General features: G+C 41.9%; 1 protein-coding gene and 1 long non-coding RNA gene across 5 annotated transcripts; both read right to left on the bottom strand.

Moving 5' to 3' along the window:
* Positions 1-13471: 13471 nt before the first annotated feature.
* Positions 13472-14274, bottom strand: LOC125914394 (uncharacterized). The gene is made up of 2 exons (XR_007455293.1): positions 13712-14274; positions 13472-13598 (listed from the first exon to the last, which is right to left on the bottom strand). It is a non-coding gene; the product is annotated as an uncharacterized LOC125914394 (long non-coding RNA).
* A 28660-nt stretch (positions 14275-42934) lies between these two features.
* Positions 42935-134360, bottom strand: CD226 (CD226 molecule). Of its 4 annotated transcripts, XM_049619634.1 has the most exons (8): positions 134146-134360; positions 126536-126749; positions 120766-120837; positions 120173-120511; positions 75925-76272; positions 56086-56188; positions 51488-51548; positions 42935-48960 (listed from the first exon to the last, which is right to left on the bottom strand). In XM_049619634.1, exons 3-8 carry the CDS (start codon positions 120809-120811, stop codon positions 48847-48849), a joined length of 1011 nt encoding a protein of 336 aa, XP_049475591.1. In that variant the 5' UTR covers positions 120812-120837; positions 126536-126749; positions 134146-134360; the 3' UTR covers positions 42935-48846. The 4 variants fall into 4 exon arrangements, with proteins under 4 accessions (XP_049475591.1, XP_049475593.1, XP_049475592.1 ...); XM_049619636.1 differs by lacking the exon at positions 126536-126749; XM_049619635.1 differs by lacking the exons at positions 126536-126749; positions 134146-134360 and having other exon boundaries at positions 120766-120904.
* Between the last annotated feature and the right edge of the window lie 9819 nt (positions 134361-144179).

Raw genomic sequence — 144179 nt, 5'->3', positions numbered from 1 at the left:
TGTCAAAATGTATTTTCAGGATGTTAATATCTTGAAATGATATGGCCCTTTAAAATTATACATTATACATTAAGGCAAACAAAAAGAGGTAGGAATCTTCTAGTTTGTCGGTTCTAGAGGAAAAAATAACTCAACTTTTTAAATATACTCATCTTTAAAAGAATATAATGAATAAACTTTTTGGTTTGTTTATTGAGATATAGTTGACATATAACATAATATTAGTTTCAGGTGATAGTTATATATACTGTACAATGATCACCAAAATAAGTCTAGTTAACATCCATAACCACACATAGGTACAAATTTGTGTTTTCTTGTGATGAGAACCTTTAAGATCTACTCTCCAGCAACTTTCAAATATATAGTACAGTATTATTAACTGTAGTCACCATGCCGTGCATTATGTCCCACAGCTCATTTATTTAGAACTGGAATTTGGTATGTTTTGACCACCTTCAGACATTTTGCCCCACCTTCCACCACCAATTTGTTCTTTATATGTATGTATTCAGTTTTTATTTTTCTTAATATGATTTACTGTCAAATTGGCTTACATACAACACCCAGTGCTCGTATTCAGTTTTTAACATTAGATTCCACATATCAGTGAGACCATATGGTATTTGTCTTTCTCTGTATCACTTATGTCCCTTAGCGTCACACCCTCAAGGTCCATCCATGCTGTTGCAAATGGCAAGATGTCTTTCTTTTTATGGCTGGATAATATTCCATTGTGTATATATATATATATATCACCTCTCCTTTATTCATCTATCACTGGACACTTCGGTTGCCACCATGTCTTGGCTATTCCGAATAATATGGTGATAGACATGGGGATACAGTTACCTTTGGAGTTAGGGGTTTTGTTTCCTTCAGATAAATACTCAGAAGTAGAATTGCAGAATCCTATGAGAGTTTTATTTTTAATTTTGGGGGGAATTTCCATGCCATTTACCATAGCGGCTGCACCAATTGACATTCCCCACAGTGAACTAGAGTTAATTGTTAGTGCAGATCTCTATAAATGAGGTCCTTACTTCTTCTAGTAAGACTATTTGTATCCCCAGTTCCCCAGCTGGAGGTTATTTCTTTTTTGGACTACTGTAATATTTCTTTCTTTTTGTATGTAACACTGTTTTCTAGTTTTGTTACAAATAATATTACATACAGTTTATTCTCTTGTAGTGGGGGTGGAGTATCTTTTTACTTCCTCACTGTCTCCTGATGATCTCATATTCATTTCTTCTTTCTGTTAATTCTTTCATCAAGTATTTATTAAAACAGACAGTAGTGAAATAGAGTAAGGCCGTTGTTGCCCCCATGAAATTTTCCTTTTTAAATATGATGATTCTTGACTTAGATTTTCAGCACAGTTTATACTCTGAAGTGTTAGATAGATTCATGTAATAAAACAAATTGATTGATTTTTTAATTTGTGTTTGTTTTCCCATACAATTTATTTCTTATTGAGTTATAATTTATGTACAATAAAATGCCTAGGTGGTATGTTAAGATCTTTGAGGTTTGAGATTACACTCAAATAACCACCACCTAAAACAAGATACAGGACATTCCCATCACCTCATAAAACTCACTTGTGGGGGCGCCTGGGTGGCGCAGTCGGTTAAGCGTCCGACTTCAGCCAGGTCACGATCTCATGGTCCGTGAGTTCGAGCCCCGCGTCAGGCTCTGGGCTGATGGCTCAGAGCCTGGAGCCTGTTTCCGATTCTGTGTCTCCCTCTCTAGACTCTGTCCCTCCCCCGTTCATGCTCTGTCTCTCTCTGTCCCAAAAATCAATAAACGTTGAAAAAAAAAAAAAAAATTAAAAAAAAAAAAAAAAACTCACTTGTGTATCCTTCCAGTCAAATTTCACCACCCGCAGACAAAAACTTCCTGATCTCTGTCATCACAAAATCTAAACGTTTAACTTGTTCTCGGAATTCTGCAAATACAATCAGATACTGTATGTTATTTTTTATCTGGTCAGACTCCAAAAATGGAAACAAATCTTTTGAAATAGTGATAATAATTTTTATTTTGTTTGAAATTAAATTTGAAATAATAAAGAGAAATCAACCCACAATGCCATGTTCTATTAAAATTACTAAACTTAAAAGAAAAAGAAAAAACCCTTTGGATTTCTAGACAGGAAAAAAAAAAGCATATGACTTGCTTGTAAAATCATTGTTATGTGAAAAAGAATTAGATTATTTGACTTTAGACAGCAATATCTTATTTTAGAAAAAAATGAATTAACATCGTTAAGACACTCAAAGTAATAAATTATAAACTAAATTTTTATACCCATAAAAGTTGACATTCACTTGTAAATGGCACACACATGTTAAAAAATCGGGGAATATTGTTTTTGTAAGCTTTTACTAAGGAACCTACTAGACAAGATTTAGACAATTATAATGATCAGAAAGACCATAACATAATGACTGGTCATGAGTAGCAAATGTAGTTACTTGTAGAAAAACAACTAAATGAGAGTTAAAATTAGCTCTTTGTGAAAAAATAGCTGTATTATTTATATAGATAGCTTTTAAACATTAGATTATGTTTTCAAATCTCTGGGAAAATTCAGGTTGTCTAAAATGCCGGAAGTTGATCTTACAGATTTTGTGGGACAGGAAAATTTTTGTTGTCTGTTTTGTATAATTTTGGAATCTCTTTGATAAATCAAAACAATACTATCATATGTTACTTCATTGATATTATTAATATGCAGTTTGACAGAAAATTTCTGCTTATTGTCATTTCTAAATGTTTAGGCTCTTTATTATTTAGCTTCTACCCCTTCCTGTTGCTGCTGTTGATAGCTAAAGAGGTGAGAGCATGAGTTTTGAGGCCAGACCACTTTCGTTGGAATAGTAGCTATGCAGTCATGGACAGAAAACTTAACTACTAATTGTCTCTGTCTCTAATGTGCAAAATAGAATGAAGCACCTTTTTAGCAAGTCATTGGCTTATACACTGAATATGATGTTAAAAATCATGAACCCCACTGGGATGCAGGAGTGGCTCAGTCAGTTAAGCATCTGACTCTTGATCTCAGCTCAGGTCTTGATCTCAGGGTTGTGAGTTCAAGCCTTGTGTTGGACTCTATGCTGAGTGTGGAGCCTACTTTAAAAAGCAAAATCATGAACCCAAGTACATAGTTACAATAATTATTACTATTATATACTGACCTGTAAGCAAGATTGATATTGATTGGAGTTGTGAACTAAACAGAAACCCTCCTTCACTTGACATTTATACACTTTTCTATTTTTTTCCCACAATCCATTCGGTTGTCACGAAATTAGAAATACTTACTTTTTTGAATTGTTTTTGTTTTTGTTTTTGCCAGTAGCGATATCCTGAAAACTAGCTGAGAAAGAAGATTGCATATCTTAAATCTGAGAACACCTAGCCTTGCTTTGTAAATAAATGAAGTCATTAACTCTGACTTGACCTATGACCCAAAAGGCAATGAATGGGCTTTGAAAAGTACTTCTCTTTCTGAAATCACTGAAAGTGTCCATTCTGGAAAAAAAGCAAAAAAAGGCACAAAGTGTTTCTCCATCAACCTCCATAGAAAAAGAGAGAACACATACTTCTTGAGCGTTGCTTCAGTATGTCCGATATTCTCCTCACTGGCATCCAAGATCAGAAGTGTCCCCTACAAGTCCATAAGCTGCCCAAGTAAAAGTAGCAACAAGCTTTGGCCATGAGATTTAAATGGAATGGTTTTATCGTGCGGGATCAATGTCTTGAATAATCGGGCTGCTTCAGTCATTTGTGGGAGGTACAGCATCATAAATCTGAGGTGTGGCTCTATCCTGAATGTCCATCATTTCTGTGGCGCCCTTAACGACCAAGCCTCCTATCACACACTTCAGTGCTCCCAGGCTCAGCTGCCATCAGCTGGGAAACCCTCTAAACCGCACAACATGATTCTCCAAGCCATTTGACTTTAATATAAAAGCAAATAAAAGTAATTATAATAGCTGTCTTTCAAGGGGCGGGAGTCCGTTCCCAGTACATACAATTTTAAGGCATCAAATTGAAATCAGCAGGAAGGAAACGTTTTCACTGCAGCTTATCTTCATGGAGTTATTTTGACTATTTTTAGTTTTTTTTTATTTCTGTACGTGCTATAAAAACACAAAAGTTGGAGCCATTCAATTTGGCTTTCCCTTTCTCTGGCACTGAAGCAGTAAATGATATCTAAAGCCCCTAATCTACGAATTTCTTTAATTTCAAAGCATTTTCACATTTTTCTTGAGGTACTTACCAAGCGGCTTCTCATTAAATGAGATTTTAAAATATATTCTATATTACATTTAGTTTCTGCTCTTACACGTTATGTTTGCAAATTGCTTATAACAAAGAAACTAAATCATTTCTGCATTTATTTCGCCTCTGCTGTGTTCCTCTTTTCAGAAATCACTTATGCTTCAGAAATTGCCCATTGTTTCTGGGAAAGATATTAAGTGCTATTATTAAACATGACTCATCCAATGGACTTTATCTGTACACATGTCGTATAAGCTTGCTGTAACACAAAAAGCTTTGTTACTTTATTTTGTCGGAATTGATAATTTGGAGGGAAAGCTTCATGTGTTCATTTGTCTTCTTCAGACATTTTCTATTTTAGGTTCATGGCAGTGTCAGAATGCTGGGTTTTTAAAATGTATTTATGAAAATGGCCTCTGAGAAAACAGGGGGCCTCTTTTTCTACAGTGGCCCATTGTCACGAGTCTGTTACTTAACCTGGCCCCTTGGACTTAACATCCAAACAGTTCGTTCATTCTGGACAGTGGTGATATATGTTGAAGCTGGTAGTGCAGATGTGTGACTGTTTCCTATACTACACTCTTTCCAAAGAACATGATAGATGACTTTTGAAACGTTTGTTTTAATGGTTTTATTGATACAACAGACATGCCTTTGGAATTTTTCTTGTTGGGCAAAATATTTCCATACTGGAGTTGCAAAGAACCCCACACTTCAGAACTTGGAATACAGAAAGCATCTAGATCAGTTATACCCTCCCAGCAGCCCATGAAATTGCAGTCCCAAAATGTGGGTGTGGCCCGTGGCATAGAGGAAGATTAGGGGCTTTGCTGAGGATCAAATAACTGTTCTGCCACATGCACGCATTACGAGATCAGGTAACGTTTTTGACTTCTCTGTACTTAGTTACCTGCATTTGTCCAGTGAGAATGTTTATGGTGTTTATCAGGTAAGGATACAAGTATTGAGTGAGTAAATATTTCTTCTCCTAAACACTCACTCTTGTTTTAGGATAGTCCACGGAACACAATATGGATTCGATTAGCAGAGGTATTATTTTCACTTAATTGTCTAAGGCTATTGTGAGAGGCTGAAGAGTGGCTCCCCAAAAATGTCTCCGTTGCATGCAGATCTACAGAAAGTGTCAGTGAGTTACCTTACATGGCAAAAGGGACGTTGCAGGTGTGACTAAGTTAAGCATCTTGAGATGGTAAGACTACCCTGGTCTATCCAGGCCAGCCTTAAATGTAATCACAGCATGCCTGTAATAGGGAGATAGAAAAGGATTTGGCTCCAGAAGAGGAAGAAAACCTCTCTATTCGACTGTCCTCGGCATGTTTCCTTTCTACCTTTATCCTTGCACCCCGTGCTCACAACATGGCGGCTGTAGCGCTGAGCGTCACGTTCCCTTTCAAGACATGCAGCAGGAAGAACAGAGAAAACATGTTTTCAGGGTGAGGCCTATTAATTTTTTAAACAGTGAAGGAAATCTTTCCAGAATTTCCACACAAACTTCTTCTATTTCATGGGCCAGAAATTTTAACATGTGGGCATCCCTGTCTGCAGGGGAGGCTGGAAAAATAAGTAGGTGGCAAAGAGAAAGGAAATTGCTATGATTTGATTAATCATTATTTATCTTCTTGGGTAAGGGAGAATCCTAACTCCCTGGGGATCAAAAGATTCCCATCATGGATTCTTACCACAAGGACAAAAGGGCAGGGGGAAGGTTCCTTCGGCAATAAACCGCATCTGGCATAGATTGAACTGTATAATTAGAATATTATAAATCACCCAAGAACTATATAATTAGAATATTATAATTAGAATATTCAAGCAACCTACATTTTAAATTGACATATACTTCTGGTTAAAATAATATATGAATTGAAGGAAATTTGGAAAAAGAAAAGATCACTAAGAATAAAATGAAAAATGAGAATAAAAAAAAAATGTTAAATTCATTTCCCAGAGATAACTGTGTTGGTAATTAGGTATAAAGGTATGTCAAATCCTTTTGTTTAGTTTTGTTTATTTTGACTTTTTTTTTTTTTACTCAGTGAATCCTACCTTTTTTTTTTTTTAACTTTATTTATTTTTGAGAGAGAGACAGAGACAGAGCATGAGCAGGGAAGGGGCAGAGAGAAGGAGACACAGAATCCGAAGCAGGCTCCAGGCTCTGAGCTGCCAGCACAGAGCCCGATGCGGGGCTTAAACCCATGAACCTCAAAATCGTGACCTGAGTCAAAGTCGGATGCTTAACCAACTGAGCGACCCAGGTGCCCCTCAGTGAATCCTACCTTTCATACTACCTTTTTAAACAGCCTTTCCTTAGTAATATGTCATGAGTATTTCCCACATCATAAATATCCTTGTACAATCATTTTTAATCGATATATACTGTTTTAGGCAGTTTGTAGCATAACAGATCTAATCAACTCCCACTGTCACACATTTAGACTGTTTCTTATTTGTGTTTTTTGTTTTGTTTTGTTTGTCTTGCTATTAAACACCACAATCTTTTTGTAAGATCTACTCTGAGCAACTTTCCAGAGTACAATAGTAACTGTGGTCACCATGCTGTAATATTACATCCTCAGAACTTGTAACGAGAAGCAAAGCAACTTCTTAAGGTTCCCCAGGAAATCTCAAGCCAAGGTTTCTCATGTTCACGTTAACACATACTCTACCACATTTTCATGTTCACGTAACACATACTCAAACATTAACACAGCTCACCAGTTGGTATTGGTGGTACGTGGGTCATAAATTTTCTCTAACCTTGACTCTGGTGCGTGGTATCTACCAAAGGGAGTAACTGCAGGGTTGGATGAAAATAAAGAATGGAGAAGTTTAACAACAGGATAAGGGCACAATGAATTTCTTCTCCAAAAGTAAGGTGAAACGAGGGAATCACTCTGGAGCAAGCCGTGCTGAATTTCCTTTTACTGTCAAAATGGAGGCTCTGGGCAGAGCAGTTTGCAACCCACTCATTTCACGATTATTATGATGAAGTGCTGTCAAGAAGTCAAAATTTGTACAGCACAAGAGGAGACGCAGTTCCTGTACTTGGAGTGTGTCGAACAGAGGTATACATACCGGTGAGAGATTATGAACTCATCACCGAAGAAAGTATTTTCTTCTCAGAGGACAAAAGTTCATGAGCACTCACACAGGTGGTTTCATGTCACCAGTTTGTCCTTTATAGAGGATGCAGAGAGGACAACAACGGTATGGAGGTGCTCTTCAGAGTCATTGAGAGGTGTCCGTGAAAGAAGCACGGGATGAGAAGTGATGATCCAAGAGATGATATTGACGGCATAATCCATGCGAAATAAAACAGATGTAGCCCCTTTAAAAACACACATGGCCAGGGGCACCTGGGTGGCTCAGTCGGTTAAGCATCCTACTTCGGCTCAGGTCATGATCTCATGGTTCATGAGTTTGAGCCCCGTGTCGGGCTCTGTGCTGACAGCTCAGAGCCTGGAGCCTGCTTTGGATTCTGTGTCTCCCTCTCTCTCTGCCCCCCTTCCCCCCCCACTCATACTCTGTCTCTCTCTCTCAATAAATAAACATTTTTAAAAGTTTAAAAAAAAATACACATGGCCACATGCAAAATAGTTTGTTCCATAATTTTGATTGAACCTTTTTCTACAGCTCAGTAGGCTTAATTCAATACTACATAAAACCATAGCACCGTTAAGAGACCTCTCATACACACGTAGGGAAACAAAAGAAAGACGCCAAGTAGGCCATGGTGTTCTCAAATAAATCCTGATTTAACATAAAGCATATATATGATAATGTTTGAGAATGGTGAGTTAGCAAGCAATACGCGTTTTCCTGAAGCTTTGACTAAGGGTTTGCAGGCTTAATTGAAACTTCTTAGGATACAAATATATGAAGAAACCAGTAAGAAAAGTAACCTGAACTGTGTCTGTCCTTTCAAATAGGCTTTTCCGTTTTATTATTAAGAGAAAGGATTGCATAGTGATTTTCCTTAATTATTAATTATTTGGGTTTTTTAAATATTTATTTAGCTTTTGAGAGAGAGAGAGAGAGAGAGAGGGAGGGAGAGGGTGTGTGTGCGAGTGGGGGAGGAGCAGAGGGAAAGAGAAAGAATCCTTAACAAGCCCCATGCCCAGTGCGGAGCCCCACGAGGGGCTTAATCTCAGGACCATGAGATCACGACTTGAGCCAAAATCAAGAGTCAGGTGCTTAACTGGCTGAGCCACCCAGGTGCCCCAAATTATTTGGCTTTTGAAACTATGGTGTGTGTGTGTGTGTGTGTGTACACATTAAAAAGAAATACTAGGTTCTGTACTTTATTCTTTGCTTTTCCTTCAAGATGTATTGGGCGTATTTCAAAATTTTAAACTGAAATCTATAATCCCATTTAAATGTGCTTTTTATCTAGTCTGTTTTTACTCCTCTAACCTAGTAGAGCTGCAGACAAAGAGAATTACTTGTTCTATTATAATTAGTGTAATAAAGGATGCATTTAACGGTATCCATACAGTTTTTAAAAATCAGTTCTATTTGTATTTTCTTAGATGATTTTGCTGCTAAGTTCTTATTGGAAGGCAGCAGAATAAAATATAAAAACTTTCAGAAGCATGCTAATTCTATTTCTGGATTTGTTCTGCATGTTAAATTTTAGCCCATTTTAAGTTTTAATAATGTAAAAGGTCAAATACTCAATGCAGTGCACTTTTTCGTATCTGCGCTAAATGCCACATTAATCTCAGTGTAATTAATGAGCTTACCGTGTATTTATTAAGCAGGGAAATAGGATTATTTCCCTCAGAACCCATGAACCTAGCAGAATGATAGATAAGAAACATAAATTTTGCACCTGATGCCCTGACTAGAAACAGGCATCATAGCCCAAATAAATTCCTTTTTGGTTGAATTCTCTGAGATCCAGAATTACAGTGTAAATCCTATTTATCAATCACTGTAGTCCCATTATCCTCAACCTTAAGGATCAATATTTTACAAGGCAGGGTAGGTAATTGGAGACTCACATCACTAGGCAGGCTATTATATAACATTATTTTGTTGAATGACAAGCTCACTCAGGAATCGGATTGCATGCGAATTGGCTTCTATGTCTCTACCAATTTCTAAAATGTAAACACTAGCCATTCAAGTTCGGCATATACTTAAATGGAAAATAGACCCAACGTTGGAGTCACATCAAGCTCCCGGCAGACTGCTCAGGAGAATGCTGGTGGATATATTATGAACATCCTCCACCTTAGTCATGGTCAAAAGTGCCAAACGGGGGCTCCTGGGGGGCTCAGTCGGTTGGGCGTCCGACTTCGGCTCAGGTCATGATCTCACGGTTCATGGGTTCGAGCCCCGCGTCAGGCTCTGTGCCGACAGCTCAGAGCCTGGTGCCTGCTTCTGGTTCTGTGTCTCCCTCTCTCTCTCTGCCCCTCCCCTGCTCATGCTCTGTCTCTCTCTGTCCCAAAAATAAATATAAACATTAAAAAAAGTTTAAGTGCCAAACTACATAGTTTTATTGGCAGTTTACTGACAGTGACCACGATTGCTGTTCCCGATCACAAATGGTCAAAACCTAAGGAAACTTAGAAATTACGTAGACCTAAAGTGTGGTCCCCAAGTAGCAACACCAGCATCACCGGGGAAACTGTTAGAAATACAAATTCTTGTGCAGCCCCCCAGCCCCCCGACCTACTGACTGAGAAATTCTAGGGGTGGAGCCCAGGAGTCAGTGTTTAGGAAGTCCTTTGGGTGATTCCGATGAACGATTGAATTCCAAGCAGCTCGGCCTGATTTTGTCCAGTTCTGTGAGTGGCAAGAAGACACAGTTGCTGGACAGGAAGGCCAGAGATAGAGGGGCCCGATTCGGGGGAAAAAAGGTAACATGGGGATGGGGAGTGGGATTCCTCTCATCTAGTCACGCTTCTGCAAACACTGTAGTCAAGTGTGACGCCACAAGAATGAAAGGGGGAAGTGAGCTGGCCTGCCCTGCTCCCTTGGCCACCTGGACAGACCTCGCTCTGCAGCAGACCACGGGCGTCCCGGCACCTGGGACGGCAGGACAACCAGAAAATAAAGGCAGAAGGGAGGGAGGGAGGCCGCCCATCAGCACGCGGTCAGCATGTGAGATCCGGTGCCCTGACGGGAAACCACACAGAAATACAGAGATGCCTCGGCCTTGGCTTGAAGGAAGGGGGCAGGGAGAGGGGACAAGTCTGGCTTTTATTCGCCCCCATGCTGTGTTGTCCCCCTGTGGCCACCAACATGCATTCCTTCTACCAGCTGAAACTCCTCAAAGAAAACGATTTAGATTTTCAAACGCACGGTAATATATGATAGAGGCAAGTGCTACAATTAGCCTTGAAGCCGTGAACTGGGGCTAGGAATAAGGTCTGACATGCGTAGTGTTCATGTGATTGGTGCTGCGACTGTCTTTCTACTAAGGTCATGCTTGGACCCAAGAATACAGTGGCAAGAATACATCATTGAAATAAGAGCAAACGGGGGCGCTGGGTGGCTCAGTCGGTTAAGCATCCCACTCCCGGTTTCAGCTCAGGTCACGATGTCGCAGTTTGTGGGTTCGAGCGCCACGTCGGACTCTGTGCTCACAGCTCGGAGCCTGCCTGGGGTTCTCTCTCCCCTACCTGCCCTCCTCCCCCGCCTGCTCTCCTTGTCTCTCAAAATAAATAAATAAACTTTAAAAACAAAAATAAAAGCAAATAAAGTGACAGGTGACAAAATCTTATAATAATCACACTTTTCTTCTGTATGCATGTAGTTAGGTCGAACTCTGAAATTTCTGATATTTTATAGTTAGTGACCTAAAACCTGAAATTTCATAGGGTTGAGTCTTTCTACCTAGACAGACAGACAGATATACACACACACGTATAGATATATATGTAATTTAAGACTTTTCAATATTTGGTTAAAATTTTATTTTGGTCTTATTATATATTTCGTTGACTAAATATAATCCTCACAGCCAAAAGCTTATCCAATTGTATTTTCTAGCCTACATTTTATGTCCCCTAGGATATATGAGAAATACTCGTTTCTATGGATATGATTATACTCGTTTCTATCCAAAAATAAAACACTATGACTTCAGAAGAGAAAAAGAGCAGAGCCGAATATATTGATTGTAATACCAGTTTTTGAAACAGATCAAACATCTTAATTCATCCTCTATTTAGTGATTTTTTTTAAATCATAAAACAAGCTCCTAAACCCATGAGGAGATGTTCCTCAAACCCACTGTTTCTTACTTGTATCATTGAAGAATCAAATTCCAGACACCAAAGGCATATGGCATTGCCAGGCCCCTTTCCAATCTGATATACGGACATCAAAATGACAGCAGCTTCTCTTATACATCTCTCTGCCAATAGAATTTACCCTTTATATCTCATGGGCGATATGTTCCTCTTCCAAAAAATAGGAACTGTGCATAATGAAAGTTGTGACCACACATATCGTTATAAATTATCCCCATGAGCAAATGAGTGAATTTACTACACAGCCTTAAAGCAGATTTGCAGTGGATGGATTATGGTTTGTGACCAGAAAGGTTGGAGATTTGTTATGTCGGGGCATCTTCCTCCGTAGTAATAAACACAAGCAATTAATATGTGTGGGATATTTACAGGAGGAAGTATCATGCAAAGGACTCTACATGTGTTACCCTTTGTTGAAATTTCTTTTAAAGTTTATATATTTATTTTGATAGTGAGAGAGCGAGGGAGGCGCAGGGAGAGGGAGAGAGAAAATCCCACGCAGACCCCGAACTTTCAGTGGGAGCCTTACGCGGAGCTTGAACTCACGAACCATGAGATCATGACCTGAGCTGAAACCAAGAGCCAACGGAGCCACCTAGACATCCCCTGTGTTACCCTTTGTAAAATACTTTCTATTTAGCCTAAGCCCTGACATAACTGTTATTATTTCTGTTTGAAAAATGCAAACCCTGGGGCCCTCAAATGACTGCCATTTAAAGACGAATAGGATTGAAAGCCAGATCAGTCTACATGCAGACCCTGTACTCTAACTTAGAATTGTCAACTCTCGAGGAGGTCTGTTTCGGAGCTGCTGGTGTGGGAACGGTCCCTGACCACTGAATGCTGGACGAATAAGACGCAGCAGGAGACAAGAAGGCCAGAGGTACACAGAGTCCATCAGCGAGACCGCAGGGTGGTATCTGAGCAAAAGTTACAGCAATGGCGACCAGTAGGAACATAAAGAAAACCCCAAAGGGAAAACGTTCTGCATTCAGTGCTTTATTCACAGACAGCAGAATTCTCACACCTTCCTTTTTGCCCAGGAAGCAGTAAGTAGACTCACAACTTCGATAAACACCAAAGGATGTTCAAATTAAATTTAAAGGTGTTACATTTTAGCTGTTTTTGCACAGTAGGCTTTATTTCAGTGATTATAGGGTCCAATCCATTTTTTTTTTTTTTTTTTGAGAGAAAGAGACAGAGTGCAAGTGAGCAGGGTAGAGGAGCAGAGGGACAGAGAGAGAAAATCTTAAGCAGGTTCCACGCTCAGTGCACAGCCTGACGTGGGGCTCGATCCCATGACCCTACAGTCAGGACCTGAGCCAAAATCAGGAGTCAGACATGCAACCAGCTGAGCCACCCTCATTTCTTATTTCGTGAAACCCATTATACAGCTGGTATAGCCATTCAGCAAACCTTTATGTCTTGAACTGACTGTCCCTCGGGGATAAGTACTACTGATCATTTTGGGTGTGTTCCATCTCATTTAGTGAAAAACTCATTTATTTTAATTTTTTTAATGTTTATTTACTTGTTTTTGAGGGAGAGAGAGAGCGTGCACGTGCTCAAGTGAGGGAGGGGCAGAGAGAGAGAGACACAGAACGTGAAGCAGGCTCCAGGCTCTGAGCTGTCGGCACAGAGCCCCACGCGGGGCTTGAACCCATGAGCTGTGAGATCATGACCTGAGCCAAATTCAGATGCTTAACCGACTGAGCCACCCAGGCACCCATTTATCTTCTTAAATAAGAAAATAATAATAATAATAATAATAATAATAAAATGATCCTTTAGGTTCTTTGTCCCTAAAATCGATGGCTCCAAAATTGATCACAGTCAGTCTTGTCTCGGTTAGTGCAGGCTGCCATAACAGAATACCACAGACTGGTTTAAACAAGAGAAATTTATTTTCTCGCAGTTCTGGAGGCTGGAAGTCCAAGGTCTAGGTGTCGGCATGGTTGGATTTTGGTGAAAGTTGTCCTGGTTTGCAGATGGCCCCCTTCTTGCTGCCTGGACTGTCCTCAGAGCCTGTGGGGAGACAGAGAAACTTCCCTTCCTCTTCTAAAGGCACCCATCCTGTCTTGTTAAGACCTCGCCTGTATGATTCTATTCAACCTTAACTGCACCCTGAAAGCCCTTACTCCAGATCTGCCACGCTGAGGGCTAGGGTTTCAGCAAGAGAATGTGGGGCCGCACTTCGGTCCCGCCCGGTCCGTAACAGCTGAGTTCGGCCCAGGACCCCAGGCGCCGTGTGCTGGATGCAACAGGGCTTCTGTCGCAGGTCCTCGGCCAACATCGGCATCTCAGGGAAACGCCCCGGGTGCCCTGAAGTCAATGACGAGCTCCGGATCCAGGCTAAAACAAAGGCATATTTGAGCTAAGCAAGGCCGCTGAAATCAGAATTCTGAAGGTCGGAGCCTTTTTTTCCAGGACCGAGAACTCAGGAGAGTCGTTGAGGCCCCAAACCAAACACTACCCACGCCCGTCCCACCCAAGTGCCTCCTGAGGCCACCCTCCCCTGCGTGCTGAGGACCGTGAACCGGGGGGACCTCGAAGCCTCCCGAGTCCTGAGATGCCGCCACGGGCCGTGCGTCCCGCGCCAGTGAACCGGCCGTTTTTGCAGCCGCGGCTTTCCCCGGAATCCCTGCGGTTGGCAGGACTGCTCGCAAAGCAGCTGCGCTGTGTCCCGAGACACCTGAAGCAGGAGAGAGGGGTGGCCGCGCGCTCAAGGCGGGTGGGTTTGTCCGTGGATGAAAGCCCTGAAGAGACGCGGCGAAGGACCGGCTGCCGTGACCGTGGAGGCTCAGCAAGTCCCAAGCCCGTGGCGGGAAGAGCAGCTGGGGCTCCAGGACAGGACTGGGGACCGCGTCCGCCAGCAAAACGTCCTCCCGAGGGAATCCTCAGCGCTTCGGCTGATTGACCGAGGCCCACCCAGATCCTCTTCCTTCCTGCGGACTCGGATCATACCCATGAAACACCTCAGGGCAGCGCGTGGATTAGCGTTTGAGTGAACAGGGGGCGCTGTAGCCGGGTTTACGCACGGAGGGACAATCCCGGCCTGCAGGCATCCCTGGGCTTGGAGAGGCCTGCCAGGCCGCCTTGAGGCCACGCCGTGAAAAGCTCCGTGGTCACTGCCCAAGGAAACACTGGAAGAGTCACGACCCCGCCAGGGGGAGAAATCACCGGTAGTCCCACCCACCGCAGGCGTCACCAGGGCAATGGGAGTGCTAACTCCCATCTGGCCTCCCCTCCAGAGACTGTTGGAAGGGCTCAGTAGAAGTGTGTTTAAAAATCCCCAAAAGACAAAAGTTTTACACCCAGGTAAGGGAGTTTCTGGTTTCACCAGCAGTAGTGTCGGTGTCAGAGAATGTCTGCCTCCTGTTATTCTAGAAGCCAGTGATATTCTCACAAATAGGGCATTAGGCGGCCTCATTTCGCCGTGAGTAAACCCCCCCCCCCCCGTCTCTGCTGCTTTTGTTGGGTTCCACATATTTCTTCATTTTAACCAGGGTCTCGCAATCTGGTCCATGCCGTTATCTTAGCCTCAGAATAATGACTGTCTATTTCAGCACGTGTGTTTCTCGATGGGTGAAGAGTATGCATGAAATGAAGAGAAAGGTCTAGACAAAAGTATTTCATCGACGTGGATTTTCAAAGCACCTAAAATGCTGCTTCTCATCAAAAAGCAAGCAGCCCCTTACGTTCTGTGATCCTGGCTGTGAGAAAGCGTGAATTGCCTCTTCCTCAGGAACTCACTGCAACCTGCCCAAGATCCATTTTTATTCCAGCATATACAACCACAGAGACTGACTGGGATTTCAGGCAAAGATCTTAACCACCAGCTAGTACCCTTCGTGAAGCCCCACACTGACACCCCAAATGTCAAGTATCTGAATGAACACAAGTTATTATGCTTTATAGTTTTTGCTCAGAAACATACATGTAATATTTTACAATATTTTTAAAAATATACTATATGTTTTTGTATATATGCAGACCTAATGAACGTTCTTCAAAGGTAGACATTGCCTATAGAAAGCAAAAGGCCAGATAGAATGCATAATTATGCAAGCCATTGATGAATTGTCCCAATAATACACACCTCAGTGCACGCCAATCAAGAATCAGACTGCCTCTGTGCATGGATTAGCTCCATAGGGTGCATAGATTGGCACGAAGAATGAAGAATAGGAGTGATGTTGAACCTTAAATTTGCTATTTTTATATCATATTTCTTTTCCATGCAGAGATTTAAAGTTGTGCTAAATCATAAATTTGAACATACAGATACAATACAATATATAAACATCACTGGAAATTATTGTTATTAAACTAAAGAGGCCAATCATGCAAAAGCTTGTAAATATCAGAATAACATAATCATTGGCATTTTATTTAGTATATTATCACATTTTTGTCAATAGAAGCATATCAACCACCCCGTGAAAATTACACATCCTAGTTAGAATGTTCTAGAATCATGAGGCAAGTCAGCCATTGAAAGCTATCAATAGGACAGAGCATGTATGATTCTCACCTTGCTTCTCAAAACCCCTGCACCACACTTCCTATGTAGGCCCCATTTCCATGCTTTCCGTCACACGTTCCAACAGCCAGTAATGGGGTATTCTAAAATACACTGTCACTGCATCTTCTTGGTTCAGTTCAACTGGCTGTCACAGAGGACAAAAAGAAACTATCTTAACAAAAGAACTCTGATAAGAGATATAGTCACCAGTGAATCATCCCCTGAATGTTAACCATCGTAGCTTGCAAGCTATTTACCCTGTAATCTCTTTATTTTCTATCTTTAAAGTATCCTATTGTGGTGTAGCGATAGTCTTTTAGAGCAATTTTAAGGGGCAGAAAATCTTTGAGAACAATTCTCCATATTCAGAATTAAAACATGCTTCACTGTTTTTAACAAAGGCTCTAACAGGATAAAAGCTTCATTCTAAAACCACAGGAATCATTCATTTTCTCTGCTTTGTGTTTGTCCTAAAATACATGTTTCTTTCTTCCTTGTGAAAACCAAATTAGCTCTCTGATTTTTTTTCCCCACTTCATCTTTAGTTGACAGGGTGCAATTGTTTAAAAAAAAAAAAGTCATCTAAAGAAAAGACCCTCCCCATCAAAACAATAGCAGCAAAAATGTATAAGCCTTTTAAAGAAATAATTTGGACAATTCTCAGGTGACTAGACTGTCTTTACTGGAAATAAATTTCCATTAATAATTATTTCAATCCTAAGAATTTGAGTGGTAAGAAGGCCATCTAATTTCCTATTCTCTAGAGAAAACAACATTGTCCATATTCACTTTCTTTTTCATATATGATGGAGTTATTCAACTCACTCTATGAAACTATCCTATTGGTCACTATCACATAAATTATTTCATTAAGACATGTTATGTATTTCAGATAAGGAAGGATTTTACTGAAACTGAGCAGAATCTTACTAAATAATGAGTCAATGTAAAATCCAACAAAAATTTAAAGGCACTACCCTTAGCATGGGAATCATTACATATCACTATTTATTAACATTGTCAAGAACTGTGAAGTGTCGGATATTTTACCCTATGTGCAAGCTAGCGAGTCAGCCTGCCATAGCATCGTGGATGTTGGCAGAAGAGGTGAAACTCCTGAGTCAGAGACTAAGGGTGTTTTATTATTCACAGCAATAGCATTAGCCAGGGTATCAGCATTTATGGTGGTTTGCTGAGTCCCACTTCTGACACAAAGCAGACACAAAGCAGGTCAGCTGACACCTACACATGAAGTAGGTTGCATTATAGGAGAAGAACCACAAGTTTAGGGAACCCCAATGTTTTATAATGGGCAATAATACAGCCTGAACTTTGTCTCACAGTGAAATATCTTTTTTTCACTGCAGATAAATAAACCCCCCCCTTTCCTCCAGAGGGAGATGCTTTCAAAGCTGTTTGCTCAACAAATCTCCTTGAAAAGATAGTCCAGAATAAAGACTATCAGTGTCTCTGCTATAAAACATTCAAAGCTACAAGAGATTCATGGAGAGTTGTCTAGCAACAAACTTCCACTGCGTAGGACTTCTTTCCTCATCAAGTAGTCCATTTGTTGGGGTCAGTGCATTACAATGCAGCCAAAAACAATCATTTCCTTATTGTCATGTTTACACCCATAGCATATATTTGACAATCACATTTCGCCTTATATTATTATTATTATTACTATTTAAATTTTCATTTTAAAAAGAATTGTAATTTCCTCCCCATTAGCTAGGACCAGGCCATATAATTAAATTATTGTGATTCAACAGATAGTTATTGGTCACCAAAGATGTGCAGGCAGTATCTGACCTATCTACACGGCTGCGTTCTACTCTGCGCAAGGAGTGAGCTGCTGTGTGCATTTTTCATTAATATTTATTGAGTGCCTGCTCTGAGCTGGCATTTTATAAGGCTCCCCCGGACACAAAGGTAAATAAACCTCCTTTCCTCAAGTTCAGTGTTAAGTTCATGGAGGAGACATAAAGATAGACATAAGAGAGGAGACAGAGGTACGCAGGTGGCGCTAAGGAAACACCGTGGAGTGGCTCCTGACTCAGGCAGGTGAGGCGGTGAAGAGAAATGTGTAAGCCTTCTTCGATGAATTCCAAACTAAAAACAGGAATTAGCCTGTTAAGTAAGAGTTGATAATGACAGTAAGAGCGGGCATTCCCGTAGAGGAAGAAGCCCATGTCATGGTTTGGAAAACCTGCTCTTTTAGGGAACTGCGGTGGATTAGAAAGAACAGAGGGTGTAAGGGAGACTAGGAAAACATGAAGCTGGAGAAGGAAGCAGAGCTCACATTACAAACAGTCTTGGGGAAGCTCCAATACATTCGCACTTGTCTACAGAAAGAGTTTAAGGGTAACAATCTGGTTAAAAGAAAGCCCTGGAAGGTTTGTCTTGAAACCATGTGTATATGCAAAAACAATGTCTTTACTCAGATTTCTACCGGAGCAGTGGAACTGATGGATTTTATACATGGCAGTTAAAGAACCCCCAAATCATACCTTTGTCATCCCCATTGATGCCCTTGAGTACTATGCTAGGGGGTTGCATTTGTCCTAAAAAAGTATGTGGGAGAGAGATCACATGTTCATAATCACTTTGGTGGAGAACACAGTCGGGGAAGGTGACAGCATTGTAAGGAAGACCAGTTGCATGGCTAGCTACATACACCTGATGACAAATTCAAGGGAGAGGGAGTGAGCATGAAGGAAGTGAGTGGATTCAAGAGGTTTCAAGGAGGTAGAAGCAACAGAACTTGCTGACTGACGGGGAGGGAGAGGATGAAAAACAAAGAGACCGGAATGGCTCCCAGTGCTTTGACCTGGGCTGTTAGGTTGATGGGTGCCATTCCCCGAGTACAGAAGGAAAGGGAAATTGTGTGGGGAACAAGGATGGGTTCAGTTTTGAAATACTGCTTCTCAGTCACAGGCAAGTTTTGGCTTCTCGGTCATGCTGTCCTCTTCAACCGATGACATACCAAGGTGGAGAGGCACAAATGTTTTCTACCTCCTCAACTCCTCTCACTCTGTCTACAGGTGATAGAGACCATTGCAGCTCTCAGATTTCTGACCGTTGGGCTCACCCAACCAAGAACCCCAGAGCAACTCACATTTACCCCCCTCCATTTTCTGGGGGAAAAAAATCTCTTGTATCTATCAGAACTTAGTTGTTTAATAATTTTTTTTTAATTTTTTTAATCTTTATTTTCGAGAGACAGAGAGAGAAAGTGGGGGAGCAACAGAGAGGGAGGGAGACACAGGACCCAAAGCAGGCTCCAGGCTCCGAGCTGTCAGCACAGAGCCCAAGGTGGGGCTGGAACTCACGATCCGTGAGTTCATGACGTGAGCCGAAGTCAGACGCTCAACCGACTGAGCCACCCAGGTGCCCCATTAATTGTTCAGTAAATTAAACAATATCCAGAAATTCATTTTAAATAAAAGGCAAGCAAATTGAAAGTTAATACAGTATACTGGGATTTAGTCTATCCATTAGTGTAGTTACCTTATCTTCACAACATGGGGGTAGTTAGTCACCAGTATTATTCCCATTTTACAGATAAAGCTTAAGTTACGAGTCAGGATTCAGACTGGGGTCTATCACGCCCTAGGTCATGTTCTCCATACAATCTCTCCACCAAATTTCTACAGGGCAGAGTATTTTGCCATCCCGGTCTTGTTCCTAAACCTGCTGGAATCACTTAAATTTTTGTCAGTGGGCTCAAGTCTTAAGTCTTGTGAAGTCTGGTGGTATCAGCAGTACTGTGTCACATCTCTGGTCTGCCAGACGTTTCTTTCACAACTGGGAGGAATGCGCTTCTTACGCATCCAAACTTCTTTTTTCAACTTTCTGAGATTACTTTTCTCATTCCCTCCTTATTCAAGGAAATAAAAGGGCCTAGTAACAACTTCCAAGGGCCAAATTTGTGTAACACGAATACCCTATTTTATCGCGTCGTCCCTACATGTGATACCCTGCGCCAATCACTTTAAACACACCATCTCATTAAATGCTTACATGCCAGGTGTCATGAGCTCATTGAATAGGTGACGAAACTAAAGTCTAGCGTGGCTAAGGGACATGCCAGGGCGCACTCGGCTGGAAGGTGACGCAGTCTGCATTCAAACCAAGCTTCTCTGACTCTGTAGCCACTCATGAGGGCTACTCATAACGACTTACAACTCAGCATCATTTTTCCTCAGAAATTACACATATACTTGAAAATATAACAAACAAGAACCTTGAAAACTTGAAACGAAAATGATGGCAGAGCCTTTTCATCTTGGGTGCCAACAGTTGGTTCTCTTCCATTTGTTTGAAAAGTGCTATGAAAGAGGGAAGAAAAGGAGAAGAAGAAAAGGAAGGAAGGAATTGTGAAGCAGGAGTGTTCTCCTTCCCTTCGGTCAGTGTCCTCGAGTACCTTACTTCTCTAACTCCAAACTTCAACTCTCGCGAGACACCTGCTCTCTGTCTCCACTGCCGCACTCTTCCCCACTACGACAGTCTCGCATTATCGTTTCATTGGATTTATGTTTGGAATAGGCTGTCTGGAAAAAAGGGATGTTTCTAGATCAAAACATATATGCCTGAAGATGAAAAGTTGCCATCTTTTGACGACAGCGCTACCAACCCGAACTGCCGGTATCTATATCCAACCAAAGCAAAGAAAACGGCAAATGGACTCACATTGGGAAGATTTGTCTTAAGGAACAATAAAATTTCCTTTAAAATTTTTAGCAGAAATAGTTTCTGACCCCTTCAAGCTCACCCCCCACCCCTGCCATGACCCCTCAGTGTGAATCCAGGCTAATGTGTTAACTAACATGAAACTAATTGGAGGGACTGGCACCACCTTTTCCTGGCAGAGTCTCGTTAAAATTGAGATTCCGCAAGGACTGGATGTTGTCAAGTTTTAAGGGAGTTAAACTCAGACTTGGATTCTTATAGTCTTGGTGTCAAAAATGACACCTTTATTTTAACTTTTATTTTATTTTAACTTCAGCTGCTTTTGTACTTAGAAAAATCTTCCAGTTCAAACTATTTTTCTAAATTTCTTTCTATTTTGTCACTTACTCTCAAGATCTTTCTTTTCATACATAGTGTAGATAAGAATATGAACTAAGATGTTCCTCCAAAGAACTAGTCAAATTTTCCAATACCCATTTTTTCCCCCAAATCTGATAGAATGGTAGACACTTTTGCAGGTAGAGAGGCATAAAGACTTAGGCAAACCTAAAACTTCTGTCTTTGACTCAGCTAAGATTCAGAAAAACTTAATTGTTATATGATTTACTAATTTACATGAAGTTAGGGTTATTCGCCATGTAAACATAAAGGGTTTGCGCTAAAATATTCTTACGTCCTGAGGCAGTAGTGGACGTAAAGTGAACGTGTTAACACTAGCCAACTCACTGTTGTGAATGTAATCCAAGAACAGTCCAGATGGTCTATTGATCATAACTTTCAAAAAGTTAGCATCCTATTCAATTTAGTGTTTGTTAGGTATAGAAACAAACAAATGAGAAAAACTAGTGTTTCTCGTTTTCACGATTATGAAATAGAAGTCAAACGTGCAAAGAGATACAGACCCTTGGAAAAACTAGTGTGCATCCAGTTTTTACAGTTAAGTAATATGAAATACAGGTCAGATTATCCTGTGCTCTTCTGAAAGCCAAGATAACTGGAATTAAAAGAATAAAAAGTTACGAGACTTGCTTGCACTCTTGCCTTTCTGATACATTTTTGTTTGCAAAACCATGCCTTTTAACTTGACCGCTGTGCTACCTATGGGCAGAGTTAACCTTCTGGGGTCCATGTAGAGTTTTGAGCCAGGCAGCCTGAGTTCCGACCTTAGTGTTTGTGTCCCTAAGCGAGAAGAGCACGAACCTGCAGGGTCCCCAGGTGGATTAAATGCACCAGCATAAGCCAAACGTCTTACACTTTCTGGTACATTGTTCGTGCTCAATAAATTTCAATGACCAGAATCACCCAGAGCCTGGCACACTCTTATTTGATGTGTAACCATGTCCAATGCAATGTCATCTGCTGAGTGTGGGTGTCAGGACCCTCCTTGGAGGCTATGCTGTCCATCACTGCCCCGCTCTGCCTGTTTTCAGTGAAATTACTGCGGGCCACATGACACTGTAAAATGGCAATTATTCTAAGCAGACATTTTTTTTAACCTTTTGACATTAGAACTTCATATGAAAAACAGCTGATAAAAATAGATTTCCATCTCCCATACAGTGAGAGTAAAATAAAAATAATTCATAAAAAATTGAAAACTAACAAGAGGTTAAGATGATGACTTTTGTTGCTGGCTGTTGGGTGCAATGATAACGCACCGTTATCCTAATAAGGATTGCGCAATCTGCCTAGAAAAGTAATCCGGATTTCTTTGCAGCAGTTTCTCGTAAAAAAAAACATAAGAAAAGTCAGCAGAATCCTTCCTTTGTCCTATGCTTCTTGACTCTGTTTTCGTGAACCTCAGGTCTCATATTCACTATTTATCCAGATATTTATGCTACTAGGACAGACATATTGCAATAACTACTCTCCAGGCAGTGCTACTAACCAATGGTGTAGGTTGCAGATTTCCAACTTCTGAAATTACTGCATAGTTTATTGATTGTGTCATTCAGAATTTAGAATGTTGACTTTAATTACGCTCACCAGTACTTGTGTCGGTCTTGGTCAATAAGAGTGAACTTTATCAACACCTGAGCACACCCAACTATTCCGGCCTCAGTCTTTTTTATCTACATCAGCACCAGCAATTTTCAGCTCTCCTACTGGACCTGGAGGGATACTGATCAGTTGGAGAAACTGGGGAAGGATTAGAAGGAAATCCTAGGAAATGTACATAAAACCAGAAGCATCGTTTTATCTTTGCAGTAGCGTTCCATGAGAAATTTTCTATGAGAAAAGGGCTACATTTTACCCATCAAACATGTTAGGGTCCAAAAAGGGTTGAGAACAGCTACTCCACAGTCCCACTGAGTGAGAGTTTGAACCACATACCTGATCCAATCACTCACATGATTAAAATTATTCAGAAGTTTCTTGTCACCTATAGAAAAAAATATCCAATCTGTTTAGTATAGGGTATAACAGTCCGTGACGTGCCCCCTCTCCATCTCCCAATCTCATCAACTATCGTTTGCCATTTGGATTTTTATATCAGCATCATGAGGGCCATAATTCATAATGGTGAGATATAAAGAGTCTGAAAGACAAGACCATTTGGGCGTTGTGGTCTTATACTCAGAAAGAAGATATTTAGAAATACAAGAAGACAAAATTCTGTTTGTGATTATTGGAATGTTTCCCAGATCTCTGGAAAAATCAACCTGATCAGTTATTAGAAAGAAAAGCTGTAGGCAAACTTCTACAGAGAACACGATTAAAAATCAGATCTTTGTCCATACAGATGACCAACAGATACATGAAAAAATACTCAACACCACTCATCATCAGGGAAATACAAATCAAAACCACAGTGAGCTATCACCTCACACCTGTCAGAATGGCTAAAATCAACAATGCAAGAAACAACAGATGTTGGCGAGGATGTGGAGAAAAAAAGGAACCTTCTTGCACTTCTGGTGGAAATGCAAATTGGTACGGTCACTCTGGAAAACAGCATGGAGGTTCCTCAAAAAGTTAAAAATAGAACAACTCTGTGATGCAGTAATCACACTGGTAGGTATTTACCCAGAGAATACAAAAATACTAATTCAAAGGGATACATATACCTCAATGTTTATAGCAGAATTATCTACAATAGCCAAATAATGGAAATAGCCCAAGTGTCTATTGGTTAATAAATAGATGAAGGAGATGTGGTATGTGTATATATACATATATACACATGTACACATGTACATATATATATGCATGTACACATGTATATATATATATATATAGTATCTATATATATGTATATATACACACACACACACATTCATACATACATACACAATGGAATATTATTCGGTGATGAAAAAGAAAGAGATCTTGACATTTACAATGACATGGATGGAGCTAGAGAGTATGATGTTAAGCAAAAATGTCAGTGAAAGACAGACACCATATGATTGAACTCATATGTGGGATTTAAGAAACAAAACAAATGAGCAACGGGGAAGAGAGAGAGAGAGAGGGGCAAACCAAGAAACAGACTGTTAACTATAGAGAACAAAGTTACAGTCACCAGAATGGAGGTGGGGGACGCTGTGTTAAATAGGTGATAGGGATTAAGGAGGGCGCTTGCTGTGATGAGCACTGGGTGTTGTAGTAAGTGTTGAGTCACTATCGTGTACATCTGAAACTATGTTAACTAACTGGAATTTAAACAAAAATATAAATAAATAAAAATGAAATCTTCGTCAAGTGCTGAGCAAATTTTTTGACACATCTCCTCAAACTCATTTCAGAAGTCCTCAGATTCAATGCAAGCTTCACCTTGTGTCTATTGCAGAATAAAACTGTACTACATGACATGAAAACCTGATAGTAAATTTTAAACAGTTTCATTCACATTCCTCATAGTTAGTCTAAGCATTTTGCAAACTTCCTCCAAAGTAAACTTATGTATCATTCAGCAATTTTCTCTGTAATATTTCTGTTGTAACTCAAATCTCTAACTGTGTATTATGTAGGGCAGTCTCATTCTCATGGATAAGTGTTTCCTTGCATTAGTTTAAATGTTTTAGAAAAGAATTATAGCAAATAAAAATTTCCATTTTCTCCTTAAGACATCATCTGAACGTAGATCTTAAACATTCTCCCCACATACACAAACAAGGAATTAACCGTGTAAGGTGATGGGTGTGTTAACTATCTTGACGGTTATTCCATAACACACACATATATCAAATCATCACGTTGGACCCTTGAAATACATGCAACTACATTTTTCAATTATGCCTCAATTTTTAAAAATAAAAAGTGGGGCACCTGGGTGGCTCAGTCAGTTAAGCACCAGACTTTGGCTCGGGTCATGATCTTGTGGTTCGTGAGTTCGAGCCCCGCGTCGGGCTCCGTGCTGACAGCTCAGAGCCTGGAACCTGCTTCGGATTCTGTCTCTCCCTCTCTCTCTGCCCCTCCCCCTGCTCACACTCTCTCTCTGTCTCTCAAAAATAAACGAAATGTTTTTTAAAAATTTTAATAAAAAATAAAAGGTACGAAATAATAAAAAGAGAAAAATCCATCTGTCTAAATAAAAAAAAAAGAGAGAGACAACAAAATGGAAAAAAAAAAAAAGAGTTCTGGGAGAAATTTATCAAAGTGTCGCCAGGGCTTTGGCTTCAGTTTCTACCTACCAGACCTGATCTGACTCTGTGCTCTACCAGTGGTCAGCTTTGCAAGTCGTTAAACACCGGTAGGCTTCAGTTTTGTTTTTTCCACAGGTAGAATGAGGATATGCAACTTCACGTTATAGAATCGATGTGAGGATTTTTAAAAATAATATTTCTAACGTCTGCATGAAATACGCACTTAAAGAACAGTGGTCATTATATCATGGCTTGTACAAGCCACTTTTCTAAGTAAATTTATTTATCTTGAGAGAGACAGAGACACAGAGACGGCACAAGTCGGGGAGGGGCAGAGAGGGCGAGAGAGAATCCCAAGCAGGCTCCACACTGTCAGCACAGAGCCCGACATAGGGCTCAATTCCACGAGCTGTGAGATCATGACCTGAACCAAAACCAAGAGTTGGACCTTTAACCAATGAGCCACCCAGACACCCTACAAATCACGTTCTTTATGGGCCAAAACTCATGATTTTTATTCCCCCATTGGCTCAGATGTACCAAACCCGAGCCTCAATACCCCCAGCAAATGTATTCAAGGGTCATGAAGGTACTAGGATCCTGGAATCTGCACAGAAATTTCAGAAGTGCCCTCCAGGAGAGCACAAAGATTAAACTAAAACATAAGCTGGTTTGAACCGTAATTAGAATGAATTGAGTCAAATTCAAATACAGCTAAGAGAAAAGATGTTGGCAGTGAGTCCCTGGCATTTCGAAGCATAACTACTACAAGCTAAGTCGTTATTGAGACACTAGCCGACAGCTCCAGGCCACTCCCGCCTCTAGTCTGGCTTCCACTCCTGCCTCGTTCCAGGTGAACATACAGATATTAGACACCTATGAAAACCTTCTGGCCCAGGGCACCTGGGTGGCTAGTCAGTTGAGCGTCCCACTTCGACTCAGGTCATGATCTCATGGTTCGTGAGTTGGAGCCCTGAGTCAGGCTCTGTGCTGACAGCTGGGAGCCTGGAGCCTGCTTCGGGTTCTCTGTCTCTCTTTCTCTCTCTCCCTCTTTGCCCCTCCTCGGCTCACTCGCTCTCTCTCAAAAATAAACAAACATAAAAAAAAAAAAACCTTCGGACCCATGATTCTCTGCAGGGAGAGCTCTTAGTGACCTCTGTTCTGCACCCCCCCCCACCCCCCGTCCCCAGCCATTCTTCCATTCTGTCCTTCAGCGTCCAGGTCTGACTTACCATCTGTCCTCTCCTTTTCCTTCTGGTGGTTGGAAACCCCTTGTTGAAGATGGCATCTCCTCGGTGTCTACTTGGGCCCCGTTGTTGATGCCTTGACTCTGGGCTGTCTTGTTTCTCATGAAGCAACTGGTTTATTTTTTTTTTTAATTTTTTTTTTTAATGTTTATTTATTTTTGAGACAGAGAGAGACACAGCATGAACGGGGGAGGGGCAGAGAGAGAGGGAGACACAGAATCGGAAGCAAGCTCCAGGCTCTGAGCCATCAGCCCAGAGCCCGACACAGGGCTCGGACTCGCAGACCGCGAGATCGTGACCTGAGCTGAAGTCGGACGCTTAACCGACTGAGCCACCCAGGCGCCCCATGTTTTCTTATTTTAATGGACAACACCCTTCCATCTTTCCCAGATCCCAGCAAACCAATAAAACACATAAACTCAAATCAAGTATCCGTTATTTCTTACCAATTAATAAGCATGAGTGTTATGTTTGGGACCCTTCTGACTTCCCAAAGAAACAATTTCCTTTATGGTTTATGTAAAGAATACAGTCAGCGTTAGCACAGAAAACCGGGAGCTTCCAGAAAGGGAACGGCAGCGGAAACTGCGGGCAGCAACGTACTTCTCACCCCCTCAGGAAGGGGAGGTGATTGATAACATGCTGTCGTTCTGTTTTGCCCTCTGATGTGACGTGAGTCTGGTCTCACACCCTGGTCGGTTGTCATTTTCCATTATGTCTGTGTTCCTTCTAGTCCTTTACTGGATTGAATCCTTCAGGAGGCCTGGAGGGAAGCTTTCCTTTTATGGCTAGAGTGATCTTGCCCCCTTGTCCTGTGCTGCTTGAGTTTCTGGAATTGTGAGAAGTCATATAGGCTTGTGAGAATAAGCAAAAGTTTTCTTTTAAAAAAAAAATTTTTTTTTAATGTTTACTTATTTTTGAGAGAGAGAGAGAGAGAGAGAGTGAGAGAGCCTGAGCAGGAGAGGGGCAGAGAGAGGGGGGGGACACAGAATCCAAAGCAGGTGCCAGGCTCTGAGCTGTCAGCACAGAGCCCAACACAGGGCTCAAACCCACGAACCGCGAGATGATGAACCGAGCTGAAGTTGGAAGCTTAACCGACTGAGCCACCCAGGCGCCCGATAAGTGAATGTTTTCAATTTCTCAACATCCAGTATATTTCTGTCATTATGGAAGGGAACAGTGGTTTTCAGTGTGGGGATTGTGCACAGACCATCGGAAGAAGGAAGTAGGGGGATGTTATGAAGTGTCATCTCAGAGTATAGTTCCAGTTGTCAGGGAAATACGTGTTTTTTCCCCAGATAGTCAATTTACCTGAAAATAAGGGTAGAAAATATTACTTTCTATTAAAACAAACATGAATATAAAATGGGATAGAAACAAAAATTTAAAAAGACTTTTATGGGGCACCTGGGTGTCTCAGTCAGTTAGGCATCCAGCTTCAGCTCTGGTCATCGTCTTGCGGTTTGTGGGTTCAAGCCCCGCATTGGGCTCTATGCTGACGGCTCAGAGCCTGGAGCCCACCTAGGATTCTGTGCCTCCCTCTCTGTCTGCCCCTCCCCTCTCTCTTTCTCTCTCTCTCTCTTAAAAATAAATAAACATCAATCAATCAATCAATCAAGAAGACTTTTAGGATAGACTAACAACCGTTAACATATTTGTTGCTTTTAAGTTAAAGAATTCCCCACATCCCCAGGGTACATATTCACCTTATTTGTCTTCAGGGGATGATCTGGAGAGAAAGTGTCGGAAGCATTTAAATAGGATCTCTGTTCAGTGCTGTGGACAGTCGATTCGAGCAAGTGTTTAATTTAAGCCACAAAGTTGATTTCTGTTTTGTTTTCATCAACAGTGCCAAAGGGCATAATTCAAATAAATGCTGAGAAAATGCTTAATCATTTCTCCCTTTTGTTCTCATACTCATTGTTGCCATAATCAAACAGCCTTTACTAAGCCTTCATATGTACTGATTGAGTTCTGTTTGAGATATGATTGAGATATGTTCTGATTGAGATATGTTATTCTTGTGATAAGCATTCAATAGCATCATTTGTGAAGTGTGTGTAAAGAAATGGTTGAAGTAAAGACAATCACAATTTAATTTCCAATTAGACTAGAAATTGTTCATAGAAGAGATGAAGAAGGCAGTATTGACCTTGAAGGAGAGAAATATTTGAAACCCGTCACCGTGAGGGGCAGCATGCCGATGTGGCGGAGAAAGCTCAGACATTGGCCAAGAACACCAACACGAATCTGCACCCGTTCAGCGGAGACAGAAGGGAGCAAACTAGCATCTGCTGGGTATCTTGAGTCCCGGGTGCTTTCCCAGGGGGTGTGCCACTCAATCCTTACAACACGGGGAGCAGAGGGCAGTGGTGTTGATTGTGGTCTGTCCTGGGCCATGCCGTCGTTCCCAAAGCAGCTTGTGGACTCCTTGTAAAGTCAGGGACTGCACTTGCCATTGCCGCGTCTCCCCTCTGGAGTGTTGAACTGTTGTAGCAGATGCTTCACAAATATTAGTTGCACGATCAAATTTTTACAACTCAAGATTCTAGGGTGAAAAGCCGTTTGCCCAAGACTCTTCCAAATTCACAACTTAAGCCTTAGCTTTTAGCCCACAAGTAATGTGAATTAAAGGTGTTCTCCAGCACTGCTCTCTTTCAAATATTTCTATTTTTTTTTAATAACGAGATAAAACCAAGGCCAGGGATGTTATATTAATATTAGAATATCCAGCTGGTTTATGCTGATAAATGCCAGCCTCTCCGCTCGTAAGACCTGTGAATTATCATCCAATAAGTCAATGGTTAGATAAGGAGGCAAAATTGTTAAAACTTTTAAGTGATTTTTTTTCCATATCCAATGACTCTGCCATAACTTTGCCGCATAAATATCATGTCAAAATGCCACCTTCTTCAGGAGAACTTCTCTGACCTTTCAATAGAGGTGACCCCGCTGGAGTCAGTGGTGACATCCGATCTTTTCACTATGGTGATAGCACTTAACATGTTTGAATTCCATTACTATTCACTGATTTCATAATCAGTTGAGCCACATGGTACCATGAATGTCATCCGGAGTTTGCAGAGAAGGAAACTGAGAGCCCAAGAGACACAGTGAGACTCACTATGTTGGTCACACCTACAGTTAGCAGAAGCAGCGTACATATCTGGTCTCAGCTCTGAGTTCTCACCCTTGATGGTACCCCAGGGTACCCCAGATCCCCTTAATTTCTCCCCTTTTCTGCCTCTCCCCAGATCCAGTGCTCCTCTTTGCAGCATCAGGGTCCTCCAGGAAAGGGAAGACATGCCCAGCTGAGATTTTAGGAGAGTTTAGTGGACTATTATTTACGGTGCTGGGAGGCAAGTCACAGAACCAACAAGGAATTGTGAGGGACAGGCCACAGCAGGCAGCATTACCACTCTCAGTGTAAGGGCACAAAGAGAGGAAGTGTGGTTAGGGGGCCCTGAGAGAGCCGGGGGAGGGAGCAGAAAGGTCCAGAAGCTCAGAAGGAGGCTTGGATGGCAGAACCACAAGCATGGCCAGAGGGAGAGACCAAGAAGAAACACTCACATCTCCCCACCCCAACCTGTTCACAGGGAGCCTCAGTCTACAAGAGAACTAGGCCAACCCAATGGTGACTCCAAAGTGCCATTTATGGGGGCACCTGGGTGGCTCAGTCAGTTAAGTGTCCGACTCTTGATCTCTGCTCATGTCACGATCTCACAGTTTGTGAGTTCGAGCCCCACATCAGGCTCTGATCTGATGGTGCAGAGCCTGCTTGGGATTCTGTCTCTCCTTGTCTGTGCCCCTCCCCAACTTGTGTTCTCTCTCTCTCTCTCTCTCTCTCTTGAATAAATAAGCATTAAAAAATTAATTTAAAATATTTTTTAAAATAAAGTGATTTTACCCTCACGATTTTTTAACAAAGAGGTTCTTCCAGTTTAATTAGTCTTTTATTACCCAATTCATTTACATTTCTCCCTGGATCCCAAGGTTCAGAACCTGCAAGGATATTTTCCAAGTCACCAAACACGCCTGGTGACAAAACTGGCATTAGGTGCATGACCTCACAAAGGACAGTGCCTCCTGTCCTTTGAACAAGGAGGATCAAGACGAGATGGTCCCTATTTCTGTGTTAGCAGACTCTCTTCTCTGGACTCCTCCTGGTAGAGACCAGAAACATTACAAATCAAACTAGATTCGTCTTTTCCTTCACACAAGATCTAGTTTTCTTCTCTGCTTGCTAAGCACATCCGTTAGATAACTGTCATTCCCAAGTATGAAGAATAATTAATTCCCAGTTAAGAAAAAAGGTTGGAGAAGCCCCTGGAAAGTCCATCTGAAGCCATCCAGAGACACTTTCTCCCTATGTGGTCAGCATTCTGATGAGCTTTTCAGTAACCATTTCTGTTTTGGACCCGTCTGAAGTAGCAAAAGCATGGATAGAATGTTCTTTAAATATGTTTTCTGGAAGAATCGACTTTTAGGCTATTTTAGTAACCCTAAAGGCTTATCATTTAGGCTAATCGTATCTCGGAGGGGGTTCAGGTACTCCCAAACCCAACAGGATAAGCCAGGGCCCCAAACTCTACAACGGGGAAGGCTTTTCCTGATAATGGATGGTTACTGGTTAGGATAAGGCGTAATCTGCCTGCTCAAAAAGGTTTTAGGAAAGTGTGTAATTTGCTGTTGTATCCTGAAAGTGAGTAGAGAAGAAAAGCATGCAGCTTCCAGGCTCTCCATCAAAACCAACTTCTTTTATTTTTTCCAGAAAAGCTTTTCTGCTTTTGTTGCAATAGCTAAAGAATACTAGAAGTTTCAGATCCCTAGAACATTTACGTAGCTCTCTGGCCTCCAGCAGTTTTGACAAGATGCACTTGAGGAAAATACCGACCCCATTCGTGACCCACAAAGGAGTCCAGCACCACATTTCTCTGTCTTCCACACCTGCATGCTTACCTGGAGCTCTCTTTGGAGGATTTGCGGGCTTCGGCTCTGTGTGTGTGTGTATCTGTTTTCGGTATATCCCTTGGCTTCTCTGAACGGGTTTCTAAGCACCCCCTTCCTTCCTTCCTTCCTTTCAGGTCACGGCTTTGGTTCGTCCAAGATGTCGCGCGCACAGACGTTTCCCAGCTACGCCTCGGAGCAGAGCGAAGAGACACAGCAGTCTTTGTCCCGGTCGAGCAGTTACGGCTTCAGCTACAGCTCCAGCCTCATTCAATGACAGAGAGCCTGCTGCCCAGAGACACAGTCTGTCCGGACCTGCTTGCAGGGTCACTGCACCCTCTGCCTCCTGGAAGACCGATCGCAGTAACATTGACATGGGCCGGGTGTAGCCCAATCCCAGTGGAAGGTTAAACACTGGAGTTCTGCTTCCTTGACTCTGTGGCTAAGTCCTTTATTTATTGAATTTCTTGGCGGGGGGCCGGGGAGGGGGGGAATCTATGTTTTACAAAAATAGAATCCAAATCGTCCTTTAAATAAAATTCCTGGTTCTGGCAGTAGCAGAAGCCTGGGCACCATGAGAAGTTGCCCACACTGGGTTGTACCTGGGTGGTGGGCATTACCCCTGTCCTCATGGCTCAGCCCTCCCACCTGATGACAGGGTCTGTCCCTAGACATAATGTCACCCACCACAAGCTATGTGGCTTGGAAGGTTTTGATGGGGACAAATCCAGCAAGGTCTACTAATGGCATCATAACTCTCCATATAAATAAGCCCGGTGACAATTAAGGGAAAATGAGATTTAGAACACACTGTTAAGCAGGGCCTTGTAGCTCTACTCTGTGTGTGTGTGTGTGTGTGTGTGTGCATCTGTAGACAAACATAGATATGGATATGGCTATATCCATGTATATCTAACAAGTATATATCAAATGTGTGCTGAGGGTGACAGGATATGCTCACTTACGTTGTTGAAAACTGTAATTTGGTGCATTAAAATTAAGATTGTTATGTTGAATAGCTATTTTTAAAATAGTGCTGTAAAAAAAAAGGCTTTTTATTAGCAAAAGTATTTACGTAGTCAAGTCTGCTCCTGTGACAAGTATAAATGGATATGTGAGAAGGAGGGACCCTGGAAAACAAAGGAAGCAGTCTAGCTGTCCCACATGCCATGTTACCACGCTGTCTTTCTGCCTCGTACTCCCTTGTTGTTGATGATGTTTCTCTCTCTGGCCATCCCTCTGAACTACGTGAGAAGGATTGGGTGTGATCACCTACTGGCCTCCATTTAATCTCAAGAAAAAGAAAGACTCTAAATGAGAAACTGTTTTTCAAGAAAGGGGGAAAAAAAAAAAAATATATATATATATATACACACACACCTAAAAAGAACTCAGCTAGTTTGCAGTCAGAAGAACAATGGCCACAGGATTATAGATCTCAATTATTTAAAATTTTATAGATGCTGTTCTCAAAGAGCCATTGGTCCCTTGTAATGTGCTATGCCAGCAGAATTTGCTAGGCTTTACTTTCTTTTTAATGGACATGGGTTGGCTGGGATTATAAGAGAAAATGGAGCAAGTATAATTGTTTTTTCATCTCTGACATTAATGACAAACCTACGAGGTTTAAAGGGAACTGAAGAATTTGGCTAATTTAATTAGTGTCAACAAAGATACTTTGCCCTTAATTTTGAAGTTCACTCAAGTAAAAATAAAACTTATTCTACCTAGAAGTATCTGATGCCACATGCCTAAATGGTCAGCTTGTAAATACTCCAAGGCAAGTTTAAAGAATAGTGAGCCCAGATCATGTAAGATAAAAACTTCATTTTTTTTTCCTAATGGCAAAATTCTTTAAACTGTTAAAGTTGGTCTTTTGAAGGGGTACTTGTTTTGCTGATCTGTAATAAGACTTTCTTTTTTTTAAATCTCTCTCCGTAGCTTGAGTGCCTATTGACAACCTATTTCAGAGAATGACTATTGAATAGAAATGGTTCTAGGTCCCTCCTAGATAAATTTACACCTAGAGCAACTACCTAGACTCTCTGAATCTCTCAGATAAGTATGAAAACCCCGTCAAGATGCTAATCATAAGAGTTAATGTGGCTGTGAAAAATAATTATCTTAAGCTTTCAGGGGTAAAAAGAAAATTACTCAAACTCTCTGCACCATGAATTTTGCTGACCCAGCAGAAAAGCGGATGACCGGTTCCTCATGCTGGTGATACAGCCTTCCCTAAAATCCCAGCTTTCGGGGTTAAGCGCCTCCGAATCAGCACATGGCATTTGCTTCTGAAATGCCTTCAGTAAAACACACCAGAGCAACTCCCCGCTGAGACCATTTGAGCACAGCTCCTAGTGGTGCCACATTCAGAGCAAGCCTCTCGCCCGCTCACTCAGTTGAGCTGTTGCTTAGAGACCACAGTCACTACATGAGACTTGTGGGGAAAGGCCCTCTGGGGTCCTGGTTCATGTCTCAGCTTCATTCATGTGCAAGGAGCACAGACAGGGAGTCCGGGGGTGGGGGGGAGTCTGCTGATCAGATGAGTCTGCTCTTGTGTCTACTTGGTGGAAGACACAATACGTGCATGGAATTGCTTCGAGAACACCATTTCCTTGGGATCGTTACCAGTGAGCTTAACTGAGGAGATACCAAAGATCAGGCTCATCTTGGGCCGGTTCCTTCTGAAAATAATGTCATCAAAAGCATGTGTGAGAGAAATCTTCTTCCCAAGCCTTTAACCCAATCGTATCACAATGAGAATAATGCTATAAAGTCTCTCACGGTACGTTTTTGGAGATTTATTCTAGCATCTGTACTCTTCATCTATACTTATAATCATAGCTAAGTTAAAATTGCTAAATGAACAGAGAGGAGAATTTATGTTAGCCTACTGTTCTTGACATATGGCAGTGTGCATTGTAAGAAAAATGACAAGCAGATAAATCCTCTACAAAAACCAAAGATGAAAGAGAAGTTACGGTACCATTCTCCTCTCCTGGAACTTCATGAAGCCAATTTCACGGGAGCAATTACAATGGTCGTAAACATGTATTCGACTCACTTGAGCTCACAGGTTTTTGACTGAAGAGGCCTCTCTACTTTGTGAGTCATTCTTCTCCCTTCAGAAATTGTATTATACCTCTCCTGTAATTGGGGTTGCTGTGAACCAAAGACATCCTTTGGCTCTTTCTGAGAGCGACCCCACTGGGGTTCCAACCAGACTTAGGCACATGAATGAAGACGATCACAGTTTCCGTATCAGGTTGGAAGAGACCAGTGGTGAAGGAACTTGACACGAGTGATCGAGGCTCTTCTGAGAGCAGAGAAAGCCCGGAGCGTCCACACGGCTCATGGAAAGATGACACAGGGGATTCAGTTTTTATGTCCCCAAGTTTTCTCCTGAAAATCTTAATTATTGCACCCATTGTATTTAAAGTGTGGAAAAGTGTAAAATAACCTTGACCCAATAGTTTACCATACTGGTGGGGGGAGGGGAGTGGGAAACACATCTTTCACTTATTCATCGAATGAGTAATAGGCACTCAGAACTAAGTTATTTATGCAGGTTGCAAATACTTATGAATCAATAAGTTCTGGCCACTGCCACAATTTGAACTTAAAGAAATAAGAAATGTATATTTACTTATGTACTAGGGAAGATGCCGTTTGATAGAGCATGTGAAATAAAGTGAAACATATTTATAAAAAATAAACCTCACTTTTTTTCACCAAGTAGTAACTAGAGTACTAATCCTAGTAGCTTGTACAATTTTTCTCTGTCTTCGTTGGGCAATTATGTTTGAAAATCATTTATCACCTATAAAGCGGTCAACCACTAATACTTTCTGTCCAATATAGAAGCAGTGGACTGATAAATAATGTTACACTGTTAATACTTTTTACAGATCCAATTTATTTATTGCATGTGGTATCTTTAGAGTAGATATTAAAAACACATCATAAAGATTGATGTCTGCCCCTCATTCTTTGGCCAATATCTCAGAAAACTTTGTAAAAAAGCATGAGTACCCTACTCCCTAGATGATTTGAGCCACTTACTAAAATCAACCATTAATGCTATGTGAAAACAAGCTAAGCAAATTATATTCTTACAAAAAATTGTAGTCCAGTTTTGATGATTATAACACAGCACAATAAAAGGGCAATATACAATCAGTGGGGCTGAGCTTTAGGCCTTGAACATGTTAGGTCTTATAACAAATATTATACTTAAAACTGCTCAGAGTGAAAATGATACATTTTTCTCCAATTCTATTAACATTTGTCGATCAATATCTTGCAATTTCAAATTACTTTATCAATCACTAACTGTACGTTACTATCCCCCAACCTTGGTCTTCTCCAAATAGATACAAATCGGTCACTAGATTTGCAGTAATAATTGTAATACGAGGTGATGTGCCACATGGATGAATTCCTAGCCTATAAAATGTATGGAGTGCAATTTCCCATGAAGGGGGAAGAGGAGGACAGGACCAGTTTAGGAGGGCAGCAATTTAGATAAAATTATAAAGACTCCAATGAAATGTCCAAAGTAACACTAAGACTCTACTCTCTGAACATTCTAACCCCGGTTCCATATCACAGACTTGACCTTCTTTGACTAGCTTCACCCAGTACTGAGCATGCAATTCAAAGAGGACGTCAGTTGCACCATGTTTAAGTGACCACAGAAAGACAACGTATAACCACCAACTATGCTTCCTTAGGTTTAGTGAAAATTATTGAATGTGAAAGAATGTGTAACAAAATCCCCATACTGAGATGTCTCTTTAGTAACCTGAGGATCGTTTTTGTGTGGCCAACGTCATTAGAGTTTCCAAATGAAAGTATGTTATCAGTGACACTGGCTGGGGGCTAAATATGTCTGAGGAGAGCAACATGTGTGCATTCCCCGTGAATGTGTTTGAAAGATTAACCCACCTTTTTCTCCCTGAAACTACCACAGATCCTTACTTTCTTGCTTGAGAATGTGAACCTTTGGTGTATCATTTCTACAATTATTACAACTTGTTGAGGCAGTAGCTAGTTTACAGACTCTCATGGAAGTATCATGAGGTGTTGGGCACATTTTCTAGATGGGCAGGATGCTAGCTGGTTTCTGGAATCAATCATGTAGAATAAAGGTCCCAGTTTACACTCTACTCAGGAGGAAACCTGGATGTTGTCACTTATTCAAAGACAAAGAAACAGTTAGGAGTAGTTTTGTCCACTTCCGGGCTCCTGGTCCAGCACTGTTTCCTTGTCTCTATCTTGTCTCCCGTTTAGACATAGTGGGAGTTGAGAAATGCCACATGGCCTCTAAATAAATAGGCCCTGGGACATTAAAGTGTCTCCTCAATTGTTTCAGACGTTCCTAACCCTTCTTGGACTCATCACCAACAATGTCAATAGAGAGGCTTTATGAGGCAAATCATTAGTCTTGTAGGTCATGAATGATTGGTATAAATTCTATGACTCTTACATTGTCACCCAGTTCTTGTTGGAGATTCAAACCTATTTATTCTAAAGTGATAGTCAAAGTAAAAAAATAAATTAATTAAGTGTATATGTTTTGTATTCCTACTAATTCATCATATTGTAATCGTGATTATTATTTCGGGGATCTTTATCTCTCTGTAGCACTTTGGCTTAATTATTTATGGCATTTGTCACAATGTTGTTAGATAACATCGGGGCTACGTTTTGTTTCATGTGAACTTCAAAAATCTTCCATTCACAATTGAAGTTGGAAAATGACTCTTTTTATAATAAAATAGCTTGCATATCAAGTTTTTCTTTACACACTTCATTAGACAACTATTTAACTGAAGTCTAGAGAAATGAGAACTAGGTTAAAATTACTAAGTAATATGAAAATCACACTTTACTCATGATTTTCATACACTTTTCCCTAGTTTGAGATTTTAATATCTTGTAAGCATTTAAAGGCGAGGGAAAGTACATCTGTAATCGAAATATTACAGCTTCCTTCTAATAATTCTGTTTAATAAGTTTGTATTTTGCCTTCTCTTCTATGCCTACGACACTATATCCCCTATTCTAATTTTAAAAACAATGAATAAACTTAAATGTTTTAATAGTTATTTGGGGCTAGTTTTAGTTGTTGATACAATGAACTTTTTCCATCTGTTCTTTGCTTTTAGGATGATTTTCCACTTAAAGAGAGCATAAAACCAGCCCTTTTTGTGTGCACAGAATCATGCATACAGTAGGGCAAGGATCTACCCCGACCAGGCAGTTGTGTGCACATTGGGATCGGATTGCTTCCCTAATACCCTCACGATCCACAACCTCTTAAGACTTGCTTATTTTGGGGAATCTGAAATTTAAAAGTCTAAATTCACTAAAATAAGGTGAATTGAGATGATGACTCAATTATTTTCTTTCAAAAGTCGCTGCAGACTTTCTCTCAAAGAAAACAATGTGAGAGGGCTCCTGGGGTGTTTCAGTATCGTTAACTGTCTGCCAAGTGGACTGAAAGGCAAGGAACATGAAGAATAAAATGACAACAGCATCTTGATGTTAAATATAAATCAGAAATCAGCATGATATATGTCAATATGAAATGATCTGGTTAATCAAATTCAGATTTACATATCTATTGCGTAATTCAAAGAGCAATGCTTATGCTATCAGCGGGTTCAGTGGGAAGAAGGCTGTAAATTTTTGTGAAGACCTGAAGCAGAGAATATGGATTCTTTCCAGTTGAAATGCACTCTATATTATTTTGGTAACAGCGGGCAGTATATAAATCACAACAACGAGTCCACCTACTCCCTGACAATAAATGAGCGTAAAGGCCAGTATCATCCTTACCACAGAAAACAGAACTCCCAGGACCTGCAGAGGCCCCTTGGACCTTCTCCACACAAACCCTAACACGCACACACACGCGCGCACACACACACACACATACACACACAGGCACTTTTTTTACTTTTGACCTACTCTACATGTGCCACACTTGTTATCTTTTTCCTGGATCCGCCCAGAATTATCCCATCTTTCGAAATCCTTATCCTTATGAATCTTCACAATATATTAAATTATGTGTTATATGTTTTCTTTCTATAAATTCTTTTAAATTAACTTATACTGTGTGAGGTCTTATACTGTAAAGAGATGTCATTTGTCATTGATTATATAATGTTTATGATTATTTTGATAAAAAATAACTTTGGACGCTTAGGCCCTTGTTAAGGAATAAAATATCCATTACAAATTTGCTTCTATTGGAAATTATACGAGTTGGCATACCTTATTTTTGGTCGCAATTTATTCCAGATAAATAATAGGTTGGGGGCGTCTGTACTTAAATACTAGTTGAGCCACCTTTGGAACAGAATGCAAAGGAATAGCTGTCCCTGAAACCTAAATGTGAATTTCTGGCAGAACAGAAAATGTTACAGTAATGAGGCAATAATAAAATTAGGAAATTACATTATTTTTAAATCTGTCTGTGTGATTTTTCCCCTTGGTAAAATGAAATACATAGTTCAAGAATTACCTCCTTCTGAATTCATAGTTTCTATATCTCAATCCTGAATAGACACCCCCATCAATCGTTATGAATGTCTTACTCATAATTCTAAGAAATTGACAACTGATATGGCTACAAGGAGGGTAACTTACAGTTGTGCAATATTAAAATGTCCTCCATCTCTACAAAAAACAGGTGAAAAATACTACTTTACATCACAGCTTTGCATGATTGAGATTTTAAACATCTAAATTAATGGTTTTTACCCATGTGTTACTTAATATTGTTAGCACTATATTATATGATTTCCTTACATTTTTATTATCATGTGATGAACTGTAACTATGTAATTAAACAGAATTTTGACAATCATAGTTTCCTAACCTTTGTTAGGAATGTCACTTATTCCTTTATTCATTGGTTTGTTATTTTCAAAATAAAGTAAAAGAAGGCCCTTTATTAAATGAAAGATTACTGAGAACTTATTATGCATTCCCAGTGTTTTCCTAATCTTATGTTATAATAACATATAATTTTTATTAGGTCGACCGTGGTTTGTTGGAATCATAGAATATTAATATGACAATGGCATTGGTGATCAATACTTTTATCTTCTAGTGAAGTGATATCCAGAGTTTTTAAGTGGCTTTCACGGTGTCACAAAGCTAGAAAACAACTTTCCCTCCAGCGCTGGGCTCACCCTTTAACAACCAAAGAAAATTACTGAAAATGAACATTTGGTAGACAAAGATTTCACGTCAGAGATGAAATGTGTAGGGTCATGGCCACACTCCATATTGATGGCTTTATTCTTTTCCATGCCATGATATTGAATCCTTTGTCCCTTGGATTTAAACCTGTCTGGAAATACATTTACAGAATCTATTTCTCAAGCTTGATCTTTAAATATTAGCCAGGCATTTGTTGTTAGTTCACTAGATTCATTAGTAGTATTCTTCCTTTTGTAGAGTCCAGTCTTTAAAGAGAGCGCCAAGCCTTCCATCTGTCTTTGATGGTCAGAGACACCAGAGTGAGGGAGGAAGCCTGGATCGAGCAGTCATAATGCTAAAACGGGGTGGATCTGGCCAAAGTCATGCCTTTGAAGAAACAACGAAAACCGTAGGACAGCTCTCAGTTCTCTGCAGCCAGTACAAGTTTGGAACATGTTTGGGAGGGGCAGTGATGACAAAAATGCCCCTTCTTTCTGAATGCTGAACAAAACATAGCCGGATATGGATTTTTGGTGCCACTTTCATAACGAGTTGGTGATGTGAATTTGATGGATTTATCTTCCTCTTTTTTCTCACTATTGAAATCATGAGGACTAGATTTGCTGGGGAAAGTCTTCATGAAAAGTGCAAAGGTGTGTATAACTTGGAGTGGACATCCAAGAAGATATTTAATAAATTCATGTGACAGGGCACAGCCCAGGAATAGTAACTCCACCATATTTGTAATGTACTAAGAAGAACAAAACCAGGGGTGCTTGGGTGGCTCAGTTGGTTGAGCATCTGACTCTTGATTTCAAGTCAGGTCATGATCTTGTGGTTCATGAGTTCAAGCCCCGTGTCCAGCTCTTTGCTGACAGTGTGGAGCCTGCTTGGAATTCACTCTCTCCCTCTCTCTTTGCTCCCCCCGCCGAAACTAAATAAATAAACGTAAAAAAAAAATCAAATAATCCCCCCAAATGGCAAAACTGCTATCCTTATTTCTAAGTTACTCATGAAAAACGTTAGATAAACTTACCGAATTGTTATATCCATATGGTAAATTATCAACATAAATGTTTGAGCAAGACCTAGGTGGAATACCTGAACATTTATGAAAATGTGAATTATCCTAATATCTAGGTGTTTCATAACGTATGCTTTATACGATCGGGAAAGCTAGTCAGTCACTAAATGCTCACTGAGGGGTTACCAGTTACACAACAAGAGTAAAGGGTATGCAGTATCGCCTGGGTCTTGGTTCTTGCCTACTTTTAATTACTCACGAGGCACATCAGTGTCAGGAGGAAGCCACAGCACAAGGGTATTTGGCATCCACAGAAGACATGAGATGGCAAGAAATGAGGGAGTTGGGAAAGGCGAGAGAAGCCAGCCTCCCTCGCTTCCTAAATACCTTTCTCAAAGCTGTCTCTGGATTTCTCTCTCCCTCTTCCCCCTCTCCTCCTTCCCCACCTTTTTCTCCTCCTTTCTATCTTTCTCTTTCTCTCTGTCTTCTCTCAGTAGTTAGACCCTGCTTTTTTTAATCACAGGAAATTATCAGACAGAGTAGTCTGACATAACTCCCAAATTAGCTTCCGCTATTCGAAGAATGTTTTAAAACTTTTTTTTTAAACATTTACTTATTTTTGAGACAGAGGGAGACAGAGCATGAACGGGGGAGGGTCAGAGAGAGAGAGAGGGAGGCACAGAATCTGAAACAGGCTCCAGGCTCTGAGCTGTCAGCACAGAGCCCGACGCGGGGCTCGAACTCACGGACCGCGAGATCATGACCTGAGCCGAAGTCGGCCGCTCAACCAACTGAGCCACCCGGGCGCCCCCCCAAGAAATGTTTTAGATCACATTCTCTAAAATTCCAAATTCCTCCCTTGACACAAATTTGAGCAGAAGACAAATATTCAGTCACCCACTTTATGTGTGTGAACAACACAGATGTGTTCTGTACACCTGACACTCTTCTGAATATTTGCAAGCTTGGGATATAAGGTAGCCCAAAGAGAAAATGCTAGCTCAAAATTCTCTTTAAAAAACATTCACTGAATCCTCTAAGAGCTAAGAATTCAAAAGTGAGCAAGAGTTGAGGCTTCCTTTAAGGTGCTCACTATTTAGGGAAGAAGTATGCATTTCAAGTCATGAAGCAGGTACAATCAGTCAGCCAATCCCTTAACTTACGAAACCCTTTCTTGTTCCACTAGCCATTCAAAAATGTTTTAGTTAGCCTGCTGATTTTGAAGTTTATAGTTTTTTAGCAATTATATTTCAGAGAGCTAAATACAGACAGAACTTGGTGTCCAAAGCAATAAATACTAAAGCTGCTAGCCAGAAGCAACCCTCACTCTCAGCAATATAAAGAAAAAAACGCTGGGCGCCTAGGCGGCTCAGTCAGTTAAGCATCTGACTCGATTTCAGATCAGGTCATGATCTCATGGTGTGTGGGATCGAGCCTCCTTTTCAGATTCCACGCTGAAAGCACAAGGCCTGCTTAGGATTCTCTCTCTCCCTCTCTGCTCCTCCCCAGCTCACATTCCCCACCCCCCATATTTATATGTTATATTTAACTGTGTGTGTTCATGTTGTATCTATGAGTGGGATTTGGAGCTTTATGATCTCTCAGATAGTTCAGGTCACTGCTGATAACTCTTGCGTAAAGAGATTATGTTCATCCTTTTTGGTTCCTATCTAGATAGTGTCTTTTCCCTGAAGCTTAAACAACATGTGATTCACACAATAACCAGTGGTTCTTACTAATGCTTTTCCCCAGCCCGAAGGAGATGGTAGCCGGGTGTGGGGCTGTTTGCTTGATATCAGTCTAACTTAATAGAAGTGTTCCACACTACTTCCATTAACGTGTGAAAACAAACAGGGCTGAATCTGAGAAGAAGCTTTTGAGCGATCTCTCTGAAAAGCTTTGCAGTCTTTTAATTGATGGCCCTGTGTAGCGAAGAAACAACGGGCTCTGCCTTGGGTTTCTGGGTTTTTTCTGTTTTGTTTTGTTGGCAAATATTTTATTTTTTAATGTTTATGTTTTTTAAAATGAAATTTATTGTCAATTGGTTTCCGTACAACACCCAGTGCTCATCCCAACAGGTGTCCTCCTCAATGCCCCTCACCTACCCTTCCCTCCCTCCCACCCCCCATCAACCCTCAGTTTATTCTCAGCTTTTAAGAGTCTCTCATGGTTTGCCTCCTTCCCTCTCTGTAAATTTTACTCGTCCACACATTCGTGAGAACATTCCACTAACGACCATTGTGTAAGAGTCCCACAGGATGTGTGCACCTTCTTTCTCAAGGTGCCTTTCCGTTTTTGTTTATCTTGGTTATCTTTCTTTTGGTTGTGTTTTCTTCTGTAGAAGCCAAACATTGATTGATCGATTAATCATATACATAAAATACAACACATAGAACATATAGATGTATGCGTATTTCTTGATCGCGCTGTTAATGCCTTCCTTGGGTTCTCTTATCCTTAGATTTTTCTAATTCTCATTTATCTTTTATGTGACTAAAACCTAAATTAATATTGATACACATGACCAGGGAAACACTTCCCTGTGATTTGTATTTCATTCTATTCATTCATTCTAGAATCCCAAACAGCTCATTCATTCTGGTGCCTCACACTACATTCTGTGATGTATGGGTCTTACTGACAGTTCCTTTGACTTAATTTTTGCAGATGGAGGACTTAACCCATCACTGTCTTCTTATGGTTTGAGATGGAATTTCTCTCTATTACCTTTTGCTTTTTTTGAACGAAAATTTTTATGAGGCCTGATGTGGATCTGGACATAGTCAGGAAACTGAGCATAATCTCCTACTAATCTTCGGATTGTAGTCTACATTTGTGCCAAATTTTCATATTCCATAAATATTGTGTCAGGTGGATCTGTGGCTTATGAAAATGGGCCAAAGAGAAACATGGAGCAAAGTCAGATGATTCTGAATCCGGTTCCAGTGTCAGACCAGCCTAGTGAAGCCTCATAATGTCAGCACAAAGAAACAGGTCAGAAACCAAGGCACCAGAAAACACACGAATTAAAAGGACATGGCGAAGGACTTCCGGGTTTAATGCTAACACGTAAAGGGCTTGGGAGATGTAATGGCCTTGATTACGACAAGAAAGAGCTGGACAGATTACGAACCAGTGACTTCTCTTGGATCTATCAGAGAATTGAGGTTTCAAGGCAAACCATCACCCCCAAATCTGCAGAGACAGACACATCCAGAAAGCTGCAACCACCAGTAACGCCTCACCCAGAGCCAAAGCCCTGGAGCCGTAAACTGGTAGGAACACTTAAATGGTGAGCTGGACGAACGTAACTTCTATCTCAATGCAACATTCGGTGCATTTTCTAAGTGCATGTGGTTCAAAGTGAGGGTTTTTTGCAAAACGAGTTGTTTCCTGCCCTTCCCATTTTCCCTCCATTGAGACAACACATTTCACTTCCACCGATGACTTTATCTCTGCTTTTCTGAGTAGCATGCTTCCGTCACTACTATATCTTTTTTTTCAATTTTAGACGTTGTTTATTGATGCAGATGCCTTCCTTTCCACAAACTCACCTCACGTGCATACATTTCCCACCAGCCCATCCTTCCAAAATATTTGTATTAATACGGGATTATTTCAATACTTGGTGTTCTGAATTTGTTCTGCACTTAACTCCTCATGTTTCTATTACCCTGTGGGATTTTCTCCCTAATATCCTTTGATGGCAAATAAAACTCATGATGGTGCAACACGGCGCTTTATCCCTTCAAACAACAGAATACAGTATGTCAAGGACACTGCACTCCCTACAAAAGCAGAGAATCTGAAATTACACATAACACTGGGCCAAATGTTCTAACGACGGTGACCGACCTAACTTCATTCAAACAGGGACAACAGGCAATAAATGGAAATGATTGCAGACATTTAGCACACACGTCCCCGGATTAGGTCTTTTATTACAACGTCTTACAACACAGTTAGTGCTTTGAATCTGGAATACTATGTAATATGTAAACCAACCTTGAAGATTCGTAAAATTCCCTTAGAAAGCTTTGTGATGAAATCTAGAAGCCACCGTTCTGCATACGGGTCACTAGCAATAGAAAAGTTTTTTAAAAAACACTTGTTTTTATTGTTCAGATAAATGCATAAGAGCCTAGAAACTTGGCGGAGAATCTTTCCAGTGAAAAGACTAGTGGAAAAATATATTAATTTCTGCAAAAGACTGAATGTGAAGGTCAACACTTTCTAGGCACCACATTCTAATAGTGGCCAAACTAATGATGATAAATAATAGTATTATAGGTTTGTGTCATTTTATAGTTTTCAAACATGTCTTTTTCACTATTGTGTAAAGTAGCCGAATACCGCACTCACAGTTTTAGTGCCTCGACCTGAACTTTATAAACATCGACTTGTACAATACCTCCAATCTTGCTGAAATCTCACACAAGCAGCAGAGAATATATAGCACATTATTATAAATCCAGGAGAAGCATTTTGATTACAGTAATTTCTAATTACAGTGTGGACTCTACAAATTACTATAACTGTAGGTGTTATTTAACATAGTTCTATATAAACCAATATCACTTGAATGTTTACAGTGAAAGTAAACTTATTGAAGTTATTTTTATCTTTCTTTGTCTTGTAAACTGATAACCAATGTATTTTAAAGTTATATGTATATTTTAGTAATAAATGGAATTACTTAAAATATCCTATAAATTTGATATTTAATAACTAAAGAATACAGCTTCATCCATTGTCTTCCATCCATAAGCATAATTACAAGCTAATGAAATTTCAATTCTATTTTCTCAGTGTGCATAAAGTCTTTTAAATAATGTCTCAAGGTCTCTCTGGCGATAATATAATCAATACCTAGTCATTGTAAGTTAATGGCATGCATTCTTTCCCTGACCAAACTGTTTACTCTAATGACATTTAGCAAACTTACCTACCTCGTCATTACACAGCACTTCCCTTTAATCAGTTTCTTTAATGTAAATATTCAAATAATGGCATTCAAAGGAAACACAGATTTTTATGTAACGTATTACATATCACCATAAATTATATATGTAAAAAAGAATCTCAGGAAGCATCTTCCTTCCTAAGTAGCACCTTTCAAAAAAGATTTAAAACATAATTTAATTCAATTCTGACCTTTTATTCTGCGGATCTGTTTTGATCTGTTTCCTTAGTGACAACCGGAATAGTAGGTACAACAGATTAGGTACAACACACACAGTAGGTACAACACACACACACACACACACACACATACATACACATACACACACAATATATATACATTGTGTACACACACACACACACACACACACAATATACTATATATATACCATGTAGTATATATATAGTAGGTATAGTTATATATTTATTACATAGAGTTACAAAACTCTAGCAAATTAGGAATACTATTAAACACACAACCATGAAAGTGCTTTGCTAATAAGCAAAGATGTCCAGAGAAAGAAAATCAGTGAGTAGAATTTCATCGGCATGAACAGCTAAGAGTGTAACAGGACCAGCAGGGGGTTCAGAGAAATTCCAGGAGGACTTAGAAGGGCTCCACATCCCTGAAAGATCCCGCGCTCTGCAGAGGAAGAGTACAGGAAGAAGAAGGGCAGAGTATATAGTCCTCATAAATATTTTGAGTGACAGATTAAGGAGAAAGTAAAGCATCCATGGGAAAACAGGTTGCAAATGTTCTAGAAGCCCTACTACAAAAGTCTTCCATGAGTGAAACCACCAGGACAGCTGTCTCTGGCTGAACTGTGCACCTAACAGCCCCGTGATCATTTTCTCTGTTAAAGTGGGATTCACATTTCCATTCACATTTCATATTGCAATGGTAGAAATGTTTTACTTCTCACTCATATCTGTCATTGAGAATTTGGTCATCAGAATCTTCCAGAAAGTCATTTTGATTGTCTTTGACTTTTAGGAAAAAGAAATCGTTTATCTTTTAAATGATGCTAAGTTTGCTTCACCATGCAAACTGACAGATTCAGCCATGGAAACCTTTATAAATCTGATATAGTTAACAAAATAGTAGAATTGTTTCCTTGTAAACTACCTTCTGACTGTGTTATATATTTCTGGAAATACCTCATGAATCTAGATATAAAGATCTTTAAGCAAACAAAATAAAAATAACAGCTAAATACATGGATGTAAGTACAATTGAGAAGCAGTCATTTTTACTTCTTCCCTTCTGAAACAGGTAGAGCACTCAATTTCTGTAATTCACAGAGTTATTGCACTATCTAGCATGCATAGTAGTTAAGCTATAATCATAAAACACCGACTGACTTGCTTAAAACTGTAAATTACAGTTTAGAATCTGCCTAGATAACAGAGAGAGTTTGGTTTGGGTTCACTTAAAATTATCACAAAAAAAGTCTACAACTTTGATCCTTCGATGCAGTTTTGTGATGAATCTTTTAGAGATGAGTAATAAATACATTTGAGACATGAATGATCGGTGTCTTTGGTAACGACCATTGTGCTTTCAAGGTGGCCATGATCATCATTTAGTTTCATAAATACTTTTCATTGTTGGCCTCCACCTAGAATTTGGACAATGGCATAAGGCCACTAATGGCTCTGTAGTGACATCACTAGGGTTGTCTTTGGCCAAACTATGAAGCAAGACAAGTTTCTGTCTGTATGTTTCCATTCTTTGTTCCCTGTTCCTCCTTCCTTATAGCGCTCTAGTATTTCCTCCCCCCACATTTCTACCCTACAACCCAAACCACACTCCAGCTAACATTCTTTTTCTCATATTCAGATTTCACATAGTTATTTAAAAAAATCAATAATGCCTAGATGCCTGACTCTTCTGAGAGCATATACATATTAAAAATAATTCTTGGGGCACCTGGGTGGCTCTGGTCATGATCTCACATCCTGTGAGTTTGAGCCCCGCATGGGGCTCTGTGCTGACAGCTCAGAGCCTGGAGGCTGCTTCAGATTCTGTGCCTCCCTCTCTCTGCCCCTCCCCTCCCCTCTCAAAAATAAGTGGACATTTAAAAAAATTTTTTTTTAAATAATTCTCAACAGTGGAAAAATTCAAAAACATTAAGTTACTATTGGACTTTCTGCTACACTTGCTCTTAAAGCTAGGCCAGGGAGAGGGGCAAGAACTCTATGCAGGATCAGAGATTACTTTATTTGATAATACAAAAGGAAGAGATTTCCCTGTCACATTTATCTTCCTCTTGACCATTCATTTGTTCTGCTACCAAGTACTCCTCTGAACTCTGCTGATATAGCAGATTTTAAAGTGAGGAGAGGGAGAGCTAACTCACACCCATCCACATACTCTCTTTTTAGTTGGTTAACAAGAGATGTCTCAGAACGGCACTGCTGTTCACATTTGTTGGTAACCAGTTCAGCTTCCGGGCCCCGTCTCCCTCGTCTAATGATACTCTGAATTTCCCAGTAATGTGCTTTGGCCCCACTCCTGGGTCTAGAGGTGAACCCTTGACTTAAACCCTTGATTCCATCTTTTTTTGCCATGTTGCCTGTTTAATGCTGCACAAATAACCAAATCTGTTTGCTCTATCAGAGAAGTAACCTCTCCACCAGGCAGAAACAAGGATTGTGAATTGCCAAGGGTTTTTAGATACACAAGGGAAATGCCTGAATAAGAGGCTAACACCAATAAAGTGGATCCAATACCACAAAAGGGAATCCAGAGGCAGGTGTATGCCCATACTTCATTCTAGACAAGACATTTAAACCTTTGTGAATAACCCCTGCCTGAAGCCTCATCTCCCCTGGATGGTTCCATTACATGATTCAGTAAGTTTCCCTTCATGTCTAAGTTAATTAGAGTCAGGTTTTCTGAAACATTTCTGTTAAGAATGTTCTCTAGGTAATAAAGTATCTTTCCTATCAAATTAAATAAATGTAGCTAACTGGTATCCTGGATAGGCACTGAGTAGTGGGAAGAAATTATATTAAGATCCATGTACGTAACAGTCACCATAAGTTTTGCTCAGATCCAGGAAAAAGCTTAGATTCTAGTCTTCGGTCTATGAGAGAAGGCTGGGTAGTTGACATAAATATCTTCTTTTGCACAATCCGATGACTGATTGGTAGAGATGGGATTTCTGTAGTTGTTGGTTGCCTAGAAAGACAGACAGAATGTCAATGATTCACTGCATTTCAGCAGCTGACAAAGATACCCAAAACAAATCTCTTAAATCAACCACAATTTACGTCAAATATCTATTATGATTAACTTCATAAAGTAGTCTCTTCCTTGTACTGAACTTCTATGAGAAATCACATTCTTGACCTGCATGGCTCAGAGTGAAAGGCAACAGGAGACTAATCTAGATCATCATTTGCTATATTTTATAGATTATGAAATACCCGTTCAGACTTAGAACTCTCTCTCAGTGTCCTAGGCTGTTTTGATAAGAACAATTATTCTCATTTTTATATGGAAGTCTAATATAGCATCTCCCATAGTGGACACTCAATAATTTCTGTTGAATCAACATTTTAATAAACAATACTTTTAAAGTACACAGTGTCATGTCTTGAAAATAAGCAACTAAAGGCAATAAAAGAAATTAACAAAATAAAGTGGCATTACTTCCAAAATGATGTTACATAATCATTAATATTCTCTACCCTAATCAAGTCACTTTGACTTGGCAGAAAATATGTAGGCATGGGTAAGAGAGAGAAATTGAGAGAAAGAGAAGGAAGAGAAGAGCGAGAGGTCTTTTGGTGAGAAGTTTGGAAATTGCGACTGGTTCCAACGGGTGCAAGGAAAAAGCAGAAGGAATGTTGCAGTGTGATTGTTCCTTACATAGCGTGCCTACAGGCCCAAAACAATCAGGCAGGTCTAGCTTCTTCCTCGATCACAATCCAACTTATTATCTAACTTCCTAACCATCGTTCAAAATATCATTACTCTACAGAAGTCTGAACAAGTTGAACACTTAATGCAAGGAAGTTGCAAAGCTTTTTGCTCCTCTGAAATTCACAGCAATAAATTTGGTTTTAGGTTGGCTTGAGTGGACATCAGCTAAGGACAAAGGAGGGACTCCCACAATTGTGTATGACAGAGCACTATTTAATTGCTTGCTAGAGTGGCAGATGACACAAGACAGGACTTCCTCAGTCTTTCCACTTAGTGTCAAAAAGGCGGCCATGATGGGGCGCCTGGGTGGCGCAGTCGGTTAAGCGTCCGACTTCAGCCAGGTCACGATCTCGCGGTCCGTGAGTTCGAGCCCCGCGTCAGGCTCTGGGCTGACCCCTCGGAGCCTGGAGCCTGTTTCCGATTCTGTGTCTCCCTCTCTCTGCCCCTCCCCCGTTCATGCTCTGTCTCTCTCTGTACCAAAAATAAATTTAAAAAAAAGTTGAAAAAAAAAAAATTTTTTTTTCAAAAAGGCGGCCATGAATTATCCAGAAACATTTTTTGTTGTGTAGAGAGTAACTAAGAAGAAAAAAGTTCAACCAATAGATAAATAGGTAACAAAAAATCTGAAGCACACATATTAGATTGTCAGAAACTTTTCATTACTTGATGTTTTGGCCATGTAGAATTCAATGGCAAATAATTAAATTAAAGAGAAAGGGATATAATTTCAGATAACATTTGGAGAAATGCTTTAGTGTAAAATTTTGTAATCAGAATAATATATGTTAAAGAGAATATCTGACAAATAGTGGAGACAATGAACATGAAAATAAGCATCCCTTTTATCTGTAGGGGAAGGTGGAGTGAAAATTCTGCAGCCTGTCAGAAATCTGAGCATCCTTCAGTTAATAAATCAATAAAAACCATAATAATGATAATGAAAACCATAGCACTGCATCTTTCTAATGTGCTTTCTATGCCTCAGGTCTTTTACGTGGTATAATGTAATCCTCACAATAACCTTATGATATAAAAATATTATTATGCCCTATGCTAGGTCAGATGGTATCCCCCCAAAGTTTATGCCCTTCCCAGACCTTCATAAATGCGACCTTATTTGGAAGCAGGGTTGTGGAGGGTGTGATTAGTTAAGACAAAGTCATACTGAAGTAAGCTGGGCCCTTCGTCCAACACCACCGATGTCCTTATAAAAAGGGAAGACAGATACGCATGTGCAAGCACATGCACTGAAGAATATCATGTGAAGACAGAAGCAGAGATTGAAGTGATGGGTCCATAAGCCAAGGAATGCCGAGGGCTGCCAACAACCACCAGAAGCCAGGAGAGAAGCGTGGAACAGACTCTCATCCCCAGAGGGAACAGATCCTGCAGAGACCTCGATTTTGGACTTCAAACCCCCCAAACCGCAAGAGAATAGATTTCTGTTGGTTAAGTAGCCTCCTCTGGGATAATTATGCTGTGGCAGCCTTAGGAAACTAATAGCAGATATTGGTAATGCACAGTGTTGATTCTTATGATATCTCTGTGATTGTACCTTTATTTGTACTGATATAAAGCAAACTGTTTCAAAGGGCATTAATAATAGGAAAATAGGTCAGAAAACAAGTGTCTCTTCAAAGGGATGATACTGGAATTACAGGCAAGTCCATGGCCAGGGTACTGAAAGCACAACAAGGTTGTTGACTGCAAAACGGACTGACTCTACAGGACATTTACGATGCGCAAAAGCAGGGGAAATGACAGTTCTGAGAAAACTTACCTTGTTCTGTGCATCCTTATTTCTGTGCTCTTTAAACAGTCCTCTGTTCTGTCTCCTTCTCCTGAAAATACATATTCAATAGAAGCACTAACATACTCCAACACAAGTATTATTGCATACAGTAGAGTATTATACCTTACCTGTAGCCCAGCCCACATGCCCTTATGAATATGTTGAAGCAGCATCTATGGTTGGTTTACACATACCTACTCAAAATTTCCTTGACCCAATTTTTCATTTTTTATCTTCCACAGATGATGAAGGCATCTAAATGGATATCCAGCCAGTATGCATTAGTAATTAATCTCACTGAGCTTACTAAAGAATGGTTCATAGGGAATTATTACATAAATGGCTTACTGACTTCTCCAAATAATCCTGGGCTTAGAGATTTCCCACAATTAAAAACTTTATTTTAAATGCCAACAGTGTAACTTCTCAGATGCCAGGGATAATCGAGTTAAGCTTTATAGAAACTTCCAGGTTTTTACTAAGCCTCCTCTATGGATTATTTTATTTAGCTTTCACCAAAAACCCTATATGTAACAGGGTGGGAAATTGAGGCAATTTGAACCAAATCACATGGTTGATTAGTGGTAGTATTAGAATTCGAATCCATAGGCTTCCTCATGACTATTAGGCTCTGGTGTTTCTGGAATCGTGTCACTGCACTTCAGTGGGCCATCTGCAGCCATGCCAGTCCATAAACTCTCCACCGTTCCAATGAAAACTATAAAAACCTAACTTCAGGAGTAGTCTTTGAAGAGAAAATTCAAGAGAAGAAGAAAAGAAGGCTAGTATAATTGAATGCAGTACCTGAAATTACTCTATCCAACTGTATGAAAATAGTTATTATGGGGAGATGAAGACTATCTTTTTTTCATCTCCCTAAAGAAAAAATTCTTATCAGACCATAAAGGAGGTGCCTCAGATGCAAAAAAGGAGGGCTTTTCGCCTTTATGCAAAAAGATGAAGTTGTAATGCCTTCATGGAAAGTGTAAAAACCAGCCAAGCTAGTCTCTCTCCAAGGAAAGGTTGTTCAGATGACGGATGTTGTTCTCTCCTAGTCGCTATGAAATCCTCCTACTGTGTCAATGTAATCACAAACTTATCTTAGTCTGTGTGCATTTGCTTACTTATGAAGTCTCTTTTATACAATTAATTTATTTAATTTTTTGATGTGTAAGTTTATTATGTGAAAGTCATGTTTCCGGGTCTTTCATATAAATCGCTTACTCCTCAAAAGAAACCTGTGATACGGATGCTATTACTACCCTCTTTTTACAAATAAGGGAGCAAAGCTATCACCTTGGATATTTTGTTAAATCGTGCTTCACAAGGCTTGCTGTATCATAATACAGAGTTAATTTTCCCAAAGAGGTCCAAATATATGTGTTGTTGGCACAAGCCTAGAGTATACAATATCATGAAGGAGAGAGAACACGAAGCTTAGAGTCAGATGGTCTGTGTTTAACTCGTGCTCAGCAATTCACTAATTGTTTGCATCTATAAAGTTCAGTCCCCTCGTGTGTGAAATAAAGGCAGTAAACACTGTGGTTTGTTCTAGGCTGACCAACCATTCTAGTTGGCTTGATGCTGAAGAATTTCCCCGGGATGAGGGATTTTCAGCGCTGAAACCAGGAGAGTCTCAGGCAAAGCGAAGTAGCCTATTTGTCGGGAACATCAAAGTGGACAACAAAAGTAAAAACAAGTGTCTAACGTTTTGCTCACTGAACATTAAATTTCTTCCTATAAACACAGGTGTCGATGTATAGACTATCTTTTGGCTCCTGCCCAGCCTAACCAGTGCCGTGCACGGCCACCAAACACATTCACTTCGTAACGTTACCATTCTGATCTCTAACTGGAAGCAACACAAACTGGGAGCAGAGAGGTGTGGGAAAAGCCCCCGTACCCCCATATACACAGGCTACAAGGTGCTGGGTGTTGGGGGGGAAGGACTCAGTTTCATTCAGGCACACTGCGATTTCCTCTGGCTTCTCCCCAGGTCAGCACACCTGGAGCGGCAGGATTATTTTAAACGGTCACCAAGACAGAGTTCTGAAGGCCATTGTTTAAGCCCTTGGGGCATTTTTCAAAACCTTTCCATTCCAAGTAACAACCACAGGCACGGGCAACAAGGTAGAAAGAGTACATGCATCTTCCTTTGTGATGTGCGACCATGATAATGCATTCAAGCCCACTAATCTTTTTATCACATTTGACCAAGTGGGACAATATATTCTACAGTTCAATTTAGCTATTCATGTAAAAGTGATGCATTTTCATGAAGCTAAATCCATCATGTCCAACATCTGTGACCCTCCGGAGATCCATGCTGTCACCCACTCTGTCCTACCATGTGGCCCGTGTTCCCGGATGCTCCTGCTGTCAGAGCGGCCCTCAGCGCATTTTTCATCAACCAGGGTGAAGCACTAGAAAAATCCTCAGTGTCACTGACATCCTGGGTTCCTTCCCTCAATTTGCTAATTTCTGACCAGGGAAAAAGACTTGAGGGCAGCCCATGATGGAGACAAAGGGAAAATGGCAGTTTCATGATTCAATTTAATTAGACAAACACATATTGACCACCCACTATTTGGAAAGATTAGTGCTAACTGCTATCAAACGCTAAGAAATGAACAAAACGCAGTCCCTGTCATTATGAACAGAAGGGAGGACAGACACAAAATTGATTAAGCTACAAAGCAGGCTGTGAGGTGCAGCAGAGAAGAATATAATGTGATTCCGCATGGTGACATCATGTCTCTTTGCAGGGAGGGAGAGCCAGGACAGACCTCCCAAAGGAGACATGTGTCCCATGCCTGGAATGATCCACAGGGGTAAGGCCAAACATGGGGAAACAGCATTTTGTTGGCATATCAAATAGAAAGAGCATCAGGTGCGTTCACATAATGAGACTTGCAGTTTGGAGCGTCTGGGTGACTCAGTCGGTTTAGCATCTGACTCTTGATTTCGGCTCAGGTCATGATCCCCAGCCCCGAGTTGGGCTCCACGCCGAGCACGGAGCCTATTTAAGATTCTCTCTCCCCCTTCCTCTCCGCCCACCTCCCCCTCAGTCACACATGCTCTGTCTCTAAAAATATTTTTTAGGGACGCCTGGGTGGCTCAGTCGGTTAAGCGTCTGACTTCAGCTCAGGTCACGATCTCGTGGTTTGTGAGTTCGAGCCCCGCATCGGGCTCTGTGCTGACAGCTCAGAGCCTGAAGCCTGCTTCACATTCTGTGTCTCCCTCTCTCTCTCTCTGTTCCTACCCTGCTCATGCCTCCGTCTCTTTCTCTCTCTCTCTCTCTCTCAAAAGTAAATAAACATTTAAAAAAATTTTTTTTAATTTTTTTCAAGACTTGCAGTTTTAACAAAATTTGTCAACATCAGGGGGAGTAAAGTAGAAAATATGAATGAACATTAGGTTGGAGTCCCACTAATTAGATGGGGGTCAGAACAACAGGTACGTCTGATACAGGGTTAGTGACTTTTAAACAGGAAGGACATGATCAGTCTAGCTGTTAGACGAGCAACCGGAAAAGATGTGTTAGAAAGACAGGAGCAGCCGGAGAGCATTCACTAATATCCAGCGAGCAGTGATACAACCCTCCAAAGAGGTAAGGCCGGGATGTGGAGCCGAGACAGAGAAACCTACCTGACATCCTACTAATACACACGCATGTGCAAGCATGTGTGCGTGTGCGTGTGCTTGGTAATATTGCTGGGGTAGAGGAGAAGAGTGGAGATAGATGTATTCCTTCCCTCCCTTAAGAAGAGAACACTTTAGTTGGAACGTAAGAATTAAGAGTAATTCCAACTCAATATGATTACAGCTAAGATTGCAACAAACACATAGACAAGCGAGTTGGTGAACGTAAGACAGCAAGAAAGGGAAGAAAGCGTCAACCGAGAATATCCTAGAAAATCCCCAGGTGTGCTGCAAGACAGTAAAAGGTAGGAAACTTTAGTCGAGGTCAATGGCCAAATACTCTCTCTAAGTTAGCCCCTTCCAACACCTCTCTTCCTCAATAATTTTTCAGGAATAGTATCTACACTGCTCGTTTCAGAGAATTTACAACCATCTAAAACTATGTTGTTTGTTTATTGGAATGTGCACCCCATCATGTCTTGTTTGCCACTGTCAAAATAGCTGCTTGATGAATGAATACACGAAGGTATCATTGCTGCGCAACCTTGTTCCTCCCCTTCTCAGAATCCCTCCTTCTCTTCCTCTCCCCTCTCCATAACACATGCGCGTTCATGCACACACGCAGCACCCCTTGCCCAACAGCCTCTTTTCCTTGCAGGAGGAGTAAGATAGATGGCACAGGAGACAGAGCAGAGGCACCAGGCAATTGTCTCCCCAGGATATGAAGGCTTTGTTAATATGGGAGCAGCTCCTACTAATTCTTAAGTGAACGATTCTAGCTTTCTCCCCTGATGTTACCCACAACTACTTCTCCTCCTCTGTGTAAGAAAAATACTTGTGTATGTGAGGGCTAAGACAGCTTGACCAACTACTGGGTTATTAACAGAGAGCCCCTCAGATCAGAATCAGGGGAAACTGGATTCCAGATGGGTTGCAATACTCACCTTCTATAAGAAATGACAATGACGGCGGTCATTAGGATTACAAACAGCAACGATAAAACTGTTCCTCCAGCCACAAAGAGGGTATATTGGTTATCCATTTTACCTAGGAGGAAAAAAATATATACAGTAGGAATTAGGAACTCAGCTCAAGTCAGAAAAAAAAGGAAGGTGGGAAAATGAGGAAAGGTTCCATTAATCAAATAGAATAACAATTCAGAAGAGTCCAATGAAAAAGCAGGATGAGATAAGAGGAAGAGACAATTTTATTTTAGAGTCTCCTAAATATTTCTGGCTCCTCACAGAGTTTTATTAGTTCCTTGTTTCAGCTGAGTTTAGCACCTTAAGAAGAACAAGAATAAATAAGGTGATGGGAATTAAGAGTTACAGACTTCGGGTTATAAAATAAGTAAGTCACAAGGATGAAAAGTACAGTGCATGGAATATAGTTAATAATATTTAATAACTCTCAATGGTGACAGGTGGTAATCAGACTTGTTATGATGACCATTTCCTAAGGTACATAATTATTGAATCACTCTACCATATACCTGAAACTCATGTAATATTGTATGTCAACCATACTTCAATTAAAAATAAAAACTAAAAAACGAACGAGAACAGAAAGAGTGTATGTTTGAGACAGATATCACTCACTCTAATGCGCTCCCAGTCACATACACAAAATCTTCTGTAGAAAAAGAAAACTATCAAAAGAGTACATAAACGAAGACACTTGTTAAGACTGATATATTAAGTACATTCACACGACAGTGTCATTTTATAAGCAGAATTTAAGAAACATTTTCATTCAGTTGGAATTAATGATAAGAAGTACTCTGAAAAACTATGTTACCCCAGCTCAGTGTTAAGGACAAACAACATGGTCCAGGAACCTGCAGCTCTCTTCCTGGCTCTGCTATTCCTCAGCTGTGTGACCTCCAGCCAATTCCTTAACCTTCTGTGTTTGCCTTTCCTCGTTTGTCAAGCCATGACAATGAAAACAGTCCTAATCACATCCCAGAACTGTGGTGAGACTCCAATGAGGTCGTATTCAACTAAGCAATAAACCACTAGAGAAACGTCACTCAGGAGCAAGATCTCCGATGAGGTCAGAGAGCCTCATATCTTTAAAATGTCCTCCTGCCCGTGATACATCTCACCCACTGCCTCCCACAGAGCTCCTTCCCAGGAGAAGAAACCCCATCAATATCTGCTGTTGCCCAGAATGGGAGTGAATCGGAACCCGGGAGCTGTCCTCACCGCCACGCCTCTTTGGGACGGCACACCTGCCGGTCTCCCTTCTTGCAGGAAGGGGCCAGCTCTGGCAAACAAAAGGCACGACTTCCCTCCAACCTTGAAATTAAAGCCCGGTGCTCGACCCGAGACTCCGTGCCATCTGCCATCCCATGCCAACCTGCAAATCATGCTTTTCATTAGAGTCTTCCTGATCTTTCCCTCGGATTATTTCTTCCTTCCTGACCCACTATGTAGTTGCAATTTTTTCATGATAGGGGCTCAAAGTCCACATCCACACATTCTTTTGTAAGCTTTCCTGCAAAGAGAAACCAAGTCAACTCATAAATATTATTTTCATTTTTCAAACTTGTTGAAACCGTAAGGTGAATAAAAGTAGCAAACTGTGTGAACTTTACAGACTTGGCACATACATCCAGTCTAAGAATGGCTTTTGTCCAACTATGATGGAAAGAGGAAAAGCTAAATTTATTCAGAACAAAAATACATTGAACCGCCCTCACGAAAGGAACAATGACATGTTCTCCCCGTCAAATAAGAAATTTTTAAGAGCTTTTTCAGTTCTTAGTACATTATAAAAACTAAATGAACAAAATATCTGAAATTATTTTGCATTGTAACACAGGACTATAAAGGGATTACACCCGCTGTACTGACATAATTTGAATATCACAGGTGCTAAGGTTAAATCAAACAGGCAATCACAGTGAGAAAACGAAAGTTATGATTAAAATATTCACGGACAGGATTGTGGGAAAACTGTTTAGCCACTTTGACAATGCTATTTAGGGGCACCTGGGTGGCTCAGTCTGACTTCAGCTCAGGTCATGACCTTGCATTTCGTGACTTCGAGCCCCGTGTCGGGCTCTGCGCTGACAGCTCAGAGCCTGCTTTGGATTCTGTGTCTTCCTCTCTCTCTTCTCCTCTCTCGTTTGCTCTCTGTCTCTCACTCTCTCTCTTTCAAAAATAAATAAACATTAAAAAATAAAAAAATCTTTAATAAAAAAAGAAAATGCTATTTAGATAGTAAAAAACAAAAGTTACAGTAAAAAAAAAATTGGGGTTGACTACAGTTCCAAATTTTTTCACATAAACATTAGAAGAAAATATAAGTAAATATTATTTAATCTCAGGAATGAGAAAGGGCATTTAGATTTATAAAAATAAATAAATATATAGGATTGACCAGGTCAAGTGAAAAATATCTTTATGTTAAAATGACCACAAACAACATGTAAAGGCACACAAAAAGTATCTTTAACACATCCTGGCATTAAGAAAAAGGGTGCCTGGGTGGCTCACTTGGCTGAGCCCCCGACTTGGGCTCAGGTCATGATCTCCCAGTTCTTGGGTTCAAGCCCCACGTTGGGCTCTGTGCTGACAGCGCGGAGCCTGGAGCCTGCTTCAGATTCTGTGTCTCCCTCTCTCTCTGCCCCTAAGCCACTCACATTCTGTCTCCGTCTCTCTCAAAAATAAATAAACATTTTTAAAAAATGAAAAGCTATAGAAGACAACATGAAAGATGCAAATAACTAAGAAAAAGCACTAAAAGAACAAGTTTGTGTAAGAGGAAAACTGTGGTCAGATAGAGCATCTCAAGCTCTATTTGGAGGACAGAGAACTACCACAACCTGCATCCAGAAGGAATTCGGTCTGCATGTGTCACACCCTTTCACTAGGTGCTTAAACATCTGATTAATTACTGTACTCTAAAGAAATGCTCTGAAATGTGAACAAAGGGTTCTGTAAAACATTTACAACTGCCAAAAGAAAATCCTCATTTCCCCCAAGTAGACTGAGAGCCAGACCACACAACTGCAGTCCTCAAACTCCCTCTGCATGGGCATCATTTGGGGGCTTGCTAACCCGCAGATGACTGGGTGTCCCCCCTCCAAAACTCTGCCCCAGTGGGTCTGGGTGGGTCCTCGCAAATGCAGCTCTCCTGTGATGCCCGTGTTTCTGATCTGGAGCCCACCCTCTAAAGCTCGGCTACAGACATTCGGATGATGTGTGTGAGAAATTCGAATGAAATGGAAAACTGCTGACTAGGGATATAAAGTTAAGTAAAATTTCAAAAGCAGAATTCACAATGATGCATGTTATACTCTCTCGGCCAAGTGTAGGACTTAGGGGGAAAAGGTCTACAAGGTTACAAATGCCAAAATTTTAAAGTGATGATCTCCAGGGAGTGGCATTAAAAGCAATTATTTCCTAAAGACAGATATCATATGTTTTCATTCATATGTGGATCTGGAGAAACTTAACAGAAGACCTTGGGAAGGGGAAAAAAAATAGTTACAAACAGAGAGGGAGGGAGGCAAACCATAAGAGATTCTTAAATTCAGAGAACAAACTGAGGGTTGATGAGGGGGTGGGGGAAAGGGGGAAATGGGTGATGGGCATTGAGGAGGGCACTTGTTGGGATGAGCAGTGGGTGTTGTACATAAGCGATGAACCATGGGAACCTACCCCCAAAACCAAGAGCACACTATACACACTGTACGTTAGCCAGTTTGACGATAACTTATATTTTAAAAAAAGCAATTATTTCTTTAGGCTTTTTGGTATTTTCCAAACTTTCTAAGTGATGTATTGCTTTTATTAAATGGAAAAAAAATAGTAGAAAAATGTAAAGGTCTGCATGCTGAAAACAAAATAATCAGACAAATTTTAGTGGTGATATTATTTTTAACCTTTTTTAAGTTTATTTATTTATTTTGAGAGAGAGAGAGTGCTGGGAAGGGGCAGAGGGAGAGAGAGAGAGAGAGAGAGAGAGAGAGAGAGAGAGAGAGAGAGAGAATCCCAAGCAGGCCCTCTGCTGTCAGCATAGAGTTCGACACAGGGCTTGAACTCACAGTGAGATCGTGACCTGAGCTGAAACCAAGAGTCTGACGCTTAACCGACTGAGCCACCCAGGCGCCCCACTGGTGATATTGTGATATTTAAAGTACAAGATGTGGAGAACTTTTTTTGTAGAAGGGTATTCAGAATCCTTAGAATTAAGATGGCATTCCTTATTAAACTCCAATTAAATGAATTAAGTGGAAACCATTGAAAGGTACTAGTCATGTGTTTCACACCGTTCAATTATAAATCTAAACTTCAAATGCGTCCTTTAATGTGAAATATGTTACCTCCTTTTAACCTCTTCTAGTAACGCTTGACGTGTTGGAGTCAGATCTGTTTACTCCACCTTTTCACACACAGTATCTCAAGCCATAGTATACACTTGGCATGACAGATGAAAATGGTGTGTAAAAAGGGATTTGGTTCCTGAAGGGAAAACATCAACGAGAACAAAACTGTATCTCTACTCACAGCACTGCTGACACTAATTTTCCCTGAGTTGGCACAGACCCCACAGACCCTCACTGCCCCCCACTCCCCGCTTCAGTCTCCAATCAGAAATCCAGGTCTCCCTACTTCTGATGGACCAACCAGCTCTAAATCCAAGATTCCTGTGATCCTCTCCTTAGGTTGACAATTTGCTAGAACGACTCACAGAACTCAGAGAGGCACTTTATTTCCTACTACTGGTTTATTAGAAAAGATGCAACTTAGAGATGGCCAAATGGAAGAGACGAACAAGGCAAGTTAATGGAATACAGATAGAACTTCCATGCCTCTAGGGATGATGGACCACCCTCCCGGGACCCTGCATGTGTTCGCTAACTCAGAAGCTCTCTGAACCCTGTCATTTAGGGATTTGATGGAGGTTCCACTGGACAGGCATAAGCAATTAAATCATTGATCATTGGTGATTAATCCAACCCCCAGCACCGCTTCACTTTTTCAGGGGGAAAAGGGCTTTAAATTCCAACCCTCCAATCATGTGGCTGATCCCTCTGGCTCCAACCCTCCATGCCGAAGCTCGTTATGTGTTTCCAGCCACCAGTAGCCTCATTAACTTGCAAAGGGACACTCATTGCTCTGGAGATTCAAGAAGCTCTTGTGTCAGGAATTGGGGACAGTGACCAAGTGTTATAGCAAAAGATGTTCCTGGTACCCGTATCACTTAGGAAATTAACAAGGGTTTGGGAGTTCTGTGAAAAGAACCAGGGGCAGAGACCACATTTCTTATTATACCACATACTTGATTGATGGAGCTTATATTGTTTTGGAAGGCCCTGGACAATTAAAAAACACACCAGAATGAAGATTTCCCTGTACGAAACAAGGGTAAGAGCATGGGAGCCAGGTGCAAACTCACTCACTCTGGATCTCGCTCCAGAGATCCAGAGACGCTGCAGTGTAGACCCTCCCCGCCTGTAGCCAACCCTGCTTTTTACTTCTTTCCCTGACCCGCTGCTGCGCTAACATGAACACCCAGTACTTGGAACCAGGTCGGTGTAGCCACACGACTTGCTGGGCCCTGAGCGACTAAAAACCAAAACAAAAAGAAAAAGCAATGGGTGTGGATGCTTCAGGGAATCAATCAATAGTTCATAACATTCACTTTTGCCTAAATTCTGCTAATAGATGTTGGGCTGAGTAATGTCAGCCCTCAAGCCCCTCTCTTAAAGAAAGAATTATGTGTATTCTCAGCAGCCACTTTTTTGCTGATTTTTTTTTTCATTTTCATCCCAATGCTGTCTTGATTCATAGGAGGACAAAAGTGTCGTGAACCATAAAGCCATTATTTTCCCTCCCATCAAAAAAGATAAATACAGTTAAAACAATTTAAAGCATGTCAGTGAGATATATAAATGAATAATTTACTCCGGGACTGCCACCCTCCAGGCTACGTTCCTGCCAATGACAAGTATTTATGGCTGAGTTATAAACCTTTAGAAAGGCTCATGGTAGAAATGACGCCAGGTCCTTCCCTTAGAGCCAGGCGGCAAGACCAGGCATTAATGTCTATTGTTTATCTTTTATTACAGTTTGAGGTGGGTTAGGAAGCGAGGAAGCCAAGTGACTCAGAACCTAAATATCTGGACTAAACAACCTGCTAGGAAAAACTCACAGACCCTGAGCCTCTAGCCAGCCTGGGGTAGGTCATGGTAGATACCAGTTAAAGTTATTCTTGCTTTCTGGAGCACCTGGGTGGCTCAGTCGATTAAGCGTCGACTCTTGGTTTCAGCTCCGGTCATGATCTCATGATTCGTGAGTTTAAGCCCCGCATTGGCCTCTGTGCTGCCAGCACGGAGCTTGCTTGAGAATCTCTCTCTGCCCCTCCCCCACTCACACACGCATGGGCGTTCTCTCTTCCTCTTTCGCAAAATAAATGAATAAACATTAAAACAAACAAAAAAGTTATTCTGCTTTCTAACCTCATTAAAAAGAAAAGCAAAACTATTAGACTTCATTCTATGCAGACATGAGGATACATCATGGGTGAATTCTCACAGGGTACATATATGCGAGCTGACACACTATTATAAGGTCAATCCTAATTCGTAATCACCATATAATGTAACTATCCAATTTACACTGATTTGTTGCAAAAACACATCGAGGAAGGAAGACTTGGGGCATCGTCCTACCTTCTAATTCTTTTGCCTGGAAGACCTCATCGTAAGACAATCTCGCAGGCACATTTTTGGCAATTGCAAAGTGATGATAAAATCAACCCAAGGGTGGCTATGGGGCTTCAATAAAACATATAGATGAGCTTTATATATTTAAGTACTACGTAATATATAAATTATTAATAATATATTTTGTATATGCCCATTCAAATTAGGGTTTAAAAAATAACTCACTTGTATTCTTTTCATGTTGAACTAGTCATGTGGAGCAGGATGCTTGCTCCTGCAGCTAGATGCACCTTCCTCGGAAAAGGCAGAGGTAGCATCGATAAACATGTATAAGATAATTATAGCTTTGGAGGACCACTGGATTTAATGGCAGCCCAAAGTTTGTTGAACTTTCCTGTATGGCTGAAATATACATCGAGTGGATACTGATATGGTAATATTATTCCAAGTTTTCAAAGGTCAACTTTCTTTGTGCAAATCAATTTTATACTCTTCGCATTTCAGAAGCCCTCCTCTGTTTTATAGCAGGAAGATCCTAGCGAATAAATTATTTTCAGAGGACTGAAGAACCATGACATCAGCCTCTAATCTTTTTTCTGAGTGAAGAGTAATGACTGTTTCTCAAAATAAAAGCATTATCAGATTTTAACTGAGAGACTTAAAGCACATAAAGAAAATCTAAAAAATCAACGTAAGAAACAGAAACATAAGAGAACGCAAACAAATGTAAGAGAATCTAAATCATTGTCCTGGAGCAAACCAACAAGAGAAGCAAGTTTCCAACCCAATGTACAATTTTTGCTATACTATACTGAGTTTGCCTCTTTTGATGGAAAATAGTTCCCAAATGACTCAAGAACTTAAACTTTTTACATCAGTTGAGATACACATAGTCTAAGATGGGCCGTAAAGTTTACTTACTCGGTATAGGACGACTGCATTAGCTCCAGTATCTGGTGTCTTTACGTGCATGACACCATATGTACTGAGGACCATAGCACTCTACAGTGATTGGTGTACGGCAAGGGGATCTAAGTCAGCATGTGAGGCATAGGGATGGCGAACATCTTTGGTTTGGGACACTTACTGGGAAAACTTTCATGGCTGACTCTATCATATTAGATGTCTCATCCTTTCACCCAAATATTTCTTAGTCTTATGTTATACTTCTTGTATTTCATGAACCTCAATTTTCGTGAACACATATTATTTAAAGAAGACTGTGTTGATGTGTCATAAGTCATGATGTCAAGAACTGCACCAATCTTGCTCACTTTCTTAGTGAATTAAGTGTACAGAAAAGAGTTGATGGGGCGGGCCAGAGACCGCTATCCTTAGAAAGGCTTGTGTACAAGGTTGGCCATTGGCTAGTGCGTGGGGACTCGGAATTTTGGAGGGTTTCTATCATTCCCTGACTGTGGTTAGGGTGGTTTACTGTGTCTGAATTATTTATACAAACAATGTGGCTTATGTCAAACACCTGCTTTTTCTCTCTGGGAAATCAGCTAGTCATTCTGACTTTGCCCCATATGCCTTTTACTTTTCCTGATCTGGCTCTGCGTTCTTCTGCTGTGGTAACTCAAAGCCATGGCTTCAGAATGCAATCATCAAGGAAGACAGTGTTCTTACCTCCTAATTCTGTGGGAGGGTAGGAGCCTACATTCCACAGACACCTTTCTCCAAGGTGCACAAGTACCTTCTCATGTAATGGTGTAAGAAGTTCATTTTTCCTTTGGATAAAACCAATTAGCCAACAAAGATGGTCACCCCACTTACCAGGTGAATTTAGGTTGAACTGTGCGTGACAAATGGTGCTGTCAGGTCCTTTTAACTGAGGACTAGTGACTGTTTACCTTGAAAACACATCTGTAATGGGTCGTATCTGTGGGGCCCATGAAAGGTGAGATTTCTGTCTCTGCACTCCCTTGGCAGATTGCCTGAGATGCACATCACAATTCTGGTTTAATGCTTATTTAATAACAAAATTGTTTTCTTTCTCTTCTACCTTTGTTTTCTGGGGAGTGAGGAGATTTTGCTTTTAATTATAATTCTCCAGCACACTGTCGTTATTACTGTTGTTTAACCAAGTGTAACTCTATATTACAGTGTCACTATTATGTGTATCCACAAGGATAGAACAGGAAATTTTTCAAATGCTCTACTAAAATCCAGATAAACATTTCTGTCATGCAGTAAACACAGTAGATATACCATACCATACCATTTCAATGTTTTACGTATTTGGCTGTTTGATATTAAGGTCCATAAATATGAGCGAATGCAACTATTTGGAATATTTTAATATATAAAATAAACTTTTGATTTTCTTGGGGGGTTTTGGAGATTAAGCCTTCTCTGTCCTTGAGGGTGAGGAACTAGAATTCTGATGCCTTATAACTCCAGCTCTGGGTTCAATGGTCTTTACAAGAACAAGAGTGAGAGGAGGATTCGAGAGGAAGGAGAAGGAGAGAGGAGGGTAAAATGGAAGAAGTTTGCCCTTGAAAACGTAGAGCAGATTCCCAGGAAGCTGCTCAAGGGAGCGTGCTTCCCCACAAGGGGAGAGTCTAGTGGGCAGCTCTGGTATAGACCTTGGGGGCAGTCGCTCTGCCAAAGCCAAGAAGCCACGTGAGAGCTGAGCTGCCACCACCTCCCTCCAGCAAGAACCCTGACTCTCCTTCGTCCAGAGGCTACTCCTCAAGTCGCCCTCATCTGTTCCTGGTGTGGACCTGACTTCAGCAGACACTAGCACTCCCCTCCAGACCCAAACACCCGCTACCTGACTTTGCTCGTCCCTCACATGACTGTGTGGGAACCCTCCCTCACACCATTCCCTAACACCCACAGGCCTCAGAAGAGGGGACAAGTCAGTAGAGAACCCCACACAGCACCTGTGCCAGCCTAACTAAGCACACAGAGCTGGAACAACACTGTGGGAGACAAGACTCCCATTCCTTTGCCTACACTCACTCTATATGTTGGTTCAGTTTGAAATCTATTATAGGTAACAGGGGGGTGGGGGAGACAAGGCTGTGGAACTCTCCATGGGCAGCTTCTCCTGTGATGCGTCTTTTGATGACAGTGCTGACTTTTTTCTCTCACTTGGGGCAATGATATAGCGCTGCTGTTAACTACAAGAACTCTGAAGTCTTCCTCCCCAGCTCCGGACCCTAGCCCCTCTGCTCACTAGCTCTGGAGCCTTGAATAAGTTACTCAATCTTGCCATGTGTCACTTTCCTCAATCGTAAAATGCAGATAACAACAGAGTTGTTGTGGCAACTGAATGAATAATTACCAGTAAATTCTTAGAATGACACATATAAGCACCTCCATGAGTTTGTCATAGAGTAGCCAAGACAAGCCTGTGACATTTAATTCCTATAACTGCTACAATTTTTCCCTTGGATCTTCAGAAATCTTTAAAATTCAAACTATATGGTATTTATAAAGACCTATATATAAATGTGTTATAAATGTCGTACAGATCTTTTCAGAATACAAAAGAGACTGCAAGCTTTGGGCTGAATATTTACCTCCAAATATTCAATTTTAACTCATTTTATTTAAAAAAAAATGTTTATTGAGGTGCCTGGGTTGAGCATCCGACTCTTAATTTTGGCTCAGGTCATGATCTCATGGCTTGTGAGAGCTCACGGCGTATGAGTCCGTGTTGAGCTCTGCGCTGACAGCATGGTGCCTCTATGGGATTCTCTGCCTCTCTCTCTCTACCCTTCCCCCTGCTCATGGGCACACACCTGCTCTCTCTCTCAAAATAAATAAATAAACTTAAAAAATAAAAGTAAATACGATGAAAATGTTTAGTAGGCAGTCTACAAATGAAAGCCAATGCTTGGCTATAAGAAACAAAAGCTATAGTAATAATTTAAAAATCTGCAGCTTTATGATCTAGTTTCATTACCCCTCTGATCTCTCCTTTTTAAAAAATAGCCATTGATTAAAGTAGGAATTGCATGCCTGGATGGCACAACTGATAACCTTTACTGAATCAGGAAGAGAAGACAGGAGTCAACATAAAACCAAAACCACCTGTTCTGATTAAAGTACTTGGGACTTGGCGTGTGTGTGTGTGTGTGTTTCATGAGTGTAAAACTGCCCACACATCACATGTATTTACTGAATGTTTACAGATGGCAGATTGCACACTGTTCCAGCTGCCAAATGCTCACAGACACCTTAACTTACAAATGTACACGCACACACAGATTTAAAAAGTGAAGGATTTATCCAGTGCTCTAAGTCATGAAAAACTAAAGGCACATTAACATCATTATTATTCATAACAAACAATAATTATACTTTGCAAGCCTGTATTTTTCTGTATTTGTGAACTTGTCTCCTACGTGGTACCCATTTGGGGGTCATGTGCAAATGCATTGTATCCTTGAGCTTCTTCAGCTGGAAGCCACAGAAAACATCCCACCTTTTGTTAATGTGGTCTCCTCATCTCAGTATCTCCTCGGGACTTGCCATGTCTGTCATAGTGATAATAAGGATTTTTCAGTTCACTCACTATTCATCTCCTCTAAAGCCATTTCTCAGTCCCCATCAATCCAATTGAGAGCATTAACATTTCAACCTTGTATCCACGAAAGGCAGAATCTCTTCTTCTGGGTTAATCAAATAAAATGCTACTCCTACATTTAAAAGATTTTGAACATTGCAGTTACTTTTGAGTTCTAGTGAAAGTGAGCTATTTTGAATTAACTCCAGAAATAAATTTTAGAGTAGTCAATGATACTGCAATATATTTATTTTTAAAAAGGTATCCAAAAATATCTCTGTTGGAAACATTCCTCTTAAAAATTCCTGAATCAGGCGTGCCTGGATGGCTCAGTCGGTTGAGTGTCCGACTCTTGATTTAGGCTCAGGTCATGATCTCACGGTTCACGAGTTTGAGCCCTGCATCAGACTCTCTGCTGACAGCGTGGAGCCTGCTTAGGATTCTCTCTCCCTTTTCTCTCTGTCCCTACCATGCTGGCATTCTCTCTCTCAAAATAAATAAATAAACTTAAAACAAAACTATATATATATATAAAACTATATATATATATATACATTTATATCCCTGAATCAGAAAAAGATTAATACCATATGATTCTACTTACATGTGGAATCTAAAACACAAAACAAACAACAGAAATAGATAAATACAGAGAACGAACTGGTGCTTACCGGAGGGAAGGTTGGTGGGGGATGAGCGAAATAGGTGAAGGGGATTAAGAGGTACAAACTTCCAATTATAAAATAAATGTCGTGCAATGAAATGTGCAGCATAGGGAATATAGTCAACAATAATATAATAATTTTGCATGGTGACCGAGGGTACCTACACTTACTGTCATGAGCATTTCATAATGTGTATAATCGTTGGATCAATATGATGTACACCTGAAACTAATAGAATGTTGTATGTCCACTATATTTCAATTAAAAAAAAAGTCTCTGAATCACTGGAGTGTAAATAACTTTTAAGATATCAGTTGAGGATCGAAGATGTGTCTCTACAAATGACAGATCTATGTTTATTCTCCATTTCCTGGCCTTTCAAATAACACAGTCCTCTGCAAACCTATTCGGTCACCTAGTGTATATCAATATTTGTCGAGAGTCAGCTCAGTGCATCTTTGAAATACTTCAGTGGAAGTGGCTAGTAGTTGCCTGACTAATTGAATCATAACACTTAAAGCTGGAATCACCATTGCAAATGAAATGCCATTAGTCTCATATGAAGACCTTTATTTATTTATTTTTTTTTAATTTTAAGTAATTTTCCATTTGCCTTTGGGGAAAACTTCACACAATCATCTATGTTCAGTCCCTAATAAGGCTCTCAGGGACAACCACAAGCTGTTCACAATTCCCAGATGCTTAAAAAAAAAAAAAAAATCCCACGCATGACAAAAGTGTATAAATGGCTGTTTTGCAGTTAAGAGTCATTAGGCAGGTCTCTGGACAGGGATTTTAAGTAGGAAGAAAATCAGTACGTTTGTCGGAACTTGAATTCTTCTCTGTACTCTAAGTTGCTAGGGAGAGGAAAACTTTGTGAAAATTGTTTGAAATTCAGGTGAGGATAAAGATCACTTAAAGAAAAGTAGTTCCTAGGATTAGGTACTTTCTAATTTACATTGTTTATAGTCGTGTAAAGCAAGTAAATGTGCATGAGGTAGGAACATACACCCAACAATGCTTCTGTGTAACAGCATCATCAGATCAACTTAACATGAGGTCTTTCGGCATTTCTTTCTCTCTGATGCTAACTTGTCATTATTATTATTCAAATTCGCTACTTGTTTATCTATACAAATATGGTATGTATACAAAAAACGACTGCAGGCAAACATTCCAGGATTTTGTGCATTAGGAACGATGAATAAATCAATACCTGGGGTTTACAAAACAAACTAACTGGTTATCTACCTTTTTTTTTTTTTTTTTAATGCAATGTCTCCTAAAAGAACTGACTTGGGCAGAGGTATCCATAAAGACACAGAGACATAATAGGCCATGATTGAGCAATCATCTCACTTGTGATGCTGGAAACAGTATGTCTTGTCTGGGTATCCAGCTATCACCCAGAATTTTAAAAACTTAACTGAGCTGAAAATTGGAGTTGATCCATTTCAGCAGAGGCTATTTTAACTTGTGAGCAGTGACACCAGTGCTCTTGAATTCTTTTGCTGTGGTTCTAATTATATAAAGGAACTGTCAGAAACGTTATTTTCTATGTAGGTGAAGATATTCAAAAGCTGAAGTTCATAACACTATGTCATGGAAATAAACGTATTTGGCATTCCAGGACATCTCAGCTCAGACAACCCCCATGCCTACAGTATTCACATCTATCATGAATTCACAGGGACAGGACAGAAGGTTCTGGATAAATGGGCCCCTAAAAAAAATTCTCTTGTCTACAAGCCGAAACTGTTCAGGAATCAAATCACCTGGGAGCAAACTGGTTGCCTTTTAGCAGAAACTAAAGGCCAAAGAAATAAACCAAGTTTATTTCTCTTCCTCCTTGTTCTTCCAGCCAACTTGGGAACAGAGTCCCACAGTCAGGAAACTCCACCAAGCTGTGTGCAGGCAAGATTTGTAACCTACAGTACCTTTTCCTCTATGCTCCTACCTCTTTGTCAACCCTCCACCTCACTAAAGAAACATGGGAAGGGGGCGCCTGGGTGGCTCGGTCGGTTAAGCGTCCGACTTCAGCTCAGGTCATGATCTTGCGGTCCGTGAGTTCCAGCCCCACATCGGGCTCTGTGCTGAGGCTCAGAGCCTGGAGCCTGTTTCAGATTCTGTGTCTCCCTCTCTCTCTGACCCTCCCCCGTTCATGCTCTGTCTCTCTCTGTCTCAAAAATAAATAAATGTTAAAAAAAATTAAAAAAAAAAAAAAGAAAGAAACATGGGAGGATTCCCTTGGCTGTGGCCCCATGATTTCTCGCTGAACGTTTCTGTCATTTTCATTTGCAAGCCCCACCCACCAGGTCCAGTGACGCAATTATGCGCCATTTATACAAAACATGCAAAACAAGAAAACTAAACTTTCCTATTAAAGGAAATAGATTTTTTGAAAGACATAAATGTAAACAAAATTCATGCAAGTTTTCTCCTCGAGTATTGCAACGGATCTCCTCAGAGTTTAGGTTTCTCTGATCAGCAATTAAACCTCAAATGTTTCAGTGTAGCTAGAAATAATCTAGCTACAAAACTTGAAAATAAAATGGACATGTTTTAGAATATGTTAAAATATAGAGACATATACTAGAATATATAAAAATATTAACATACAAAGAGTCAGTCAAGAACATTTATTGAAAATCTTCTGGAAAGATATTTTGACAAAGATGCCATAATCCCAAACCTCAAGTAATTTCCTAACATAAGTGTCTGGACCCGTCGCAAACAGGCACAATTATTGAGTGACTCAAATGTATAAATTCCCGAGCTATAAAAGTTCGAGAAATTCAAAATGTTTCATAGTTCAACAGCAGGGAAGCCGTTTGGGGCTAATGTGGAAAAGTTGTGAACATAGAAGACATCTGACAGAAATCCTAAAGGAATGGAGGCAAATGGGGTGAAAATTAGTAGGTTGGTTGGGAAGAGGGAAAGTAAGAAAGTGTGAATGACTAGCAAGGCCATGGAAGGTACAAGCTGACATTCCAACCAGACTCGCCCTCTGCCCTCATCCAGGCCGCCTTGTCCCAGCCAAGAAGCGTAAGGGGTCTGTGGCCCCCCACCAAGCCTGCGTACCAGCTTTGGGGTCTTCACCAGCCCGGAGGAAGGGGTAACTTTTTCTAATCTGCCTGCCCAGAGAGGCACCGTTTGAAATCTGTCTGCTTGGAGTGGGCTCCTTTTTGTGCCCAAAGACCCAGTTTGTGGTAGCTCAGTACGAGAACGTAAATATTCATGCCCTGACTGTGGCAGCTGGTTTCCTCTGTCTCACATTTCTCTTTTTGATTCTGTACTCAGTGATTTCACTTACACTTCCTTGAATATCATTTTTTGCTATTTTGGTCAAGAATCAATAATGGCTCTCATTGCTCTTACATGAGACCCAGAATCACACCAAGTTATCACCTAATTGATACTAATTATATTAACCCCCAACTCAAAATCTCTGTACCAACCTAGTCACTTGATTGCAGTCACGCACACACAACTTCCTCGTCCCTCCTCCCTCATTCCTGTGCATATTTTGTGTTACTTCTTATACCCTGTTTTGTCTCTGTTCTCTGCTCTGATCATCAGTTGAAACTTGGTGGTTCCGCTGAGTGGCCTCATTGGCAGAGGAAGATTGGACAAACACACGAGTAACAACACTGTTCGGCAGTGGCGAACAGAAGTTTGTTCAAAACTCGTCTCCTCCGGAAACCTTCTGAGAGAGCTCATGTCATTTCTTTGATCCTCATTCTTTTTATAACCAATAAGCTCGGCTGAAACAATAGTAGACTGAACATCACTCGGTTAATATTAAACAGCTTCACAAATTCTTTTGGTAAAACTAAAATGCTTTTCTCGTGACTAATGACAATCTAGAAGACATAAAGGGCCCAAAATAATCTTGGTCACCATCGGTAAACACACATTTCCCCCTGTTCCTTGCCCCATGCTCTAGACAAGTTTCAAATTCAGAAAAGCCAGTCTGGAGATATTTCAAACTACTTCCCAGGTCCTGAGTGCAAAGGACAGGACACAAACATTTATTTCCACTCAGCAAAGAATAGTCAATAGGAAATTCGGGTTCAGCCCATGCTTCTGCCATGTTCTCCCTCTGTTCAAAATGTATCAAGAGCTGGATGGGACATCAGCATGACTCAGTCGATTAAGCATCTGACTCTTGATTTCAGCCCAGGTCATGATCTCATGGTTTGTGAGGTTGAGCCCCGTGTCAGGCTCTGTGCAGCTGCCGCAGAGCCTGCTTGGGACTCTCTCCCTTTCTCTCTCTCTCTCTCTCTCTCTCTCTCTCTCAAAAAATAAATAAATGGGCATTTAGAAAAAGAAATGTGGGAATGCAAGCTGGTGCAGCCACTCTGGAACACAGTATGGAGGTTCCCCCCAAAATTAAAAATAGAACTACCCTACGACCCAGCAATTGCACTCCAAGGTATTTATCCAAGGGATACAGGTGTGCTGTTTCAAAGGGGCACATGCACCCCCATGTTTATTATAGCAGCACTATCGACAATAGCAGAAGTATGGAAAGAGCCCAAATGTCCATTGATGGATGAATGGATAAAGAAGATGTGGTATATGTATACAATGGAGTATTAATTGTCAATCAAAAAGAAGGAAATTTTGCCATTTGCAACTACATGGTTGGAACTGGAGGGTATTATGCTAAGTGAAATTAGTCAGGGAAACACAAAAATCATATGACTTCACTCATATGAGGACTTTAAGAGACAAAACAGATGAACATAAGGGAAGGGAAACAAAAATAATATAAAAACAGGGAGGGGGACAAAACAGAAGAGACTCATAAATATGGAGAACAAACAGGGTTACTAGAGGGGGTTTGGGGGGGGATGGGCTAAATGGGGAAGGGGCACTAAGGAATCTACTCCTGAAATCATTGGTGCACTGTATGCTAACTAATTTGGATGTAAATTTTTAAAAATAAAAAATAAAACAAGTTAAAAAAAATAATAAATAAAAACTTAAAAAATTAAAAAAAGAAACTTAAAAAAAAGAACTGGATATATGGCACACTGGCTGGCATTGTGTCTGACCTCTGAGTACTCGGTGCTTGTCTGAAGATGAACACACACACGCGAAAATCAGGGGAGAGCCCTGCGTGTGTGTGTGTGTGTGTGTGTGTGTGTGTAGAATATGACAGTCATGAAAATCTCTCCTTTGCATCCTATAAAAGAAGTTGATGGGAGCCAACAAAAGGATGCATAGCTGTTCATAAAATTTGTGTCACAATCACCTTTCCCTTGACAGTTGAAATAAATTAAATCTGCTCCACATCTTATACCTGTCTCTCTGCTTTAATCCCTACATTGATTTTTGACCAAACAGCCTCAAGACTTGAAATAATCAAATCACATCAGAGCAGATGTAAGTGAGCTATTTTGCTTTCCATCCGATTTTTTTTTAATTTTCAATCTTTACTTACATTTATTTTAAAATCAAATTAAACCAAAATATAGGGTCATCAGCTGGCATTTTCCATCAATTTTAACTTTTTACTAATGAGCCCTGTTGATATTCTTTTAACCTGCCAATTGAATGTCAAACAGCCATTTTGCAAGTGTTCAAAACACATGGACACTAACAATATTGGCCATGACTTTCAGTCACCTTCATTTTCAACACCGTTGATCGCTTATGTTATAGTTTTGTGCAAGAAACTTAGTCATGTTTGCATGAGTGAAAGACGTTTTTATTAATTAGTAAAAGTGAAATAACTGTATCTCCTAAAATGTATTACCTCTATTTTTTCTGATTTAAGATGTTTATAATTATTTTTTTCAACATATGGCAGAGAAGATCTTATTTCCTATGTGTTTGAGAAATGTTCTTTATGATATTTTTCTGAATAGAACTTTTCCTTGCCTTAGTCTCTGAGAGAAGAGTAATGATTGTGTGTGTGTGTGTGTGTGTGTGTGTGTGTGTGTTTCTACTTCAGGTTTAAAAAACATTTCTGTAATACAAGTTTTTTTAAGGTAAGAAATATTTTGTATTTGTGCCTGAAGGAATGGAGTCAACATTTAAAATGAAGAAACTGTTAATATTTCTCTCCCACATATTCCATCAACCCTCCTTTGCATCAAGTTCTCTTTTGTTAATGTTTATTTTGAGAGAGGGGGTGGGGGACAGGGCGATGGTGAGGCACAGAGAGAGACAGTGGGACAGAATCCTAAGCAGACTCAGCATTACCAACACAGAGCCTGACACAGGGCTCGATCTCATGGATGGTGAGATCATGACCCGAGCAGAAATCAAGAGTCAGACGCTCAACGGACAGAGCCACCCAGGTGCTCCTGCATCAGGTTCTAAGAACAAGCTCTGCCTCGCCCACAGCCCTCACTGTCATCAGAGAAGCAAAGAAGTTTCCATGTGGTCCAAGGTGATTATGAGAAAGTGCTGTCCTTTGGCAAATGTCCTCCTCGGCACACACAGCTGCTGTAGTGGCAGCACTGGAGGCTGCTGTGTGTACAAACTCTGTTCTTCTTTTCCAACGCAGGAATAAACAGCAGTCTGCAGTATAAGCAGAGTCTATAAAGGGACAGCCAAATAAATCCCAGGGAACCTTGGCTCTAAAAGTCTCCACATAAGCCAAGGCACATGAGCTGGCTGGAAGCACATGAAAGAAAGGGAGTGGGAAGGGAAGGGAAGGGAAGGAAAGGGAAGGAAAGGAAAGGAAAGGAAAGGAAAGGAAAGGAAAGGAAAGGAATGAAAGGAGGAAGGAAAGGAAAGGAAAGGAAAGGAAAGGAAAGGAAAGGAAGGAGGGACGGAGGGAGGAAGGAAAGAAGGAAGGAAGGAAGGAAGGAAGGAAGGAAAGGAAAGGAAGGAAAGGAAGGAGGAAGGAAAGGAAAGGAAAGGAAAGGAAAGGAAAGGAAAGGTGAAATACAATTTCTGTCATCAGCAAAAATAATTTTTTCTGACATGTTCCTCTGCTATGAAACTCACCCAGAGGCATAACTGAGAGAGCCTGAGAGGAGGTAAACGCTGCCCTCCATCCAGACTTCTATGTAGGCCTCTCTGTATTTGTACTTCAGGAAGTGAAAAGTCACTTTTTCTTACTCTCACACAGGTTTTGTGGGGCCTGCAGCTTAAAAAATGAGGGCCTCATTATGACACAGGAGACAGATTACTAATACAAAAGAAATACGATTTAGAGGAAGAGGTCCTAAGGCTAGTCTGTTGCTGCTCTGAGGGCTGAAAACAATGGAAGGAATTAAAGCTCCGAGCTGGCAAAGTAGTAACATTGTCAAACATTTATTAAATTCCACTCAACACTGACTCAGCAAATACCAATCCAACACCATTTTGTTACTGCGGAGGACACAGAGGATTTAGAAACGTAGTCACCACCATTATAAAGTTGTAATGCAGTTGGAAAAAACATAAAAGTTATACAAACTGAGACTTGCAGTACTTTTCAGACTTACTAATTTTTTCTTTTAATTTCAGGAATGTGGCAGATCGAGAAATTGGAAAGGTTTGTAATCGTTAAATCTGTAATTGATGGATTCACAAGGTAAAGAAAAAGCAAATACTAAGATTCAAAAACTGACATTTACCGAAACTCAAACATTAAAAAATATTTTGGGGGCGACTGGGTGGCTCCGTCAGTTGAGTGTCCGACTTCAGCTCAGGTCATGATCTCACGGTCCGTGAGTTCGAGCCCTGCGTCGGGCTCTGTGCTGACAGCTCAGAGCCTGGAGCCTGCTTCGGATTCTGTGTCTCCCTCTCTAGGTCTCCTCTCCCACTCATGCTCTATCTCTGTCTCTCAAACATGAATAAATGCAAAAAAAATTTTTTTTAATATTTTGAACAACAGTCATGACAAAGACAACAGAAACCAATCCAGTGGTTGGCCTTCTCCAGTTTTAACACTTGAAGACATGCATCACGTACTTACCATCAGTTACAGTCAACCTCCTCACAAAGGTTTCATTTTCTCCTGTTCTGGCACTGAAACCACAGCGGTAGAGTCCTGAGTCAGAGACCACGGCCTGGGGCATGGTGATGAAGGTGCTGGTCATTCCCGGACTACAGTCACTCGACATCCATCTTTGGTACTTTGAAGTATAAATTTTCCCTTGGGACAAGTTGCAGCTGGTCAAGAGGTCAATCTGATGGGGCTGGATCTTCTCCCAGGTAATTTGTTGGACTGGCCACTTTGTTGGAAGCTCACAGGAGAGTGTGATATTTTTTCCAGGTTCTGAGACCATGTGGCTATTTGATGGCACAGCTATCTCGAAATCATCTGAAAACAAGAAGCAAATGATTACACTTAGGACCTCAGATTTTGGGGTGTGAAGGTGCAAGCTACCCTTAAAGTTCTATCGAAAGTAATGGCAATGTTCTTTAACAGTTTCATCAACTATAAATGATATCTTTAGGACACATTTTTTGTAAGAAAAAGACTTTTGAAAGAGGCTAGTAAATAAATAAAAAGGAGGATATTCTTGTTCACACATATTCCCTTAAGTTTTACGTGGTTAACCATATAACAAGAAACACAATAAAAACCACTAGTGCTTTCCTCGGCAGCGATCTCACCAAGAGGCTGAATTTCACAAGACTATTCTGCAGAAATGCTGGGCTGGTGACTCCAACACTGTATCCAGATTGTAGTCATGCTAAGATTTTAATGGTCATTGAAAAGATGACCATTGAATAAATACATGCATAAAGTTTTTTTTTCAGATATATAAATATAATATATATATTTTCCAGATATGTCTTATGCATACATAGAGTAAGGGTCCACATGGGATTTAAATTCCTGGGTACCAAGGAAGTCCTTCAATATTTCTTCCTTCCACCATAGCTGAAATACCCAGCAGAGCACTCAGCAAATATTCACCAGATATCCAAATCAGTAGTTCTGGGCTACCTTCTTGACTACCAGTTGTAAGAGACAAGAGGAGAGGAGAGGAGAGGAGAGGAGAGGAGAGGAGAGGAGAGGAGAGGGGAGGGGAGGGGAGGGAAGAAAAGGAAGTGGGGGCACCTGGGTGGCTCAGTTGCTTGAGCATCTGACTCTTGATTTTTGATTTCTAATCCCAGGTCATGGGATTGAGCCCCATATTGGGCTCCACACTGAGTGTGGAGCCTGCTTAGGGTTCTCTCTCTCTCTCCCTCTGCCCCTCTCCCTCACTTGCCCTCACTCTCTCTCAAAAAAGAAACCAAAGAAAAGAGGAACAGGAAAGGAGAGGAGAAACCACACTTGAAAGAAGATATTGAGTCTAAAACACAGTAAAATTTGCTGTCCATATTAAACTAGAATACTTTGTCTATAACAGTTTCATTTCCACCAAAAGGTAGCTTCTTTTCTTCAACAAGTGGTTCCATGTGTCAAAATGTTGTTGAAAAGAGAAAACCACACAGCATTCCAGTTTTTCAATTTGTAATCATACAACTGTTTGTCAAAGTTAACACTTTATCCACATAATAAGCACACAGTAAGTAGCATGTTATCTCTAAGTAAAAAGCCACCACAAGAATGGGGGGGGGGGGGGGGAAGAAATGGGAGAAAATTCACAAGCAATGGGAAAAACAAGGGGCGCCTGGGTGGCACAGTTGGTTAAGCATCCGAGTTTGGCTCGGGTCATGATCTCACAGTCCGTGAGTTCGAGCCCCGCATGGGGCTCTGTGCTGACAGCTCGGAGCCTGGAGCTGCTTGGGATTCTGTGTCCCCCTAGCTCTCTGCCCCTCCCCCGTTTGCACTCTCTCAAAACTGAGTAAACGTTAAAAAAGGTTTTTTTTTTAGTTTTTAAAAAAAGAAATGGGAAAAATAAGGAACTAAAAGCTTAAAGCAAACAAACGAGAAACTAAAATGAAATTAAGATGGACAAGCAGTGATGAGAAAAGGGAAAGAAATGAGAGGTAATATAAATAAAAGGACAAGCACATGGTGCTGGGAAAATATCAAGAACATAAAAGAAATGAGAAGAAAGAAAAAGGGACACATTTTTCCGTGAGGCGTGCGAGACCATGGGGAAACAGAGGCAGGCCCGCCCTGTGCTCTTCTATTATCTGTCTTCGGTGCAGACACGCCTGCCATCCGGTTGTCTTCCTTTGTGGCACCTCCCTCCACCCATCTCGGGAGCTTCATCTGCCCGTGTGACCACAGCTGCTCTCAGGAAGCGACCCTTGTAATGCTGACTTGGGTACAAAGGGGGATCCGCCCTGAGGGGTGTCTACACTTGTACAAAGGACAGATCCACAGAGCAATGAAGGCCATCTCCGATGCTGACCAGCCAGGTCTCAGGGGCTGGTGGAGCTGTCATTGAAGGAGCCCGGAAGTTTCCAGAGCCCAGGCTCTGCGTAAAGACCCACCTGTCAGTAGACACGGACGGGGCTCAGCCTCACAGGCCCCGCTCAGAGGCAGGTGGTGCTGAAGCACAGAGTAACCTCCAGCTAACCTGTCCTGGCCACCGGAGTCGCTGGTTGGTGGCGGGTGAAAACTGAGACTCACGAGAGGTCTGCGGAACTCCCCTTGTCTCCTGTGCTCTTTGCTGCTTGTCACCTAATCCTCCAGCATGGCACATGTGAGGCAACAGGAAATGACCCTGAAAACAATTACCCGAAAACCCCGCACACAAGAGGACCCCGGCGTCCTGATGTGCTTGGAACTAGAAAGCACGTCTGCTTGAAATAGGGATCAAAATGCTGTCGTTAATAGGGAAGATTCAAATCTTAATAATAGAATGAAAATAACGAACACCAGTTAACTTTATATTTCTATTCGGTTATGTATTAATTCTCAGCATAAACCGAGAATAGACCACAGTTTGTTCTCTTTAAAAGATTATTTTTTAGAGCAGGGTTAGGGTTACAATAAAACTGAGAGAAAGGTAGAGATTTCCAATATACTTCCTCCCTCCTCCCACACGCCGCATCCCCATTATCAACATCCCCTACCAGAATGATACATTTTTTACCAAATATGAACCTATGTTGTCACATCATAATCACCTAGAGTCCATAGTTTATACTGGAGTTCACTTTCGGTGTTGTACATCCTGTGAGTTTGGACAAATGTATAAGGACACATGTCCACCATTATGTCATCTGGAGTATTTTCACATCTCTAAAAATCCTCTGTGCTCTGTCTATTTAACCCTCCCTCCCCTCAACCCTTGGCAACCACTGATCTTTTTACTGCCTCCATAGTTTAGCCTTTTCTAGAATGTCATATAGTTGGAACCATATGGAATGTAGCCTTTTCAGATTGGTTTCTTTCACAGAGTAATAAGCATTTAAGATTTCCCCACATGCTGGGGCACCTGGGTGGCTCAGTCGTTTAAGCATCCAACTTCGGCTCAGGTCATGACCTCACTGGCATTGGGCTCTGTACTGACAGGTCACAACCTGAAACCTGCTTCAGATTCTGGATTCTGTGCCTCCCTCTCTCTCCACCCCTCCCTTACTCTTGCTCTCTCTCTCTCTCTCTCTCTCTCTCAAAAATAAATGGATATTAAAAAAAAAGTTAAGATTCTTCCATGTGTTTTCATGGCTTGATAGCTCATTTCCTTTTGGGATTGAAGACTATTCCATCGTCTGGATGGACCACAGCTTATTTATCCATTCACCTCCTGAAGGACATCTTAGTTGCTTCTGAGTTTGGGCAACTATGAATAAAGCTGCTGTAAACAACCGTGTGCAAGAGTTTGTGTGGACATAAGTTTTAAATTCCTCTGGGCAAGTGTCAAGAAGCCTGGTTGCTGGATTGTATGCTAAGACACTGACAAGCTGCCTTCCAACTGGCTGCCCCATCATACGCGCCCACCAGCAGCGAGTGAGACCTCCCTCCCTGTCACGCTCTCACCGGCGCTGGCTGTTATCAGGGCACAGGATTTCGTCTGTTCTAATAAATTGATCTGTGTGTTGTTTTTATGTGATTTAACCACAAAATAACATGATGAGAGATTCTCTGTACTGTGTATATGATTTTTCTGACAGGATAGATTATTTTTCAGTTTATCTCAGTGCTTCATCGCCTTTTCCAAGTACCACTCGATGCCTGGGTACCCAGACACTTCAGGGTATGCTGGTGCCTCGTACGACTGCCCCAGGCCACCATCGCATCTGTGGCCGCTAATCTCTTCTCCTTCACCACCCTCAGTAGGTAGTGGCCCTGTGTGCAGTTTGAACAGCACTACAATATCACTCATCAAGTTCACAAGACCCTTACTCTGTTCACTATAAGCTTCAGAAAGAAGCCCAGACCTTTGGTATAGACCTTTATACACCACCCTATACTTGGGACCTAGAACAGTACTTGGCATAGAGCAGAGAAGTCAGTAAATAATTTTTGAATAAAGAAACTGACTTATAATTCCATCTTGCAGCCAATATGCATGGTGTACCTACTGATTGGGGGGAGGGGAAGTTACCTCCATAAAACCTCTCATAGTGAGAAATGTGCTCGAAATCATATGTGTAATCCCTGAATGAATTAACTGTTCCAGGCAATGACCATCAATGTCTGCAAATTCACAAAAGACCATTCATGTCTCCATGATGCCACGTTGGGGTCAGTCGCCTCCCCCAAATAATCCAGTCTGACTCTGCTCAAGCCTCTACACCTAACCACCAATTTACAGAACTACAAAGAGCAGAGAAACATGTCAAATGACCCCTTGGCAAGCAATCCATGGAAAGAGGACAAACACGAAACTCCTCAGCTCCCAATAGGATCTCCCCGATCCCTGAAAACCAAGTTTGGAACCTGTGGTGCTGTCCAATCCTCCTCTCTTCTCCTCTATTCATTCAAAATTCCGGAAGGAATTCACTGCTCCCGACTCTGCCTCCTTTCTCCTGGTTCCACACACCAAGGCACATCCTCCAACAGTGAAAGCCACGCCTGTTCCTGACCCTGAGTACTAGATGCTACGTCCTCCTGGACACTCTTTGCCTTCTGTGACCCTGCACGTTTCTGTTGTCCTCTCTCCTTTCCGACCTTCCTCCATAGACTTATTCAGGGTCCTTTTTTTCTCTACTGGTCTTTTAAAACGTTGTTCTCCCCCAAGATTCCAACACTTGTCCCCCTCCACTCTCCCTCCCTGGTGATCTCCTGCCTTGCAATTTTCAACCACGTCGTATGTGCAGGGTCCAAATCCACAGCCTCTGCTCTCGGTCAGACCTCTCTCCAGGGTTTCTAAAGCACAAGACAATAACTTGCTCTTATGATGTTTAAAATAGGCTAAAAATTAAACAGCCAGAATTGCCCCAAGCTATCTGCAGGAGTACTACCATTACTCGAGCTAATTAGAAGAGATAACGGTGGTAACTTCACATATTCCCAACTGTGCCTAGAGTACGCATGTCCTCAATAGAGAAGTTTTCTACAAACTCTCAAATATAAAGGATCCATTTAAATGCAACATAAGGGGTGCCTGGGTGGCTCAGTAGGCTAAGCGTCCAACTCTTGATTTCTGCTCAGATCATGATCTCAGTTTGTGAGGTCGAAACCCACATTGGACACTGTGCCGACAGTATGGAGCCTGCTTGGGATCCTCTCTCTCTCCCGCGCTCTCTGTTCTTCCACTGCTTGTGTTCTCTGTCTCTGTCTCTCTCTCTCAAAATATATAAACTTTAAAAAAAAATTAGATGCAAAGTAAAATGTCTACTACTTGATGACTAAGGAAGTATTTAAAGTGATCTGAGACAAAGGTCTAAAAAATCTGCAAGCACTCGTTAAGGGATTACAACCTCAAAGTTCTTCTCAAAGAAAATATAAAATTTTATTACTATGTAGGGTGACAGCTGCTAACTAGACTTACTGAAGTCATCATTTCTTCATATATCTATCAAATTGTTGGGTCGTACACCTGAAATGAATAGCGTGTTATATTTTACCTCAATAATACATAAATACATTTTTTTTAAATAAAGAAAAATTGGGGGCAGGGGGAAGTAGGCAAAAGAAATAGACACGCAAAGTCCCAGCTGAAGCAGGCAGAGAGGTCCAGAGAGCAGAGAAATGGCACTTTGGCAGCTCACGGGGCAGGCGGGGCAGGAGAGGGGCTGAGGTTCCCAAGTGGGGCTCTGCCCCCCTCACAGCTCTGCCCCGTGACAGACAAAAACCCGCAAAGGCAGACGTGGTGGGTGCTGAGCTGCCCTGTCGAGCAGCTTCAGGCAGAGCAGAAACAGGAGCCATCAGCCTGGACCAGGCTGCGCCCAGGACACCCCTGACCGCCCCTGAACTCCCTGCCCCGCGATCGTTTCAAGTGCAGACGGCAACGAGAGTCGTGGGGATGGCATTTCTCTAAAAAGCTGGAAATGCACCCAGGTGATGTTTGGGGTGGGGCGGGGGGAAGGGTTGAACTGTGTCTCCCCCCACCCCACCCCCAGAAAAAATTCATAGATTGCCATCCTGACTGCAGCACCTCAGCATGTGATCTTATTTGGGAACGGGGTCACTGCAGAGGTAATTAGTTAAGATGAGGTCACACCACAGCGGGGCGGGCCCCTCATCCCACATGACAGGTGTCCTTCTAAAAGGGCCGACTGCACACTGGCATGCACACAGGGAGAACATCGTTTGGAGACGAAGGCGGAGATCAAGGTACGGTGTCCACAAACCGAGGAATGCCAACGATGGCAGAAGACCCCCAGAAGTGAGGAGAGAGGCCCGGGGCAGACTCCCCACCCCCCGCCAGCCTCAGAAGGAGCCACCACTGCGGATAACACGGTCTCCGGCTTCCAGCTCCAGACTACTTCTGCTGCTCAAACCACCCAGCCTGCGGTCTCTTGTCCGGACAGTTCTAGCAAACTAACATGGGGGTGGGGCGAGGTGGGGAGGGGGGAAAAGACTTCATCAGGCTGGCATTTCCGATACAATCATCTGGATCTTACCAGGACCTATCAGAAGCAGCAAGGCCACCCAGTGAGGGAAATCAGCGATCTTCACAAGCCCCCTCCACACTCTTGCCATTTCCTGTCCTTCATTTAAAGTGCAGATAAAAGGTAGAGGAAGCGAAGGAGATAAAAATAAGCTAAGAGATTGCTTGGCTGAAAAGCACCGATAAAGAATGAAAGCTGTGCTGAGAGATAAAAACACAACCTGACAAACCTGTCCTGGAGTCAGGCCAAGCAAGGCTAATTGTTTCAACGAAAGAAGGAACTAGAATTGGGCAAACAATCCTGGGCGGCAAATCAGAGATTCAGCCCAGAAGATACATATTGAGGGAGGGTTTGCAGGGCGTCCAAAGGGAAGCTGTGAGGCCCCTGTCTGGGCACCAAAGAAAGAAACACTTGCAACTCCAGCCTGGATGGATTTGGGATTCAAATCCCCTTGGGATTCAAAGCACCTGCTGAGGCCAAAGCACCCCCCCACCCGCCACCCGACCTCAGGCTATCCCCCCAGTAGCTTCATGGAAACCCCCCCGCCAACACCAACCTGAAGATTGAGAATGTCTGTCTAAAGGGTCACCATGGACCCTCATATGTAAATTTTGCTCACAGGCTTTATTCATGAAAAAGTAAATTTCAATCTCTCTGTCATGACACCATGAGAACTATGCTTTTTTGAAGTCACTGCCATGAGGTTTGTTGAAGTACACAAAAAAGTTTTACTTCTGAGCATCTCTGCAGTTCCTCCCAAGCAGAAAAATAAATGACTCATGGGTGTATAAGAATTTTAAATAGTATAGTTCGGAGGTCTTGTAAAACCAAAAGATGACAATACAACCCAGGACCATTGGCTTGTTTTCTACCAAAAGGTTAGCAGGTGACCTCACTGACTTGGAAATTTAATGTAAGACTTTCTGCATGGCAGAGTTTTACAGGAAAAGAATCAAAAGATTAACATCAACCCTAATCATGTCCTGCTAGATAGAGAATAGATTGTGTTAGTGAATTGTCACTAAGGACTACATTAAGCATTTTGTTTCACATACTTGGAACATTTTCAACATATTTTTTAAAGTATTTTATTTTATTTTATTTTATTTTATTTTATTTTATTTTATTTTATTTTATTTTTGAGAGAGAGATACAGAGTAAGCAGGAGAGGGGCAGAGAGAGGGAGACAGAGAATCCCAAGCATGCTCTGCCGTGTCAGTGCAGAGCCCAATGAGGGGCTCGAACCCACCAAGCTGAGCCGAAACCAAATGTCACATGATTAACCAACTGAGCCATCCAGGTGCCCCTTCAACATATTTTAAAGGCAAAATATATACCTCAAATGAGACTTTACTGTGTGCCAGCATTGAAGGCGTGATATGTGCTGACACATTTAGTCCCCAACACCGAGGACCCCGAGGTAGGTCGCCCAGCGTCAGGGGGCAGAGAAGGGAGCCCTTTCCGGGGAGGAGGCTCAGGCACCTGCCCCTAAACCATGGCGGCCATCCTACCCCTATCCCGATGAGGTGCTCCACCTGATGGAGCTTTCCCTCCTACCTGCAACCGGGCAGGATTCCACAGAGGCAAAAGAGCCGCCCTGGAAACCCTTGTTCCTAAATATCTTATTTTATGATGCCTTCAATCCTATAATTAGAAATCAATTTCTTTACTTGTCCTTGTTAAAATGCACATAACAACCTCAGCTCCTGGCAGGCACCAGCACATTAGTGTGAAATCGTCCATTAGATTGCTTTCCGAGTGAAAGGAAAGGAAGCAGGTTCCCACAGGCGAGTGGCCAGGAACAGACCGGCTGTGGCAGAAATGACTGAGAGGCGCCAGGAGCCAGCCTTGTCACAGGTCACCATGCTCCCCAGGAGCACAGGAGCAGGGGTGGTGTCTTCAAGGGCAGGGGTGGGTGGGAGACTTGAGCAGGAAGACAGATTACACACAGGAGGCCATGAAATGTTACCTCTTTGGCCATTCACTCGTTCACTCATTCACTCACTCATTCACTCCTTCAACAAAAATCCTATTGATGTAAAGACAAAGAAGGTAAAGGTCCGAGTTGGTGGAGAGACACATAACCAGGTCATTGCACGAACAGAGCCCCACGTCCCCAGAAACTCTGGGATGGAAAGGTGTGAGTTTGGTTCCCAGCCAACTAAATAAAAGCCGTGCTGTTGGCTGACTCTGGGCTCAGCGAGGTTTGTCAAAGGGTCTCGACCAAATACAGTTATTTGCCCAAAGAAAATCTGCAGGGAAGACCAAACACAAGATATTCGAGTAGCTAAATGAGCTTTGTGCATTTAAAGCATCGACTCCATGTCCGACTTCCTTCTTTCTACGCTTTCTGCCCATGTCACTGTTTCTTACAGTATCGCCCTCATTACGTTTCATTTATATTTCCGGTTGGTCCAGTTGGTTTTGTGGAGAACAGGTAAGCAGGATTTCTGATGAATGGCATATGAAAAATGACTAAGAAGCAATTGATACGAGGCTAAAAATGCTAAAAATGGGGGGAACCCCCACCACGCATCATAGACACATTACAGAAACACATATATGAGAACATACCTGCTCCAACCTCCACAGAAAGGAAAGATATGATAAAATTAAGTGAATTGTAAAAACAAGCTTTTAAACACGCTGCTCGCAAAATTGGGTTTCATAATTTTTACCACTGTGATTCCTAACCAATTAAAATTACTCTAAAACACTGGAAAGCAATTTCTGTCACTTCTGCAGACAAAGACATGACCTATGAGACAGAAGACATTCTATGTAAGGAAAGGGGAAGGTGTGATACCCTAGGCCCCGCATTTCAGAAATCTCAATAGCGACAGCATTCAGAGAAAGTGAGCTCAAAATTCACTCTTACAGTTCTCTTTTGAAAACATCTGAATATGAGCCCGATTTTACTTACCAAAATATCTTATGCTGTCCTGACTGTGGTTAAGAAAGGCTAGGATTTCTGGGGGAGAGGGGCTTATACTCTCAGGCAACCGATGTGTTGTTGTGCCTGTTAAGGGATAAAGGCCAGTGATGAATGGGGAGAACTGAAAGACCAGGTCCTTTGCTTGAGTCTCTCTGAGCAATAGCTCCACAATGTAGGGCACTCTGGGAGGTTGAGAGCGGGGGTACTTGACATGGACACTGACAAATGCTTTCAGGGTTCCATGTACACCCCCTGGGATTCCTCTGCTTTGGGGGCACACCAATGCTGCCTCCTAAAGAGCCATCACCTGCTGCTATGCTTGGTGAGGCTCAGTGCAGGCCTGGGACCTACATACCCAGAGGGGCCCTTGCCCAGTGATTGACAGGGGTGGGGGTCTTCAGAGCCTCTGCCCGGTGAGCTCAAGTTAACATCCCTGGACTTTGCTTGGTGTCCTTTCTGTCCAGTTCCGGCTCCCCTAATGGACTTTCCTGGGAACACTTCCCAACACATCCCTTTCACATTTATCCTCCTCTCCGTGACTCCTGAGGAACACAACCTGAAGCAGACACAGTTCCGGAACTTTACCGATATTACTTGGAACCTAGAATTTGAACTTAGACCAGAGCACCCGGAGGTGGCGTCCAGAACTGCTGTGGTAACAGTGCTCTCTCTTACTCCATCTTTCCTTCAAGGCCCTGCTGGCCAGCCTGTCTCACAGCATCTGCCCCACCTGCCCACAGCAGCCCTAGGCCACGGGGTCCCACAGCCCTTACTCTTCCCACGTCTGACTGTGCATAACAAATCACTACACTCACAAAATAGGAACTGCCGTGTTTTCTGTCTTGCTTCTCTCAATTATGCCGAGCTCCTTGGAGGCAGAAATAATTTTTAAAATATTCATTTGTAGCTTGTTAGTCCCCCATGCTCCAAAAGTTCTCAAGGTAACTGTACCATGTCATGAACTGTACTTATTTTAATCTCTGGAAACACCTTAAATTATATCTTGCACATATTCGATGATCAATAAATACTTGCTGATACATTTATCTCATCTGTAGGAGGTTAAGCACTGTAGCAGAGAAATCTGCACAACAGAATGACTTTGAATGTTTATTTATTTTTTGAGAGAGAGAGACAGAGAGCGACTTGGGGAGAGGCAGAGAGAGAGAGGGAGACACAGAATCTGAAGTAGGCTCCAGGCTCTGAGCTGTCCGCACACAGCCTGATATGGGGCTTGAACTCACGGACCTTGAGATCATGACCTGGGCCGAAGTCAGATGCTTAACCCACAGAGCCACCCAGGTGCCCCCAGAATGACTTTGAAACCAAATAGAATGAAAATACAAGACTCACTCACTATGTATTTCCCTATGTTTCTTCATCTGGGCCATCAAAATAGCTGCCCAACTCTGATTCTTGCCCTTTCTCCCACCAACGCACACTGCATCCAAAACTATGGAGCTACAATTCAACTCTGGTCATGCCACATCTCTGCTTTAAAAGGTTCAGAGGTTTCCCATTGCCGCTATAGGACGAAGTCCACATTCTTCACTTAAATCCTTTATGATTTTACCCCTGCCTTTGCCCCCAGTCTCATCTCCTACTAGAATCTACTATATACTCTAGTGTCCCTCAAAACAGGACTCACATTTATGATCTTACATCAGCCATCTCCTCTTCTGGATTGCCTAATATACTCCTTTCACTCCAGTCCAGGAAAATCACGACTTATCCCATAAAACTCAACTGTGACACCACTCCCTTGGAGGAAATATTTTCTGACTCATCCTAAGGTAGGCTAACCACTCCCTCTTCTGTTTTACTTCTATATCTTCTATTGTGTTGTCTTTTATTTGCTGTCATTTCTCCCTGCCCTGGGAAACTCTCAATGCCTTGAAGATGGCATGTCTTCAATATATCTGATCTCAGCACAAAGCCAGGTACCTTCAGTTGCTCGATAAATACCGTGGAAGAAATTGAGAACCTGTCTCTGAAGATGATACCATATTATAAATTCAGTGGATGATTCCAGGAGCCTAAAAGTCATATTTTCCAGTCTAGATCCTACATGAGTTTGGGTCTTTATTCCCACGTTTGCCAAACACAAGCACCCCCAGGACCTGTTCCTCTGGGCACAAGCCTTGAGGACCAGCCAGCACTGCAATATTTACGGCTTTAATATCTTCTCTCCAAAGAGCTCCAGGTGCTTTTCACACCACAGCAAGATCAACAATATTTCTCCCAACCTCTAAGGTAGGAGAGGCTGAAATTTCTTAGTTCAAACTATAATGAAGTTAAAGTGAAAAATGGGACAATACCGAAAAACCAGTGTGTATGTGGCTCTTGACAGGGATTGCTATAATCATGGGATTTGCCAGATAAGCAAACAGTCCAGAACAGAGACACAAAGAGCTGGTAGAATGAGGGAACACATAGTGCCCATGTCAGTTTGCTGGGATTTTTTTGTTGTTTTTTTAACTTTTTTAATGTTTGTTTATTTTTGAGAGTGAGAAAGACAGATGAGGCATGAGTCGGGGAGGGAGGGCAGAGAGAGAGGGAGACCCAGAATCCTAAGCAGGATCCAGGCTCCAAGCTATCAGCCCAGAGCCCAACACAGGGCTTGAACTCATGAACTGTGAGATCATGACCTGAGCTGAAGTTGGACACTTAACTGATTGGGCTAACCAGGTGCCCCAATTTATTGTGATTTAAGAGGCATTTGGGGGGTGCCTGGGTGGCTCAGTCAGTTGAGCGTCCAACTCTTGATTTAGGCTCAGATCATGATCTCACAGTTTGTGAGCTCAAGCCCCACATCAGACTCTGTGCTGACAGCGTGGAGCCTGCTTAGGATTCTCTCTCCCTCTCTCTTGCCCCTCCCCTGCTCACTCTCTCTCTCTCCCTCTCTCTCTGTCTCTCTCCTCCCTCTCCCTCAAAATAAATAAATATTTTTAAAAATAATAAAAGAAAAGAAAATTTGGGACATACAAATAAAAAATAGGTATGGCGACAGAAGGAGATAATAATGTATTCATTCAGCATTCAGTGTGTGCTCTTTTTAAAAAAATTTTTTTAATGTTTATTTATTTTTAAGAGACAGAGCACACACAAGTAGGGAAGAGGCAGAGAGAGGGAGACACAGAATCTGAAGCAGGCTCCAGGCTCTGAGCTGTCAGCACAGAGCCCGGTGTGGGGCTTGAACCCACAAACTGTGAGATCATGACCTGAGCCGAAGTCAGGCGTTCAACCAACTGAGCCACCCAGGTGCCCCTGGTGGGTGCTCCAAGTCAGAGGAAATGCATACAGATCAATCCTAGAAAATAATTTTTTAACAGTTAAATTCGCTGGTTTCTTACAACTAGAATAAGATACTGCCAGACCTAAATGACACTCACCTCGGGGGGCAGAGACCTTTAGCACTAGCAACCAGGTGCTGGTGCGTGCTCCTCTGGGGATGTGCCATTGTGGCTGGCCCAGCGTCCTCCGGCAACATCTGACCTGGGTCTGTTAGGGCACCCTCCTTGCCTCCACCTCATGACCTTTCCAAAAGCAATTTGTGTGTGTGTGTGTGTGTGTGTGTGTGTGTGTGTGTGTGTGTAGTGGGGAATTTCCCAGGAAGACAGCAGGGTGCAGTTGGTGGCTTCCAGTGTGTGGGGAGTACAGGTGTATCCTGATGGAGGGGCAGGGAGAGGATGAACTCGGAGTCACTGAGCATCAGGGGTGGGTCAGAGAACACCTGAATCAGGCCCCAGACGCTGCTGCTGTGGCCACTGCCATGAGCCGGATCTCAGGAATTCTGAGGGGGACAGGGAGCTCTGGGAGAGAAAAGCCCAGCTGCCCTGAGTCCTGGAAGCCCCGCACCCCAGACTCGTCAGCAAGAAGTCTGGTTCAGGCCACAAGCCACCTATTAAACAAAGCCCAATTCCCCACTGGCCTCTAACACCCCACCCCTCAGAGTCACAGCATGGTGGCACATCCCATCGGGGCCCTGTGGCAGCGACGTGAACTTCTCGCAAGGAATCTGAAGCCCTAGTCAATGTCTGCCAAGGTCCAAGGCCACAGCAACCTGATCATGCAGCTCCAGCACACATCCTGGGTTGCTCCTCCGCAGCTGCAGATTGTCTACAATGTGTCCCCAGGAGCCTATCCTACCTGTTCCTGGAGCCCCAGGGCATCGTTCTCTCTTCTGGACCCAGCCCAACTGCCTACACCCTATAATGGGGGAGCTGGCCCTCCACCCAAGCCCCCCCTCCGTGGGGAAAAAGGAGAGATCTGGAGAATATCAAGGATATTGTAGAAAGAAAAAGGAACTTGGAACATTTTAGAGAATAGATTGGCAGAGCTTTGAAAACAAAACAAGTCCTTGATTGAGGAGATAAATATGCTTAAAGGATTTATTATTGTCACAGGTCACAGATCAGATCATTTTGCCATTTGAAGTTTCTCATTTCTCAAAATAGGACAAAATAGGAAAAGGACTAGCTTGGCCACAACTAGAAAAGGAAACAAACTTTATCTTCTAAAGTAGAAAACTTTAGAAAGCAATTAACGAAGAATCTCATTAATTTATGTTTATGTATTACAGTGCAAATATTTTTAAAAAACTAGAACACCTCACAGCAGAATTGGTAAACCAGTATCTAGCTCTTACAGTGATCTGTCATTTACTATTAAATTTCAAGCATGGGATGAGTTCCATCAGCAGTTGAGAAAGACGTGGGCTTGGTGCCTTTGCCAGCACAGATCTCATGGGCAGGGGCAGATGCTGTGAACAGAGTGCTTCTCCCAGGGCTCAGGTGTCCTAGTCAAATGCTCAGCCTACACATCATCACACAAGGGACTGGCCCAAGGGAAAGAGAAGAAATCTCAGACAAGCTAAGAGAGCTGGCAGATTATAGACAGGAAGAGAAGGGGAAGAAGGAAGGTCTCTCATCAAAGTGTAGGAAGAAGAAATTGGCATTGCCTACCAATGCCAATGAATTCCTATCACTCTTAATGAAGTTTTTGGAAACAAAGTGAGTTGAGGGAAACACCTCACTGCTGTTAGAGACACTTCCCAACTTGGGAAAGCAGCCTCATTGTGACTATATTTTCTTAGCATTATTTCAGAACAACGATCAAAAGTGTCCATTATTTATAAAACTGTCCAAGAGTTTGATCTATAAATATCAGGGCAGGAGGTAAGAGTCCTCTGGTTCTGAAATCCTGCCTTTCTACGACAATAATCCATCCAATACATGCCATGAGGCTCTTAGTGTGCTATGTGCGCACCTGCTAATAAGCCTTGAGAGCAACTGTGTCCCCTAGACAGCCGGGGAGTCTGATGAGGTCTCCTTCCACCTCATATTAATGCCATTGTCAATGACGGGAAGAACCAGAGGAGCTTAATTCCAAGTTCATTGTTACTACAAGAAATGAAGCTCACAATGTACACCCTACATCAATATATTGGTGTTCATGGACCCAGGGAAAAACATTTCTTTTCTGATTTTGAGTTGAACCTGTGGTTGACAATTTCTGGCAAGAGCTCTCTCGGTTTCGTTTCCTCGCTGAGGAGCGTCAGATTTCAGTAGTGCTGCCGGGTCCTGTATATCGCTCTTTTAGAAAAGCATTTCTACTGAAAGAAATTGGAAAAAGAAGGAAGGGCAAGACAGATTCGACTTTTGGCCCTTCTTCTAATTGAGAATGACAACCAAGACCATTTCAGATGCATTCAGCTGTTATTCTGTGACCCCCAATAAAACAGAAATGCTCTGAAGAAACTAATACACAAATAACTATCAGCTGATGACCTACTATATTTAAGACAATGTTTTGAGTCCTGGGCCAAAACCTAATTATCCTCAAGGGAATTACAATTAATAATTCAAGAGGTTCTGCCTCACCTGAAAGTAAATCGGTATAAGAAAATGTGCACAAAATATTTCTGAACTATTTTAGCTTACCCTGACCTTTTTAGGAATTCTATTCTTGTTCAGTTTAAGTCGAGGGAAGATTTCACTTTGAGGTATTAGAACTTCACTAGTAGCTGTTCATTTTGAATATGGTATCATTTTTGACAAGGCTACTCAGGGTGACCAAGTCTTCAAGAAACGTGTACTCATGCTTCATGGTGACTCCTAAATGGAGGCGAACACATTTGTCTTCTCACATACTGGTGCTTCAACATTTATAAATTAAAATACAGGCTACCTTACTGTAAATTGCTTTCTTGCTATTTGTCCTTTAAGTTACACTTAGAGCATTATATTTATGTTTTGAAATTGTCTCTGTAGGTAGTTTTCCTCATCTATGAATATAATTTCAAAATAGTCAGACTTATAAAGTACTTATTACGAAAGAGAACACTGGATCTGATGGGATTCAGAATCACTGCTACTTGTTTAATATATTAGTAGTGGAGTGAGTACAAATATACAGAAATGTGTAGACATCTCAGTAAACGGCCAAAGAGCCTATATGATGTATTTTAGTCTAACAAATGAATCCAATGTTAATGTCACCGACCAGAGACCCCTGGGTGCTTTCTCTTGTGCTAGAGATCTCCACTTGCCAGAATTCATCTGAGGACAACATGAAACATGTAAACACTGAAAGCAAAGATGAAATAGAAAAAAGAAAATTATTTTTCAGATTATGCTTAGTTCCCAAATACATGGTTTGAAGTAAGGTCAGAAAGAACTTAGATAAATACGCTTATTAGGAATTTGTATGTCCTATTGCTGCTGCCATTTTTTTAATGCAGAGACTAATTGAAATGGTTACTTTAAAAATATTTAAACTCCACAGTTGCCATTCTCTCTGGCTTTTTATCTTGCTGTAAATCCTTTCTCTAAATTAGGGATGATTTCCATTTCCCCTGCACAGTACACACTTCTCTCCAAAGTCTGCAATTTAATTTCCACCCCCATAATTTTAAATATTTTAAAGTCATCATTTTACACTCTCCATTTTCCTCTAAAATTGCCTTCTGTAATGGCTTCCTAACTCCATTATCTTGGAATTACATTTATCACATTTATGGGTTTGCCTCTTAAAAGCAAAACAAAACAAAAAGCCATAAAATTTGGGGATCTGGGTCTAATCACAGGATGTGTCAGAGGCAGTGGTGGCGATTACTAATATGTCCTAATATGCTTTAATCAAGGGGAGGTTTATCACACTTCAACTATTTCAATTCAGAGGTATATTGTGTGGACTAACAGGAAAATAAAGCATCTTTTCTGCCTGCCAATGGGTTCCATTGTATTCAACAGCAAAAATAATTTACTCGCAAGCTTAAATGAGGCATCCAAGTGATGCATATAAATAAATCACTGGTGCCTTGAGCAACCACAGAGAACCACCAAAACGGTAATTGGTGAGTTGCTTATGACACATCACAAATAAAACCAAAAACCTCACTACATATTTCAGGAAAACATTAATTTAGTACATAGTTATTATAAAATCATGTAAGATAAAACAAAACCAATTGCGAGTAGGATCTAAGAATCCTGTAGGGGCACCTGGGTGGGTCAGGTCGTTGGGCATCCGATTCTTGATTTCGGCTCAGGTCACAATCTCACTGTTCACGAGTTGAGCCCCGCGTTGGGCTCTGTGCTGACAGTGCGGAGGCTGCTTGGGATTCTCTGCCTCCCTCTCTCTCTCTGCCCCTTCCCTGTGCACATGCATGCACTCTCTCTCAAAAATAAATAATAAGGGCTCCTGGGTGGCTCAGTCAGTTAAGCGTCAGACTTCAGCTCAGGTCATGATCTCAACAGTCTGTAGGTTTGAGCCCCACATCAGGCTCTGTGCTGAAAGCTTGGAGCCTGGAAACTGCTTCAGATTCTGTGTCTCCCCTCTCTCTGCCCTTCTCCCACTCATCCTCTCTCGGTCTCTCTCTGTCTCTCAAAAATAAGTAAAACATTTAAAAAATTTTAATAAATGAATAAACTTAAAAGAATGTAAGAATACTTTAGCTCTAGAGAAAAATTTAATATGACATTGACCACTCATCCATCCCAGCTTTCCCTCTCCCCAAATATTATTTCAACTCTGAAAATGAAATCTATCTTCTTTAAAAATTAAAAATAAAAGGCAAGAAAATAGGCTGTCAGAGTAATCTGCATGAAATCAAATGTTTTCCAGAAAGCTATAACTGAAAACATTTATCATCTCAACTAGAAACAATGATATGTTTGATTCATAGACTAACACTAGAGTGTATTTTCTTGACTTCTAGATAAGAATCGAACCACAAAATAATATTTTCTATGAGACCTCGCTTCATCTTCCATAATGAGTAAAGAGTTCATCAACTGAAGTATAAACATACCCAAGGGCATGGACCATGCTTTTAGTGCCTTTTGTACATGAGAATACCAGAGAAGATTTTTCTAGTCAATATGGGTACCCAATAAGCATTCACTACCTTCTCATCCATTTTGCTCGGAGAGATGCTGAAATAGGACAGTATGACTTTGTGCATGCGAATGCCGAGCCTCTGCAACGTGGGAGCCTTCTGAGGACCTCTGCCCGGTACACCCATCCCCACGTGCTCCCTCATGGTGATCAGATGCCAGGCTTCACTTCCTCCACCGCCCACCCCTCTCATCTCACTCGCCTCCAGGGTCGGTCACCCTTTCCCCCGAACGCCTTACATCTGCCCACTTCTCTGCACTCCTCTCTGCAGGTTCTTATTGTCACCTCTCCCCTGGATTGTAGCAACAGCCTGGAAATAGTTCTCCCTACTCATTCCCACCTCACTTCTATTCCTCCCTGTCATAAAGCCAGAGCAGTCTTTGTAAAACACATATCCGGCCCTGTAAGTCCCTAGCTGAAAATTCTTGAATGCACCCCCAAATCCTTCGTGATAACATTCAAACTCCTTCCCAGTTTCACCAGGCTTCAACCTGGTGCACTGCTTGCCTCCATTCTGAGCTTCCTCTTATGACACCCTCGGACTTGCCTCTGAGCTCTAGACTGGGTTTCTCTCTCTTTCCTCTCTCCCTCTCTCCCTCTGTCTCTCTGTCTCTTTCTTTCTCTCTCACCACCATCCCTCCTTCCATCCCTGCTGCCCACTGCCCTGACCTTTGGAGTCAGGTGTGGATTCTTCTACTAAGATTTTCCAGATAACTTCTTCTCAGACTAGGTTAGATAATCTGTATTTTCCTCTTCATTCATAGGGCCAATCCTAAGACACACCATCATATGGCTATTGATTTTTAAAAAGTATAATGGAAGGATTTATGTGTTTTCTCACCCAATATGTCTTGGTAGTTTTAAGTTCACTTTCCAAATGGTCACTTTCATCTCTCATCACCCGGAACATGGCTACGCTCTGGGTTTTGTATACAAACATAGCTTTAATTCCTCGTTCGACTTGTTGGGGAAAAGTGTTATTGAAAATGATCAGTCTTGGGTTCTACTCAATCGATCCATTGATTTCTATGCTTTGAGATAACAGGGGGAAGGTTTGACAAGGGAAAATATGGGTAGCTTGGATTTGCTCAGAAAAGAAGAAAACGAATGCCATCATTGCCAAGAGTCCCTGAATTCAAACCTGGAGAGTGAGTCAACCCCTTGCTAAGCCTGACTGTCCAAGGCAATATCAGATGGGGTCTACACTGCACCAGACCAAACCACATGCAGGGAAAGAAGGGCACTCCAAGAAAGTCCCATACATTACAGAGTATTTGCAGATTGTTTTTTTTTTTTTTCCAGTGTGGAAAATTTAGGAAATTCAGATAAGCCAAAGGAAGAAAAGAAAATTACTCATAATTCCAACCTCCAAAATATCACAGTATATATTTTAAATTTTATCCACTCAGTCATACCATAATGGCATTTTTTTCTTACTAAGGGGGTATAGTCACTTTCACAAACTACATTTTTTTCAACTTAATGATAATCCTTAAACAACTTTCCAAGACAGTTTTAAACACCGAGGTGAGTTTATTAAGCAAAGCAACACTTAAGAGTCTACTGTAAAAAGATTTGTGAAGCAATATTTACGAGATATAAAGGTGAGCAAGCCCTATGACTGCCCTGGAGTGCCTGGGTGGCTCAGTCGGTTAAGCATCTGACTCGATGTCGGCTCAGGTCATGATCTAAGGGTCATGAGATAGAGCCCCACATCAGCTCTGTTGGGCGTGGAGCCTGCCTGAGATTCTCTCTCTCCCTCTCCCTCTCCCCCTTCTCTGTTTTCTCTCTCTCTCTTAAGAAATAAAAAATAAATAAAAAGACCTATCCCTGCCCTGAAGGAACTTACAAAAAAGTCACTTGCTTTGATCACTAATTCCACATAAAAATAGTAAGGGTCTAATCTATGAGAGGGACTGGAAAAGATGTGGGATACAGAAGGAAGTAAGACAGATGTGTCCCTCTCCTCACAGAGCTTAGGAACCAGCAAGGAAGCCGTGGGTGGGGCAGATCATGACAATGTGCACGGGGCTGTGAGCTCTGGGAGAGGACACAGCGTGAGAAGCTACCTTCGGGCAGAGAAGCTACGTCTTACTTGGATGTGGAGCGGAGCCACGGAGATTTGCAACCGTCTAGTACCCCTGAGGGCACCCGATGGGAGCAGGGAACTCACTGGAGACAGAAATGGAGACTGGAAGGCCTGGAACGTGGGCCCATTCGCTTATGCTAGGTTTTGTAGACTGGATGTTTGGGGCAGGGCGGTGACACTGTATGCTGCACTCTGCACGGACACACAAGCAAACATGGGGGGGGGCGGCGGGGGGGGCGGGCCAGGCGGGAGGGAACGGAAAGTCTGCCCAAAGCCTTGAAAGTGAAAAGTGAAGGCGCATTTGAGAAATCGTGTAGCTGCCAGAGGATCCAAAACCGGAGAAGAGAGCAAAAGCGAGAGAAAATGTCAAACACAGAGAAGGGTTAAAACTCGAACTGGTAAATGTTTTGGCGGAGGGGCTCAATGCCTCGAATGAGCGTTGGATGTCATCTCAGCTAATTAGCCGCTTCGGTTCTCAAGGACAACCAAGAACTGGCTGAGGCCTCTCGGTTTCCACGATGCTCAAGGTGAGGAAGAATGTGGGAGAAACCCGAGCAATTTGAACATTCCAGAAAAGCTGTTGGGGAGTGTTTGTTTCAAACATAGGAGAAAAAAATTGACCTTTTACACGGCAACAAAGAATATCTAAAATACTGCGAAAGAAGCCGTGAGCCAGGGAATTTTATCACATCAGACAAAACATTTCATTTTTAGCACAATATTTAAAGGATCGTCTGGAAGGGAGATAAAACCCTTCAAACAATGTCTGGTAGCAAAAGAAAGCTAATGACTCCACTGTGTGAAAGAACACAGGGCAAGAAGATTATCTAAGTTTTAAGAATAAACGCCGAAGAGACAAAAGCGTATTATCTCTGTGTGAAATAAGTGGCAGTCAGCAAAGCATATTTTCATCTCATTTTACTGAACAATTCAGGACAGGATTATTCAGTCTAACAAAAAGAATTGTTTATCATGACTGATACGTAAGTACTGGTAAGAAGACAGGTAGTCTGCTGAATGGTTCCGGACACCGCACTGGAAGGATGTTAAAAAGTAAGTTTTTCACAAAAGACTCCATTCGTTTCCTTGAGGAACATGAACTCCTCCCTTACCTTCATCAACTTTTGTTCTCAGCCCCTCCGCATTGGTTCAAACCCAGCACAGGAAATGGGCAGAACTGAAGGGACTGTAACTGTTTTGCCTCTCTTAGAAGATCCACCACAAATGATCTCCCTCCATTGGTTCTGTGAAAGTGTTCTGCAACTCGGGAGTTTTCCAGAGAAGACATACTTCCTGTTACTTTCACCTGTCCACTCAGATAAAAGATAAAAGAAGGCCCCAGCCAGTTTAATAACACAGAATCACTTCCTGTCCCCACTGATGCTTCTCCTTTCTTCATTTTCAGAACTGAAAAATCTTCACTGTTCTCCTTTTTACTTTCTTGATGATGTCATCCATATTTCTCCCTCTCTCTCTCTCTCTCTCTCTCTCTCTATATATATATATATATATATATATGGTATTACTATATAATTACTATATAATATATATATTACTATAAAATTACTATATAATATATATTACTATATAATTACTATATAATATATATATTACTATATATGTATATATATATATTACTATATATATATAGTATATAGTATTACTCCTAATTCTTCAAAAGAAAACAACTTTGGTGCATTCTTCCTTACATGGTTATTTTGGCCAATTAACAATAATAATATTTAATACACACTAGGCATTTATAGTTTGATATGAGATGTGACAAACACTTTCCAGAAAAGGTGTCACTGAATCTCAAAATTACCCTATATTTTAGGCACTACTGTTATTCTCATTTTATTTATTTATTTATTTTTAAGTTTATTTATTTATTTTGAGAGAGAGAAAGAGCGAGCTCGCGCATGAGTGGGGGAGGGACAGAGAGGAAGAGAGAGAGAGTCCCAGGCAGGCTCTGTGCTGATACAGGGCTCAAACTCATGAACCAGGAGACCGTGACCTGAACCAGAACTAAAGAGTCAGACGTTTAACCAACTGAGCCACCCAGGCGCCCCTCTCATTTTAAAGAGATGGTAACAAAGGTCATGGTAGAGAAAACAGAGTCAGTATTTGAACCCAGAAACGTGATTCAGTTTCTGAACTGAAGAACCAAAGCCTGCTCCGCTCCCGAGCAGTAGCCAGACACCCTCCAGCACCTCACGGCTGCTTCCCTGACCGCTCCCAACTGCTAATTCTGGAGCCCTTTACACGAAAGCGTCGTCTCGCTTGCAGGGAAAACCAGCTGTGTGTGCTTGCCCTTCCTTTCTCCAAACACATACAACCAGTCGCTGCTGTCTTAAAATGTATTCAGTCTTCATGCAGAGAGTATGGGAATTGGGACTGTAAGTCTGACCGTGACCCTCTGCGCCACAAGCCGTCCGGCTCCGTGGGCTTCTCACAAACACACGCTGCTGCAACCTCTCTGTGCCCTCATCACCCCATCACCACGTCCATCCACGACCTGTGATCTCCACCCTCACCGGGCCACTCAAGGCCCCGTGTGTTCGCCACTCACATCCCCTCCTCCGTGTCTTTGTGCGGACTGTTCTGACTGCTGGGATCCCTGAAACTCATATTCACCCTGAAGACCTCCGGGAAGGCGATCTTCTGAAGCCTTCTCCAACTTGGGCGCAAAGGTCCAGTTTTCACCTCGTTGTTCTCCACTCCGGACATCTCTGTGAGAAGTCACACGTCTTGCTGTGCCCCTAGATTGTGAGCATCTCTGGGGCAGGGAGGCTTCTTAGCATATTATATAGGAGGACACCGATCCTTTCACCTTCCCACCCCAACTTCATTAAGAAGCCGGCAATGCCCCCTCCAGGCTGAGCCACTGTGGACCCATCAGACATAACGTGTGCCTGGTGGGGAGACTCATGAAACCTTCCTCGCTTTACCTTATCTTTTGAATATGATCTTATGTGACCTGTCTGCTCATTAGTCAATTTAAGTAATTGTCAATCACAGTGTAAGACACAAACGTTATTGGACCCTCACGCTCCAAACTTTATCGAGTGCTTTTTGGCATAATCTGCTTCCACGGTATTCCCTGGAATACCCTTATTCCAGCCCTGAGCCCTGTATCAGCACAGGTAATTATTCCCTTATTACCCTAGAGACTCCTTTTCTCCAGGTTTTTTGTTTTCGTTTGGATGGGTGGCATGTTTTTTGTTTTCGTTTGGATGGGGTGGAGTGTATGTGTGCGTATGTGTAACTGAAAAACAAGATCCCATCTCTGTCTTTGTATAAACACGTAAGGGAAGACTGAGAACCCTCGGTTTTTATTACCCATTATGACCAATTATGTCAAACATCAGAAATTCCCCATAATAAATGGCCAGTTACTACTTACTAATTGGAGCACGAAGGTATATATAAAGCTGGAAAAATAAATGTTCAGAGGTTTTTGCAAGAGCACTGGAGATACAGCAAATCTGGTGCAAAATGTTTAGTCTAAGTAAGAACGATGAATTGTATTTTTCACTACAGGACAGAGACATATCATGGGATAAAAGATAATTTCAGTGTCAAGAAGAAAGGCCTTACTAAACCCAGAGTAGGGTAAAAGGAACAATTCGTGTTGAAGTGCCCACTGTTTGATTCAACAGAATCTTAGAGTCCTCTCTCTACTAATCCAAGGAATAAAGCCAGGAAACAGACCCAGGCCATTTGGAGGCCATGTAGTGCTAAAACATGCCTGTGAGCAGAGCCCCCCACGGCCCACCCAAGTCCACCCTGCACAGGTTTAAAGTGGCAAAAGCCGTGTCCAACTGAGTGTCACCGAGGAGGAAATATGGTCATGAGAGAGTACAATAAAACATCGTGTTGGAGAGAAGGGTCGGGCTATGGAAAACGAGGCTGGAGGAGGCAGGGCAGGGAAATCAGGGGAACGGGGTTTTGACTGATGAGAACCCCGCCCAGCACATGACTGCCCAACTCTCCTCTCAGCCAACTGCTACAAAGTGTCTCCCTTCGGGGCGCCCGGGTGGCTCAGTTGGTTAAGCGTCTGACTCTTGGTTTCGGCTCAGGTCATGATCTCGTGCTTTCGTGAGTATAAACCCCACACTGGGCTATGTGCTGGCAGCACAGAGCCTGCTTGGGATTCTCTCTCTCCCTCTCTCTGCCTCACTTATGTTATCTCTGCCTTTCTCAAAATAATTAACTTAAGAAAGAAGTGATTACCTTTTATGCCATCTTGTCCCATCAGCTCTGCCCTTCAAAAATTTGCTCTTTCCTAGTGAAGTCTCTCTCACACTCCGTATCTGGGAACTGACCAACAGAAATCTGTAACTGCACCCCCACAAATCCGAGAGGCCTAAAAAACTAAGTAGATTGATGGAAAACGTGCAAGAAAGGGACAGGCTTGATAGAAGTGACACATCTGATTCAGGGTGGAAAGAGACTCATCAATAAAAACCAATGGAGTATTGTGCCATCAGACTAAAAACATGTATTTCTAGAGGGTAGATACACTATCATTTATTTTTTAAAAAAATTTTTTTTAACTTTTTTTTTTTTTTTTTTTTTGAGACAGAGACAGAGCATGAACGGGGGAGGGGCAGAGAGAGAGGGAGACACAGAATCAGAAGCAGGCTCCAGGCTCCAAGCCATCAGCCCAGAGCCCGACGCGGGGCTCGAACTCACGGACCGCGAGATAGTGACCTGAGCTGAAGTCGGACGCTCAACCGACTGAGCCACCCAGGCGCCCCAGATACACTATCATTTATAAAGGACGGCATACACAGAAATCATGTCTAAAGACACAACTGCTACAGATATTTCAAGTTTGTATAAGGTGGACACTAGCATCTTGGGTTGCTCTGGAGACCTTCTAGCAAATACAGTAAAATTAAGAGGAAAACATGTAAAATGGAGCAAACTGAAAAATTAAACCAGTGCACTCCTTAAATTTGTCTGTACTCAATCGTGAATTCCCCCTCTAAAAAAGCTGTGGACCCGCTACATTTGGATTACACGTACAACTGGTTCTTGAATCCCCAAGAAATAAAACTGTGTTGAAATTATTGCACTGTAGAATGGCATAGACACATATGTTATGCACTTTGAGGCACCTTTCATGAGCAAAATAACTAAAGGCAATTGTAACTAGAAAGCAATGTCAAAAAAAATCATTGGAAATCTTGCATAATTACAAATGGAAACAACAATAAAATGCAAATATTCTGGTTAAAAAAAATAAAAGATACAGTTGAAAAGGTAAAAATCCCAAAAGAAACCCCAAGACTTCTGAAAAACACCTTTTTGAAAGTCCAGGGAAAATATATGCTGCAGATCTAAAAGGCTAGGTGCTTAAAATAAAACCCTCATGGCTACGCTGGCACAGTCAAAGGGCCAGGGTCGGATGAAGGTATCACCAAAAAAAACACAAAAGACCCTTCAGCTGGGGAGAGTGAGAAAGCCCAGAGGTACAAATAAGTAACTAGGCCAAAAGAGTATTTGAAAAACATCTTGCAAAGGACTCCAAAATAAATGCTGAAAAGTTTTTAAATACATCAAAGAGAGAAAGCGAGTGAGAGAAACTTACAGCATTTGGAAACAGCATCCACAACAAAAGTGTTTCAGAGAATGAAAAGAGCGAATGACAAGGACATCTAAGGAGTGATTTGGCTCTGTCTTTAGGAAGGAAACTATAAGGGAATTTCCAAATGTTTCTATTAGAATAGACAAGCAACATGTGACTTTGAAGAAATGATGAATACTTAACCCGGACCTGGACAAAATTATCTCATGAGGAAGAGGAAGCTGTACCCAAGTTGCTGTGCAGGTAACCACAAGCCCACTTGTTTGACAAAATGTGCATCTGCTATTTACAAATGGCTGCTCTCCTTCAGGACAGGTATCTGTCCAATGGCACCTCCAAAAAGGGGGCCCTAGGTAGGTAAAGCAATGAAAGTCACTGAGACTCGCTCCTGTCTAGAAAACGGGGGGCAGGTACCGATACAAGCACCTGGTGCGTCACCAGGTATAGACTAGGATGGGCAATGCAAAGAAAAAGAACTCACCTCCTAGAATATCCTAAGTAGGTACATCTTGTGGCAAAGGAGAACGAATGGACATAACTTATTTAGGTGTTCAATAGTTTTTCTTCACTTCCTAGTCACACACACCCCAGGGCCATCTTCCCTTCTCCAAAGTGGCTCCTTCCCATTCTCCCCACTCTTTAGAAACCAGTGCCATTTTTAACTTGTCTTCCCTTACCCACTCATCCAGTCAGTTGCTGAATCTTGTCAACTCTACCTTCTCAGTATCTCTCAAACATGTGCCACCCGTCCCCAGTGCCCTATCCTAGTCCAATGACAGTTTGCTCCTGCTTGCTCTAGTAAAAGCACCTCCGCCCAACCTCCCTCCAGTCTTGCTCCATACCAACCGCTTTCCATGTGCAATCAGTCTGATCTCTCTCTCCTATCAAACCTGCCAATATCTTGCAGTCCCTGGCAGAACACCACTCAGTGTTTGGCCCCTGCTTGCCTCTCCACTTTCACCCGTCGTACCTTACCTTTCAGGATAACAGCCTCCCATTTCAGATACACCATGCACTCTCTTTGCTCTGGACCCGTGCAGCATGCTATTCCTGAGGCAGAGGACACGGCTACCCTGCTTCTGGGGCCAATTCCTGTTCCTCCTTTAGCGTCAGGTGCCCTGCCTCCCTCTCCAAGTTGAACAATGAGGATGACAATGCTCATCCCAAGGGCTCTAATAGCCGCCTGTGGGCAAGTCTCCCCATCAGAGCATTTTTCATACTGTGATGTAATATCTACTTCTCTCCCCTACTAGTTTATATGAGAGACGTGGACAGGAGAAATATCATCTCACTCTCCAGTTCCTAATGGAGTGCCTGGCAAGTGCTAGCTGCTTAATATGTGTTTGTGGAAATACTCCTCAAGTTTAACACTGAGTGAGAATGTCCAGTGCCTTAAGGAAGGTGGAAAGGGAACTCAAGAGGACCACCACATCCTGAGCCCCTGCCATGTGCTAGGCACATACATCGACCCTTGCATACATTACCCCATTCATTCTCAAGCCTGCCCCCGAGGGGCGTATTATTATTCCCACTCTATATATGAGTAAACTGAAGCTCAGACAATGAAGGGACTTTCCAAATGGTTCAAGACTAGTTAGAAGGGCAGAACCAGAACTCAAAGTTCTCTGTCAACAAAAACATCTTTTTTCTTACTGCCATGAAGACAAATTGATAGCAGGAATTTCTCTAAATAGAAAATTGTTAACAGTGAAATCTCCCATGAATTAAGCCTGTGACTAAAGTCACTATTTTATACATATTTATATAGATGTCAAATTTTTATTTTTGGCACAATATACATAACATAAAATTTACCATTTTAGCCATTTTTAAGTGCACACCTCGGTAGTGTTAAGTCTGTGCATATCATTGCACAACCAATCTCCAGAACTCTTTTCATCTTGGGAAATAGAAATTCTATGTCCATCACACAACTCTCCATTCCCCAGCCCCAACTTCCTGACCACCACCCTTCTGCTTTCCGTTTCTATGAATCTGATGACTCTCGGTGCCTCATATAAAAGGAATCATACAGTGTTTGTACTTCTGTGACTGGCTTATTTCACTTAGAATAATGTCCTCAAGGTTCATCCATGTTGTCGCATGTGTAGGACTTTCCGTTCCTTTTTGAGGCTAGATCATAGTCCACTATGTTATGTACAACATTTTGTGGATCCCTTCATCCCTTGGTGGAAACCTGGGTTGTTTCCACCTTCGGGCTCTTGTGAATAATGTTTCCATGAACATGGATGTGCTATACTCTGAATATTCGTAAATACTGGGCAAACGTATCCACAACAAAACCTTGCAAACCACATGACACCATCCTGGGTGATGAAGTAACAAATGAGTGGGATCGATGACCAAGGTGTCCCAATAAGCTATGAACTATGAGGAAAAGTGGTAGCTACATTTCAATTAATGCCCCATGGGAAGAGTATATTTAGGGAAAAAGTCCTGCTATACTTATTTTTTAGAATGAAGTTACGTATAAATAATTAAACTATCTAGAGAAATAAATCTATACCCCCCAAATACTTCAAGCTATGCTTTACACGTGATGGGCTATACATCTGTTACTAGTCAGGAAAGCACTTTACACTTCCTGCAAGGTACTCATAAGGGGTTGTTCTGTTTCACCTAATTGTATCTGGAATTAGTTGCTTTCCAAGTACTAATTAGTGGTTAATGCTGATGATTTTTTATGAAAGTATCACTTCCCTCCCTTTATCCCTGTTCTTTTGCTCTCTTATGGTGCCAAGTCTCTTACAGCAGAGCACTTAATGCCCAATACCGTTGGGATCATGGGGAGGGCAATGGCATATGACCTGTCTTCAACTGAGGGTCTGGGGAGGGAGGGTGGTCAGTGGAGAAACTGACATGGTAACCACCAGGCAGAATACAAGAAAAACAACTTATCTCCACTTTAAAGGTAGCCACACACACTTCTGGGGGAGTAGAGAGGAGACACTGTTTCTCATTTTAGGCATGAGACAAGGTTTCTTTAGCTGATCCTTGAAGAATAAGCAGTGTATGGAGTGAGAGAAAACTTAACGGGAGAAAAGGCACAAGCAGAGACACCAGGTTCAGGAATAGGAAAGCTGCCGACGGAACTAAAACTTAACCCAGTTTGGCTGAAAGAAGAATACACAAAGGGACAAGTTGGGAATGTGTGCCAGGACCAGAGTTTAGACGGCCCTGAATAGCATTTTTAATCGGAGTAAGGAGTAGATAAGGGTTGCAAATTTGCAGGGTCCAGGAAGACAACAGAAACTCCTGAAGCCAGAAGGTATAACAGTAGGGAAGAGTAGGGATTGTGAGGAACTCGAGAATGCAGGAGCCGCCAAAAGGCAGCTGCGACTCAGCCTAGAAAATGCTGCTGAACAGAAAATTCAGGTCAATATTGATGGTTCATCCAGATGTTTATGAGTATTTTCAATTTCCAGAAAACCTCCTGGTCAGTTGGGATGAGTCTCTGGGGCCACTAATTTGCAAACTCTGGTGTGGACAGTGAGGCATCTTGGGGTCTAATAATGCCCTTTCCACCCCTCATTTCTCACGTACACATAAGGCCGTGTTACCAAGTCACCCTTATGTGCTAAGTGCTTTGCCTCCTTACGCTCGCCATGGTTTGTACCTCACTTTGTTTTATTTTTATGATTCTGTCTTAATATCACTCTGTACTGTGAGGAGTAAATGAAAGAATCCATGTAAAGCCTTTAGAACCCTGCCCAGAGCTGCCAAGTAATGAGCATTCAACGATCACTGGTCATGTATGTGAAAGATCATTAGCCAACACTCTCCGTGCACACTCATGTACACCTACGACTTCACCATGTTTACATCCCCAACACAGTTGCTCTCTTGGGATCTGACTCAAAAACCCTCCTGTCTACTAGAGAGCCCCCTCGGATGTCACCCCAGACCTTTTTCTCACCTCATTCTCCCCCATTCAGTAAGTGACATCACTAGCCACCCAGGACCCCAAGTAAAGACTTGGTACCATTCTTGAATCCTTCTTCTACTTCTTACACAACTCCCAGTCTATAATGAAATCCTATCCAGTTCTCAACTCTCCTGCTCTACAGTCTGTTGTCTGAGCCGATTCCCAGAACCTGGAGCCTGAGAAGACTGTCTCCCTCTGCATCTGGACGTAGGAAGGAAGGAGGTCAGGCACCTCTTCACTGCACTCAAAGCACCAGACAACTGGAAGCACAGTTCTGCCAGGTCCAGAAGAGAGTCCAAAAAACTAGGGCAACAGATATTGTATTTCTAGGAAGATGATGGGCTGTGTTACTCAGATCAGACTTTCAGGTAAAAACACCTAGATGATGAATAATTTTTTTAAAAACATAGAGAGAGGTGAGAGATAATAGTACTTTATAATACTTTATAGTACTTAATAATACACTTATTTTGAAAGTTGAGTCACTGAGATGTGAGGAAGGAGAGAAAAGAAAGTATAAAGGATGACTCATATTTTTGAGAAGTGGGATTATTGACTCAAATGAGAGGCAGATTTGGTGATCTTTCCAGATGGCAAAGAGTAGATTTATGTTTTAGAAATGTGGATACTTCCATTTCTAATGAAATATCAGGCTCCATTATTAACACGAAAATTCCTATTAAAAACAACTAAATATGTAGGATGAACTATTTGAAAAATACTACAAGCATCAAATATCTGACAACATAGGAATCAATAGGACAAACTACAGTGAGAAATAAGAACCTGGAAGCAAGCCACTTTTGCCCTGGACACACTTTGTCAAGCTAAGCAAACTTGAACTCTGATATCGAGCCTCCCACAACACAGCACAGGGTCTACCTGAGGTGGGGAAGTGAAGAGAAGCCCCTCTTCCTGTTGAGATGTCTCAGGGCACAAATGAACTAGAAGTAAACCTGACCCCACCTGCACCTCGGGGAGACAAAAACAAAGAAGGAAAATCCTTGAGTAGAGCTGTAAACAAAGTCAGTTCCCATGTGGATCTTTAATCTTAATTCCTAGAGCATTGGTTCTCCAAAGAGCCCAAATTTAAAGCAATCCAGTGTCCTTGGATGACCTGTGAAGACCCTGGCCTCTGGGGCCTCAACCTAGCCAGAGTCAAAGGAGTCACTGAAGGTGTTTGGTCTTGTCATGAGAAGGAATTCAAGGACAGATACACAGCATAGCGGATGAGTCACACAAGTAGGAGAAGTTGAGAAAAGTGAAAAGTACACTTGTGGCATATGAGAGCAGGTGAGCTCAGGAGAAGGAGCGAACTGCACGCCCAGGGGGTTGGGTTTCTATCTTTTATTGACAGTTGTTAACTAGGGGGCGGAAGATTTAATCCTCGGGGTGAAAAGCAAAGTTCCTAGCTTGTTCTTCTGATTTGGTCAGGGATTTCCTGTCAGAGAACCCGCCATCTTGGGCCTATCTGGTTTGATCCAGCTTCTTGCAGTATGCTGCCAGGGTAGGTCTCTGACTTTCCTGATAGCTGACCATGACTTCCTCATTGCTGACCTCCAGGTACCCTGTTAGAACCTAACTGCCTACTCTAACACCAGGACTCACCTCCTCTGTGAATGAAGACCCCTTCATTCTAGTCTCAGAGAACTCCCAGAATTGGTGTAGAAAGAGCTATGAGCAGCACATAGTCAAAGCGAACCAAGAGCATAAGAATGTAAAGGGATGAGATGGATAATAGGCAGCAGGAAAAAAAAATGGTAGAAATAGAGCCACTTCGATATTAGAATATCAGGCATAGATGATAGAAAAACGACGTGTGCCAATTCTGGAGGAGATGATAAGGGTGTGTATCAAGACGAACAAATGAGTGTAGAAAGACTGGGAGAACCAGGAGTGGCTAATGAACAAAGTCCTAATAAACCAAGCAGGCAAGGGGAACAGGGCTCCAGCAATTTCTGAGCCAAAGTCCTGGCCACTGTAGTAGTTTTTAAATATAAATTCTGAATCTTTGGGAGGGGGTCAATGAAAATAATGAAAATTTCATTGGAAGAATATATCCCCTCTTTGCGTCGTCCCCAATACCACTGCCTTAGTTGAATTCCTCTTCCTCTCTGGTCTGACCTATTACTACGGCCTCTGTATTTGTTTGCTCACAGACTGGGGGGCTTCAGCAACATATATCTGGAAGTCCAAAACCAAGATGTTGGCAGGGTTGATTCTGTGAGGCTGCTCTCCTTGGCCTGCAGATGGCCCTTTTCTCCCTGTGTCTTCACATGCTCTCGCCTCTGGGTGTGTCTGTCTCCTAATCTTCTCTCCTTCCAAGGATACCAGTCACATTAGGTTGGGCCCCACTCTAATGACCTCATTTTAATTCAGTTACCTCTTTGAAGACCCCATTTCCAAATATAGTCACATTCTGAGGCACTGAGAGTCTGGACTTCAACATATGAATCTGGGGGACACAGCTCAGCCCATAACAGCCTCCCTACTAGTCTCTCCTCTCTTTTGCCTTGCTTCCAGTCCCCCCTTAGAATCCTCTCGGGTTCTCTTGCTAGATTGCAAACCATTCACCTAATGGCTCCCCATTACCTAAAGAATAAAGTCAAAACACCTTAAAATGGTGGCAGTAGTGACATCAAAATGCAACTAGGGGACTTTAGCTCTCACCCCAACCCCACTTCAAGGAAAATGCATCCTAAATAATAATGAGGTCTTGTTAGGCAAATATAATTCCAAGTCAGCCACAATCTGGAGCCCTTGCTGATCATACCTCAAATTCTCTGTCTCTGCTATCTGCCCCTCCTAACTCACCACCTGGCTCCACTGCCCATTTCAACAAATTTACACACCCATTTTACTCAGCATCCTACAGTTCCCTAGCACACCGGTCTCACTTTTTTTTGAGCCATTAGCATGGTTTCCCTCAAGCAAGAATGCCACCCTGCTAACAGCACAACCATTCATCAACCTAGAAGTTTCTCATCTTCCCTCATGAGTAAGCTCAAGCATCTTTTGCCCTCTGACGCCTCCTGAAGGACCCCCTTTCCCTGTCAACTGCCATCTTCTAACACACACATACCAGCTCCACCACCATCCTGACATCACCAACACCTGTCCTATGCACCTGCCTTGTAGGAAGCATCACGTGGCATTCTACATGAGCCTTGATTTCAGAGACTAGAACATTCCCCCTATGTCCCCTCAATCCCACACAGCCCCCAGCACATAGTGGACATCCAATAAATATTTATTGAATGAAAGAGACAGGCCATGGGAAGATGGAACTTGAGGCATGGGGGCAGAGGGGGTGGTTGTGAAGATTCCATTGGTTGGCCATACACTGCTGGTGGTGCCCCTGCTTTATGTCAGGACTGAAGGACCCCTTTCTCTCTGTCTTGCCTATTTTCTAGCCTTTCCTTTTGCTTGTTTCCTGCCTCTAAATCATCCCATATGCAGTTGCTAGAGTAATGGTTCCAAATCATGACTGCAATCATGACTGACATATGCCTTCCACTACTTGAAAACTTTACTAGCCACCAAGTGAAGTCCAAACCTGAACTTCCCTTGCCCTCAGCCTGTGGCCAAAAGCATTTTTCATATGTTCCAAATGCAAAGACCAATTTCATTATGTGATGATTTTTATGGCACTTTATCCTTCTAGAATCATACCTGGATTTCCAGTCTGGTGTGGATGCTTTCATGGTACCCCCAAACTGGCAGTCATCTATGCCACCTCTCAACTCCCTAAACATTGTTCTATGCCACTTAACAAGTTCCACATTGCATTAGGGTGACTGAGTCACCATAATGTATATACATACTTCCCCTGTTAGGTTATAAGTGTCTCGAAAACAAAGACCTTACTCATTTCTTCTCCTCATAGCATACAGTAAATCTCTATTAAATAGATTTTTAGAAAGGGTTTACACAATTTTTAAAACTACCATCATCAAATATTCATCCAATAACAGAGATTTTAATATCTCAAAGTGTCATATGAGCAACAAATTTTAATAATTTGCCCTTTGCTTCAACTCTGCTATTTTCACTGAAAACGTAAGTCAGATTGGTGTTAAGAATAAAAATTCAAAAACTGTATCAACTCAAACACAATGCCAGCAACTATAAATTTTTCCATCTCATTTAATGTTTATTCTTTTAGGAACCATTTCTAGGATTTAAGAAAAATAGAAGTAACATAGTATTTAACTGTTAAATAAATGTTCTTTATTTACTTATTTACATGAGCAACTGTGTTTCTTGTAATACCATAAAGAGATATTTTGAGACCTATGATGTCATAAGCCAATGGGACAGACATAATGGTCTCATCTGGGGACACACTCTAATGTCCCCAAGCTCTGTCTCAGAGATACTAGTTGAATTCCTTGGCTATTCTTCAGATGAAAAATGATATGCTTCCAATTGTAGCATCCAGTTTAAAAAGAAGTAAATGTACTCTATCCATTAGTGGAATGAATTAAGTGGATGACCTAAAACTTTCTGAAGGTTTGGGTTCTTTATATGCCAGGAAGGAAACTATCCTATACACAAAGAATACACACACACACACACACACACACACACACACACACACACTCCTTCCCTAAACTATTCTGGAGATGTCAGTGTTGGTAGCATGCAGCATTTCATGTTGCCTGCCAAGAAAGGGGACAAACATGATCTTAAGAGCTGGTCTGCTGAAATGAGAACATTACGTTTCTTAAGTATTCTCCCAGCTAAGTGGTGCACATAAATGCTCACAGAACTCATGCCCAGACTTCATTCGTATTGGCCACAATCATCATCCAACTAAAATCAGCAGGTATGACGCATGTGAGCTATTTACAGCACTATTAAATGTGAATATTACATATCAGAGCTCCATCCTTAGAAAGCTTTTTGTAAGAATCTTCAATGGGACAGGGGCCTTTCTCTCTGGGCACATTGTGAAGAAGACTGCTTTTGAAGATGTGAGTTGGTTAAATAGCTGAAGTCAGGGGAAATTTTCTCACAGTGAGATTTATTGGAATGTGAATGATCTCTCATGGGAAGTGCCAAAAGCCCCATCAGCTGAGTTATTTAATTAAAACTATGGTGGAGTAAGTGGAAGAGATATTGCCTGGGGGAGTAATTTTGCACTGATCCCTGAAGGATTGACTTGATAGTCTTAAAATTCTTAATGGTTTCAAAACCTTAAACGTCTTCACAAATTTTCTCCTAGGAAAGGAAAAGCCATCCTGCCTGCAACCCCCAATCCTATAAAACCAAACAAAAACAAAAACCTGCAACAGAGAGCATAGCTTGGAAACCCAGTGTTCTTTTCTCAATGCTCAAAAAAAAAGAAACAAAAAAACAAAACAAAACAAAAAACCTGGCACAGGTTAGCATTCGCTCACAGGGAAAGACAGAGGAGCCCCCAAGCCTCTGCTCAGTTCAGAGTTTTACTCTTCTTCCTTTTCCTGGACCTCTTTTCTTTTTGTTTTGTTTTTAAATATCTAAAAATCCAACATTTTTATCTTACGAGATGCAAAAATATCATTTTCCTCTCAGTCGGTACGTACTGTGATTTGTCAACGGGCAAATTCCCGTAAGGTCTCTTGGAAGGTTCACTGACACAAACCCGCTAATCCTAGAGAAGTTTCGGGGAGAAAGTGCTGGAGAACAAGGCTTGATTTCTATGGCCTTCAACCTTCGATGAGAGGAATTTTAAGAAAGAATACAGAAGCTGAGATGGTTCAGGGCAGGGGACGAGTCTCGACTGACATGTGTGGGCTGAGGGTGTTCCAGTTACTTGGACAGCTCTTACTCACACATGAACCACAGTCCCTGCCCGACACCGGCACCCACACCCACCGGCACCCACTCTGAAGAGGAAACGCGGTCCAGATACTGCAGTGGCACCGCCTTGGGCGCTGGGGAGCCAGCAGTGGTGGTAGACAGGGGAGAGCTGTCCAGATCGCTGGAAGTTAAAGAAGGGGAACCAGAGCCCTAAACAACCTCCACCTCCACTAATAAAGTCTTCGAGAGCCGCAGGGCAAAGTTGTTCCTAAACTTCAGCTGTAGCTCATTCCCTTCAGGCAGTTCAGCCAAATACCCACCCCTGCCCTACGGTCATCTTGGAAATAAAAATATCTACCCAAAGAAGGGTGGAGTTGATGTCATAAACAGCTGCGAAGATCACAGCCAGTTTCACTCCCCTGCTCTGGATTGCCTGAGTACATTTTCCAGTACGCCTAAAGTAAAAGTTTTCTTCTGGACGTTGCTACAGAGGACACGTGTCAAAGACCAGGCATACAGGGGCACCCGGGTGGCTCAGCCGGTTGAGTGCCCGACTCTTGATTTTGGCTCAGGTCATGATCCCAGGGTCATGGGATCGAGCGCCGTGTCAGGCTCTGTACTGAGCATGAAGCCTTGCTTGCGATTCTCTCTCCCCTTCCCCCTTCTCTCTGCCCTTCTCCCTCACTCGTGTGCTCTCTCACATGCTCTCACTCTCTCTCTAAGATAAAAATAAAATTAAAAGACTGGGCAGAGGAGGAGAGAGGCCTCTGCATTGAGATGGACAAACAGAAGACAGTGTTCTCACAAACCCCAAATGTGCGCCTGGGCCTGTGTCTTACACTTTTTCAGCCATTCAATTGTCAAATCTAATTGTTTATCAATCCAGCATTGTCTTGTTTTCAGGGTTTGGTTTTTCTTCCACCCTACCTTTCCCCCTACCCCTCTCTTTTTGATTTTTGATACAGAGCTTTTCCCCAGAAGCCCAAGTTGCATCGGATGGTGATATGTGCTCCCAAGCATGGTCTTCCCTGGCTTAACAAATGGAAAGAAAATCAACAAAAACAACGTCGGCATGGGTTCCGGTAAGTATTCCACTTTCAGATTCCCATTAATTTCACCCTTGAGAAGTTCAGTGACCATAACTTGCTTTTGCGAGTCTTAAAAATGTTCTTTATCATCTGCTTCTCTATGTTCTGTTTTATTTTATTTTATTTTATTTTATTTTATTTTATTTTATTAAGGAGGGAGATTTCTAAGCCTTTAAAATGTTTCTGTTTCATCAGTTGACTATTTCTTACAGGTACCATTAAATATATTTTTTTTCTTTCCTAAATGAAAAACTGCTGAAATGTAACAGTTTATAGAAACATTTTTTATTCCCTATATGTGTGTGTGTGTGTGTACATGTATCCAAGAAAACTTCCATAATTTATTTCTGAGCTTGTAAGAATGTACCTTGAGAGACTTCATGTCTTAATTCTTTAAGGAGTAGATTTGAAACTTTTTTTTTAATTTCTCCATCCCATTAAAAAAACAAAACAAAACCACCAGCTTCAAAGTGATAGACATGCATTTGATGGGCAAAGCTCTCTGGGAGAATTCACAGTCCACTCTAGGACAAAACATGCTGGCAAGCACTGGTGACCCTTGTCACAGGAGAGCAAGAAAGCCTCTCCTCCCGTGGCCTGCTCAGCCCTGTCTGGAACCTTCTTTGACAAGCAGAAGTAACCTTCAGACCAAGCCTTCCCTCTACCACTCTGCACCTGTCACTAATAAACAAGACAGTGCTGCTTTCATACATTTTCTTCCTGCCTCCTGAATTTGGGATCGATAAAACCAAAGCTGAAATCCAAGTGTGCAAATATCTTAGGATAGGCTATAAAATATAATTGCATCATATATGTAGGTTCCTAAGCCTTTCGAAGCATTAAGTCAACATGTGGAAATAAACCAAGCCACAAATTGTAAATCAGAATAAACTGTGCTAATTATTGATCAGAGTCGATCATGTTGGCTCAATTTGAAAGGTTTGGCTGTTACTGTTATTGTTGCTGGTATTGCTGTTAGAGTCTTTTTCAGAAAATGAAAACTACCTTGCAAAGTAGTCAAAGTAGAGCCAAAGATATCTATTTTGTAGATAATATTTAAAACAGTTTTCCTGAAATGTTATTCCTCCTACCTCCATGTTCAAATATTCTAACTTAACGCCTTCAAGGTTAACTTCAGATGCTCCCTTTTCAGGGACTCTATCCTGAATTTCCTGGCAAAAAGTAAATTCTATCTTCTGAACTACATTGGCACTCACTCTTTAATTTGCCAAACATAGCTTTTATCTCCCCTAGTACTCTGCATACTACTTAGAGCTAAGTTCCATGTCTTTCTGGCTTCTAAACCACAGACATTAACACAAGTATAGTAGGTTCTCAATAAAGACTTGATGTGTGAGCTGAGGAATAAATAAACTCAGTCCCACAAGTCAGCACACACATTCACACAAGCCAAGTCTGGGGCATTTCCCCTTTCCAGCTGTAAATAAAATTAAATCCTGACATCACCCCAACGTTAGAAAACAGACAAGTAGCCAGAGGAAAGATATATTGATGATGATTCTGGGTCGGCCTAAGGCCAATCAGAATAGAGGCTGGCACGGTCTTTAGAATCCCTCACATTAGGAATTTCTTGGTACTGCCATGGGTTCTGGAGTCCCCAGTATTAAAAGAGCCCCTTCTCCCCTCTAGCGCCGCTAGCCGAAACATTATGTGAGAATGCAAGACAAGTGTGGCTGTTCTGTCAGCTTCGAGGTCCTGAGTGGACACCTGGCCTTGAAGAGAGTAGAGACAGAGCCTTTGAAGACAGCGTGGGTGACACACAGGGAGTCTCCATAGCCCAGGAAAAAGTGTAACCCTTAAAAGGAGAGAGTAAGGCACATCTCTGTGCCCAAGTTGAGATAGGGGCTGGAGCGTGGGAAGTCAGAGTGAAAACCAGGGGATACAGCCAACACTAAGCACTAGAAAATGAACCCCGCCTATAAATGTGAACGAAGGCAGTTAAACCTGTGCTGTGCTTGCACAATAATTCACCTACCTGGCATCTCCCTTCTCCCTGCCCCTCCTTTCCTTCCTCTCCCCATGGCCGCTCTATTCTTAGCATGAATGCTTCCCCTCACTTCAACGTGGTCAGCCCTGAAAGCCATGGCAACCATTAGGACTTGCTTCAGTCACCGTCTTCTTCACAAGTGCCGGCTGAGCATCCAAATGACTCCAAAATTGGTATTTTCAATCCGAAGCTTCCTTCTGGTTTGCCATTCCATGATTTCAACTGTTAGCTGGTCACAGCCTACTTTACAACTCTGTGCATCTGAAACTAGACCTTTTCCCCCTCTTCCAAGCAAAGTCGGTCTCCTAATTCCCCATCTTTTTAAAGAAATGATTATTTTTCAGTCCCTCAATCATAAAAATTTGGAAACATTGTTTTCCCTCTTCCTGACCTCCATGCCAAATCAGAATGAGGATCTCCTCTGTAACTTAATTATCTTTGAACTGTTTAAAAATTGCAATCACATCCTTTTCTACTGTTTATATTAGAAATTCAATAGATATAAAGAAATTTCCAAAAAAATTTTTGAGAGAAGTGCGAAATAAAACACCTGTGTAAGAAAAACCTCTTAACTCTGAATTTTGAAGACCTGTGTGGCCCTTACCAGTTCTGCCCCTTGCTGTCCATGTTTTTGAGTTCTGCTTTTCCTTACAGCACTACCATGCATGTTTATATCTGTAAGTAACATTTTGTTCATTTTTGCATGTTTCTAAACTTTACAGGAAAGAAATCGTATCTTATGTAACTTGCTGTTACTTGCTTGTTTTTTCAACAAGATATTCCCAAGATTCATCTCCGTTGGTGAATTTAGTATAGTGATCATGCACTTTTTTTTGCTATTAAAATCACTGCCACTACAAACATTGCAGGCATCTCTCTTGTATGTGGACAATCCCTAGGACATCCAACAGAGTGAAATTATCAGATCATAGGACATGGGATTCTTTAGCTAATGTTGTATCATTTTCTGAAGTAGATGTGATAGTAAATTTCATGCGTTAATTTGTAGGGTGTTTTGGGATGAGATCAACGTTTAAATTGGTGAACTCTGAGTAAACAGATGCCCTTTTATAATGTGGGTGGGCATCATCCAATCAGTTGAAGGCCTGAATAGGACATAAAGACTCACTTCCCCAGGTAAGAGGGAAATCTCCAGCAGACTGCCTTCTGACTTCATCCATACTATTCTCTCTCCTGGTGCCCCAGCCTGCTGGCCCACCCTGCGGACTCCATCTTGCCAGTCTCCATAATCACAGGAGCCAATTCCATGTCAAAAAATCTCTATCTACATACGCATCCTGTCGGTTCTGTTTCTCAGGAGAACCTGAATATTACCAGCACTCATAATACAATAGATATACTAATTTACACTCCTACTGGTAATGGATAAGCGTTCCAATCAGTAGAATACTACTTGTTCACCTGACCTTACACTCCTCCCCTCCTAGAAGCTACAACTAACTTAATCTTGCAGGTGGTGAAAAAAAAAAAAAAAAAAAGAACTGGTTTATTATGTGTCTCCCTGTGAAAAATGTTCAGTAGCTTCCCATGGTCTACATTATAGAATGAAGTTCAGACTCCCTTAGGCACAGCAAGACCTGGGCTGACCAAACTTCCTGGGCTCTGCCTGACATTCTGCTGCTCCGGGGGCTTCAAGTCTCTTTTTCAACTTAGAACCTATGGGACAAAACCTTCCTTGGGACCCCAGCACATCACACGCTGAGCCCCTTTGCTGGTGTGGGCATCCCTGTTTCTTCTTCTAGCCTACGTCTCGCGGCAGTGAGGGGTGGCCAGCCCAGGGCGGGAGCAACCTCCCGCTGGGGCTCTGTGCTTGGTCAAACAGGTGCCTGCCCTCTTCCTACCTGGGTGTTCAACTCCCCCGGTGCCATCTCTGTGCTGTCAGCACTCCTAAGATACCCCCCTCTCCGTTTTTCCTCCTTCTCTCACCCGTCTCTCTCTCTTACAAAAAATCCTTCCAAGTCGTCAGGGCCCGGCACTTGATTCTTGAGCCTCCTCATCACCCTGCTGGACTCAAGCTCCTTCTCGTCTCATTCCTGGCACCTCACAGACATCAGCTGCTTCCACCTGATGCTCAGCAACCTCGAGGTGGTGAGTGACCTGGAGCCGCACTTTCTCCGGCTGCATGACGGGAACACACGACCTCTGCCATGGTGTCTCATGAGCATTAAAGGAGAGGGCATTTGTTTCCTACCCAGGAGGCACCCAATGAAAGTTAGGTGGTGGAATACTGGGGGAGGGCCACCCTCTGGGGGGGGGCATTTCCATAAATGTAACTACATTCTCTTGAACGGACCAGCGAGGCCAGAGACACACGGCGTGCAGCGATTTTCTGCTTGATCCCACCTCCACCACCAACTCTGCTGTGAAAGGCATGCCTTCGAAAGGTTACCTCCCCAGCCACCTCAGCATCTTTTCCCTTGAAGCAGTAAAATAAATACAGCCATTCTTACCATTAAATTCTCTAAGTCGGTTACCAGTTGAGAAATGCTGGTTGTGAAGTTAACACACATTTTAACACAGATTGGCATTAACAGTACCATTTATCCAGATAAGATGTCCAATTTGCTCTTCAGCTCTGGGCTGAAAGCCCCCGGTGGGGGCTGGGGCAGCAAGGATGTACCATGGTTGATGTCTCCTCATTGGAGGGCCCAGAGGGCTCCATGACCCCCCACACCATCATCTTCTGTCCTCTCACTACAACTTTATCCAGTGGGACACTACAAAGTCTGAGAACTTGGGCAGATATTAGACCTCACCACCTTTCAAGTCCTCGCCTGTAAAATCAAGGTTACGTCCACATCCAAGTGTGCAGTGGGGTTAAATGAGAAGATATCGGCCAAATTCCTCATAGACAGCAAGCGATCAGCAAAGAGAAGAAATTAGTATATATACAAAGCATGTGGTTCGGGGCGCCTGGGTGGCTCAGTTGGTTGGTTAAGCATCCGACTTCCACTCAGGTCATGATATCGAAGCTTGTGAGTTCAAGCCCCGCGTCAGGCTCTGTGCTGACAGCTCAGAGCCTGGAGCCTGCTTCCGGTTCTGTGTCTCCCTCTCTCTCTGCCCCTCCCCTGCTGCACTCTGTCTGTCTCTCTCAAAAATAGACAAACATTTAAAAAAAAATTTTTTTAAAGAAAGCATGTGGTTCAATTCCTTTATCCTTTTGAAGTTCTTACAACCTATTATACAAATTGGGATTTCTGTATTCCAAGTCCAACCTTGTATTGTTAGGTAGATCATCAACTCTCTCTTTATATTACACATGCGTGCAATACTTGTAGGTCCTGATACGATGTTAATAAAACACACACGGAAGACTTTAAGTACATATAAGGTTAACTTTAAAATACGGCTACTATATTTTTTAAATTCACTATCATTTTTAGTTTTAAAAAAATGAAGGGGCACCTGGGTGGCTCAGTCGGTTAAGCATCCGACTCTTGATTTCAGCTCAGGTCATGAATCTCATGATTCATGAGTTCAAGCCCCGTGTTGAGCTCCATGCTGATGGCCTGCTTGGGATTCTCTCTCTCTCTTTCCTTCCCCTGCTTGTGCTTCTCTCTCTCTCTCTCTCTCTCTCTCTCTCTCTCTCTCCCTTATTCTCTGAAATCTACTCTCTTAGGAAATGTCCAGTATTCAGTCCAATATTATTAACTGCCATCTTCATGGGCACCTTAGGTCTCTAGGTGGAGTTGTCCTACGTACCTGCAACTTGGTATCCTCTGACAACTGCTCCCTATTTCCCCACCTCCCCGTGCTTGGTGACCATTGTTCTACCTTTTTCTTTTTTAATGTTTATTTACTTTTGAGAGCAAGAGAGAGAGAGAGAGAGCAGGGAAGGGGCAGAGAGAGAGAGGGAGAGACAGAGGATCCGAAGCAGGCTCTGTGCTGACAGCAGTGAGCCCGATGCGGGGCTCGAACTCACAAACCCTGAGATCACGACCTGAGCCGAAGTCAGACACTTAACCGATTGAGCCACCCGGGCGCCTCTAGTCTACCTGTTTTGCATTGATTATTCCTTGACAGAAATTGGAATACCTGATCTGGGACCCTAACTGCAAAAGCTTGCCACACGCAGGGTGGGGGGATCCCATCTCGTTCTGGCCTCGGTGGCTCCAGCCGGGTACCCAGTAGCTCCCTTTCCTTTAAGAGTAGAGCTACTCCAACTCTCTCATTGCTCATCAAAAGTGGTGGATGCACTAAAAACTGGCTGGCAGGACTTCACACCTGACTGCTAAGCGAATGAGGAGTTCAGTGGTAAGTCTTTCACTAAAGAGATTTTGCTAATAGACACTCTGTAAGCTTCACTTGTGCACACAAAACCATTTTTAAGCTTAGCTACAGCTACAGAGAAAAAAAACTATCACATGGGAAATTTTCTTACCTTCCGACCATTTGCTATCCCTTACACAATATCATAAATTGGTCTTTTGTAATATGCATCCCTTAAAAAGAAAGCACTCTAGCAGATGTCACATAATGTGTTCTGCTGAATGTCCACTTGGGATACAATTTTAGAGGCCCCAGACAAGAAACACAGAGTTCCAAACTATTTCCTTCCCTAGACTATTGCTGGCATCTGAAAATTTCATAGTTATTTTGTATCAAAAACACAGGAAATAATCATAGTTACAATAATAATACCTACCATTCCCTGACTACCATAGGCCAAGTTCTTTAACCATATGAACCCTAAGGCATTCAACAAAGAGAATGGTATTATTAACTCAGTTTGCTATTCAGAAGCCTGAGATTCAGAGGGATCGAACAGCTAACATAAGGTCATATAGAAAGCAAAGGCTAGGAAACCCACGTTTTTCTCATATAGCACACCCAATCCATGTGGCTATTACTCGAAGGATCAACTCACCACGCACCAAACCACAGACCCTGACAGACACAGCAGAAAATATCCAAGAGATCGTTCGATTCTTTCTGAAACGACACTTCACCATTTCTGACGGGTCCTCTCTTGTGGAATTTGCATGAAGCTAAAAATGACGCCAGCGTATGAACTCTGCTCAGATTCACTAATAAGTCTAGATTTGGTGTTACAGAAAGGGTTTGAAGCCAGCTCGGAGTGCCTGGTGGAAGGAAGCCGCATCCCATTGCTGGAAAGACGTGCAGAAGGGGAGGTGCCCGGCTGCCGAACCCAAACGTTGCCAACATCAGTTAAATCTAGGCTTGAGCCATGGCTGAGACAGTACAAACCTGAGCTTTTCCCCGAATACACCCAAATCTGTGAGGTTTTATTCTACTCAGAAATGATAGCACATGAACAAAGATGAAATTAATTCACAGAATTTCTTTAGAGCAACGATATCATAAGATCTAGAAGTGAAATTGGAAAATACCATGAAAACATGATAAAGCATTTCATAGCTTCTACTTGGGCTTTAGGAATCAAATGCTGTAGATAGGTAAACGGGTAAATAAAATGTCCACTTACCTGATGCAACCACCCGGATCACCTTTTCCCAATGCCCATATGGGAAAGTATGAAGTAAACAGGAGTAGTAGCCAACATCAACCTCAGAGACATTATGGAAGGTCAGGGTCATATCATTAGCAGCCATGGTAGAATTTAAGAAGTAAACCCTATCAGCATAGGGTGTTCTTATAATCACACCATAGGCAGGGCTGAATATGGCTATGGACTCTCTGTCCGTGGTATTGATCTTGAACCACTCCATCTGGGTTAAGGTGTCCAGTGATGAGTACACACATTCTAGACTCATATTCTCAGCCAGTTTAACAGTCGTGTCCCAGAACATCTCTTCACATAGAGCTGAAACGCACAACATCACATTTATTCAGTTAGGCTTGATGATTAAAACACCAAATAGATCCCTAAAGCTTATTCTAAGCTTTCTAAGACCTAGCAAGATAGCAAATGGCTAACAGTTTCTAACTTAATTTGTAGGTTTCCTGAACCAAGTGAGAAATTATCTGAGCCGAATAAAGAGCATTATAAATTCTAAACATGCCATGCTATAAGACTAAAAAAGAAGTAAATTTTTTAAATGAAGACATTATCTTTACCTCTGTATATGTGAACAAGAGCCAAGAAGAAAGCAAGATAATCCATCTCTGGAAACCGTTTGGGAGACTGGTCTATTAAAAAAAAAAGACAATTTTTATAATGTTACAGGCAGAGGCCCAGCACGATACACTGCTTCCTTCCTCTCAGATATTATCACTAGTGTCTTCTTTTTCTGAAGTGTAACACAGGAAAAAGGTCTTAGCTTCAAAGTCAGGTTTGCTCTCGCACAAGGGATGAGCAGATTTGAATCACTTCTCTCTCGGGGAAATAGCTTATTTTCAAGCTTTTAATTTCTACAAAGATTCATTCATTGAACAAATCAGAGAGTGGCTGAGGGCTTTCTCTTTCCCAAACTCTGCTCTAGGCAATAAGGATACAACAGTAAATTAAAAAAAAAAAAAAAAAAAAAAAAAAAAAAAAAAAAGTCCTTGCCATCATGGAACTTACATTCTAGTGGGAGGAGACAGAAACTGAAATAAAAAAGTAGAATATGTAAGTTATAGGTGGTGAGTGCATGAGGGAAAACAAAGCAGGAAAGTGGGGATAAGCCAAGGCGGGTGGGAGTGTTACCCTTTAGACAGGAAGGCCCAGGAAGTCTTTACTGAGAACTTGACATTGGAGCAGAGACTGAGGGCAGGGGGAGGGGCCTCGGGCTCCAGAAGCTAGAAGGCTCCACCCGTGTGGACTGCTGCTGGGTTTGGCCTTCCCTTCACTTCTACCTCTTCTTTGACCTCGGGCATTTGCTTTGGAGGTGATGAAGGGACCACGGAAGGCCCTAAAGATACAAAAGTATCGTGGCTCAGGAGAGACACAAATCTACCACTGTGGGTGTTTTTTTTAACTTTTTATTTTCAAATCGTTATAGAGTCACAGTAATTTGCAAAGATAGTACAGAGAGGATCCAGGTAGGCTTGACCCAGTTTTCCCCAAGGGTTACATCTTATAGAATTCTGTACAATATCAAAATGTGACTGAGTTTTTAAGTTCATCATTGTTCCCTTCCCTTTCATGTAAAATATCAGTTTGGTTTCTTAAGGACTTGTTAGGAACCTATCATCCATGTCAGTATCAAAAAAAAAATGCAACTCCTCTCTATAATGAGAGGAGTTATATGAATGCATTTAGCCCTGATGAGGGTCAAAATAGAAGGTGGGTAAGAATTGGCAAGAAGGGGAAGCATGAATGAGTAAAGACCATGTTGCCTAAGGTCAACTCTGAACCTCTGGTTCAGTCCCAAAGTCTATCAGTAGGTGTCCACTGCTCAGCATGAGTATCTCACGTGGGAACTTTTTCAAGAAGCAAGAAATCAGCAGCACAAAACTCTGCTGAATACATATAGTACTGTGTACTGCCACCTTATATTTGCATAGCATTCTATTTGCCAAAACCTTTCACATCTACAGTATTATTTGCACCCATAACAGCTGTGCGATGAAGTCAGATGAGGTATCTCTGTTTTGCAAGTAATTAAAAAAAAGAAAAACCAATCTGTCCAAAATATTAGGGAGCTCTGCCAGGTACCCTGCTTAGACCCTGGAAATGCAAGTATGAGAAAGACTTGGTCTCTGCCCTCAAGTCACACAGTAATATATTGGCTCAGACAGATTGCAGAGGTAGTCTATTATAATAAAACCTGATAATTCTATAGAAGTCAAATTTGAACAAGTTTTATGACAGCCCAGAGAGGGAACAATTCATTCTAATAGATTCAGAAAGGTTTCATAGGAAAAAAAAAAAAAAATGCACCAGTTCTGGGCTTTCCAACCTCACACTTTATAAGTAGAGAAGGAGGAGAAGGAGATAAAGGTGTGACAACATAGGACATTTTCAGGAAATAGTGTGACTGTGGTCTAGGGGGTGGGAAAGGGACAAAAACTATGTCAGGTCTAGATTGAACGTATCTTGGACACCCAGGGAGGAGTTCAAACCTGGCCATCAGAAGCCACGGCATCCAGCTTACATCTGTAACTCCAGCACCAAGCACAGTCCCTGGGACGCATGTCTAGGGCATAAATAATCACAACTCTGACAGCAACACAGAGTCACTAAATATCTTGTAGAGGGAAGTGATGTGGACAGTTTTGCATTTTTGAAAGATAGCCCGGATGCCTGTGGAGAATGGATTGAGATGGCAAGAGCATTGAGGATTTATATCTGAGTCAAGAAAATTAATTCCATCTATCAAATATTAATTACAGAACTTCCTCTTGATAGGTACTGACAGAAAATAAAGCTATAAAACCTAAGTTAGACCCAGTCCCGAGAATTCCCGAAGCCCTCAAGAAAGTGTCCTCCTAACCGCTCCCCTGTTGCACCCACCAAGTGCTGCCACAGACCTGTGTCCCTTCACACACACACACAGTACCTAGAATGATCTCGCGACAGACACTGCATGGTCTATCCCATTCAAAATACTTAGTATCTCTTACTATTAATAACGTGAAAAGACAACCTAAAGAATGGGAAAAAATTTCTGCAAATCATACTTCTGATGAGGGTCTAGGATCCAGAATATATAAAAGACTCTTACAACTCAACAACAAAAAGACAAAGAACCCAATTTAAGAACGGGCAAAAACTTGAATACACATTTCTCCAAAGAGGATACAGAAGCGGACGACAAACACATGAAAAGATGCTCAGCGTCACAAGTCATTAGAAAAATGCAGATGAAAACCGCAGAGGTACCACATTCCACCCACTAGGATGGTTATAATCAAAACTAAGGAAAATAACAGTGTCGGCAAGGATGTAGAGCGGTGAGCTCCCCGTGCACAGCTGGTAGGCATGTAAAATGGCGCAGCTGCCGTGGAAAACAGTTTGCCTGTTCCTCAAAAAGTTAAAACACAATAACCGTATGACCCAGCAATTTCACGCCTGGGTTTATGCCCCCCAAAAAACAGAAAACAAGTACCCAAATACTTGTACACCAAACTTCATAGCAACTCTATTCACAAAAGCCGGAAAGTGGAAACGACCCAAATGTCCTGCAACAGAAGAATGGATAAGCTAATTGTGGTATATCCACACAATGGAATATTACCCAGTCATGAAAAGGAATGAAATACTGATTCCTGTTGTGACATGAATGAACCTTGAGAACATCATGCTAAGTGAAAGAAGGCAGATACAAAGAGGCTCAAATTACAAGATTACATTTATATAAAATACCCAGAATAGGTAAATTTGTAAAGAAAGAAACCAGATTGATGGTTGTCTGGGGCTTAAAGGAGAGGAAATGGGGAGTGACGGCATAAGGTATGGGGTTTTCTTCAGGGATGATAAAAATGTGTTAGAACTTGATAAAGACAGTATTTGCAGCACATGGTGAATGTACTAAATGCCACTCAATTGTGCCCTTAAATTTTAGGATGTACGGATTTCACTTCAATAAGAACAGCAAGAATCCAGATTCACCTCAGGTCTTTCCAGTTACAGAAACCACCACATTTTGCTGTTGGCCTTGCATTCATTGATATCACATGGCCCCTCAACCACCCTGGGCCACAAACGCGCACTGAGCCTCACGGGACATGCTGAGAATAGAGCCCTGTCGCACACCTGTGCCACAACTTTCCAACAGATGGAAATAGATGATACAGAATGCAGTCCAGTTGTCAGATATGTGATTTATGATGTAAGGAATCACTAAGTGCTTATTAACCAAATGTCAAAACATTATTTGTATTAATGCTATATATATACACATACACATACATACATGGTGTGTGTGTGGTCAGGATTGGGTAAGGTTAGTACAGGAGCAGGTAGAGAGGTAAGAGGGACAAAGGGACACAGCAGATGTGTTCAACAACCTACTGACCGGGGATCCTACAAGACATTAGATGTAACATAGCATCATCCACTCTCACGGGCTCCTACAACCCTCAGTGAATTCCATCCCCACCCACCCCCTGCCCCCCGGCAGCAAAGAATCAGGGCTTTGGGAGCATTAGGAGAAAAGGGGGATGAACTGACAATAGCCTGCAGTAACCCCTTCATTCCCAAGGCGTCCAAAGCCAACTTGGTCAAGAGGCAGAGAGAGCGGACGGGCGCTTGCACTCTGAGGTGACTAAAGTCGGGGGACCCGGAGGCTACAGATCCGAATGAAAGGCGCCGAAAGACCTGTGGCCGAGTTCGGCCGTTACAAGCTGGCTAAGGACGAGCCCTATTCATCAGCATCTAACCAAAGACAAATAGAGACTGTGCTTGAGCTATTTTTGTGGTGTAGCGAGCCATTTTTTGCATGATTTATGAAGGAATTTTGGCTTGAGGTTTTCTTTCTAATAGAGCTGTTCTGTACAAAAGAGCTTCATCCTCAAGGAAGTCATTAATCAAAATATTACCAGATTCCTCCCCTGTCGCACATGTCCCAGCTAACCACATAAGTATGAGTTCATCTCACAAGTCCGCCTTCCACTGCATGCTCCTGGGTGACCCGGGCGGGGTGACCACCTTCAGATAATGTGGTTTCCTTCTCTCGGGCTGTCGACACGGGCAGACGCTTCTCTGTCTCCGCAGCCTCGTTGCTTCCGCCATCTGCAGTATGTTCTGCTTTCGCCGACGTCTGTGCCTTTTCTGATCATTGGGAGGATTCTAGTCTCTCCTCAACTCCCCACGCAGGTAACCCACCCCATCTCCTGCAGGAACACCTGACGTGGGTGGCGGGGAAGCCGCTCCCCTCTGCTGTCGTTCCACACTTGCTTGGACACCTACTGACAATGCTGGAGAGCAAGGGGTCTGCCCAACACAAAGCCTGTGCTAGACTTTGAGAAGAAGGGACTGAGGCTCAGAAGAGTTTTGAGCGTGTGGGGTCCTTTGCTCCCACCCTTTTGTTCCCGGATGTGAGGTTTGTGCATCTCTGGCTGAGACGTTGGGATGTTCTTGTTGTCGGGAGGCCCAGAGTGCCGACAAGACTTCGACAGGAGTGTTGTAGTCTAGGGCTCCGCTCCCTGCCTCAAAGCGTCTCCGTAAGAGAATCTTTCCAACAAGGGACGCGTGGCTTCCCTCAGCCCACCATGCCCTTAGGACTTCGGCAAGTCACAGAGCCGCCCCAGGAGTTAGTCACTGTCGAGGGACCGTCTGTTAAGGACTCACTTCCATTCAAAGCAGAGACCTCAGGTTGCCTTCAGTAGAGAACTTCCAGGGCAGGGTTCTGCCGACTATGGCTCAGGGGCTGAGTCCAGCCTACTGTCTGACCTTTATCAATAGTCTGGTTGGACTTGGCCTTGCTCACTTGCTTAAACATCGCCCATGGCCGTTTTTGCGCTCTGATGAGTAGCTGCAAAGAGACCGCGTGGCCTACGAAGCTGAAAATAGTAACTATGTGACCCTTGACGGAACAAGTTCACCAACCCCTACCGAGGGTAATAAATACTTAGAGAGCAGCATTGATTGCTTAAGTTCATCCTTGCTTAGTCTTGCTTGAAGGAAGGAAGGTTAAGCCCAATGGTGCAGACACTGGTAAAAGTAGCTCACTTTTCTGATTCTCAAGAACCATGCTATCAGAACCTACTACAAATGCAATTCTTCTAGAAACACACTGAGAGAAAGGACCTCAATGACTCCCTCGTCCTGCACTGTGCCCATCATTGAATTTACAGGTTCATGGAGCATCAGCCATCCAGCCAATTACAGCTTTTTCCGTAGCTCCTTTCCTGACGAAGCTACTTACATCATGTCACCCACGGCCTCCGTTCTGCTGCACAAGATTAACTTTGAAAGTGTGAACTCGGCCACAGAGACTCTTGTTTCTAGGAGGTTACTTACCTTGAGATGTGAGTTCTGCTCGCTCTAACTCTCCTTTCCCGACGTGTCTCTGGTTAAGGGCTTCCTGTTTGTCATGCCCTCCTTGCCTCACCCCTGCTCTCCACTGGCAGTCTGCTGCTCTCCTCCGTGGTGGGCACTGGAGTAACAGCTGGGGCTCTGTCCCTGGGCCCAGAGCTCTTGGCCTCTTCTCTCCACCAAACTCCTTCAGGTGCGGCTGAAGCAAAGCATTAATTATCTCACCAAGCAGTGCTTTTTGAAGGATTAAAACTAGCCAAGAAGTGCACCTGCTTCCGGAAGCATCTTTACCATTGTAGCTCTTCAGGTTGACTCCACACTCGGGTGGAGTTCTGTCCTTCTCCTCCCCACCCCCCTAAAATTCTACCGTGGGGAACGATGTGTTTCTCATCCTCTGTTCTAACCTGAAACTACACACGAAAACTTTCAGTTAATTACTTTGCCTTTTCTTCCCCATTTGTTTTCCTGCCAATCAAAGCACTTCATATTCAGAAGCCTCTGAAGTGCAGGAGGCTTCTTATCGCTGCCCCTATCTAGGTGTGTTTCCATCCTACCTTCTAGATACTCTTTTTGGTTTTGTGTTTGAATCTCCCACTCTGACACAGGAACCGCACAAGTTGGCATTTGCTAACAACTCTTCCTGCAAGTTTAGCAGCTTCTCTGTCTTCAAAATGCAATTGGTTCTAAGTTGTTCCAGAGGGAAACGGGGTGAGTTTTATTTGCTCTTCTGATTTGCTAAGTGATGGAGATTTCCTGTTGGTTAAACCACCACGAGGGACTGTGGTTGGACTGGAGTTCGTGTAATTCCCAGAAATACTGGGCAGGGAGGCTGGCGTCTGCAGAGGAAAAGGCACTCCTGGGGGCCAGCCAGCCCCGCACGTCTCCCTGTGCATCACACATGCAGGTCTGGCCTCTTCTGTGGACCACACGCATGTCTGAAAGCATGGAAGAAGAAAATACAGCTGCCTGTCATTGCACAAATGATGTTTGAGCGTGTACTGTGGGACAGATGAATCCCTCTAAAACACCCGACTCGTGTCACTCTCTTGGATACCTCACCATCCTCAAAAGAATATCCAAACTTCTTACTGACTTACCAGGCTGGATAAGATTGATCTCTATCATCTTTCCAACCTCATGTCTTATACTTCACTCACCCCCATCCTCCACTCCAGACCCACCTAGTATCGTACATTTTGGGGAACACCTTCTGACAGGGCAGGGGCTTTGCACATGGGGTACCTTTGCTTTGACTTCTCTTACCCCCTCCCACAGGGAGGCCTCAGCTCAGACATCCCTTACGGGGTTGCCCATGCCGGGGTAAGTCCTCCTTCTGTGAGTTCACAGATAATCCTTACTGAATCACTCATCACATCCTTTGTAACTGTCCATTTATTTGCTGCATTTCTTCTGAGAGCCTAATAAGGCCCTTCAAGTTGAGGATGAGGTGTTGTTGAGCCTATCCATTGAGCCTTGCATGGTGCCTGGCACATATCTGTTAGATCAATATTTGTTGAAAGCAGGTGAAGCAATGGACTCTACCTGTGAAATTTCATAGTAGGTGGTCTCTACACTGATCACAATCCAGAAGCCATCCTGTTTCCAGTGTGTGGTCTTTTCTTTTGCCTCATCTATTTCTCCAATTAATAAGACAAAAAGAAGCCTTGATCCAAAGGGCACAAAGACGTTCGCAGGACAAACTCAAAGATAAATGTTCCCGACTGGGGCCAACTCTTTCTCAAAATGATTCAATGGGCCCTGAACGGAACCTCAAACCTATCAGCTAAAACAGTCACTGTCTACCCAAATGATTCACATCACACCGAATGTCAGAGCTCACTGCAACATTGGACGCCACTTACACGTATGGGCTTGAAAACTGGTTTTGCCTACACCCAGACATATAAATCCAGATTTATACAGGCTAGGTACTTTTCCTAAATTTCTCTATCTTTTATAATTACTTCCTAATTCATCACCCACATGCAAACACGCACACACCGTCATCATCACCAGCATCATTATCACCATCATCATCCTCACTTTCACCCATATCCCGTCATAAAGTTATTGCTATTATTAAGAAAGTAAAAATGGAGGCAGCTTTTCTTGTTTCTCTGTAGGGTCCATCACTTCTGGTTTCTTTATCCTTCTTGGGGCTCTTGGAATTTTGTAATATAAAGAACCTAAGAATTAGCCTTGTATCTGCTCCTGGGGTATATAGGCATCCCAGTATCTTGGCGCCAGGAATGCAATATTGCCCTCCTTGACGTGAAGCTACATAATCTTACTAAGCAATTAGGGGAGATGTTAAAAGACCACATGACCAACAGTGAATCCCAAAATAAGCAATAAAAACATCCTGGGACAAACGAAACTGCTTACACCTCCAGAGAACACCTGTCCTAAGTGTTCCAACCAGGAGAACAAATGGAGGTGAAGACAGGGCAAATTTGTGGGACAGAATGAAGATTATCTACCGCTCACAGAGATGAACAAAATTCCTCCCTGCAGTGTTTTCTAGTGACCCTTATTAAGGAGCTTTCAACAGTTTAAGAGTAAAAATACTCTTTAACATTACCATTTGTTGACAGAAATAGGAAACACAGCTAAAGTCATCACATCACTGGATGGAGTATTACATTAACTACCTCCTGCCTGTCTGAGGTCACCAGGGCGCCAACTCATTATTCTAACACATGGTAAGTAAAGGGAAAAGCAAGCGTTTATCCTTCTTTTCCTGCACAAATTGCATTTCAGGGCGACCTAAGTTTCTTTTTATAGAAAAATGTCAGCTACTAAGTGGAAAAAACAATAACAGATATTATTTTTAATTGCTATTTTGTCACTCCTATTAAAATAATAGATTGTGACAATTGTTACTGGATACTAAAGCCATTAGGTGAAAAGTTAATGGGAACCTTTTATAATAAAATATACTGATGATTAATAATACCTGATCAACCCTAACCTCACTAAAGTGGTATAACCAGATAGATAGCAGGGGATTTGGGGATAAAGCAAGAAGAAAACAGCACCACCTGAAAAGATGTCTCACCAAAGCAACTGAACCTGAATCCAGCCCAGCATCTAGAAGGAGCTAGTAGTGTCTAGGAAATACAGGGAAGAGAAGAATGAGTTAAAAGCACCATGAGGAAGCAAGAGATACTACAGAACAATGTCTTGGGTTCTCAATAAACAAATGGCAATTATGATTAACATAAGAAAATATAACTTAATCCAGCAAATGCCAAAAGGTGCTTGATAGCTTTAAATATCCTTTCCTGATTAAAAACAAAACAAAACAAAGCAAAACTCAGAGCAGTTTTAGAATTTAATTAACATAATAAGGAAAACTGGTTAGAAACTAATGCCAGACTTGATGGTAAAACCCTAGAAGCAGCTCAGTTCAATTCCTAAGTACGACAAGAATGACCACTGTCACTGCCAATATCTAACATTGTCCTGGAAGTTCCAACTGATATTATAGGTTGAAAAAAAAAGAATAAGAATTGTAAGTACTGAGGAATTATTTTGACTTTATTATTACTTGTAGATGGTCAACCTAGAGAATACAAAAGAATCAAATAAAAACTGATAAAACAATAAATAAAGGGTCTAGCAAAATCGTTTTATAAGACTCAACACCTTTATTTTGTCTAGCAAAAAGTACACATATATGTACATATGTATGTATATGTGTGTGTGTATATATATATATATATATATATATATGTGAGTGTGCCTCAAGAATACGTAGCAATTATACAAAATGTATATATCATATCTAATGAAGTAACATAAGTCTTGAATAAAAGATAATATATTATGTTCCTGTATAACGAGATCCAATTTGGGGAAAACACATTGAAAAAAAAAATGTTAATTAACCTGAAGTTTTCTAATCTCTTCCATCTCTGAGTAGGTCAGTCTGTGAAAGACTTCATGAGGTTCTTGCTGACCCCACTCTACAAGAGATTGTGGAGGCCGTGGAGGCAGTGAGGTGCTTTTCCTCAGCATCTAGCATGGTCTGTGTGTATGAGTGTTCACAGAATAAAGGTGATCTTGATGAGCAAAAGCTTTAAATGCATAAGAGCAAATTGCATTTTTAGCAATAAGAAAAATGAAGCAAGGCACTTTGCATACCAGGTATTAAAATGTATGATAAAGCTTACAATGTTAAAACAAAGTGTTTTATCCTATAAGAATTGATAGTTCGAAAGCAGACCCAAAGAATGACAGATTTTCAGGGGTAGAGATTCGAATGTGACTAGACGAACGAAGAACACTGATGCCGTGAAACGGTGGCTGAATGCACGGTCCTGGCCAAATGCTGGGAAGCTAAGAAAATCTGAGAGAATTTTCCCCTTGGGGCCTTGTTGGGCCAACACCCTCCTCCACACCTCCTCTAACGCCCTATATTTCTCCAGTGGATTAATCGCCTGTGGGCCATGAGTTCATCATGGTCTACACATTGGAAAATCTCCCCCCTTTACCTCTCCAATGAGAAGACATTATTGCCATGATCATAAATGGCAGTCACGTCAAACCATAAGACAATGGAAAATAAGGAAAATGTGTTCACCAACATAGATCCTGGGAATAAGGCAGATGCCACTAACAAACCCAGAAACACAACACTCTGCAAGGCATCCCAATGAGCACCTCTAGCCAAAGACTCTGTCACTGGAGAATGTTGGTACTTATTCAACTAGAACAAATGGCATGCTTGCATTTATACAAATGTTAGGAATTAAAGGTGTTGCTGACCTAAAAAATAAATACGGCTTAGTGACCTTATGTGGCCCAGATGGCCAATCTGAATGGAAACCAGGGTCCCTTCAACGATTTCAAAACAAGTTTACCTCTACAGGACAGGAGGGAATCTGTTACGTTCCTGTATTTGGCCACATTACAGGAAGACTATCTGTAGAAACCACGTCGCCAGTCTAATACAATCAGGCTTGAAATAAGAAGCAGTAAATCATACATACCACAAATACAGAACTTTTTCATCTGAATTCTCTCCTGCTAAAGAGTGAGTTAGTGAAAGAAGTAATTATATCTGTGGCAGAAAGTCAGCTTGCCCAAGAAGCCAGAGGAAGCCTCATTCAGGAAGAATATCGAGAGTACTACCAAGCAAAGGAAGAGGCCCGTACATACTTCTGGAAAAGAAGAAGCCTCACTCTCTTGGATGCTTCAGATAATTACAGAATATAAAATACTCTCTTCCTTAAACTGGCTTTGTCTCCTGTGAATGCTTTGCCTTCTTTTCAACATTAACATCTAATTTCCTATGTCACCCAGTGTTCCAGTTGATGAGGATTGTGTAGATATTTCATGTATGTGTAAAAATGTTTTCTCATAATTAATTAAAGTTGCATTAAGTAAAGTGTAATTAGGTCACATGGCAAAAGATTTTTCAGCAATGAACAGAGAGTGAATAGTTGCTCTGTAAGTCATGCTGTCAAGCCTCTTTCTTATAAACCCGGAGTTAATTGCAGGTTAAAAAAAGAAGCACAGGTTTTCAGCATACAATAACGACGACATTTCAGTTCATCCGAGAAAGAATGGATTGTCTACCAGATGGTATTAGAGAAACTGACTTACCAGTGGGAAAAGCTGAAGTCAGCTCCTTATAGACTTTGGTCCTTCCCTGGGCTGCACAACCTGTATACACCCACTTGAGAGGCCTACAGCTTGCATCTGGGTATAGGACCTACGCTCTGCCAACTACATTTATACCCTAAGAACTCAAATTTGGGGCACCTGGGTGGCTCAGTCAGCTAACCATGGGACTCTTGATTTCTGCTCAGGTCATGATCTCACAGTTCATGGGTTTGAGCCCTATGGTTTCTTCCTACTCGTTCGGGGCTGTGCATGAAGCCTGCTTGGGATTCTCCCTTTCTCTCTCTCTCTCTCTCCCTTTGTTCTTCCCCTGCTTGTGTGCATGCATCTGTGTGCACATGTGTGCGTGTGCACATACAATTTCTCTCTCTCAAAATATAAAAATAAAAAGAATTCCAATCTGAAGCCTGGGGAGTTGCAACAAGAAAGCACCAGGGCTACGAGGTCCATTCTGGCCCGAGGTCTGCAGGCTCAGGGCCCCAGCAATCCAGAGCCAGCTGCACACAGTGGAGCGGGTGTGCTGGTGTGCACACTAGCAGGGAACAGGGCCCCAGCCCAAGCATCGGCTGCAGGGATGGAGGTGCTCACCAGGTCTGGTGGGTGGCCCTGGAGGAAGTGCGGTAAGCCCAGGGGCTCTCAGCAAGCTTCTCCCCCGCCCCATTCATTCTGCAGCCTACTCTGAGCCCTCTACCCTTTCAGTAAGTTGCTTCCTTCTCAACTTAGAAGGAAGTCCTTGGGGAAGTTACAACTAAGAACCCTGATCAATTTGCTCACCTGTTACAGCAGAATACATTTCAAATCTATTAATAATTTGAATAAGAAAATTATTCTAGGGGTGCCTGGGTGGGTCAGTCAGGTGACTGACTCTTGATTTCAGTCATGATCTCATGGTTCCTGAGTTGAGCCCCATGTCGGTTCTGCACTGAGAGAATGGAGCCTGCTTGGGATTCTCTTTCCCACTCTCTGCACCTCTCTGGCTTGTGCACTCGTTCTCTCTCTCTCTCTCTCTCTCTCTCTCTCAAAAATAAATAAATAAATAAATAAATAAATAAGAAAAAGAAAGAAAAATATTCTAAAAATTAGAGGATATATTTTATAAGCCTGAGGACAGAGATGGATTCTTGAGTTGGACATCACACACATACATATAAAATACATTAAGATACATACATATTAAGGTGTATATATCTTATACCAAAGTCAGGGAAACTTTTTCTACATAAAAATTTACAACTCCGACATGGTAAACATTATACACTAATGAGACACAACAGTAATATTTTCTAAGTGTAAAGTGCTTAAATATTAGCGACCAAGAAAATCCCACAAATACCCATAGAAAAACAGGCAATAGACATTAAACATCAATGCATACAAGAGCAGATACAAACAGAAAAATGTAAAAAAGTATTTAATCTCACCAGTTATGATCAACAAACAGTAAAACAATGGCATACTAATTTTTGCACATCACATGTGCAAACATAAATGAAGAGAACGATAGTGACCGTTGTTAACAAGGGTGAGAGGAAACACTGATAGCCAGATGCTGTTGGGTCAGTGTAAACGGGTAAGCATTTTCTATAGGCAAGAGTTAAGCAGCATATATAAAAAATTTGACTTGTTAAATCCTCTGACCCAGCCAAGCTTCCTCAAGATATTTATCCTAAGGATGAAAAAATTCAGCCAATCTAGCAAAGATCTGGCTTTTAAATGTACAAGTGTTTATTGTAGCATTATTTTTCTTAATATAAGTTGAGAAACATCAATATTACCATCTCCAGCAGACTGGTTCAGTTAATGAACTGTGGTGACTCCATAGGAGGGACACTGCTGCTCTCCCATGGCTATCCAGATCTATATTCCGACATGTAAAATACCTATGGTATCCTAAGTAGAGAACTTTTTTCAACACACATACGCCCATAAAAAGAAGCCAATAAATGAGTCATTCTGAAAAACGGTACCTGGAGTAAGAGCGTGCACCGTGCTTCTCAGCTGGTTTTAGCACCAGCAGGGGCTCAGCGGGCTGAACTCGGGGCTCCTTTGTCTACTGTCCTCTATCTTCCTGCTTCATTTATATCCTTCCCTCTGCTGACGGTCTCAAGATTTCAAGGAAATAAATACTTACACGAACATTTTCAGGACTCCTGACCTCAAGCATTAGAGCCTGCTAACAACCAAGTTCCTCTTTGGGAATCTAAGTGACCCCAGGAAGTGGCAGACAGCCATGCTCCGTGGATGGACAAGGACTTGTACGATCTACTATCTCTGCCCTCCAGCCATCCGGACAGACTCCATTCCTTTCTCCTCTATTTCCTATTTGATAACATTCTCTCTGCATTACGGTTAGTGAGAGAGCGTGAGAATTACCCCCATTAACAAAAGAGTATGGGCTTTGCAGAGGACTTGCGTTCAAACCCCAATCCATCCTGGACTAGCTGCGGGGCCCACAGTCACAAGCACGTTGGTGGCAGCACAGACTGCCGAGCCTCAGTGGGACACCCAGACAGGCAAACAAACACCAACCTCGTGTTACAGGGCCAAGTGCACCCCACCCTTAGCGGGGCCCAACTGGGGCCCCTCCAAGACACGAAGTGTTGAAAAGCTTGTTTGGCTTCTTGCACTGTTGGTATCAGCTACATCCAAACTCATTTAAAGGAATTTCAACTTTCCCAAACAGCGCAAAACATATATGTGCCTAAATTAAAATAGATACTTGCTGGATATTTCTGTTGCAAATTTCTAACTTTTCTTATTGTCATGATAGCTGTCCCCTGCATTGCTGGTGCCCCGAGGACAGTTTTGTCTGTAGTTGGGTAATGTAGCTTATATTTGAGCTGTTTAGTTAGCATTTTCAGCACAATCATTGTCCCCTTAGTTCGTCACCATCACAGGGTCCTGGATAAGGGAAGGTCTCCTGCCTTGGCCACACAATACACCACAGTTTCTGGAATTGGAACCAGGAGCAGATATAGTTTAATGTGGATGGGACTGCACCTCTCAGGCTCCCTGGATGTCTCCAACATACAGCTTATCAATAGCCTTCCATTTCACTTTCCAGTGTCTTAGTTTGGATGATAAACTCTATGTTCATCCGGAAAGCCACCCTAGTTGGCTGTGGGTTTAAAGTCTCATGTCCCGGATCGCTTCAGTCTTGGACAAGCTGGTTACCATTGACCCAGCAGTGACCAAGATCACCAAGTGCGAGAGCTCCCAGGTGCTGGGGCTGGGTCTAGCCCACCATCGCTCCTGGTCAGCTCACTTGGGAAGCTGTGTTGTCTTTTTTACTCAGCCCTCAATGAGGATTACCCCTACCCATCAGAAAGCTTCTGACCCTGCTGACTCTCAAAGGGGCAGGGCTAGAGTCGCCATCCCCTTCTTCCTGGTCCATGTGGCCTCTTTGAAAGGTTGAAAACCCTGTCCCCGAGGCCACCAGGTTCTGTGAAGGGCAGGCTAGGTAAGCCAGACTGACAGTCCTTCCATTCTTTTACCTCAGAGCAATGGGAACCTCCCCGCTTTATGCATACCCACTCTAAGGAGGTAAGCAGTGATCATTCTGGAAGCAAAATGATGTCCTGGGGTGGCCCTCTCTTTCATCCTCTAGATAAAGAAGAAGCCATCTCCTTTTTCAAAATGAGCAGATGAACCAGCATATAAATAAATACTTCACATTCCTTCTAAATTGATGCCACTCTGTATGTCAAATTGTGCCTCTTGTTTATTTTTTTTTTCAGCTTTGTGTCTGTCTCTGGACCTCCCAGCTTGAACGTCAGTTCCTTGAGCGCAAAGACTACCTGGTTCACTGTTGTGTCCAAGGTGCCCAGCCCTCCTGGTTTGTCCAGGACCAAGCAGTTTCCCAGGACACCAGACTTCCAGTGCTAAGACCAGAACAGTCTCAGGCAAAGCTGGGTATTCATTCAGCCTAGCTGTATTCCCGGTCTGAGGGCAACACCTAGCATGTAGCATGTGTTCAATAAACAACAATCATAACTGTAATCAGATCAACTCTTACTCTGCAAGTTTGTTTTCAGAATTTAAAGAGAGAAGAAAAGTGCCAAGATGGCCATCAGGACCTTGATATTATGAGTGTCCTCCCCACAGGGCTCTCATTCTGACCTGGGAGGAGACAGGATGCTGTGGTTGACCACATGTGCCAGCTCATGTCCTGGTCAAGCAGCACCACAGTCTTCTTCCATATTACCCCTTCTCTTTCAGGGGCCTGGAACACCAGGCCTGCATCTACCAGACCCATGCCAACAGGATTCCAAGTTCAATTTTGCCAATGAAAGGCACTTGCATGAGACCTGGAAATCAAGAGAGAAGTAGGATTTGATATCTACCCACTGATGTCGCACTGTCTCTAAATTTATGTTTATTGTTATCCTCCGGCAGTGGCGGGCAGGTGTGAGGGCTTTGTAGGCGGGAGGTGTGAAGCAGCCTCCCTGCCAGAGTCTGTCTGGAAGTCTGACATGTCTGTGCCGGAGGCAGCCGTGGATGGGCCAGCAGGGCCCCAGCTCTGTCTTCACAGGCAGCAACACCACACCTCTGAACCTCTTCCCTAGTCTCACCTCCTCCCACTCACCTCTCTGCCTTCCTCTTCCACTTTAAGGAGCCTGGGATTGTACTGAGACTACCTGTACAATTCAGAACAATCTCCCTAACTCAGAGTCCTTGACTTTAATCATATCTGCCAAGTCCCTTTCGCCATGAAAAAACAAAACAAAACAAAACATACTCACAGGTTCCAGGGATTAGGACAGGGACATCTTTGAGGACTCATTATTCTGTTGACCACAACAGCCAAATACAAATTAACTGATTTTCTTTTTTCTTCCCAAAAGCAGTGACTCTGGTTTATTCCAAGCCTTAGTATTTGGCACAGAAAATAAACAGTATTATCTCAGAAAATTCACTCATGGTGTTGAGTGCTGTGATATCCTGAGGGCTAATGGAAAAGATGATTTTGGGGGAAAGAATGAAAAAACAGATATAGAAATAAGGGAAATTTTAAATTAAAGCTAAGCAATACACAAATGCATACACATACATTTAATTTACTAACTAAAATATTAATTCATTAAAATATTTCCTGTTCAAATGTTTTTAGACTTTCTACCTTCTGGTAATGGTATTCTAGGCTCTTTGGTTCCCAAAGGTTAGGATCCAAAGGCACTATACCAAAAAATGAGAAATAAAATGAAAACAAATTTGGGCTATATTCTAACTCAGAGTCAAGTCCATAATTATGTGTACAGTGTGTTAAATCTTATACATTTGGCTTATTTTAAGTCATTTTACCAAGCTGCCCATTTGCTTAACTCTCTGCTATTGCAACCACATTTTCCTATTCTTCCATTCTTTAAGTTATGCTTATTGATTTCTCTAAGGACCTTTTCAATTCTTCCTTCTTGCATTGTTTTTCTCCTTCATTTTGTGCACCCGCATGCCTTTCTCTCTCTTAATTTCCTCTGAGGAGCCATTCTACCACTTCCGTGCCCTAAATAAAAAGCTGAGATGTTCTCAAAATCCAAAGTTGCATCATGGACATAATCCTCCTTGTAGTGTAACTGTGTAATCAGATCGCTCCTAACAACATTGATCAGATATCAGATTTTTGCATAAACAGACTGCAACTCTGTATTTTCCTGTACGTGTTAAAACAAATATTAAAATACCTATTATTTTTTAACTAGAATGCCAAAATCATCTGGCTTACCCATTAATATTTATTTTTTTAATATGAAATTTATTGTCAAATTGGTTTCCATACAACACCCAGTGCTCATACCCATTAATATTTAAAACATACTTAATTCCCGGCAGCTACAGAATGCACTTCCCGATCACCAAGGCTCAGCCTTGATGTCACCTTTGAGTCTTCTTTTTTAACCCCTCATATTCAGTCACCAAATAATGAACAGTCCAAGAAAATATTTTTAAAGGCAACCTCTCCACTGGCATTCTCACCATGCTGGTCCTCAAAGCATCCCATGTGGGACCACGGACTCACCCGCCCCTAACTCACCTGACAGCTGCCCTTGAGCCTACCTTCCTAACAACAACTTTGTGAGTAATGGTGCGTTTCTGATCAACTCACTTAATCCTCCAACTACAAACATCACAGGTAACAACTATTGGATGGTGACGATGTCCCTGCTACTTCTCTAACACTTTACATGTTTCATCATTAAACCTTTCTAAAATCCTCAATAGGAATTGTTACTATTTTCATATTGTATTTGAGAAAACTGAGGCACAAAGTGGGCAAGTAACTGATCCAATGGTTCCTGTTCCTTCTAGGTGAGCAAAACCGGGATTTGAACCAAGATCCTTGACTATAGAGCCCACGGTCTTCACCTCCACATCTCAGTGTCCACCCCAACCCTCCCCCAACCAGGTGGAACTCCGATTATTTCCCCCCTCAACAGATAATGAACTGATCCTTCAGCTGCTAGGAAACCTGCCTAAAATTCCATGTGTAAGAGCCACCACAGCATACTGACTTTCTTTCCCAGGTCAGAAACTTTCATTGGAAAAATTATTTCCTATGGCAATGTTTCCCAAAGTGCATCCTCCAATTATCACAGACATTACAGAAAATGTGGATTTTGTGGATAAACTGGATTGGGAAACTTTACACACTTTATTCCCCTTTTTGAAATACAGAAATCACTCAATGCAGCATAGTAAAGGCTTTGACAAGTCCAAAAATAAAGAGCCTATTAAATTTAGTTTAACCTAGTTTCTCAAACCAGTATGGACCATGAAATTACGTTTCTATGTCTCCTCTATTACCATATGTCACAGAACATACTTTGGAAAATGCTATGCACTGGACTCATTTATGAGACTGGCTTTCATTTATGAGACTTGGCTAAGTCTTCCATAGTCTACTCCCTTACTTGTCCAAAGTTGCTTCTTATTTGAAAATCAAATCCATATAGCTCAATGTATCAACGAGTTAAAGGAGGAAAATCATGTGATCATATTGATTGACACAGAAAAAGCATTTGACAAAATTTAACACCCACTCACAATAAAAGTCCTTAGCAAGCTAGGAATAAAAGGAAATAGGGCGCCTCAGTGGATAAGTCGGTTGAGCATCCAACTTCGGCTCATGTCATGATCTCACAGTCTGTGGGTTCAAGCCCCGCATCGGGCTCTGTGCTGACAACTCAGAGCCTGGAGCCTGCTTCAGATTCTGTGTCTCCCTCTCTCTCTAACTCTCCCCTGCTCTCTCACTCTCTCTCTCAAAAGTAAATAAACATTAAAAAATTAAAAAAGAAGGAATGAAGGGAAATTACCTCAGTAATAAAGATCATCTGCAAAAACCTGTAGCTAGAAGGACTGAATGTTTTCCCCTAAACTTGGGGAAAATGTGAGGAAGTCTGCTCCCCATGCTGCTAGACAGCATAATACTAGATGTTCTAACCACTGCAATATGGCAAGAGAAAAAAACCAGAGTTGTAGAGATTAGAAAGGAAGAAATAAAACTATTGCTAACTGCAGATGACATGATTGTCTATGTAGCAAACCCCCCAAAACCTACCAATTTTTCTAGAATAAGTGAGTTCAGCAAGCTTGCAATAAATAAGACCAACACTTTAAAACTAACAGCACTTCCATATGCTAACAACAAAATAGGGAACCCAAAATTTAGAACATCATATGATTTATAATCAGTCCAAATAAAATAAGAGACCTAGGTAGCTGATACATCCCTGTCATGGAACATTACTCAGCAATAAAAAGGATCAAACTACATAAATGACACTTAAAAACTTGGGTGAAAGGGCACCTGGGTGGCTCAGTCGGTTGAGCGTCCGACTTTGGCTCGGGTCATGATCTCGCAGTTGATGAGTTTGAGCCCTGCATTGGGGTCTGTGCTGACAGTTCAGAGCCTGGAGCCTGCTTTGGATTCTGTGTCTCCCTCTCTCTCTCTCTGCCTCTCCCTCACTCATGCCCTGTCTCAGCAATAAACATTAAAAAAAAACAAAAAACTTGGGTGAATTTTCAGGGAATCATTCTGAGTAAAAAAAAAATATCCAATCCCAAAAGTTACATAATGAACATATTCCATTTATATAACATTCTTGAAATGACAAAATATAAGAAATTCAGAAACTTTAAAATAGGTTAGAGGTTGCCAGGGGTTAAAAATAGGAAGCAATGTGGGAGAAAGTGCCTCTGTAGGTTGTAACAGGCAATGGGAAGGTTTCTCATCATGTCGAACTGTGTAGTATGTTGACCGTCATGGTAGATATGAAAACCCACATAGATGATAAAGTTGTATAGAACCTAATGCAATATTCTTGCATCAGTATATACTTACGCATCTTATACAGCTTAGTACAATAGAACGATACACATGTACACTCCCCACACAAATGAGCACCAGTAAAACTGGGAAAAGCTGAATGATGTAGTAAATTATACCAATGTCAATATCCTGGTTGTGTTACTGTACTATATGGTGTAAGATGTTACCATGGGGGGAAACTGGGTAAAGAATATATGAAATTTCTCTGTACTATCTTTTTTTTAAAAAATTATTTATTTATTTTGAGAGAGAGAGAATATCCCAAGCAGGCTCTGTGCTGTCAGCGCACAGCCCAACGTGGGGCTGAACTCACCAACCCCTGAGATCATGACCTGAGCTGAAACCAAGAGTCGGACGCTTAATCCACTGAGCCACCCAGGTGCCCCTGTGTATAATTTCTTACAACTGCATTTGAATCTACAATTTCTCAACAAAAATTTCAATTAAAACAAAAAAGAGAAGGCGGTAACATACCGTAACTTTCACAGTTCTTTGGTTCTCTGCTGCCAGGCATCTCCTGCCTGCCAAGAGTCAGAACGGGGGCCTCGCTCACCTTTCAGTCGCCATCGAGAAGGGCATTTAACTAGGGCTTTTGAGAGCTCTAATTCCTGCAATGCCTATTATTCTGCCACAGAAAAGAGACTATGATATACAGTAGCAAAGCATTTACTAAACATTGCCATACCCTCTTCTCCACAACCTTAAGAAAAGCTAGAAAATTGCCTAGGCTGCATCCAGGAGGTTAGGTGATGCCTGATTAGATCACGTGAAGCAAATGCCATCCCAGCTGTAGAACAGCGGTGAGGGTCTGGTCTTCTCCCCTCACTGGCCAGGGTCTGAGGTCTGACTTCAGTCTTACCCAATCTCATTCTACAGATATGCTATGCTTGGCAAAGTTACACTTGTTACATGCTGGGGGAGTCCTGCTTCTCGAACCAAATTTAAAAAGCATGTAACAGGGCGCCTGGGTGGCTCAGTCGGTTAAACACCCGACTTTGGCTCAGGTCATGATCTCACGGTCCGTGAGTTCGAGCCCCGCGTCGCGCTCTGTGATGACAGCTGCCTGAAGCCTGTTTCAGATTCTGTGTCTCCCTCTCTCTCTGACCCTCCCCTGTTCATGCTCTGTCTCTGTCTCAAAAATAAATAAACGTTAAAAAAAATTTTTTTAAAGCATGTAATGGAATATTATTCCAAAATTCTTGTTTTTAGGGTATATGACAACATGCTTAAGCATTTATGTTTGCTCCTTCCTTCACGTGAGCAATTTTGGGGAAATGCAAATATAAAACTACTCTGATTCATTGTTGACCCCATTAAAGAAAGGATTCTAGAAATAATCTCCTCTATGGGTTTGCTCCTTGTACTCTAAGAATTCTTTCTTCTCCTACTGTGTTAGCATTACCATTGGTTCTACTTTTGTACTTCAGGAGTTTTCCTACTCCCCTTTGACACCTCTTACAACACTGTTCTTTATGTCAGGGATATTTGCTAACAAAATGTACTATGCACAACCAACGAGATGAGGTGTTAGCTTGTAATACTTTATCTGTTTGGAATTTAAAGTTTTAGATTTGGGGGGCACATGGGTGGCTCAGCCGGTTAAACATCAGACTTCAGCTCAGGTCATGATCTCATGGTGTATGAATTTGAACCCCACCTTAGACTCTGTGCTGTCAGCGTGGAGCCTTCTTCGGATCCTCTGCCTCCCTCTCTCTCTTTCCCTCCCCCACTCACACTCTTTATCTCTCAAAAATAAACAAACATTAAAGAAATTTAAGTTTTAGATTTTGAGAGTGTCATTTATCAATTCATTCCACAAGTACTTATTTATTACATACACACTTGAAATATTATGCAGTCACTAAAACAGTATCAACAGTGGATTACAACATAAAAGTTTAAATATATTCATAGAAAGACTGGGAAGAAGCACACCGAATTGTCTTTAGGTGGAAGAACATGAGTGGTATTTTCTTTTTTCTCTATAACAAGTATGCTTTCCTTTGATAAAGGATACATTTTTAAAAAATGAATATGGGGGCACCTGGGTGGCTCAGTCAATTAAGCAGCCAACTTCAGCTCAGGTCATACTCTCACAGTTTGTGGGTTCGTGGGTTTGAGCCCCGCGTCAGGCTTCGTGCTGACAGCTCAGAGCCTGGAGTCTGCTTCAGATTCCGTGTCTCCCTCTCTCTCTGCCCCTCCCCCACTCACACTCCATCTCTCTCAAAAATAAGTAAACATTAAAAAAAAATGAATCTGACATTTTTCCTGCCTCTAGAGAATTACTTTGTTGGGGGATTAAGCAAATCAAAATGATACCAAGATGGTGATTACATCTGGGTTGGCCCTAAAAGGCAATCTTTATATTTATATTCATGAATCTCTTTATTTTACACATTTCATAGAAAAATGTGTTATTTTTACAATCAGACAAGAAAGTTTTCAATGAAAAAGGAAGTAGATAATTATTTATTGTATGGATTGATAAGTGCCCACGCCAAATCTTGTACAGCCTACTCTGTAGCATGATCCATGAAAATACAAACTCTTCAATAAGTACTGAGTGACCTGATCAGGTTCTGAATGAAGGTAGGTGAGCATTTAAATATATGTGAATGTACTTGACTCTTAGCAAGATAAAGTCATTGCTAAAGTCAATTTCAGGGGGATAACGATGTGTATAATTCAAAGCAGTTCATTTAGACCATGTGACTCTGAATATAGGTCCCACACAGAGCAGACACTCTTATCTGAGTTTGTGTTTTGCAAACGGCATAGAGGCCCTTCACAATTTGTCTATAATAGATCTTTATGGGTTCCCAGAATACACATTCCAGTCACATTCAAGGCAGAGCATTTCAAGCTGTTCTCCAAATGATTCTCTTTTAACCTCTGTGCTTTTACATTAAAATGGGCAACCCCTCTAGTCTTGTGAACTCCTACTTATTTCCTTCCTGATGAGGACAGACACCGAGGCTGGAGGTGTAGGAACAGTCTCGCAGCTGCAGAAGAACTCAGGGAGGCTGGGACAAGATAGACCACAGCCTAGCAGCCCCTCCTATAGCACTGATGGGGAGATAGGCCTCCCCTACACTCCCAGGGTGGATGCCATAGGGGGAAGGGGAAGGCAATGCCCCAACAAAGGAATTTGGAAGGAGCTAACTACATATGCATTTACCCTTTGACCCAGTAATTATACTTCTAGAAATCTACTCTGAACGTATACCTCTACAAGTACAAATCAACATAGGAACGGATTTGTAATAATGGTGGCATTATTTGCAACAGCAAAACATTGCAATTAACTTAGTACTTATCCATGAGACACTGAGTGAATACACTATGGTACATCCATATATCCATATAATGGAGTACTAAAAAGAATGAGGAATATCCCTCTGAACTCATATGGTGACTTCCAGGACATATTTTATTTTATTATTTTATTTTAAAGTTTATTTATTGAGAGAGAGAGAGAGAGAGAGAGAGAGAGAGCGAGCATGAGGGGCAGAGAGAGAGAGAGAACCACAAGCAGGGTCTGCACTGTCAGTGCAGAGCTTAATGTGGGGTGTGAACTCACAAACCATGAGATCATGACCTGAACAGAAATCAAGAGGCAGACACTTAACTGATTAAGCCACCCAGTCACTCCCAGGATATATTTTAAATGAAAAAAGT

This window comes from Panthera uncia (genome assembly GCF_023721935.1).
Source record: "Panthera uncia isolate 11264 chromosome D3 unlocalized genomic scaffold, Puncia_PCG_1.0 HiC_scaffold_8, whole genome shotgun sequence".
Lineage (NCBI taxonomy): Eukaryota > Metazoa > Chordata > Mammalia > Carnivora > Felidae > Panthera > Panthera uncia.
Note: the sequence above shows the minus strand (reverse complement) of the source record. Positions and strands in the feature narration are given on the sequence as shown.

What these genes read in the sequence shown, in the direction of transcription:
- CD226 (XM_049619634.1), bottom strand. Translation starts at nt 120,811, where the DNA reads ATGGATTATCTTGCTTTCTTCTTGGCTCTTGTTCACATATACAGAG. An exon ending in TCTTGTTCACATATACAGAG is followed by an intron (nt 120,512 to 120,765) that starts GTAAAGATAATG and finishes TGTGCGTTTCAG; the next exon opens with CTCTATGTGAAGAGATGTTC. An exon ending in ATAAGGATGCACAGAACAAG is followed by an intron (nt 48,961 to 51,487) that starts GTAAGTTTTCTC and finishes CTGTCTTTCTAG; the next exon opens with GCAACCAACAACTACAGAAA.